The sequence below is a fragment of the Scleropages formosus genome, chromosome 9, assembly GCF_900964775.1.
Source record: "Scleropages formosus chromosome 9, fSclFor1.1, whole genome shotgun sequence".
Classification (NCBI taxonomy): Eukaryota; Metazoa; Chordata; class Actinopteri; order Osteoglossiformes; family Osteoglossidae; genus Scleropages; species Scleropages formosus.
In genome coordinates, this window is record NC_041814.1 from 15,084,391 (window position 1) to 15,186,771 (window position 102,381).

At 40.7% G+C, this 102,381-nt stretch overlaps 6 protein-coding genes across 7 annotated transcripts; 2 read left to right on the forward strand and 4 right to left on the reverse strand.

Moving 5' to 3' along the window:
* Nucleotides 1–14,917: 14,917 nt before the first annotated feature.
* On the forward strand, nt 14,918–26,943 carry LOC108935456 (protein shisa-like-2A). Its single transcript, XM_018754046.1, has 4 exons — nt 14,918–14,937; nt 15,074–15,499; nt 23,787–23,923; nt 26,553–26,943. The coding sequence occupies exons 2-4, from the start codon at nt 15,318–15,320 to the stop codon at nt 26,741–26,743; spliced, it is 510 nt and encodes a 169-aa protein (XP_018609562.1). The 5' UTR covers nt 14,918–14,937; nt 15,074–15,317; the 3' UTR covers nt 26,744–26,943.
* A 6,464-nt stretch (nt 26,944–33,407) lies between these two features.
* On the reverse strand, nt 33,408–39,508 carry gpx7 (glutathione peroxidase 7). The gene is made up of 3 exons (XM_018754021.2): nt 39,377–39,508; nt 34,925–35,186; nt 33,408–34,410 (listed from the first exon to the last, which is right to left on the reverse strand). The coding sequence occupies exons 1-3, from the start codon at nt 39,506–39,508 to the stop codon at nt 34,247–34,249; spliced, it is 558 nt and encodes a 185-aa protein (XP_018609537.1). The 3' UTR covers nt 33,408–34,246.
* Nucleotides 39,509–46,638: 7,130 nt separating this feature from the next.
* Nucleotides 46,639–49,040, reverse strand: LOC108935370 (uncharacterized). Its single transcript, XM_018753939.2, has 6 exons — nt 48,954–49,040; nt 48,624–48,750; nt 48,130–48,283; nt 47,959–47,995; nt 46,676–47,678; nt 46,639–46,643 (listed from the first exon to the last, which is right to left on the reverse strand). Exons 2-6 carry the CDS (start codon nt 48,700–48,702, stop codon nt 46,639–46,641), a joined length of 1,278 nt encoding a protein of 425 aa, XP_018609455.2. The 5' UTR covers nt 48,703–48,750; nt 48,954–49,040.
* A 2,372-nt stretch (nt 49,041–51,412) lies between these two features.
* Nucleotides 51,413–60,391, forward strand: orc1 (origin recognition complex, subunit 1). The gene is made up of 18 exons (XM_018754033.2): nt 51,413–51,658; nt 51,890–51,998; nt 52,187–52,314; nt 52,568–52,734; nt 52,829–53,204; nt 53,442–53,685; nt 54,949–55,014; nt 55,102–55,200; nt 55,364–55,604; nt 55,719–55,825; nt 56,396–56,497; nt 56,662–56,833; nt 57,106–57,213; nt 57,449–57,598; nt 58,990–59,109; nt 59,313–59,482; nt 59,568–59,655; nt 59,926–60,391. The coding sequence occupies exons 2-18, from the start codon at nt 51,901–51,903 to the stop codon at nt 60,118–60,120; spliced, it is 2,631 nt and encodes an 876-aa protein (XP_018609549.2). The 5' UTR covers nt 51,413–51,658; nt 51,890–51,900; the 3' UTR covers nt 60,121–60,391.
* Nucleotides 60,392–69,429: 9,038 nt separating this feature from the next.
* Nucleotides 69,430–76,570, reverse strand: mpl (MPL proto-oncogene, thrombopoietin receptor). Its single transcript, XM_018754030.1, has 12 exons — nt 76,444–76,570; nt 75,245–75,365; nt 74,559–74,728; nt 74,189–74,340; nt 73,593–73,749; nt 72,537–72,651; nt 72,269–72,420; nt 71,978–72,120; nt 71,635–71,794; nt 71,446–71,527; nt 70,139–70,226; nt 69,430–69,969 (listed from the first exon to the last, which is right to left on the reverse strand). The coding sequence occupies exons 1-12, from the start codon at nt 76,553–76,555 to the stop codon at nt 69,502–69,504; spliced, it is 1,920 nt and encodes a 639-aa protein (XP_018609546.1). The 5' UTR covers nt 76,556–76,570; the 3' UTR covers nt 69,430–69,501.
* Nucleotides 76,571–78,197: 1,627 nt separating this feature from the next.
* tie1 (tyrosine kinase with immunoglobulin-like and EGF-like domains 1) lies at nt 78,198–93,613 on the reverse strand. Of its 2 annotated transcripts, XM_018753842.2 has the most exons (23): nt 93,346–93,613; nt 91,564–91,854; nt 91,339–91,449; nt 91,018–91,173; nt 90,795–90,926; nt 90,539–90,679; nt 89,993–90,121; nt 89,743–89,888; nt 89,474–89,618; nt 87,196–87,354; nt 86,912–87,049; nt 86,321–86,605; nt 85,544–85,834; nt 85,236–85,429; nt 84,746–84,956; nt 83,464–83,574; nt 82,266–82,456; nt 81,623–81,736; nt 81,065–81,135; nt 80,418–80,458; nt 79,338–79,434; nt 78,974–79,073; nt 78,198–78,886 (listed from the first exon to the last, which is right to left on the reverse strand). In XM_018753842.2, exons 1-23 carry the CDS (start codon nt 93,386–93,388, stop codon nt 78,815–78,817), a joined length of 3,369 nt encoding a protein of 1,122 aa, XP_018609358.1. In that variant the 5' UTR covers nt 93,389–93,613; the 3' UTR covers nt 78,198–78,814. The 2 variants fall into 2 exon arrangements, with proteins under 2 accessions (XP_018609358.1, XP_018609360.1); XM_018753844.2 differs by lacking the exon at nt 86,321–86,605.
* Between the last annotated feature and the right edge of the window lie 8,768 nt (nt 93,614–102,381).

Consider the following 102,381-nt stretch of genomic DNA (forward strand, 5'->3'; position numbering starts at 1 on the left):
GTCCTCCTTCTTGTTACTGTATTACTGCAGATACACTATTGTGTCTTTCTGTTCCCTTATTAAACCTGACAGCAGGAAAAGTTCTTCAAATGTTTCTGTGCTTTAGCACCAAGAATGTAATAGTTGTGTCAGTACAACAAGAACAAATCTTTAAAAAATTGCTGTTTTGGCAAAGATGGACCAAGTATTTTTACTGTATAGATTGCATCTGCAGTTTTATGCAGACTTGGAATCAACGATGTTTCAGTGTCTACTTGATTAAAGACATCATTTGTGATTATATAATTTGGTATTTATCATACTTTTATTAGATCTTTACTGGAAAAAGATCTTATCTTTCAACGGATAAATCAAAATAATATTTAAGTCTACTTTGGGCATAATGGACTTCAGGTATAAGTGACAAGAACATAATTCCAATCTCCTATGCACTCTAAAAATATATTAAAGCAATAGGCAGCTGGTTCATTTCATATGGCCTAAATATCTTTACAGCTCTTGATGCTGTATTGTTCTGAGACAATATGGTAAAAGAGGAATGCAAATACATTTTTATTTCATCTTTACAAAACAACATTTAAAGTGACACTTTTTAATAAAATTTTGATAGGAACAGAAAATTTTGAAATTTAGATTTGGGTCTTAAAATGCACAGATTATCAAAAAAATTATTACTGTTTTTCTGGGTAAGCTTACAGTGTTTTCAGCTGTATTGCCTGTTGAATACAACTACATTGTAATCAGATGGGGACATGGGTGTCACTAAATACTGTGACTGTGCATTTTATGAACTCGTACTAATAACACACAAATGATAAAAGTCAGTAAATTAACCTCTCTATGGAAAGTTACGCAGTAAAGAAATTCATTGATTACACAACAATACTGTCACATACTTGGTGATACTCTGTCCAAGATCATTATTGCAAGATCCCGACTCAACCTAGCTGCCAGACATATTTTTTTCAAATTTTTTTGACACCAAGTGTTTAAAACAACATCAAAAACTGCAGATGGCCAAAATTCAGACATTTCCTATTCATCCCAGTCAATACAAATAAAGGATAAATTAACACTCAAAAACAACAAGGCTTACACAAAAAATCCTATAACAAACAAAAGTAAACTCGATCCTCTCACTCAAATGGCATGCTGACTTTCAATTGACACAATGCAAAAAACCACAAGACATACAAACATTAAACACAATATACCAAAAAATCCAGTAGCCTGTATCTTATAATCTGCATATTCTAGCGGCAAAACTTGACAGAATGTACAGCCAAAATCTTAAATATACAGAGCTATAAGGGAGTCAATAACACAATTCCCTCCATAATGATACTAACAAAATACACACACACACATTTTCTGAAAATACTTCTTTGGTTTTCTCTAAAGTGATGCATAGTGTTAGTCTGCTTACAATGGTACACATTTCATAAGCTTGCATAGTTTTTAACTGTACCAATTTCAGGTGTGCACCTTACCCAACAGTACGACATTAGATGCATTTTATAAGGATATGATGTGGGTTTAAGTGCTTCTCAGTGACCTCTAAATTATACAGAGAATAAGTAGGAGTACAGATTCTGGTGGATTCATAAAGGTAAACAATTCCATCATTCTTTCCTTTCTTTGTGGTTCATGTTCAGAGTTTTGCAGTCTAGTCATTTGATATGAGAGGTAACAGTTTCCACCATGCTGCTAAATTCAGAGTTAATAACTACATGCAGTTCTGAATAAGCTTGTGACAGGGCCATAATCCATCTCCAACTCTTCATCCTTAAGAGAATTCAAGAGTTAAAAACTGCAGTTGAAAGGAGTGTAGATATTCTAGTTGTGTTTTAGGTACTTTAATCTTCATCTTCATCTCATGTAAATCTATATTTAGATGGCATCTATTTAATATTAAAGACTTAATGCATTGCAAAGGGCTTAATGTAATGTCTGTTCCACTTCTACACTGTGCAAAAAACATGCCCCACATACTGCATTTACGCAATGTAGCCGATGTCCGCTTTTATTCGTCACCACTGTGACGTCTGTATGTTGCATGCAAAGAAGAGGTTTAATTGCTCCATCATCCAGTCTTTAAAAAATAGTGGATTACTATTCTATCCAAAACTGGACATGCCAGAAATCCTTTCCTCTGTCATTATAAAAATGATAGCACTTGCAGCTGCTTATTGTTATTTCTGCTAATCTTTAACAAGAGTTAAAAGATTACAAAAAGAGGGAAGTGTGGTTGCAAAATATTGCAGCATCTTAACAAAACCCAGACATGAGAAACAAGTAGATTTTTTTTTCACTGAAGGTAATGAACAGCATCAAAAAAGCAAACTTAGAGACACACCCAGTGATCAGCTATACAATGTCAGGGGCACTGTCAATGATGAGGGCGTGAGACTGAGGAATCAGTGTGGACCCAATTGCAGGTTCTGATTATTGAAAAAAAAAAATAACAAGGAGCAAGCAAGAGTCGCTGTCGGGGACGGGCGAGGGTCAATCAAGGAGCAAATATTGTTCGAGGGACAAGACTGGAGACAAGGTCAATTGAACAAAGCTGAGTTCTGGAGTTGTGGATGTGGTGAACAGGGAACAAAGGATAAAGGATGAAGAGGGTCTGGGAAGGATGAGGAGGTAGGTGCAGATTCTATTCAAAGCACAGGAAAAGCGATGTTTCTCAATGAGTTTCCACAACCTGATGTGCAGGAATGACTTCTTTATACCCTGCAGCTCTGATCAGGGGCAGGTGTGGGCAATTGGCACAGGAACATGGGCGCGACAGTAGCCCCTCATGGGAGGCTCTTGCTGCCCTACAGCCTCTGGGCCTGGGTGCGAGCCAGTCTGGACAGTCCCTGTGAAAATCAGTGATTAGGACAGGGTCAAGAACATCTTGCGCAGGGATCCAACATCGTTCCTCCGAGTCATACCCCTCTCAGTCCACCAGGTATTGCAATCCCCTGTGTCGATGCCGGGAATCAAGAAGTGCCTGGACAGCGTACGCCAGGGCCCAAACCACCTGCACCGCTAGGGGTGCCATGGCTGCCCGAGGGGCCTGGAACAGGGAACTCCGGTATGGCCTGAGGAGATACACATGAAATGTGGCAAACATGGGCAGCTGTAGAGGCAGCTGCAACCGTTAGGTCACCGAGTTGATCCGGCGAAGGATTTTGAAGAGGCCTGTGTAGCATGGGCTAAGCTTCTTCGATGGGAGCCGAAACTTAAAGCTCCTGATGGACAACCATACCCTTTGTCCAGCCGTAAGGAGAGGGTGTGGCGGTGACGGCCCGCCTGCTGTTTAAAACTGAGGACACTTTGGCGGAAATGGTCTTTAAACGGATGCCAGGCCTGTTCACTGCCCTGGAACCAGGCATCAACAGCAGGCACGTTGTTAGGCCCCGGGTGCCATGGGAACAAGGGAGGTTGATAAACCCAGAACACACTGAAAGTGGGAGAGTCCAGTGGACATGTGAAACAGTGAGTTGTGTGCATATTCTACCCAGGGTAGAAACCGTATTCACCAAGGTCACTTACACTACTAGATACATTACTTATAATGGGTCACTCATCCATACATCAGTGGAACACACTCTTTCTACTGGGATGTACTCCTTTCCAACTGGTTTATCTACTGGGCTGGGTTCTACCTCCTGGGCTGACTGGAAGTCCTGCAAGAACTGCCACTGAACGGGAGCAACAACACACGTCTTGGGTAAGATGGGCTCTATTGAGGCTAGAATCATGTCCTTGACATGGTTGTGGGACAAGGCGTCGGCCTTGGTGTTCTTCGTGCGTGGCCTGTATGACACGCTAAACTGGAAGCGAGTGAAGAATAACGTCTATTGGGCTTGGCATGGTTTCAGGCGTCGAGCAGTCTGCAAGTACTCCAAGTTCCAGTGGTCTGTGAGAACTAAGACTGAATGTGGGGCCGCCTCCAACTAGTGCCTCCAAGGCCAGTTTTATAGCCACCAATTCATGGTTTCCTATGTCGTAATTGCGCTCGGCAGGAAACAATTTGTGCAAAAAATAAGCTCAAGGATGGAGCTTTGGAGGTATGCCCTGCCATTGGGAGAGTACGGAACTGATGTCGACAGCATCCACCGCCACTAAAAAAGACAGCGTGGGGTCCGGGTGTTTGAGGATCGGTGCCATCATGAATCTTTCTTTAAGTGCCCGGAAGTCATCAACCCGATGTGTTTGCCTCCGGGCTCATTCGGCCCTCAACCTCAGTGGCCTACATAGGGTTTTTCTTTATTGAGAAAAAGGACGGAGGGCTACGCTGGTGTATTGATTATTGGGTGCTCAATGTGATTACCATGAAGTACCCTCATCTTCTGCCTCTAATCACTGCTGCATTGGAGCAGGTTCACCAAGCTCGACCTGCAGAGCACATATAATCTTATCCGGATCAGGGAGAGAGATGAGTGGAAGACCGCGTTTAGCACCTCCCGAGACCACTTTGAGTACACTGTTATGCCTTGCGCTCTTTTAACGTACCCTCAGTATTCTAGGCCTTTGTTAACCTCAAGTTGGGGGATCTGGCAAACAATTGTGTGTGCTCGTTTCTTTGGATAACATCCTGATCTACTCCAACAACAGGTCTCCTTCCTTGGGCTTATCTTGAATGCGGAGGTTGTTGCCATGGACCCCAAGAAGGTCCAAGCTGTTTTGGAGTGGTCTTGGCCTACCTTAGTGAAGACCCTGCAGCGTTTTTTAGGCTTTGCCAATTTTTACCGTAGGTTCATTCGGAGTTTCAGCTCGGTAGCCACCACCCTCATGGCTATGCTGTGAGGGAAGGGAACTCGTCTCATGTGAACCACTGAGGCGCTGAGTCAATCCAGCATGCAAGGACGGGCTTCTTTATACCCCGCAGCTTTGATTGGGGCAGGTGGGGGCGTTTGGTACGAGGACGTGGGCGTGAAAAGTACCAAATGTGAGCATGCATCTGGTGAAAGCTTGACTTTCTGATTGCTCAAAAGAAAATCAGCCTGGTGATATGGTAAAAGAATAAAAAATGTATTTTAATCACCATTTAGTTATTGTTCACTGCATGTCTCTGATTCCCCACCACATTGTCCAATTTTCACAGTGTGCCTGTTCTGAGACCAGTGCTGATATCTTGATTGCTGATATTCCAGTGTGTTTCCTCTAATAATAGTTCTCTGGAGTTTTGTAATCTGTTTTAATCTGAGCAAATAACAATATGTGATCTATGTGCTTTTCCTACTAGAAAACTTATTACTCATCATATTTTGGCAGATTGTGTGATCTCTTGCCTTTAATAATGTGTTTTTTCATTCACAGTTTCAATAATGCATGAATCAGTAAAAGCTAACATCACACAAATTTTCAAACCCTGCTTTCACTTAAATCCCATATTTTAGGATTCTTTCCAGAATCATCCAGAAGGTTTAATCTGGCATGAGACAAGTTTCACAATGCCGTGCCCATTAATAATATTAATGTGTACTTTAATGTACATTTTAGAGCATTAATAATGTATATCATTTTGTGTCAGTAATGAATGCGTTTCAGTTTATATTTTAGTCATCGCAAAGTTAAATTCAAGGACTCCTGTCTGACCTTGATGTGAAAACAGGCTCTACTACATACCATTAGTGTAATATCTCCATCACATTTCATACGATGTTGAAGGCCATACAGAGAACTACTATGAACATATACTCGTGAAAGAATATTTTGAAGTGACTGATCCATCAATGGGGGCACGGTGGTGCTCTCCGGTGGGTCTGGGGTTCGAGTCCCACTTGGGGTGCCTTGCGATGGACTGGCGTCCCATCCTGGGTGTGTCCTCTCCCCCTCCGGCCTTACGCCCTGTGTTGCCGGGTAGGCTCTGGTTCCCCACGACCCCGCATGGGACAAGCAGTTCAGAAAATGTGTGTGTGTGTGTGTGTGTGTGTGTGTGTGTGTGTGAGATCGATCCATCAATCCTTTAATTTATAGAATGACTAAGCAAAGGGATCACATGTTTGGCAGGAACTCAAAACTCCCCCAGTGGTCATTGTTGGTAAAGCAGACTCATTGCGCCATAACATTTTCTATGTAGTTTCTGCATCAATATTTTAGAACAAGGGGGGTGCTGTGGTGCAGTGGGTTGGACCACAGTCCTGCCTTCCGGTGGGTCTGGGGTTTGAGTCCCGCTTGGGGTGCCTTGCGATGGACTGGCGTCCCGTCCTGGGTGTGTCCCCTCCCCCTCCGGCCTCACGCCCTGTGTTACCGGGTAGGCTCCGGTTCCCCGTGACCCTGTATGTGACAAGCAGTTCAGAAAATGTGTGTGTGTGTGTGTGTGTGTGTGTGTGTGTATTTTAGAACATAAGCTTTAACAGGGTCTTAACCTCATTATAATATTAAGATACAGAAACTTAACTTCAGCCCTTAATTAAAAATCCATATACAATATTAATATGTGCTCATGAAAAGCCTTACATTGTAAGGATAAGTACTTTCAAATTTAGTTTTTTTTAATCAAAGTTTGTTTCTCTTTTATAAAAGTATGAGCTCAGTATCAGCTAATTGTTTTTAGGAAAGCACAATGTTAAGGACACATGTTTTTCTTCTCACTGCTAAAAAATATCCGTGTTCCACAGAGGAAGAAACACTAAAGTTCAATACAAAGTCACATAATGAGCAACCTTAGCAAAAAAAAAAAAAATCACTCATGCTACTTTCCACTGTTTTGTCTATTTTAGGCAATTTTTGAACAGTCCATCACCTTACTGTTATGATTTCACAGAGATCTGTAAGCTGGAAATCACAGAACATGACAAAAGATTGGACAAGTCAAGTTATGGGCATGGGTATCTTAAAAAAATAACATACATTTTTGTTCCCTGGCAGAAAAACCGACAGATCCCACAATACACCCATTGGGCAGTGTGCAGTGTGAGAAACTCACAGGGTGAGTGCTTGTGTTCCACCTGGTTCTCACTGTGCCGGGACTGATTGCAACATGGCAATGAACTTGATGATTTGTCCCTAATGAGAGAAGGAGCAATGTGGATGGAAGAACAAGTAAGTGAGTGAGTGAGGGAGTGAATGACTGGCAGAACAACGGCTTCACAGAGAAAGGATGGCTGGGATCCTCATTTCAATCCCTGACAAATTGAATGGGGACAAGACAGAGCCATGAAGGGGAGGTAATCCATCACCTTCACTCGAAAATATTGGCACATGCTTTTCTGTACCGGTAGGGAAAGTTTTATCCGGATTGGTGCTCTCTTTATTGAAACAAACAGTACAGCTTTTCCAAAATTAAATCAGAGTAACATTCAGAGAAATCAAATTTAGGCTGCCTTATTAAAGGAGAAGGTGTACTTTTATACAGTAGAAAGCTTACACATACGTAGTACATTTTAATAAAGGATATTGACATTGCAAAAATGGAGTGAGAAATGTTTTATTTCGGTACTGTGTAAAGAGGTATGAAACCAGAGAAGCTGTAGGCAAAGCTGCAAGCAATGCTTAAAGCTGTCATCTTTACAAAATTGAAAATTGCCAGCTTTGTATTTTCCAGTTGCAAGAACCAAATTGTTTTTCTGTTTAAGACTTGTGTTTCCTTCAATTTTCCAGAATATGCTTTAATAAACAGTTCTGCAAAACATTATGCAGTAGCAGAAATAAATATCAAAAAGCAAGAGTTCATTGTCTGTAGCAATAATATTAATCTCCCTACACTTAAAATTTCAGTTTTATGAATGTTTTTTCCACTTTGTAGGAAAAGGAAAGACACATTAAATACACCATCCAGCACCACCATTGACACAGTTTTAACGTATTTGTTCATGTTGTTTATGTTTGTTGAAGTATATGACCAAAACCCCCATTAAAACACATACTTTCAAGGCCTGCAAAAAGACCATTCATGCTATTGCAATTATGTTGGTGTCAGTATATTCATTTCTAGCTTTGTAAAAATTAATATTTGCCATGGCAGTTGTCTGAAGGAAGATGGCGGACACAATATGCAGAGCTCCAGACTTTTATTAGAGGGGAAATCCAGAAGTCGTAGTCGTTGTACGGGCCAGGTCAGTCGAGCTGCAAACGAGGTTTCCAGGACAATCCGAGATCGAGGTCGAAGGACAAGCGGTGGTCAAACACAGGAAGCAAGGCAACGGGGTTCAAGGGTACAACGAAGGGACAGGAACAAGGAAGGGGGATCAGGGCAAAGGTAAGTAGTTTAGCGCAAGCTACAGCGAGGTTTGCTGAAATAGGTTGGGCGTTGTTCGTCTGCGCCCTTTAATGCCTCTCCCCGGGCTGGGTGTCAGGTGCTCCTTGTTGAGATGATGGCGCGGGCGTGGCAATATTCTGGTAAATATTAATGCTTTTTTATGATGACTTCAAGAATTTCCTTTGATTCACTTCTTCTGGACTTCACCCATGATCTAAGTTTATGTAATGTGTAAATGTTCATGCACTTTAACTTTGAGATCATACCTGTTAAACAACAGATAAACCTTCACGCAGCTACTTGTGTAATATAACATAAATAATTATACATTAAAAAAATTATAGTGACTTTGATTAGGAATCATCAATATTTGGATAAAGTTTTATGCAGCTACTCGTTTGATGTACATTGGTTCATATGATGGAAACAAACTCATCTCATTCTCAGAACCGCTTGTCCCATACGGGGTCGCGGGGAACCGGAGCCTAACCCGGCAACACAGGGCGTAAGGATGGAGGGGACACACCCAGGACGGCACAAGGCACCCCAAGCGGGACTCGAACCCCAGACCCACCGGACAGCAGGACAACCCACTGTGCCACTGCACCCCCCGTGGAAACAAATTAACTGTACTTTAGAATCACACATCCGCCTCTAAGTTTTTCGTTCTGCTAATGTAATGCACACATTGTATTTTCTATGAGATGTACATCGCTTTCCAAAAAAGCATCTCCTAAATGAATAAAAGAAAAAATGTAAATGTAAATTCTGGTATAACGTGCTTGTTCAAGCTTTGTGCTGGTGACTTCACTCTAATGTTAAAGGTCAGTATAAGTGAGGGTTATAGTGAGCAGGGCTGGCTGTAATCACAGTACCGGTTCATGCTGGATAGCTTTGTTCAGTAAATAAATAAAATAACAAAAAATGCATTATTTGTTCACTGAGGTGCCCTTTAACTTATATTAGATGTTGACTGAAGACCTGAAAACGTTCTGTGTCAAAAATTTTCATTAATAGAGAAAATCACAGCAGTGTATGGAGTAAATATTACTGAACTTTAACCTACTAATTCACTGTATTACCTAAACATACTTTGTATAATTTGAAACCTGACACAAATTGTCATTTGTTGATTTGTAATCAATAGAAGGCAGTTTGTTTATGATAATTTATTAAAAAAATAAACCTAATGCTCTACATTTGCAGTTGAATTAGAAAGAGTCCTGAATACATTCCAAGCCAATTTACAGATAGCCCTCACTGGATAAACATCCATTTTCAAAAGCAAGATGCTGTAGCTGAAGGAAAATGACCAGTCCTCATACAAAGTATATATAAAATTAGACAAGTACAGTATTTGCCTACATTCCCCTGGTAAAAGGACATCTCTGACCATTTCTGAGAATTTCCGGGGTTGGAAGCAATATAAATGGAGACAGTAATAGAAGTACTGACATTTATGTTTCTGTGTAGAAGTAGGAAACATAATTATGATAAAATGTCAGTCCTTACCCTGTGACCAAAACAGTGTTTCATCAAGCTGTCTATTCTGGAGTAGGAAAGAACAAAGTGCTACAGATGCTTCTTTAACAGGTGTGGCTCTAAACACTGAAGAGAAAACAGTGGCACTTAGCTCTTGAATTCCTGTTGTCAACTGCTTGCCCAAGTCAGTGTCACAGCTGTTCAGAACCCATCCCAAGTGCAAAGGGCTATTTAAGAGTACACCAGTCCATCACAGGGTAACCATACTTGCACACATCCACACGTTTGAGTCAATTTAGAGTCACCGGTTAATGTGAAATGCATGTCTTTGTACTATGGGAGAATATGCAAATTCAACGCAGATTGAGCTGGAGTTGAACCTAACATCCAAGGTGCTACCTACTGCATCACCCAACATCTTAACATAAATTTAAACATCTAAACATAAAGTTAATTTTAATTCTGTATATGTCAAGATACAGTGCTCCATACACAAAATATTTGCAGTCTTTCTGGCTTTCTCTATTTTGCATATTATATTAACTTTGATCACATCTTTTTGTCACTTGCAGCAGAATATGAATGGAGCCTAAAAAAATTAAAAAAATACACTAGTATTGTTTTTCATATCATTTCATTGGTGTTGAAGATAATGAAATGTGTGCTCATAGAAGTGGTAAAATAGTTGCCCACTGTCACAGGGGCAACCTGTTACCACCAACTTGGTAACAAGCAACACCTGATCAGGGTCCGGGCACATAAAAGGGCAGCCTGGACCTGGCTGTACTGATATCATTGACGGTGGCATGAGCTCTGCTTTGTATTAGAAAATTCTAAAAGAGATTGTGGACCATATGTCTGTGAACTGAAGCTGAAGAGCAGCTGGGTCATGCAACAAGACATTGATCCCAAGCAATTCAACATTAGAGAAATAGCTGGAAAAAACTAATTATGTTCTAGCAAAAGTCCTGAACTGAATTTAACTGAGATGTGCCAAGACCTGAACAAGCTGTTTTTGTTCAAAAACCTGTAAATGCTGGTCTAAAGCAGTTCTGTGTGGAGAACTGGGCTAAAATTCCTCCTGAGCAATTTGAGACCCTGCTCAATAGAAATAGGAATTGTTTAATTGCAGTCAGTGGAGCTAAAGGTGGCACAACTGCAACTGATTACATATTTCATTATCTTCCAAATCACGGAAAATTTTTTTTTCTCTCAAATGCTTTTTAAAATTTACATTTACACTTAAATAAATAAATGTAAATATAAATGGTGGGGGGTACAGGGGTGCGGGGACATGGTGGCACAGTGGGCTGGGCTGGCCTGGGCTGGGGTCGGGCCTGAGGTTCGAGTCCCGCTTGGGGTGCCTTCTGATGGACTGGCGTCCTGTCCTGGGTGTCCCCTCCCCCCTCCAACCTTGTGCCCTGTGTTGCCGGCTTAGGGTTCGGTTCGCTGCGACCCCACTTGGGACCAGTGGTTTCAGTCAGTGTTTTAAATGTAAATTTAAATACTTCTTCACTGCACTGCGTGTGTCTGTATAGAGATACACATATGTTTTGTTCATCTGACATCAGAATAGACCTGTGTCAATAGACATGAGAACTTGTTTCATTTAAACAGAAAAATGACAGTTATGTTATATTTTTATAGTTTCTGGTGACAGTATAATAACATTAGACTTTCTCAAAAGATAATGAATGATAATAGATTTATGACACAAGTGGCAACATACTGTTTATACATACCGTGCTGATTTGACTGAACATAACATATAGAAACAGCACATCATACTCTATTAAGGTAATGAGTGATATTCAATACTCTTTAAAGAGACTGTTTTCAGATAACTAACATAAAACACTGCAGAAACTTTCAATTGTCATTAATTTCACTAGTTACCATTATTCAGAAGGGAGACTTCACACTCTCCCACTCTACCCACTCTCAAGACTGTAAAAGTCCACGTGACTTCAGTTATCCAGCCGTGTCTAGATTTAGCAGGAGACATGGTACAATTGAGTAGAATTTTAACATTGCCAGGGAAGGGTGACTGACCACTCTCCATGGTGCTGAACTATCTTCTAGACCAGAAGGCTGTGTATGGGCGGTAAGCTGTATTATTTGACACAGCCCTAACAAGGATCAAATTTATCTCCCCAGTGTGTGTCTAGCATTGGGTATTAATGTGGACAGAACCTGGTCTTACTTTCCACAGGAAAAAAAAAATTCGGATCTGGCAAAAAAATCCATCACCCTGAAAAGCCATATCGGACTCATTTGCATTGATCTGGCAAGATGCATTCTTCTCAAAAAGGTGACACATGCCGCTGAACAGGAACGCACAGACTGTTTACACAAATATGACAGTAGAACAGTTTGATGAGAAAATGAAAAAAAAAACAAATTAGTCAATTTGCTAACATTCTTACATAAGTGATATCTGTATCATACTGTACAATTCATACCATACCATGTATTACAACAATAATTTCCAAACTTCTATTCTGGCCTCAGAAAGTTTAAATGATCTATCATTTCCACTCTTTCTTTTCCCTTAATTTATGCTTAATCTTTCCTTTAGAGCACTTCCTTCCCTGTCTTTATATCACTTTTTCTGGCACACCACAGAATTTTATATCCCCTTTGCTGCTGTAGTTTTCTTTCCCTCCCTCATCAGATCTATTCTCTGCCTTTCTCAGTTTTGCTATATCCCTCTCTATGTTTACCTTCTATGTAGGCACCATTTATACATCTATTCCTCGTGCCCACTGTTCTTCAAAATCCAACTCAGTGCCATCAGCTACTGTTGCCTTGCGAACCTCTCCGGAGTAAAGCATAAAGAGGAATCAGGTATTGTGTTATAGAAAATGTATGCATTCATACAAAACAAGTTTCAGGCTTTTTGAATATCAGTTGATTTCCGCATTCATTGCTTTTGTGACTATAGCCAAATCAACACTGTACAATTTACAGGCTGATGGTGCTTCCATGTAAACCACGTTTTTCACCTTCTTCACCTTCTTCACTCTTTCACAGTTACCTCTACTATTGCTGCACATAACTTTGACTTAGCAACAATGTTGTTAGCATCTTATGCCTCTTCAAGCCTCAGACTCCTGCAGTGAAGCATCTCATTTTCTCCTTTTCCATGAAATTTTTCACAGGCCCACTGGATTAAGTCTCTTTCCTTGCACCTCCTCTTCCCCAGTCTGTTTCTGGCCTTAGCCCTATTCAATCTGAAGTTTTAGTTTTTCGTCACATATTAGCTATTTGTATAAGTCTCTGTAATACACATGGAAAACGGATGGGTCTTTTGTATTCACTGTCTGGGTTAGCTAGTAAGGATTACATGAATTGAAAAAGCAACATTTTGTTTTCACAATTACAACTGCTAATTTATATGGTTTTTTTTAAACAAGTTCTTCAAATATATTTTATTATATATTCAATTTTGTTATTGATCTCTTTCTAAATCTCCCTCTTTTACTAAAGTTTAAATTTAATTTAAAATATATGTTAAAATTGTACATTTAGAGTCAGGGTTACTCAGTGCTTGTTAAAAAATTTAGTTATAATAAACTGACATGCCACAGCAGTGCAGATCATATTTACAAGCCATTCTGCAAAACGATCAGAAGATCATAGCACCACAAGTGTTGCCACCTCAGGTTTTGGTGAAAGAAAATAGGCACAATTTGTTATAGAACAGTTAATGGAATCTGTAATCTTGGCTTAATTAACACGGTTCATTAAATCCATTAGGCGAGCAAAATGGCATAAAGATGAGCCATATCTCTAGATGCTGGACACGGTGTTTTGCTCTTTTCTACTCTAAAAGAAAACCACTTGTCATTGCACTTTTGACCCCAGAATTCACATTTTTCATTGCATTAGATAAGCTTTAGAAATTAACATATTTTAACACCTACATCTGTGAGATTCAATCTCAGGAAACTTTTTTATATTTTTGCATTAGAGTTACTTTCATCTCTTCTTTCCATGCAAGCACTGTGTATGTCAGCCTGGATGAACTTGTCAGCAATAAAATGCAAATGAAAAACAAGGGATGCTTTCTGTACTGACTGCTTCCAGGTTTATTTTGGTGGTCCTTCAGTTTTGTCACAGATTTGTATATCATAGTTTTAAAGACCTATACTTAAACTATTTTTATTAACAGAAACAAACAAAAATACCTTTGTTACCTTTCAGTGTAAATTTACAAATCATACAATGAATAGGATCATTTCCCTGTGTAATTGGTTTATACTGCTAAACTCCGTGTGATTAAAACCTTTGTCTGCTGGTAGTGTAGTTGTTAGTGCTGCTGCCTTTGGATTCAAAACCTGCAGGTCTGAATCCAACCTCCAACTGTTCCCTTAAGAAAGATACTTATCTTCAGTTACTCCAGTAAAACCACCCTGCTGTATCAATAAGTACGTAGCTAAACATGGCAAGTTGCCTTGCAGGAAAGCATTGGCAAAATGCATAAATGTGAGTGCAATAGTGACCATCCACAGCATAGAAACTGCTCTTCCAAACACATTTGTGAACGGGACCCACATTTCTTCATTTAGCTTTTCTCCAAGGCAAGTTCAAATATACACTGTATGGTGTTCAAATATACACTGTATGGTGTTATCAGCCCACACTTTATCCATCTAAGATGACTTACACTGCTGTATATACTACTTACAATGGGTCACTTATCCATACAACAGTGAAACAGACTCTCGCTCACTATGGGTGACTTGGAGTCACTTATCCACCTGTCTTTGGACTGCAGGAGGAAACCCACACAGACACGAGGAGAACATGCAACCTCCACACAGACTGAGTGGTGATTGAACACACATCCATACAGAATACAGTATCAACCTTAGTAGTGATGACCTCACACCCCAGAAGTACTTTTACCTGATTTATTTGCTGTACATTTCAAGCAACTCCAGCACAAGAGTAAAAAGAACACACACACACACACACACACACACACACACACACACTTTCTGAACCGCTTGTCCCATACGGGGTTGCGGGGAACCGGAGCCTACCCATCAACACAGGGTGTAAGGCCAGAGGAGGAGGAGACACACCCAGGACAGGACACCAGTCCGTCACAAGGCACCCCAAGCGGGACTCGAACCCCAGACCCACTGGAGAGCAGGACCCGGTCCAACCCACTGCGCCACCGCACCCCCCTTGTAAAAAGAACAGTTGACCAATAATTAAATTATCTGCAGTCCGTGGCTAGATTTGAGGCAAAGGTAAAATCTGACTGAATGGGTCCGATCCTTTCACTTACACAGAGAGGGGGAGAGAGTGAGAGAGAGAGAGAGAGAGAGAGAGAGAGAGAGAGAGAGAGAGAGAGACTGACTCGAACATGTTTAACGTTGGTGAAAGGACAAAAACAGCCACTGAACATCCCCGGAACGATGGGCGCGTCCGTTACTGTTACTCTTCCTATGCAATGAAGCTGCGTTAAAAGCTTGAAAACGACACCTGCTGACACTCATAACTTAAGTTATCTGAATCCACCAAGTGGAACTTTTCTCAAACTAAGCCCGAAGCATCTCGCCATACATAGCGGCCGCACATGTGACATTCAAGAAGCGCTTCGACGCTCCCGGCGACCGCGGCGGCCAGCATGAGCGCGGACTGCACGAGCTACTACAGCGCGGAGAAGGCGCTCGTGGAAGGGTTCACGTGCCCGAAGCCCGAGGGCGACGCGCGAGCGGTCTTCTGCTGCGGCTTCAACGATGTCAAGTACTGCTGCGACGACCCCAACAGCTTCTTCCCGTACGAGTACGGCTACATGTGGTGGCTCAGGTAAGAGACCGCAGTCACTCACGGGCTTCAAGCCACCTGCATTATTAGTACGACTATGAGATCACTGCCCAAGCCGTGTTATTTTTCCTTGCGCATTTTCTGCTCATTCATGATTGCGCATTTATTCCGACAGTGCTGAAACTTGTTGCTCGTTTAACCGATTGCGTTTCGGTGTTGCCCAGTTACTGTGACTATATCATCATGTACTGTGTGTGTGTGTAAGAAAGGCGGTAGGAGAGTGGTGGTGTAGCGCTAGCGCTGCTGCGTTTGGACCCAAGGCTTCAGGGTGCACGTTTGAACCCCACCTCCATCTGTGGTGTCCTCGAGCGAGGGACTTATCCAAACTGCTCCCATAAAATTCTCCAGCTGAATGAATCATGGGTGAATAACTATAATATGAGCCACTTTTGGAGAAAAGCGTCAGACTTGTCAATGCAAATAAAGTAACTGTAAACTGAAGTACATTAGCCTATTAGGCTGCGGGGCATAACATACAGAAGCCGTCTATAATGATTGAGCATTTACTGGAACACCGACCCGCCAGCGGGCGCTGTCATTAAGGAACATCATCGTAACGTAAGGAAGAGTGATCTCGATCCGAAGAATCCCTTTCTTAGAATCATGGACCTACACCGTGACCTCAGCCTTGCATCAATGAACAAGTGCACCACAGTCCCCTCTACGGTTGCACGCATCATATATTCACATTTCCACCATCCTTTTTTCCATAACATCTGCTCACAATCAGTCGCTGCTCCCGCTCCAAGGGAGCATCCGGCTTATAACGCGGATCGCTGCAATGATGAAGCCAAGAAACGCAGTGACTGAAGGTTAAACATTGTATTAAGGTCATTCTTTCTACGTAACCCATTTTTCTTCATCTTTGACCCCAGTCTATTCACATTGTGATTGATCTATTATTAATTAGTAACCTGCTCTCAACGAAACCCTATTATATTTAAACTTGTTAATAAAGCAGTAAGCTTACAATCTGGTAACAAAACAGTCGTAGGAAACCATTATACGCATTCCAGTGTAGATGGAGCGTTACTGTGCAATTAGGAGTTCAATACCAGAATATAAACTCAAAGAACAGAAATAAACAGAATAACTTCTCAAATCACAAATGAGCAAAGTGAAGCTGCATCATCATGTTTTTCAATCAATGCAGTACCCACGGAACGCAGCTCATTAGTCCACCAAAAAGAAATGATGAGGGATATAAATCTGGTTGTTATTATTGGTCCATGCTGTTTTACATTAATTGATTAAACGATTAATTATTAGAACTTTGCTTATTTAACTACTTTTGTTTTATTGGCTCATTATACCAGCCTGCCTAAGGCAACTTCAGTAGCGTCATAGAGGAAAATTCAGAACTTTCTAGAAATGTGCAAACATGAAGGGTTTGCTTCTGTTCACTGGAGTTAACGTTGTATGGTTAACAACCCCAGTTCCACACACATTTATTAATTTAGTTTTACACACTCTAGGTATATTTGCATGTTTTAGTGCTTCAAGTGCAAGTCTTTCATTTGTGTTCCAGAACCTGGAGAAATGGAAGGGATAATGTTTTCAGTCTGAACTTGTGTTTCAGCTGCTTTCCATAGTGGATAATGAATCTTTTGTCTTGGAAACCCACCCTTTTTTCTCTGTAGGGTCATGGAGTTATTCCCAATGGAATTTTTCTGCTAAACCCATAAAAATCAAGAGTTTGAAAAAGGCAGTTTTCAGAGGCTTGTAGTGGAGCAAGTGTCATTACTGGCACAGTGGTCCAAAGGTCCTGGGCTGTGGGTTTGGATGTGGGCTCAATCCCGGCACATTTTGGGTGGAATTTTGATGTTCTCCCGGTGTTCATATAGGTTTCCTCCAGGTACTTTGGTTTCCTCCCACAATTCAAAGACATGTGGCATGGTGTCTCTAAATTGCCCTTAGTGTGTTTTTGTCTTAGTAAATGATTGTGTGTGTGTAAGAGAATGAGAGTGAGAGAGAGTTTGCCCCATGAAGCACTGCCATTTTAACTGGGGTGTACCCTTTTTCACACTATTCTTATGAAATGGTCTCTAGACCACTGTGACCCCGATTTTCATAAGCCATTATGGATGGAAATGCCTTTACAGCTAAAAAATAGAGAGAAAATGCAAAAACTTAAACTGCAATACCATCAGTATTGATCTTTTTTTTTCAAATTGTATTAGATAAAAGTATTAAAAACACACCAGATATACAGCACATCTACATAACAAACATTTCACAGTTGGCATTTCTCAATAAAATCATTACAATACCAAGACATCACAAAAGATCCTCCTCATCACTTCCATAAAATGATCCTCCACAAATTAAAAAAAAAGGAAACATATATTATGTATTTCATCCAACCAGCCTTCCACACAACGTATACAACACTTAACAAAACAACACACCAACAGCTTAATCTCTAAACATCCAACAAAAACTTTTTTACCTCATATACATCTAACGTCTTTTTGCAGTCCAATCAACAGTCACCCACATCATTATCCACAATAACCAACATCCAGCAAAACCCCCTTACACATCAAATACAGTACTACCCACTATCACAATCCAGTCATCACCCGTCAACATTTCCATCAATAACAACAAAGACTATCTCAATCAATAATCCAACAGACACATTTACATTTTGTACCACACCTATCAGCTATTATAATCTAATTAACATTGAACCATCTTGGCACAAAATGATCAACCTTTAGTCCACCTGTATACAACTACTCTCTCATCACCCAAACACTCCTACACATCATACAAAACACCCGACAACAACTACAATCTAATCAACAATACATGCACACATTATCTGAAACCGCTTGTCCCAAGCGGGGTCGTGGCAAACCGGAGCCTAACCCAGCAACACAGGGCGCAAGGCTGGAGGGGGAAGGGACACACCCAAGATGGGATGCTAGTCCACCGCAAAGCAGCCTAAGCAGGACTCGAACCCCAGACCCACCAGAGAGCAGGACTTAGCCAAACCCTCTGCAAAAAGTTTGTGTGAGGGGTGCGTGGGGTCATCCATAATGCTGGTGGCTTTGCGGATGCAGTGTGTAGTGTAAATGCCTGTGGTGGAGGGAAGAGTGACCCTGATGATCTTCTCAGCTGTCCTCATTATTCGCTGCAGGGTCTTGCCATCCGAAATGCTGCAATTTCCGAACAGGCAGTGATCCAGCTGCTCAAGATGCTCTCGATAGTGCCTCTGTAGAATGCGGTGAGGATGGGATGGGCTTTCCTCAACCTTTGCAGAAAGAAGACATACTGCTGGGCTTTCTTGGCTATGGAGCTGGTGTTGAGGGACCAAGTGAGGTTCTCTGCCAGGTGAACACCAAGTAATTTGGTGCTCTTGACAATCTCCACAGAGGAGCTGTCGATGTTCAGCGGAGAGTGGTCACTCCATGCTTTCCTGAAGTCAACAGCCCTCTCTTTTGTTTTGTCCTCGTTCAGGGACAAGTTGTTGGCTCTGCACCAGCCACTGAATCTCCTCTCTGTATGCTGACTCATTGTTCTTGCTGATGAGACCCATCACGGTCGTGTCGTCAGTGATCTTCATGATGTGGTTCGAGCTGTTCATTGTTGTACAGTCATGAGTCAGCAGAGTGAACAGCAGCGGACTGAGCACACAACCGTGGGGTGGCCCAGTGCTCAGTATGGTGATGTTGGAGATGCTGCTTCTAATCTGGACTGACTGAGGTCTCCCAATCAGGAAGTCCAGGATCCAGTTGCAAAAGGAGATATTCGGGCCCAGCAGGCTCAGCTTTCCAATCAGTTGCTGAGGAGTGATTGTACTGAATGCTGCACTGAAGTCTTTGAACAGCATTTGAATGTATGTGTCCTTTTCGTCCAAGCGGGTGAGGGCCGGATGGAGGGTGGTGGCGATGGCATTGCCTGTTGAGTGCTTGGAACGATACACAAATTGCAGGGGGTCCAGTGACGAGGGCAGCAGAGTCTTAATGTGCCTCATGACGAGCCTCTCGAAGCATTTCATGACAATGGATGTGAGTGGACAGGACGGTAGTCATTGAGGCAGGACACTGCTACCCCATCCAACATCTACCCCACCCAAAACACAATCAACCCCAAAATCCCCAATTACAACACGAAAAAACAAACACACACCTCTCAACATCACACAAATTCACAACCCCTCAGTGGTTACCCAAAAACACCCCAGAACCCCATCAAATCACAATAACCAACGGTCACGTATAACTACAGAAGTCTTTTGTGCATTTTGTGTTCTCCAAGAATTTGGTTAGAGTACATCCAATTTTCTTGCTTATTTTTGACTACTATTGCACGAGCCTGGAAGCTGAGGGCTGATGGGCACTGGTGTGTGCTAATGTAATTCGCATTCTTTCTAGCTCTGCTTTCTTTGCACGCTGTGACTCAGATGTGATGGTTAAACACCAAATTACTGAGTGATATGACCTTTACTGCTGGTCACATGGACTTCATCACATTGTTATTTTACTTTTTAATACTGTATCCAGCTCACTTTCATTTGTCTGTTCCACTGTTTCATTCTTCTGTGGGCCCTGTAGCACAGCAGAAACACCATACTGTGTTGTATATAAAGACATAACACATTGAATATGAGATGGTGATCAATGCGTATTTTTTTTAGATATTTTAAAGTACAATTAATTTTAATGTTGCTGTATGTTAATAAAATGTAATGAAATAAGTGTCCCAACCACAGAGTTCCCCACATCACACCCAATGTTTCCAGGACATTGATGAAAATATTTTAAAAAAATCATTACAGCTTTAGTTGAAGTTTTCAAAAGAACCCAACAGAACCCATCCTGAACCCAGGAATCAAGCTGTATTGTTGAGCTTTTATATGTGATAGTGATTAGCCATCACACAATTCTAGTTACAAAGAGACTTTTTCCTGTTTATAAATTGAAGTACAAGCACTTAAGTACATGCAGCTGCATGGGGCTGTCATGACATCTGGACTGAAGACTGTTTGAAAAAGGTGAGTTTTCAGACCTTTTGTGACATGCCAGACTTTTCCAGTTCCAATATAATTGTGAAAATTTACAAGACAAAAGACCTTGGATACTTTGCTGCGATTCAAAAGTTTGCAACATTAAAAATGAAGGAAATAATCAGACCCATACACACATGCCTCCCATATCACCAAGGAAAATCAGTTTGTTGGCATGTAACAAAAGCATTACAGCCAGTGGACTAACAATGGTGTATAAAAATAGACAACAATGCAACAATATTATGCAGTCTAAGTATTGGTTCTCAATCATGTTCCCAAAGAGAGGATATATGCATCTGCTTTTAAGACTTCAAGTGCCTGTTTCAAACAGTAATAGGGTCTTGTTGTTCCATGATAACCTGAGACTTTTACATTAATAGGTGTGAAAAGTTGTGCACACACACACCGTCCGAAACCACTTGTCCCAAGCGGGGTCACGGCAAGCCGGTGCCTAACCCAGCAGTGCAGGGTGTGGGGCTGGGGGGGGGGGGGCACACCCCAGGCGGGATGCCAGTCCACCGCAGGGCACCCCAAGCGGAACTCGAGCACCAGCGGAACCCGTAAGAAAATCAGATATGATGATTATATTCGTTTTTGAAATCAAAGCATAATGTTGCATACATAATATGTTTGAATACCAACAGCATATTTACATTTATTTAAAATGGGAAAAAGAATAATGTGTTTTCAGCCTATGAGAAAACCCTAAACCAATTTCCCCAAGTACCACCAACTCACTGTAAAACACCTGTATAACATTACTGTCCTCCTTGACTGTCCTTTCCTCTGCAGAGCTGAACAGTAGCCCTTACAGAACACGCACATACTCAGCAAATATTATACAGAAGACAGAACACTCAGGCCAGCAATTCCCCCACAACTCCCCAAAACGGTTGCTCGTTCAACTACTCACACACACTGCATTATGGAAGAACTGCTGCTCCCCCCCGCTATTGCTAGATTAATGATCAACCCATGATTTCAGCATGATATGAAAAAAATTCATAATTATCAAGCACTTAATGAGGTCGTTATGTGAATCAGTCATTCATCACCATGAATTGTCATCTATATGTGCTAAGGTCTTCCCTGTCTCTATCTATCTCAGCACCCAGAAGCAAAACCTTCAAGTTAATTCTCACTCCAGTGCACTTTCATGTTCCCAGGGAGTTCTCAGTTGTCCTTTAAATGCAAAGCCTCTCCAGGCACTTTGAAAAATTCATTCTGAGAGTGTGATAAGACACAAGTTTACCGCACTGGGAACACGCAATGATCCAAGAAACCTTTGACAAAAAATTTCTCCCCAACCATTCTCTTGTTAAATCCCAACCCAAACTCCTTTCTTGATGATATTATGAAATGTACACTAACAAAGAAGACAGAAAAAGGCATTGAAATCCTTTTGTATTTACTGTACATGTTAAAACTTTATTCTGGGGTTGAGGTTTTATTTTGTACTATGTCCCATAGCTGGTCTAAAGAAAATGTGGCTTAAGAATATTAGCGCTTTGATTTCAGTAATTTGTTTGAGTTCCTTAAAAGAAAAATGTGTTTTTTTGAAAAAATAAAGAATTAATTTTTTTTGACTTTTATGTTGGCGTTGGTTTTTTCTTCTCAGTTTCTTGACTGAAAATTGAATTTTAACTTTGTGATGAAAATAAGGCTGATTAATAACATAACTTTCAGTGAAGTGTGGCTTTCATTTAAGCTCAAAGTTCTGAAGATTTAAATGAACAAGAAACAGAGACGAGTAATATTTTGAAATGAAAACCAAGGCATAATGTTTATACAGATAGTCCTCAATCTTACGGCGTAGTTCTCTTCTGTATTGTATAAAAGGGCTTTGTCATATTTTTTGACTAATTTCACACATTAGTCATATTAAACAAAAGCTAATCTAGCATACCAATAATATAAATACAGCACAGTATTATATTTTGATGTTGCATTCTTACCTTTATTTCTCTCTTTTCTTTCACTTTTTCTTTTCAGAACCATGAGAAAACTCATGTTTTCGCTTGCTAGCCATTATAAAAAAGCAAAGAATGGAATCACAAACAAAATGTCTTGTAAATAAAACAATGTTTTTCTACATAAAATGTAATTGGTGATAGACACACTGACTGAGTCAATAAGAAACAAGGTGCCTTATTAATGTCCAACGATGACCACTCCATTTTACAACAAATGGAATGGTCATCGTTAGACATTACAACCAAACAAAAATCATATAATAAGATTCATAGGACAGCTGTTGAAATTCTGGGTTGTTGGAAGTCTCATGTATCATAAGATGAGGCCTACCTGTCTCCTCTCATAATAGCTACCATAGTTACAAATGAGAATGTCATATTTGTTCTGTATTTTACAACAGGAAAATGAATGTGCAAGCTTACAATTCTACATTCTGTCTCAGATGTCCACGTTATGATTTTAAAATGCAAAAATTTTAATGGGCCTCTTTTAAGTCCTGCATGACTTACTTCTGTCAATGCCACAATTGTGTAATTTAAATGAGTAAATGTAGTGTAATGCTGTTTTCTCTGAGATTCAGGATTGAGAGTTCAGATGTACCCTTGTCGGTTGATTTTCTTTGTTCAAGCTTATTTTTGTGGATTTCCTCTTATGATGGAAGTATGTGCTATTAGAGTGGATTTGTTCCTTCTCTTGGTCTCGGTACGTGCACCAGTGTTAGAATGTGTGTAAATGGCACACAAAATTGATTGCAAAATTTATTGTGTTCCCTGCCTATACTCTGAATGGATATGAATGTAATGATAATGAATTGGGTTCCCTATCCGTAGTGCTGACTGAAGAACTGGTTACAGAAATACATGATATTCATAGATAATTGGCTACTAATGGTTTTGGGACATTGTTTCCTAAACAAATACAGTCACCAATAGCGGGTCATAAAATAGGTGCAGGATGTAAAATAACTACGAATCCCTGAAATAGTATGTCTGGATGTCAGTGATGTTCCTTCCAAGAATTTACAATGGATTGGATATCTGGAATGTCAACTAGTCAGCCCTGCACCCTTGGGGCCGTGCTCAACTCTTACAGTGATGATATGTGATCTGAAGACTGCATGAAAACTTTCATGATATCTCAGACTCAGTTTTCTAGCTGTAATCATACACAGTGTTGTAGTTGGAGTCCCTTTGCACCGTAATACCTGCTGCTGATCTTTCTGGGCCTGTTTCTTTCTACATTAAAGAACAGAAATTTATCTCTCTCTCTTCTTTACAGTGTTGGAGCTCTTGTAGGCCTGTCTGTTGCAGCAGTGGTTTTGCTAGCCTTCATCATCACCATATGTGTCCTCTGCTATCTCTTCATTGCCACCAAGCCCAGTCGGCTGGACAGCGGTCTCCCGCTGCGAGCTCCAGGTAAGAAGCTACACCGGGATACTAACCTGGGGGAGCCTGACACTGGAAGTATCATTTCCATGAATAATAGTAGCCCCTTCTACGCATGGTTAATGTTATTTATTGATCTGAATGTTTTAGTCAACAGTGATTCAACTGGCACATTATAGTTACAGCTTAACAAGGTCCATTAAGCTAGAGAATTTAACAGCTGGTAACTGCGAATAGCTGGTAGTTTAGAGGTTAGAGGTACTGCCTTTGGAAACTAAAGGTTGCAGGTTTGAATCCTTGCTCCAGCTGTAGCATCCTTGAGTACTACTTACTTACCCTAAGTTACTCCAGTAAAAATACCCGTGGTATAACTGGATAAAGAATTGTAAGAACTGAATTGTAAGGTTCTTTGGGGGAAAAGTATCAGCTAAATGAATAAATGTAAATATAAACACTTAGATCTGCCAAACTACAAACCCTTGCCTCTATTTGGCTGTACTCAAAATGTTTCTTTGCATTAATAGTAACAGTGTATGCATAGCCAGAAGAGCAATGTGACAGGCTGTATGCTAACACACAAAGAGACTGGGAGGCAAGAAATTCCCATCAAAGTAATTATATTAATGTTAATTTTGTGTAAGATAATGAGTTCGCTTGAAGAGGAGACAAAAATGAATCCAAAATAAATTTATGTGCACCGTGTACCTTTTTTGTATGCTGTGAATAAGCCATGAGGCTATCCCACTAAGCACCAAATAGAGAAGCCAGTCCTTCAGCTGGGAAATTTAATTATTCATTACAAAAATGATCAGTTTTATTCTGCTAATACTGGTGTATTGTTTTCTTACAGTGCTTACCTCACTGCCCTAGTGTCATCTGTAACAACACTGCATTTACCGTCCATTGTCTGATACGAATGCACACATTTATTTTTACAATTTTTGTAATAACCCTGTCTTTGTAGAACACACAAAGAGCCTGGCTTGAACATTAATGCTTACATATTCAGGACATCATGTTTGAAGTCTAAGGCCATAGGGTTACCTTAGGCAAAAACCACAATACTGAAAGCTTACTCACATATCTAATTGTCTTACACAGCAAACTTGATTTTACATGCATTATTTTCAGTCATAATGCTCTGCTTTACCTTTGTGAAGTGTTCTGAAATTACCATAATTAAGTTTCTTGTATACACTGAGCACTGAAATTACTGTGGACACTCCACCATGTGAATGGCCACTGGAAGGTGGTTTCAAAATGACCTTTTTAATGCTGGAATGGGAGGGCGGGGGGGTCACACTTGACTGAGTAACACTCGTAAACACGTGTCCCACTGGAAAATAATAGTGAAGTGAAGTGCAAATGAATGTATCTTAACATTTAATCATTTTCCACTTGCATCCTTGCGTTCACATAGCATTCTTTTGTTAAATGGCTGGTGATACATTCTTGTTTTAAAATTCTAAACCACTTAAGCTGCTTTGCTAGTTAGTTAGTAAACAAAGTTCAAAGACCGTGCTTATATTCAATTGGTTGAATTAATCTAGTGGTATTTATTGGGTGAAAAAGTACAAACAATAGGTGGAATTTGAATACAAATTAACAGTTTAATAATTTAAGGTCTTCCAGCAGAAATGCATTCATATTTCACATTAAGTGTTTGGGTGGCATTAATTATGTTTAATTTTATACCATCATAGTACATTTTCATAGCATAAAATTGGTAATTTAGGCCACTGTCTTTGTGACCCCTCCACAAGATTGCTTTTAAATGTTTTTTGCCAACTAAAATAATTTGACGGCATAATGACCGATGCGTAGATGGACTGAACTGATATTTTTATTAGTATACAACTAAAAAAAGTTGCAGCCAGCATGAAAAACTGCATCAGCTTTTACTACACTAGGTGTTGCTTAATATCATAGTTAATTTGGCAAGCAAATCAAGCTTGTTCAGCCTTTCATTTTATTTGCTTTGTAAACTTGTTTTCTTGGTCATTGATAACAGTCCCTCTTGAGGTTATTTATTTTTTTATAATTTATATTGTACTACTGTATTGTACGGTCATGCATGTAGTTATGAATGTGGGACTTCTGGCTAATTAAACAAATGAACACTGTTGTACTAGTAACAGTCCCCATGCAGGTCTATCATGATCATGGCCATAGTACTGAACTAAAACTACCGGGGGGAATCCTGAATATAGTTGCATTTATTACTTTAGCCATGCAAGTATATTACAATGGGCTAAAGGACTCTCCCTTAAGACGTGCACTGTAAAGGTCCCAGCAACACATTAAGACACATAGAAAAGGACAGTGTGCACATATCGCTGTCCTCCAAACTGGCTCAAAAGAATAACCCGAAGTATAGCTTTTATTTACTGTGCATATAGCACTGCTCACTGAGGTCCACACACAAAAAAAATAGATTCATGGCTAGTTGTTAATAAACACAAACGGTAGAATTCCAAACAAAACAAAGCATAAAAATGGGACATTAGATTTTGACATAAGTTCCTACCATCAGCTCAAGATACAATACTAGTGTGACTTTGACAGAGAGGAAAACTACTGTATAGTAGGCTGTCAGTGAGAGAATGGTGTGCACAAGAGCAAGAGTCCATCGCCTACCTCAGTACTGTGTGTGTTCCAGGTCCTGATGCCAGTGCTCCTGAGGACCCCGGCCATTTCTGCAATGGAACCCCCGGTGCGCAGCCGGGTTTCCGCAAACACTTCCTGAGTCGCAAACTAGACTGTGACAACCAGCCCCCAGACGCAGACCGCCTCTTTCAGAGGTGTTTCATGGCCACCGTCACCACTGTCAACATGGAAGGACCTTCATAGATATGCCCCACATCTCCACTGCCCTAGGAACACGCTTCTTTTCTTACTTGAATCGAGTGGCCAGAAAAAAAAAATCTTTGTTTTCTGCACACCCTAATGTGACAGCGAGGGAGCAAAGCTCTCAGCACACGACTGGCATGGCTTTATATTAACGTCATTGAGGCAAACTTAGGCTATTGTTACATGTTATGGATTATTTGTAGGTCTTTGCATTTCATATCTCTTTGTTCAGCTTTGTATGTTATTTGATTATTTGTTGAAAAATAAAAAACATCTGCGACATGCCCTTTTTCTTGTGCTTGAACTAGCCAAGGTCATGGGCTTGGATCCTTGTGCATCGCTGAACAATGTGCATACAATGGCTTTGTGTTATTACTCCTGTTTAAGCTGACTTCTTTACCAAAGTGACCTTGTTCATATTTTTGTAGTCTGTCAGTGGCCAGTGACTAGATTCAAACTGAAATCCTTGTTTTTATATGGCGTGAATATTTTATCACTGAATAAATATTAAAGATCTGGATATATCAATCTTATACTTTCTTTCTATGTGATTCATTCTAATGCAATTATAAAATTAATCTCACATGCAGCTTTGACATTTAGGATGATATCTTTCAGATACTGATTACTTCTGAATGATTACTTTTTAAACAGTAATTTTTAAGTCTTAAAATTATTAATCCAAAGTATGAAGTAAATTTAAAAATGTTATTAAAATTAATCAAAATAGCAAAAACGTGGAATTTTTCTGTCTTCACTTTTCATGCAACAGTGTGGCAATGAAATTCTTATAATTCATATGTACTTCAAAATTACTTCTGAACAGATTACAATGAAATTCATAGATATGTATAGTAAATAGTTGATTTTGTTGTTTAATTTGTTTTTGAAATGTGTTGCGAGGGGACATGGTGGTGCAGTGGGTTGGACCGGGTCCTGCTCTCCGGTGGGTCTGGGGTTTGAGTCCCACTTGGGGTGCCTTGCGACAGACTGGCATCCCATCCTGGGTGTGTCCCATTCCCCTCCAGCCTTTTGCCCTGTCTTGCCAGGTTAGGCTCTGGCTCCCCATGACCCCATATGGGACAAGCGGTTTCAGATGATGTGTGTGTGTGTGTGTGAAATGTGTTAAAGTCTTTCAAGGGAGTGTACATTTAACATTTATAAAAGTACATACAAATAAAAAAAGACTACATAATCAATAAGTGATAAAATTTTGTTGCAAGTAGTGATGCTGAATTCCCCACAGTGTGTGTCTGTCCCAGTGAGTGTGTCCATTCTGATGGATTGACATGCCATCTAGGATGCACCCCTCCTAAGGTAGTGATTCTTTCACCGCTCTTCACTGCTCTGACACTGAGAAAGATAAGTGGTTAAGGAGAGTGAGAGTGACTATTCTCTTGCAAGTATTTGGCTGATTCTAGTTTTTCTTGATTGTTACTAGATTTGAATGGCTGTTTGAAGGACATTTAGTGCTGTTTGTACTTTTTTTATTATAAAATGAAATGACGCTTGCAAATTTCCCTGTACAGCCTTCCCCTGCCGTACGAAGGTAGTGCATTCCTGAAAAAGTTGAACTCTCATAACACAGACGTAATTACTGTTTGTTTCAAATGTGAAAGTTTTTATGTGTTTATAAGCCCCAAAAGTGACACCCATTTATGTTAAAATATCAACACCAACTATTGAAATTCACACGATTGCTTCACTAGTTAACATTATACATAGTCCATAGTATATACTATTCATGTACATAGTACATACAGTATAACAAGACCATTTTCTAAATTAATTAGTCTGTAATACTCTATGGCTATTAAGCTGCACTCATTCAGCTCTTTTGTAGCTGTTATGAGCTGTTGTCACACAGAGTGGCCAGAGACAGGTGGTGAGTGTGGACCCAATTCCAAGTTGGTTTTATTTCTTTCCTGAAGTCCAAAGGGCTGGGCACGATCAGGGTCAGGGACAGGCAAAGGTCGTACGAGGCTCAAACGTCAATTCACAGCCAAGGCTATACTAAGTGGTTGTAGAAAGCAAGCGAGGATCAATAACCAGGTATACTAGACACAGAACAAGAACGCTGACACTGCAAGACCTCGAAGGCGATTGCAAGAATCTGCGTCGTTATTCGGACACAGAGCTCCTTTTATCTGGGTCTTCATTGATTGGTCGTAGGTGTTGGCGATCCGCTTGTTCCCGGGGACGTGGCAGCTGTATACTTCACAATGCATAGGGTTCCGCCAACAGTCCAAAGATGCATGTTTCACGTGGATTGGTCACTCTAAATTGCCTGTAGTATATGTGTTTGTGAGTGAGTCTGTTACATTGATGTGCTGTATAAATGTGTGAATGACTGTAGGGAGTTTAATGGGACACCATAAATCACCTTGGATAAAGGAGTCTGATAAATACCGCACAAAAATCACCGTGAGTCACTTTGGAGAAAAGCACCTGCTGAATGAATAAATGTAAATATAAATGTCTCATGCTGCTCAGCTGTCAGAAGACATGCAGAATATAAATTCATTCATTGTAGATGCAAAGAAGTGCTTCATAAGTCAAAGAAGGGGTATTAAATAAAACTCCCTGTAAAGTAAAATTCTTGCAACTTGAATGCACAGAAGCTTACAACTATTATATTTAAAATTCCTCGTACACTTTTCTTCAGAGCTACTCACAATTTTAAGCTACCTACAAGTATTTATTCATTTATATAATTTTGCAATTTTACCGGAGCAACTTACGGAAAGTGCCTTGCTCAAGTGTACTACAGCAGTAGGTAAAATATGAGTGTACTACTACTACTACTATAAGTGCACTACAGCAGTAAGTAAAATTCAAAGTAACCTTTACACATGAAGGCAGCTGCTCTAACCACTATGTAATCTATAAAAATGACAAACAAAAAGTGATTTTTTCCAGCAGAAAGAAAACAGTGAGATAGTACTGAGCTTCACATGAACCCACAATAGAGTGAGTCAACAGTTTGATGAAAATCACTCAGGGATAGAAAGTTTGGAACCAATTATTACGGTCTTAAACCAGTGTAATTTTGAGAATAGATCTACAAAATCAGGACAGGTCTGGTCATTCAGCCTGATTAATTTGACTTTTAAAAATTAACAGAAAACACGAAAGGAGGTGCAGTGGTGCACTGGGTTTGAGTCCTGCTTGGGGTGCCTTGCGGTGGACTGGCGTCCCATCTTGGCTGTGTTCCCTCCCCCTCCAGCCTTGCGCCCTGTGTTGCTGGGTTAGGCCCCTGCTTGCCACGACTTTGCTTGGGACAAGCAGTTCCAGACAGTGTGTGTGTGTGTGTGTGTGTGTGTGTTTGTGAGAAAACACAATTACGCTACAAATTGCTTACATTTTTTCTGTCAGTGCATCAGGCCATTAGACTACTGGCAACAAAATTATATGTTTGAAACAAAACACCTTTCAAGCATTAAGTACAATTTTCATTGTCTGTGTAATCTGGTCCTACCGAGTGTATAACTTGTGTATTACAACTGGATTGAAAAAATTACTTGATCTGATTCAGTCAGTTATATCCCAAGGGCCTTGAAATCTCTGCGAATAGCTTACTGTTACCCTGTAAACCCTGTAAATCTTTAAAAAAAGCAACCATAAAATAATAAATCTAACCTCTGCCTTCATTTAGAGACCAAAAAAAATAAAAATAAAACATAAAGAAATGAAAAGAAAATTCACTATTCCTACCTCTGTACTATGTATAGTATTTAAATTATTAGTAGACTTTTGAAAATCTCAGCTCTAAAATGTTGAGAAAACTTTTTTATATACACGCCCATGCTCGCTCCCGCAACCATGTGCGTGACTCAGAAAACCTTTATGATCACACATAAAGATTCAGAACAGCTCCCGAGACACGCGTGCCATTCAAAAAGGTCAGAGGACACACATACAGTTTAAAAAAGGTACCATCCAGACGCTGTGAGACACTAGAGCTATGTGCGGTGTCACTGTGTTCACCCTACCGTATTGCGGTGAGGCCAAAGACAGTTTCATTTTGAGGGACTGACATTCTGACACTTGATGAGTGCTTGGTTATTATTACTATTTTATAATGCAGGGGTTGTTAACAAGGGTTTCATGCACTCCTTGGCAGTCAGTGGATGGGCTTCAAGGTGTGTTAATGAAACTCCACAGGTGGCGTGGCTTTCCTTTGTTTTCTGGTGTGGGGTGTGAATTAGGGATTAACAGGAGGTCTTGGGAACTGGTATGTTTTCTATCAGGATTCCTTTCGCTGGTATGTGAAATGAACATCAGCCAAGACTGCTGATCAAAGTGCAATTCTGCTTTTACAATGTTAAAATGGATTGCTTAAGCTCCTATATAAATCCATTTGAACATGGAACGTGGAATGACCTCCTCATCTTACTCAGAACTGCTGAATCTCTCTCCAAATTTAAGAAGGCTCTCAAAAGTCACCTCTTTTGGATTCACTTCTCCCATGATCTTCTAAGCGCTCAATAAATATGATAATGGAAAAGGCAATATGCAACTACTTGTGTAACATATACTGATTCATATAGTAGAAGGTGACAAATTGACTGTACTCAAGAATCACATCTGTATCCAAAACACCCTTTATATTGATGCAACCGACTTTTTGTATTGTTCCCTAAGATGTACGTGGCTTTGGAGAAAAGCATCCGGAAAATGAATAAATACAAATGTTAATGGACGGAAAGCCAGTAAATGCTGGAACAATGATCCTTACGGAAGAAAATGTTTTAGTAGACTAACATAAATGTCTACCAATGGAGTAATTTTTTTGGTAATGATCATGAATAACACAAAAGTAATTTTTTGGTGGAAATTCATTTCATCAAAAGGTAGTCATCATCTGTTGATATGATTTTACATAGTTTGTTTCATACATAACACATCAGATGAAAGATGATGTACTTTATACCACTGAAAATTGCATTTTTGCTTTCATACACAGCATGTCCATAATCTGTGTCTGAATATCTGCATGGAGGTAAACATTGCCCTACTTCATTTGATCTCAGTATTTTTCCCTGGGAAAAAAGAAAGCATTTATCTCCTAGATGATTTCCCATGTGATCGCACAGATGTTTATGGTTTTATACGCTTGCATTACTGGAATATTCAGTTCTGATGGACACCAGTGCTCTGTGTGACAGGTGTGCGTCAGACTAACTCAGATGCTAGGAATTTGCTTTTTGGTGGAGATTAAATGTCCTTGGTGCTCAGAGACCAACATCATATCACAGAAACCTGCTGTTGTCACCTGTTGCTGTTGTCTCAGTGCCTAGGTGCTGTGAGGGGATGCAGGTTCCATCCCTGCTTAGTCTGTGTGGAGTCTGCATGTTCCCTGTGTCTGCGAAGGTTTCCTCCCACAATCCAAAAATATGTTGTTCAGTTGAATTAGTGACTCTAAAATTACCCATAGTGTGTGAGTGACAGACAGAAAGAGTGTTTCACTGGTAGGTGGTTGAGTGACTCATTGCAAGCAGTGTATCTTTGGAAGTCAACTTGGATAAATAAGGTGTGGGCTGATACTATTGCATAGTGTTCACTGGAAGAAAAATTACTGGAAGTAATCTGAGTTCCATACAATGAATCAGTCATTAAAATGGTATTGATAATCCAGATTAACCCATCTTCCTCCCACAAAAACTGTCCTCAAGATAGTTTTAGTACCTATTCACTTGGAACTAACTCTAAGGACTGGAATTCAAACACACTGCCCTGTCTCAGTAAATTAGACCAAATATGAAATATTAAGTTGGTTCAATTCATTTTAATACATACCATACCAGTATGTTCTGGTTGGTCCACTTAATTCATAATAGAGCTGTCAAACTCCTTATACACATTTCAAAATGTCAGTTTTGAAACATAAAATAATGCATCTGCTTTGTGCAGCACAATCCCAACATTTTGTTTAGCTGATGATGTGTGTCCCTAATAAAAGGTTATGTAATCTTAGTAATTTCTCAGAAAGGTTATGTCTCCAGTTTTGCATCTCAAGACATGTTTTACATAGATGGACACTGATGAAAAAAACTTGATGAGCATGGTGCTGTGAATAAAGCAAGACTAATTAACATGCTCACACAACTGATCTTTAGATACTTGATAACCAAGGTTCTAAGTCATCTTCACAGCGATGCCCTTTTAGTATATGTATGGTATTTGTTCCAGCGGAACTCTTTGTTAACCTTACTCAATCGTCTACAACTGCTTATCCAGAGGGGTGTCATGGCGAGCCGGAGCCTACCCGGCAACACAGGGCGTAAGGCCGAAGGGGGAGGGGACACACGCATGATGGGATGCCAGTCTATCGCAATTTTAATTTTGTGTTAACACTAATGGCTGACATTACAATTGACATTGTAATCGATTTGCCCGTTTGGTTTTAACAAATCAATTCAAACTGATTTACTCTGGGAGGGGAAAAAAAAAAAACATGAGGAATGGGAGCATGCACTCACAATAAGGCTTAAGGGGTGCAAATAAATTCACACGGCAAAGCACTACACTGGATTTTAAGTACTGTGCAAAATAATAGAATTAGTGTAAACTTAAATAATGGTTACCACAAACCCAGTTTTTTCTTTATAAAAGAATTTTATTTCTTTACACAATGAAAAGTACAAAAAAGTACAAGGAATATGGCAATTTCAACATTCAAAGCTTTCTTTATGAGAACCATGACACAATCACTATATTCCAGTATACTGAATGAACAAGTGGTTACTTTGAGTCAAGCAAGAGTTTGGGGACACCTGAAGCCACATTTTACATCTTACACTGACTTCTTGCCAAATATTGTAAAACCAATAAATACTAGTCTAAAAATAACAGGTTCATTTTTCAGACATTAACATTTTTCCCAACCTTCTATGCAACAGGTGGTTAAACTGTTTTTTAAAAAAAATTAATTGGCATTAACTCAAAATAACCCCAATGGTCATTTTTATGAGGTAAAATGAGAAATGGGCAAGAGGCTTTGTGGGTTCATCAGACATGGTCGACCACAAATACTTAATGTTACCACACTTATATTGCGTTCTGCTTTCCCGAGACTCAACTGACTGCCAACATTAACACACAAACCCATTCTTAGTTTTGGTTGGGGGGGGATGACATTTTCTCAACTTTTGAAATGACATTGAGCAGAAAGCCTTGAGTTTAAAACAGTATTTATGCTAACTGGATCTTAACCAGGTAGCACACTAGCATAGCAAGTAGCACCATTTTTCTATCTTGGAAGTTTCTAAAAAACACTGACATCTTATGGTGAAATTGTGTAGTGGTTCAACCAATACTGAAGCAAAAAAAAAAGAGAAGGGCTTAAGTGAAATTACACACATTTTGGCTGCACTTAGACCATTCATGACCATTCTTGAATATGCTTTTAAGTCATATCCATATAGTCTGAATATAGGTGACCTACACTTCCATCTGAGGCTTTGCCCAGTTCATTGTGGTGAGCGTTTACACAACAGCCCTCTACAGCTCCACTTTCTTCTTTAGAATGATCTGTCGGATCATTTCAGCAATCTGAGGTCTGATCTCCTTGACAGAGGTATTGGGCCCCCAAGCATTCACTACTTTTCCATTCACATCAATTAGGTACTTCCAGAAATTCCAGTCTGGCTGCTTTCCAGATGACTCTGGAAAACAATGTAAGTATTTGATAATTACATTTACATTTTTTAGTTTAGCAGATGCTTTTCTCCAAAGCGACATACATCTCAGCAAAAATACAAATTTGTGCATTACATTAAGATAAGAAACATAGCTGCAGACATGTGATTAAGTAAATCTAGTTTAAATTATATTTAAACAGAGCAGTGCTCTGGGAAATGCTCAAACATTCAGCAATGGTCAGAATATTATGTAGACATGATACAGTGACACAGATGCCTATAAGGAAAGACAATTCAGGCAGAAGCCCTTTTTTTTTTTTTTTTTTACATTTATCCAAAATGTCCTGATATTTTCATCATAAATAAACAGTGTCACATTATGATTACCCATCTCATTCCATATACCCTGAACAGCAGTTTCTCTCTGGCACACACAAAACATCATTTTGGTATCACAATAGGAGATAACAGTACATTTCAGGTTTATACAAACTGCAACATGCAGCACTGTTCTGTATATAACATGATGTTCACTTACCAACCAGATATTTGAAAGCATTGTTGGCCCCAGTTCCAACCACTGCAATCTTACTGAAGAGAGGGAAGGTAACTCCATACACCCGGCGCACAAAGCTGTCAATCTCTTTGTCACTGCCAGGCTCTTGCTGGCCAAACTGGTTACAAGGGAAGGCCAGCACATTGAAGTGGTATGGCCCAAAGTCTCGCTGGAGCTGCTGGAGGTCAGTGTAGTGCTCCTCTGTGTAGCCACATTCACTAGCCACATTCACCACCAGTGACACCTGTGAAGGAGGACGGAATCACCCATGTCCGATAACATCAGAAGAAATACAAGTTACTGTATTACTGTCACTATTCACCATTTCATCTGTTAGATTCCTATTGCTTTGCTTAAGCGGACGTTTGACTTCATGTATAGTACACTGGATCCTCCTGTTAAGAACATTCAACACATGAATTCTTGAACATACGAATTTCACTTTCACTGTCTTTTGTTCACTTACCTATTTTCAAAAAATTGACTCTTGTGGAGTGAATGAAACATGTGCTTCTGTAAGAAAAAAAGTTACCACTAGTTGGCAGTAGAATGAAATGAATAATAAATAATTCAACTGTGCTTTAAATGCAAACTTGTGATGACATTTTTATTCAGTAATTTTAAATGTTTTAATTTGAATGCATCTTGAAATTAATTAAATCTAAAAGTATTACAGCATATTTTTATTTTATGAAAGCTATATAAAGACTTTTAAGTAACCTATCCAGAAAATAAACTGAATAAATAACCCCAAATATTTGTAACAGAACTTAACACATGAAAAATCCAAAGGTCTATATTAGTTTTTTAATTCATTGATTGTTTTATGGATAAAATAATTGATAAATTGAGTTAAAGACTTACATTTACATTAAGCTTACATTCATTCATTTAGTAGATGCTTTTCAACAAAATGGTAAGGAACCCAAGAGTAAACAAATATAGATTTCACAAGAGACAAATGGTTATAGATGCAGACACACAGTTGTCAGTTTGTCCTATGCAAGTGTTTATGCTGGCACACATTTCACAAGTACACCCATCCCTCACATAACAGGGTCTCATATAATGAAAACTTGCTACATCAACAGCTTGTGATAATGTACAGCCTTTTCTTCTTACAACGCATTTTTACATGCCATGTGGTCATTTCACTACATCAAACAAACCTGACAAACACATAACAGCTAGGTCAACCACACTGTAAACCGAACATAGGCGCTTCCTCAAGACAACTGTCAATCGTGATTATCAGTTCAGAGTAGTAATTCGACACTAGTGCAACAAAGCAACATATACTCATTTATGTTCAGTTAATATACTCTTACGTGTACGAGTCACAGTGATGTCAACAGCCATAACATAAATACCCTTACACTAATGTAAATGAAGCATAAATCTCACAGTCAAATGAAGAACATTTGTTAGTAATGCTACACGGTGTCTCTAGCAGCAAAGTGTCCATGTGCTTTGCAGAATGACACGGCATAGATCTTGGGACATAACTTGGATATTTGTTAATATCTTAAATATCCATGAGCCAAATGGTCAAAATGTCTCCATACAGTGTACCACATTTCATACCCTGTGCTTGCAAGGACGACTCCAGACCACCACAAAACTGCACTGAACAAGCACTTACTGACTAATCAATGAAAGGATGACAAAGATGTTTTAATAATATTTTTATACAACTGTTAAAGTACATTGGAATCATCATTGCTCAGCATAAAATACCTTTTATTTATTTAATTAAATTTAGGTGACATTTATTAGTGATCTTAATTTAGTCCTCCAATGGAATTGTTCCTAAAGGGGCAATTGTATTCTCAGCACATCGAAGCCACAACCTGGTCCTGCACATACATCCTGCATAATATCCGCAGGATCCGTCCTTACCTCACAAGCGACTCTGCCCAACTACTTGTCCAGGCCATGGTGACATCCCGTTTGGACTACTGCAACTCTCATGTGGCCTTCCCACTACTGCCATCAAACCTGTGCAGCTGATGCAGAACGCTGCTGCATGTGTTTGATTTGACAAAACGTTATCTCTGCGCTGGCTTCCTATAGCTGTCCGGATCAAATTCAAGACCCTGGTTATTGCCTAAAATGCATCAATAGAACTGCTTCCAGCTATCTACAAGACTTGATCAACCGCTACACCCCAACCAACCACTTGGCTCGTCTGCTTCTGCTCACTTAGTGGTCCCGAGCAAGAAACGTAAAGCGCAGAGGTTCTCAGTTCTGGCTCCGTTGTGGTGAAATGACCTCCCCCTCTCACTCACAACTGCAGAAACTCTGTCTAGATGCAAGAAGGGTCTGAAAATTGACCTTTTCCAGACTCACTTCACCCATGATCTCTCAAGCTCATGTATGGTGTAAATGTTCATACACCATAACTTTATGATCATATCCAGATAAGCACAGCTGCTAGTCCTGTATTGTATGTAAATGTTTGAGTACCTTTTTAAAAAAAAAATTATAGGAAGGTGATCATGATTAGTCTATCCTGAGTTTTGTGCACCTACTCATGTGATGAACATTGGTGCATAAAGTGGAAAGAAACAAACTAGGTATACTTAAGAATCACATCTGCAACTATGTCTCTTTCTCCTAATGTAATGCACAAATTGTATTTTCTCTGAGATGTATGCCGCTTTGGAGAAAAGCATCTGCTAAATGAATAAATGTAATGTAAATGTATAGAACAAATTAATCTCATAAAGTAAGGGATAAATGCAGTTACTACAGAATTTATGAGAAATAAATAAGTGATTGTGGCAGACAAAAATTTCATTTAGCAGATGCTTTTCTCCAAAGCAACTTACAACATTAAGGTACTTACAACTATTTACCAATTTATACAACTGGGTAATTTTAGTGGAGCAATTTAGGGTAAGTACCTTTCTCAAGGGTACTACTTGCAATATTTGGGTCCGAAGGCAGCAGCTCTAACCACTACCAGCTGCCCACAGCTCTAATACAAGTTTATGGAGCAGTTTGAAGACCTGAAAGTGGGTCCAAAAGGGATGGGTTTTGAAACTATTTCCACGCTGAAAGGGTGTCAGCAGTTCTGACAGAAAGAGAGCTGAATTTCCCAAACTGGAGCTAAAACTTTAGATTCTGGAGCTCATCAGTTCAATCCCAATTGTGTTCTTAAGATGAAGACACAGGGTACATTGCTCAAAGTACACTATATAAGTACACAGACTCCTGAAGACTTCAAACAACAACCCTGAAAGATAAAGTCCATATTGCTAAAGGCCATACCACTGACTACTGCTATTTACTTCACACTTGGAGTAAGATCATGAAGGTGGCCACCCAAAAAGGAAATATAAAGCTTCAGGTTTAAAGATGCATTGACAGCATTAACTACATAGCTCAATAACCATTTCTGGGAAGATGAAACTTCATCTTACTGTCAAGGAAACAGGTTTAGGTTCTTCATGAAGAATTGCAAAAGATATTTTAGTAGGCAGCACATTGGTAACAGCCATCACCTTCCAAAGGACCCAAGCAGGAATCCCATCCCCTCCACTCAAATTACTTGTTTGGAAATAATCTGTAATCTAACAATCTGAACTTGATTTATACTTGGAAATCCATTTATAAGATGCATTTGTAGAGTTCAAAGCATGCCTGCCGAAACATTTGACATAACTTACCAGCTACATTCAAATAAAATTATATTTTGAAGCAACATTTTGAAGTTCCAGTTATATTCTACAATGTCCTAATGAGCTCAAAATGCTTACCAAATCTTAATTTAGCCATGCCATGAGCTACACATTCATTCATACTTAGCCAAATTAGCTGCTTGCTGCTGATGACTTCGTAAAAATCAAAATGTCCCCTAAAAACTAAACGGATTTACAGTAAGTCACACTCTGAGATGGAAAAAAATGCTATGTTTAGATCTGAATTTTATATATATATATATATATATATATATATATATATATATATATAATATATACACACACTTAGTGTCAGTCCTGAGTCCAGTCTAAGAGTAAGTCGACGGTACTGTGCTGCATGTAATAAATTAAAATCAACCAGGCTACTTAGTACTGTAATACTACTATTACTAGTGAAGTAACGAACCGCAGCGCAAAGCAGCTTTCAGCAAAGTTAGTGTGAGGCGCAGCTTGTTCGGTCGCGCGACGACGTGCCGCCGGCTGCAGTCCCTGCCACGTATACACACACTGAGTGACTGAACTGACCAACAAGCAGCCTGAAGCAGAACTCAACAGGGCTCTGCTGGAGTTGTCCGCCGTGGTTTCATTTCAGAATCGACGACATGATTTCTTTAATTAATGTCTCACATGTGACATGAAGGTTACCTGATGAAGCCGCTGAAAACGACAATTTTTAAACGTAACGGCTGCTAACGCGACCGTCTCTTCACCGTCACCGAACTGTACTTACCGACCCCCTGTATTTCTCCAGCGACACCAGCTTCCCTCTGCTATTAACAACTTTAAATGTGTAAAAATCTTTTTGCTTACACTCAAAAAGATTTGACACAAGGAGTATCAATACTAGTACAACGAAATACATTTTTGAATCTTAGCCTAGGAAGCAAACTTCGCCGCAGCTGCTCAGGGCTTTCCTCGGCTCTGTACCACTTCGCTTTCCAACTTCATGAGCCAAAAAAAAACGACCGTGTAAGTCTGACCAATCAGAAAACTGGAAACGAGACCACATGTCGAATCCTCGCCTCAGATTGGCCAGCTAATACAGTAATCGATGTAACAGCATCCCTGCTCAGGGAAAATAGTCGTACGCAAGTTCTGTGGAACTTGAGTACCTCAGTCTTGTATTGTGACACCTTGAATTGTTCGTTCATTTGAAAAAAAAGTTCTCAAAGTGACTTAAGTACGAGATTGTCGTAAATCCGTGTTCAGGAGAAACAGCCACAAATGTAGGGTTGTGGTTAGAGCTGTCGCCTTTAGCTTAGCTTAAGTGACGCAGCCGTAGGGTAAGACTGTATTTGCTAGTGAACGCCAGATAAAAGTAGAACAACACAAACAGTCCTGTGAAAAAGTATTTGCCCCCTTCCTGATTTTTTTTTGCATATTTCTCAGAGTTAAATGATTGAGATCATCAAACAAATTTTAATATTACACAAAGATAACCCGAGTAAATACAAAATGCAGTTTTTTTAAATGATGATTTCATTTATTAAGGGAAAAAAGCTGTACAAACCTACTTGGCCCTATGTGAAAAAGCAATTGCCCCCTAAACCTAATAACTGGTTGTGCCACCCTTGGCGGCAACAACCGCAATCAAGTGTTTGCGATAACTGGCAATGAGTCTTTCACATTGCTGTGGAGGAATTTTGGCCCAGTTTTCTTTGCAGGATTGTTTTAATTCAGCCACGTTGGAGGGTTTTCGAGCATGAACGGCCTGTTTAAGGTCATGCCACAGCATCGCAATCGGATTTAAGTCCGGACTTTGACTAGGCCACTCCAAAACCTTAATTTTGTTTTTTTTTTTATCCATTCGGAGGTGGACCTGCTGGTGTGTTTCGGATCATTGTCCTGCTGCATAACTCAAGTGTGCTTGAGCTTGAGGTCACAAACTGATGGTCGGACATTCTCCTTCAGGATTTTCTGGTAGAGTGCAGAATTCATGGTTCCATCAATCATGGCAAGTCATCCAGGTCCTGAAGCTGCAAAGCATCCCCAGACCATCACACTACCACCACCATGTTTGACTGTTGGTATAATGTTCTTTTTATGAAATGCTGTTAGTTTTATGCCAGATGTAATGGGATGCACACCTTCCAAAAAGTTCAACTTTTGTCTCATCAGTCCACAGCATATTTGCCCAAAAGTCTTGGGGATAATCAAGTTTTTTGGCAAATGTGAGACGAGCCTTTGTGTTCTTTTTGGTCAGCAGTGGCTTTCACCTTGGAACTCTCCCATGGATGCCATTTTTGCCAAGTCTCTTTCTTATTGTTGAATCATGAACACTGACCTTAACTGAGGCAAGTGAGGCCTGCAGTTCTTTAGATGTTGTTCTGGGTTCTTTTATGAACTCCTGGATGAGTTGTCGTTGCGCTCTTGGAGTAATTTTGGTAGGCCGGCCACTCCAGGGAAAGTTCACCACTGTTCCAAGTTTTCTCTATTTGTGGATAATGGCTCTCACCGCGGTTCGCTGGAGTCCCAAAGCCTTAGAAATGGCTTTGTAACCCTTTCCAGACTGATACATGTCAATTACTTTGTTTCTCATCTGTTCTTGAATTTCTTTAGATCGCAGCATGATGTGTTGCTTTTTGAGATCTTTTAGCATGCTTCACTTTGTCAGACAGGTTCTGTTTAAGTGATTTCTTGATTCCACAGGTCTGGCAGTAATCAGGCCTGGGTGTGGCAAGTGAAATTTAACTCAGCTTTCCAAAAAATGTGGTTAATCACAGTTCATTCATGATACAACGGGGGGGGGGGGCAATTACTTTTTCACAGAGGGCCAGGTAGGTTTGGACAGTTTTTTTTCCTTAATAAATGAAATCATCATTTAAAAACTGCATTTTGTATTTACTCAGGTTAACTTTGTATAATATTAAAATTTGTTTGATGATCTCAATCATTTAACTGTGACAAATATGCAAAAAAAGAAAAAAATCGGGGGGGGGGAAATACTTTTTCACATCACTGTAAATAGTGCATCTTCTCCTAATACCCTACACAGACATAATTATAACTAGGGACAATGCAATGTAAACATCGAATTGTGAGACTTTATCTTTCATACGTACAGCATTTTGGGGGAACGGTGTCAGCGGGTTTACCCAGGGCCTGCTGTGCGGTGGGTCTGGGGTTCAAATCCTGCTTGCGGTGGACTGGTATCCCGTCCGGGGTGTATCCCCTCCCCCCTCAGCCCTGTGGCTTTTGTCGCCGAGCTAGACTCTGGTTCACCACAACCCCGCTCGGGACAAGCGGTTGTAGACAGTGTGTGTGTATATGTGAATTGTCAAGTCTGTGCTTCATTGCCAGTCTCTACTCTACCTTCCTACACCTGCACTATTAAACTTAATTCATTTTACATTTACATTTATTCACTGAGCGGATACTTTTCCCCAAAACGACGTACGTACATCTCCGAGAACAACACAAAAAGTGCATCACCAACAGAAGGAGAGATTTGGATGCAGACACGTGATTCTTGGGTACAATTTGTCACATTCCACCATATGAGCCAATATACATCACACGAGTAGCTGTATATAAAAATTCACACACACACACACACACACACACACACACACACACACACACACACACACACACACACACACACACACACACACACACATTTTCAGAACCGCTTGTCCCATACGGGGTCACGGGAAACCGGAGCCTACCCGGTAACACAGGGCGTAAGGCCGGAGGGGGAGGGGACACACCCAGGACGGGACGCCAGTCCATCACAAGGCACCCCAAGCAGGACTCAAACCGCAGACCCACTGAAGAGCAGGACCCGGTCCAACCCACTGCGCCACCGCGCCCCCTCTATAAAAATTCATTCATCAGTAATTTGTCCATACAGAGTAGGAGTGGTTTGGAGTGTGTGTCAGAAACAGAGTGCAGAGTGCAGGGCAGCAGAGGAACACCTTAAGTGGGACAACAATCCACCATTGAAAATATCACATGTGCATACACACACACAATAGTGGTTTAGAGTCACCACGTTACCTTAAACACAAATATTTGGACTGTGGGGAAACACTCGATTGAACATGGGGAGAATATGTGCTCCAAACAGGCTCGAAAGGATTCAAACACAACCTCAGAATTTTGAGGCACCAGCACTACAGTCCAGCGTACCCTGAACCCACCTGGTTCCCGAAAACCCCTTTGTAAAACAGATACCAAAAAGCTATTCTTATTTTTAAATGTGAAAAATTCATTGTGTTTTATGACTTAGGCAAGTTCAATCAAAATCCCCCAGAACATATGCAAGATTATTGTAAACTTATATTTTATTCTATTGTCAAGAACAGCCTTATCTGAGTGTATTGTGTGTGCTTTGTCTTTTGCAATAGGCTGTTTTAATTCTGGGGGTGCGGTGGCGCAGTGGGTTGGACTGCGGTCCTACTCTCCGGTGGGTCTGGGGTTCGAGTCCCGCTTGGGGTGCCTTGCGGCGGACTGGCGGACTGGCGTCCCGTCCTGGGTGTGTCCCCTTCCCCCTCCGGCCTTACGCCCTGTGTTGCCGGGTAGGCTCCGGTTCCCCGTGACCCCGTAAGGGACAAGCGGTTCTGAAAATGTGTGTGTGTGTTTTAATTCTCTTCCCATTCTGAGAGCATGTTGAAATAAAAAAGTCAGATAAACCTTGTCTTTGGAACAAGGCATGTCAAATTCTGCTAGTCGCGCGCACACACACACACACATTTTCAGGACCGCTTGTCCCAGACGGGGTCGCGGGGAACCGGAGCCTACCCGGCAACACAGGGTGTAAGGCCAGAGGGGGAGGGGACACACCCAGGACGGGACGCCAGTCCGCCAGTCCGCCGCAAGGCACCCCAAGCGGGACTCAAACCCCAGACTCACTGGAGAGCAGGACCCGGTCCAACCCACTGCACCACTGCGCCCCCTCTGCTAGTCGCAGCAACTTAAAACCAATCTGAGTGTTGGAAATTCCAAAGTTTTGGGACTGTGGAACAGAACCAAAATTTAAGTGGCCTTATTAGAAAACTGTCTAGAGAAAAGTCCCTTTGCTGTAATCATTGAAAAAGTTTTTGCAGCCATGTACATAGAGGTTGCCTACATTACCATGGGAATTAAACTTTTCGATAACATGTACAGTTGAAACAGGAACATCAAGGTCTCTGGACTTAAAATTGTCTTTGCTTGACTAGTCTTATTTCTGGCTTACTCTAGCAATTCTTTGGCTTTCTTTCTTTTTTAGTGCACACAATGGCACATTGGAAGAGAGATGAGACCTTTTCCTCCACTGAAACTAGCTGAATGAGTAATGCAATGAGTAATGAGTGATTGCAGATACCTACTACTCACCACAGGCTGAGCTCTGCTCCAGAGTGAAGGAAAATCACCTGCTTGAAATCTAATTATTTCCGGCTTGTAGAAGGGGCTAGTAATAATGTCCAGGTCACTTTAGGATTTCCTGTTGAATAAGCTAAGATTTAACAAATTATTTAGCTTTTTGTTTTGTTCTGCTGCAAATGAAAGATAGACATAAATCCTCACTGGGAGAACATGAAAACTCTAATAACAGAGCTAGATTTGATCCTACAACCCAAAGTGCTGTGAAGCAGCACCACCATGCTTACTACTACAAGCATGTGCAATTTTAAACACCTTTATGGAAACGTGATTCAAACGCTTGGCAGACAGGCCTACTTTAGAAAAGTTATGCGGACAAAGGCACTATTCAGAAAAGCTTCAGAGATATTTACAGAACTATAGGGGTAACTGGTAGTGTAATGGTTAAAGCTGTAGCCATTTGGATCCAGAGGTTGCAGGTTTGAATCCCACCTTGTTATTGTACTGTTGAGCAAGGTACTTACTGAATTGCTCCAGAAGAATTAGCCAGCTGTATAAATGGGTAAATAATGGTAAGTTGCTTTGGAGAAAAATGTCAGGTAAGTTTTTTTTTTATTATTTCAAAAGGAGTAAACTGCAAAAAATCAAACCAAAATAATAAAAAACAACCAAACCTGAAAGGTTGACTGTATAGTGTTATTGCTCTTCATGCTGTTTTAATGTTTTAAACTTGTTCCTTATTACAGGCATAACGTTGGTAATTTTGAGATAAAATTGGAATTTTCCAGTTTTTTCAATATTTGGTCCACTTTCAAGAGCCAGTTAAGACTGGTTAATGTGTAGTCTTCCCACATTTTCAAGAGGCAGTTAAATGGAGTAACTTTAATTATCTCCTTTTACAGGGTAACCCTGAATGAAATTCTTATCTCTTACCACAGAATCAGCCACAATGAGGTTGTCGTTTTGTGCTACTCACAAGTCATGTCTTTCTTGAATCCAGTTCAGACGTAATTTGGTTTTATCCTCATCGTCAATTGATGTGGTGTCATCGGTGCAGCAAGAAAATGCAGACTGAATTATTCTTTTTTGCATTATTTATTATTCAACAAAAACCATAATGATGGGCTGTTCTGGCTAACTCTCTACTTCCTAGACACATTCCATGTTGTGCTCTTCTGATATGCAGACTATGCAACAATATATCCAATATAAAAAAATAACAAGCCCACTAGTGGGTAACCTCTCAAGGTGCTACAATATGCATGCAATTTTTGCAGTATGCATTAAATACTCTCAAACAAGCCATCATTATTATTCATTCATTAGTTAGCTGACACTTCTTTCAAATCTACTTACAGTTTTTGTCACATTTGTACAAGTGGGTATTTTTTGTAGTGCATCCCAGGTAAGTAGTCTTTGCAAAAAGGTAATGCAGCAGGAACCGGTAAATGGGGCTGAACCACTATCAAATTAAGCAAAACTCATTTATTATATCAGCTGTCTTTTCCCTGAAAAAGATCTGTACATTTTGTTCGTGCTTGAGAGATTGCAGACAGAGTCTTCATAAAAATTGATCGTTTCTGGCATTTCTCTTTCGATGTATGGAACGCAGAATCACTTTCACTTGGGTGAGCACCTTCATTCACTGCAACACAGATGAATATTGTCAGACCTACAATAAGTGCTGCCTCAGTCAAACTATGTTAAATCTGCACATTCAACACACTGATGGAGAAATGAGCAGGGAAATCAATGTTAGCTTCTGTTCTGCAACAGGACAGGGTTGAGGCTAAGGAAGTTGATGTGCTACTACTGTTACACCCTTAAGCAACATACTTACCCTGAACTGATTCAGTAGAAACACCTGGTCATACATGAGGTCAAAAACTGCAAGTTGTTTTTGGATAAATGTCACACAGTTAAAAGAAATCTGATGTGTTTTACCTTCTATTTTATATATATATAATTATTTCTACACAGAAGGCTTTTAAAAATTTCGTTTGGTGAACTGGACGCAATGTGAAAGTACAAATTAACATACAGAAGACTTATAGATGTGTAATTCTGCCAATATTTCTTTTCTGCTTTTCTTTGTTACTGTGTTTGAATCAAACTTCCAGCTACAGTACCCTTAATTCAAAGTATTCAGTGTCTATTACTGCAGTAAATATTACTATTAAATATTTTCTTTGTCTTACTCCTGAAATGGTGGGAGTTACATTAACTGAATTGGCTGACAAGTTTACACATTGTAGATACAAAACATAAGACTAATTTGTCTGGTTTGACATACCTTGTTCACTTGTTGCACTTTTCCTTGTCTTTGAGCCCTCACCCCCCATATATGGATTTATCCTGTTCCTCTAGTTACACACAAAGCAGGAGATACAAATAATAAATGTTATCTTCCCTTCAAAACCCTACAATAATCTGAACAATTTAGTGGAAATTGTTCTGCATTATCAGTGTCGCACCAACAACTTTTTAGCATTAATGTTGGCAATAGAGACAATCACTGTTGTCACAAGCCATGGAAAAATAAATAATATATACCTTTTTGTAAATGCATGTCTTTTAACTCTGGCAAAAAAATGATGTTGTACCTTAAAGATGAGTTCAGGTTTCATGAAACTCTTCTTAAATCTCATCCTCTTCTTACATTTTTTCTTATCCCCAGAGAGGTTTTCACTCTGAGATTGAAATGCTATTCCACTGATACCACTATTGTGTGATACAGCAATATCCGGAGGCTCTGCAATGTCCTCGGCTGTTCTGAGAACAGCTTCAGTGACTAATTCTATTGCTATTCTCAGGCACTTTTCTTCTGAGAGCTTGATAAGAGACTGGCTCTGAGGACTGGGAGTGCACCATGCAGCTTTCGGATTAATAAAGTCATCTTGTGGAGTCAGTCGTGGTTGATCCAGTCTGTCTAGAGATGAGACATCACTACATGTGGTGAGATCAGTCAGAGAAACGTCTGCCAATATTTCAGAATCCAAGGACACCTCAGATTTGATTTCTGTCACCAATGAACAGCTGTCCAGTGAATCAGCCAACAAGAGTGAAGTGGAAATTTCATTTTCAACCTCAGTGGGACAGGTATCAAGAAGGGCCTCATCAGTCTGAGAGCCAACAGATGTTACGAAGGTATATTCGGGGACTATAAAAGCTGAAGTCTCTTCCTTGTCTGAGGAAATCTTTTCTTCAGATCTGACCAGCAAAGGCGGATGCTGAATAAAAAATTCCCTTAGTTTACTTGCCACAGACTTGAACATGCCGAAAGCAGCGGACAATCCTTTTGATGGAGAGCTGTTAGATGCAAGCAGTGGCAAGGTACTTGAGGCTTGGGATGGAGACCCCCAACTGACTGACTTGTTATCTGATGCATCGAGTTCTTGGACTGTTTTTGAGAAGTTGTGAAGCTCTTTCAAAACAATTTCAACGATGTCAGAAGCTGCCCGATCCACATGGGAGTGGATGTCATCTTGCTTGTCAAGCCAAGAAGCATTATCGCCAAAGCCATTGTGTGGTTTGGAAACGTAGGGGGAAACTTCAGTGGTTGCCCCAGAAATCACTTCCATAACTACAGTTTTTGCTGTTTTATGGAACTCCTCATTGGCATCCAATACATCGGCTAGGGCTGGCAAGATAATGTTGGTGACAGCTTCTGACACCCATTCCACAATGTCCATACATGTGTTGTTAAACTGACTTCTCGTCATTTGCTGTGCAGAAAAAAAAAAAACGAAAAAAAAGAAACAGGGTACAATACATATTTCACACACAATTAATTTAATTTACTGTAACATGGGAACAAATTCCCAAAATTAAAAAAAGCAATTGTACGTCCTGTTGGAATTGCAACTGCAAGTTAGCTGATTTGTTGTTGTCTATGTCTCCTTGTAATTTTATGCATGTACATATAATCTGTGTCCACTGTTTTTAGCTCACAGTAATAGCCAATAGATAATTTTGTTTTAAAAACTTAACTGAGGAAAAACTTACAGACATGTGTAAGCCTCTCTGCACCTCATCTCTTTGCCTAAAAAAACGAAAAGGAAAACAAGCCAACTGTAAATGTTTGATATCAATTTCAACATATTAAAAAAATATACATGTAAAGACAGAAGAAAATTTTTCTCAATCTGAGGACACCAAAATGGCACATGAACTTACTCATTGTTTAGATCTTGAAGCGACACCATATCTTTTAGCAAGCAGGAAGGAGGTAGGGTCACAGTGCCATCGCTGGGCTGGGGCACCACTGGTATCTTGTCAAATGTGTAATTACTAGCATCTGTCAGCTCAAGAAGCTTCTCTGAGCTTTGTCCTGCAGACATAGAATATTGTAGGGGATGTGTGAAAATACTGCAACTACTGTATCGAAACTTAACAGTGATCTAGAGCCGGGAGAAATGTTTGTATCCAGTAGTTTAATCAAGCAGTACTATTCTTACACATTGATTCACCATATTAAAGACAGACAATTTATGCTGAACCTCACCATCAATGATCTTTAAAATGTATAGAAAGGATTTAAAATTAGAACTTTGTTTTCAGGTAAAGGCAAATCATCTTTCTGCATTTTAACACAGGTCACTACTTATGTTACTTCAGGGCTATTAAGCATCAGTTAACAAACGAATACATAATATAAACAACGTTCTGACCTCCAGAGCTGTCCTGGTTCTGTTCATCCGCTGTGCTTTTTCGAAAAATTTTTCGAAGGAAAGATATTGATTTGTCCATAATTGAGGAACTGTGACTTCAATGGAATAACGGAAACCTTCAATATTCCTAAAGTGTAAACAAATACTGCATAAATAAGCACATTAACCACATATTAGACCTTTCATTGAGCAAGAGAATTGTCACATTTTTTCCTGTAGCAGCATATACATGTACATTACTTAATATAAACTATTATAGTTTCAGCATAAAAGATGTTTTCACTGTGAATTCTGCTTTTAGATAATGCTACCAAAGTATATTTTACTTACACTTTTTCTCTTTGATAGATATTCCCACTACCCATATACTTTTCTCTTTGATAGATATTCCCACTACCCTATACTTTTTGCAGAACTATTTTGTATATTCCAGACTTCCAGAAAACAATTAATACATGAACTATTCAAAGGTCCTTTAGAATTAAAAATTCTGTCTGTAAATCTCTGAAAATCTTTCTGCTCTTAGACCTGCCTGTTTTAGTTTGATGTTCTGCACAGTGTATGTTGCTACTAATGTCAACATTGTCATTGTTGTTACCATGGTGAAAAGATGATGTCATCATAGCATGTTATACAAATTTTATATTTTAAAAATTCATACAGACAGGACTAACTTCTTGACATGTGTTTTGGACTTAGTACATCTGTTTAAAACGTAGAACACTATTTTGATCTAAGCTGCATGTTTTGGTCATTTCATTCATTTAGATTGAAATATTGTATCTAAATCAATATGAACTTAATGTATATGTCGGTTAATAATTTTAGAGGAAATTAATTTTTTCATAATAGAGGAAAAAGTAGTTGTGCCAAAAGATACATTTTGCCTTTTACGGATGTATAAAGAAGTACTTTAATTAAATTTTGTCACTCTTTGGATTATTTTTGAAATTTTCACATTTTGTGTTTTCTTGTCCTTGCTTTGAAATCCAGTAAGTTACTTGTACTGTGAACCAATTGCAACATATCCTGGCTATCACTTGTCTTCTGTGGACGTCATTAGCCATTGTTGACTGTCACTCAGAATTTTCTCAATTCGCATGATTTTCTATATGAACCAATACCAATCTATTTTCACGGTGGGCTGTCTCCTGTGGATTTAATTGGCCATTGTTGCTGTCACTCAAAGTTTTCCCTTTTACCTATGAGTGGCTATGCACTGTTTTGCACCTCAGGAGGGAGAAAAAAATTCATGGCTACAAATTCAGTCTGAAAATAAAGCAAATATTATTAGTTGTTGTTGTTGTTGTTTTTCTTTAGAAATTACTTAAATAATAATATAATTATATTATATTATACACACAGCTACCAGCAGTCTAGGACATCTACACCACATGCTGCCTCAGAAAGACGATGGGCATCATGAAAGATCATAGTCACCCCGCACGGGCACTTTTCTCTTGGTGCCTGTGCGGGGTGACTATGCAGCTCAGGTCTATTCGAACCCGCACTGCTAGGTACAGGAACAGCTTTTATCCCACTGCTCTAAGAGTATACAACGATCACCAATGTGCCACTTGTTGTAACTAGAGTTGGACTGCTCCTTCCAAGCACATTGGTATATTACATTGTCACTTTAAGCATTCTGATTCTCATGTTTTGAGTTTTCTGGCAGACTACTGTGATTTATTGTTATTATTGTTACCGTTAGTTATTGTTATTGTTATTAGCATTGCTCATTGTCATTGTTATTGTTTTGTGGAGTATTTCTGTTGTTTTTGTTCATAGTCTGTGGAGAAGCATTCAAGAAGAATTTCATGATACTTGTACACAGCACTTGTACCTATAACAACAAACTTGAAACTTATATTATATTATATTTTGGCATCAAATAGCAGTGTTTTAAATTGCACTGTTACTAAGCTGATCTGTTCAACCAATGCTTGAATAAATTTGAATTATCAATAGGCTACCAATGGACCCCAGTTACTCCAAACTGCAAAAAGTTACCACCCTGGCCTAATCCAAATCCTGTACTTTGCCCTATGGTCTATGCTGCTTGGGTAATAAAAAAACATTAAAACACTAAATTAGAATAGGCCTATAAATGTTCTATTAGGAGTAGGGACTACTAAGTATTTTATCACTACGGAATAGGAAGGCAAGTGCTTTTGGTTCATGGGCCTTTATATGTTCAGTATTTTTAAGAAGTGGACGTAGACATAAAAGCCTGTTACAAAGAGAAGTCTGATACATTCATTTTGAAGTTTCTCCCAGAAGTGTGAATATGTATATTTTCTGTTCTTTTTGCTTTTCATACTATTATATATGCCGTTAGTATTATTATTCTTATCATTATTTTTTGTTTTGTTGAATACGTGATACATTAATAAAAGTTTACATATTTAACTTTCAAGCAATTAGAATTCAACTATCCAATAAGAACTATCACATCAAAACATTTTTCCTTTCAGTACATTTTTACTTTTAATTTCGTGTTGGTATAATCTTCCCATCAAAAACTGGCCCTGGGGAATACCAGTGGTATTTTATACAGTTGCACTGGTAAACACAAGTGCAGTGCAAAAATGCAGCATTTTGAAGAAGAAAACACTAGCCGAACAAAAAAAAAAAAAAAAAAAGATTTTCATGTACAATACTTCAACTTCCAGGTTAAAGGGTTTCGCAGTGACGTCATTACGCTGGACGCTCACGTTTCGTAAGAAAACGTCCTGATTGCTTAACGTCCTCTGAGCGTCATCAGCGCGCGAAAATACGGCGTGCGTGGAAATAGCGTTAGTAGTAGCAGCATATAAGTGTAATGCTGTATATTCGGTTAATTTAATATCTCACTAAAAAGAGTAACAAAGCTGAGATAGGAGAGATCTTGCAAGAGAGGGGCTCACTACCGTACCTAAACGTTTATAGTCTGTAGTATATGTTACTAACTTAGTTGCAGCTGGCTGGCTTTGGACTCGAGTACGTCGGACGATCATCATTTGCGGAGCTTCAATTGTTGCGGACGCGGTCACCCGGTGTGCTACTGATTATATTTTATTCATCATAACTTATCTCTTATATCTAATATTTTCCTTTCGTTGCGTCCACGTGTTAGCTTTACGGTGTCTCGTTAATGAATGTAAATGTAATTAACACAGACGGCGACAACACCTTCTTTTTTTCTTTTTTTTTTTTTTTTTTTTTTTTTTTTTTTTCTTTTGCCTGAATGTTACTCTACGTAAATAATAGTTGTGTTTTCCCCTTAGGAACAGCAACGATGAGTCGATACTTCACAAGACTGAAAATGAAACGATGTTACAAGTGGGGAGGAAGGCCCTCTTTGTGCAACAGGAAATTCAAAAGTTGTTATTATGAGTATGTTGTTTTATGTAAACCAGACTGCAGTAATCTGAGTATTACAGTACTGAGTAGAACCCTATGTAAGCATTACTTAGCTGTTTTGTTGTATGGATGGGATAAAAAAAAAAAAAAAATCATGATTTACATATGCCACTGAATACTGTAAAACCCTAGAGCCAACCTTTTTTTTTCCCCCCGTTTAGTTCCCTGTACGTGAGCACAGATGGCCAGCGTGATGCCTGCCTCATACAAACTGGTCAGCACATTTTGGTAGAAGGAGATGATGATGACAAACCATATGTTGCGAAACTTCTCAAGCTGTTTGGAGACGGTAAGATGGGGCTTGTGGTGCCTTTGCATTCGTTTTAGGGAGAAGTTGATCTAGTCATTAAATGCCTTGTGTACTCAGGAGAAGTCTGTATTTGATATGAAATAAAGTACAGCGCTGTCAGTCCTACTCTTTACTTGCATTTGTGTCGTGATATTCCAAGTTCTTATATATATGCAGTTGTACCCTTGTGCAATTTCGTTCAGGATTAAAACCTTTTCTTCCGTTCATCTCTTTCCATTTTTCTGATTCCTAGACAAGGGGAAGTGGGCTGAGGTGCAGTGGTTTGTGCATTTCAGTGAAGTACCTTACAACAGAAGGAAGCTACTGGGCAGAACGCCTCACCCGCAGGAGATCTTCCTTTACGAGGATCGCACCTGTGACGGCGAAATAGATGCCGAAACCATCATAGGCTCTGTGGAGGTGGGGGGACCAGCGAGCAAAATTCCTCCATGTTCATCTGTGTGTAATGGTGATTGTAGCCTGATTCCGTTCGCTTACGTTTTTTGTGTTCTAGGTGGAGCACCTGCCACCGGATGCCAGCTTCCCTGAGACGGGTCAGAAAGGGACACTTTACTTCAAACTCTGCTGGGACACAAAAGCTTTCAAGGTGGTGGATGCAGAGGGACGGCACCTGGATGATAAGACTCCGCTGGTCTCCGTCTCAGTAGCTCCCACGACCCGTGTCCTGCCCACTCCGGATGCGACGGTGATGAAACGGGCTCTTTCCGTAACACTCAGTCGGGTGTCTGCCAGCGCAGGCAAGTTAGCTGCCAGCGAGGTAGAGTCCGGCCACTCGGCCTCCAAGCTCTCGGCCTCCAAGTTTCTGAGTCGCAGGCGTCGCGGCAGCTGTGACTCCACTCCAGGGGTGCGCAAAAAACTGGATCTCAACAGTGAGTGTGTGGCCTCTTGATCCTTTTAATTGCTACCGGGTTACATTGTTTTTCTTCGGAAAAGCTCTGTACAAAACGCGGTTGTGAATTTTTGTATAAAATGCACTTCTCCATCAAGTTTGTGTTAAATACGTTATTTTCAAACTGACTTTTTTATGACTGTGTATGGATTTCTGATATGGGTAATATGTACAGGTGATGGATTTCAGGAATTCTGATGGTGGTATTTGTTGTCAGGTCCCAACAAGAAGCTGACTACCGATGATGTGCTGGGAGAATTGCTGAATGAGGAGATTGAGTCCCAGACAGAGATGGCTAGGAAGCTGCAATCCACCCCATCCAAACTGCCTCTCCAGGAGTTTAATTTGTCTCCATTAAAGTCTTCAAACAGGCCCTCAAATGGCATGAGCATGACCCCACTGAGGAGCCAGAGACCCCCGAGTCCCAGTCCTCATACACCTCCTGACCACACGTCTGCCAAGTAAGCTGCAGAGCATGACTTCCTTCTATCAAAATAAAGCGGAATCTCACCTCTACATCCCACCTGACAGATTTTCAAAGAAGTGTATTTATTAATTTGTATTCATATTTTTATTTATATAATTAATTTTTAAACCTGGCTTTTAAGGTAGATGGTGTTGTCAGTGTAAGGCATTGGTTTACAGACAGTCAGACTTCGCAGGGATGTCCTCTGTGGAGGTAGTTCTGTGCTAGCGCATTGCGGGTTGTTTTTATTGTTAAGTAACCCTACTGCTTTAAAGAGCAATGCGAAAAGGGGATTCCTGGCTTGTTTTCAGGGATTTTTTTGGCTTTGCGCTGCTGGAGGAAGAGGTCGAGGTAGGGGGTAAAATCAGGTCCTTTGCACTCCCCCTGCAAATAGAGGCAACTCCTCGGAGAAGTTTGAGGGTGCTGAAGTGAGTTGCTTCCCTTTGCCTCGGTGGAAAAATGGGCAGTGGGTCTGGGACGGCAGCTTTCGCAGTCAGCAAATACTGGGCATGTGACGTTTATCTTCATGGATTCAGGGTTTTCTTTCACTATAATTGAAGTGTTTATTCTCTAGAGTTACTGCAGTTTCTTAGTCATTGGTTAACACCTGCAATAAAATAGTTGCTTGTATATGTTGAGGAAATTACTTTTAGAGCTGAGCTGCAGTAAGAAATTTCACATTTGAAGGATACAGCATATCCTTTATAGACCAGTCTATTTGTACACTGCTCAGTTTTGCCAACAAATTGTCTAAAATTGTCTATCAAATTAAAATGCGAGGCAATAGAATGCTTATTCATGAGTTAATAAAGTCAGTACATATTATGAAGGTTTATAGCTAATTTGATTGCTTTCTTATTCCATTGAAGTTGTTTACTAAACTTAAGATAAAGATCAGACTTGAGGGTTTTTCTAACTCGCAGTCCTTTGCTCAGTGATTAGGTCTGTATTGTTGTTTTACCTGTTGGTCCCAGCCCTAAGCACTGGTTGGGTGGTGAATGTTTTTCACAGGGCACCTTTTCTTACCTTTATATATAATCTCACTGTGCACTCAGTCACATAGATTATGGGGTGATTTGTCTGGTTGTTTTTTTTTTTTCCAGCTCTTTCATTTGGACAGAAAATGATAGCTTTGAGATGTTGAACGTGTATGAAATCGTCTTGAGAGCTAGGATTGGGTCTCACGCTTCCTTGGATGCTGTTTGATTGGTTTTCTCTTTGTTTTTTGTTCTCTGACCTTTCCGTTGTTTTCACCTAGAGCTCGGACTCCTTCCCAGAAAAAGGACCCCGTTTCCGCCATTAAAGAGCCAGCTCTAGGGTCTCTGTAAGTATCAGCCTTGTGATGGATGTTAACATGCCAAACACGCAGGGTCCGAGTCCTTATCTCTGTGCTCCTGTTCTGCACGCATAGGGCGGAGGAATTGCCAGAGGTATCTGAACAGACAGATATTACTCCACGCTCAAAGAGGAAATCTGCTCGATTGGTCTCCTCACGTATCAGGAAACAGTTGTAAGTAGATTTTAAACAGGCTTATATTGGACACTTTCTGATTCAAGGCCACGAGTAAGCAATTATGCAGAATATGGCTATTCATTCAGTATCCTTGGCATAGAGAAAGAAACAAAATGAATAATAACATGGCTCTTTAACTGAAAAGCTTTGGTTTTCTTAGGAACCTGTTAAATGCAGGTGAGGACCAAGTCTTTGAAGACGACAGTGGCGATGAATGCTTCGTTCCGTCGAAGAAAGATGCAGGAAGCACCAGTGAGGATGAGGAGAGCGGGCAAGCAGAGAGTGAGGACGAGGGGATCTCTGTGAAGAAAAGGCGGCTTGCTGCCAGCTGCCGTACCCCCAGGTCCAGTCGGAAAGCTCCTGCCTCAGCCAGAACACCCCATAAAAGCTCAAGTAAAAAGGTGGGGACTCTGTTTTCTGCTTCTGCTGCCTTTCTTCCCAAACAATAATTAATCTGAGACCGCATTTTGGGGAAAAACTATGAAATATTGAATTGTGCTTACTCTCTTTCGTAGGTTGTCTCAAATAAGCCTCGGACTCCCCGTCATGCAACTCCCGGCATCCCTAGCAGATCTCTCCCAGCCAGGAAACCTGGCAACGTACTGGAGGAGGCCAGAGCAAGGTGACCAAGACTAAAATGCGCATCACAGGCAATACATGAAATATCGTTTATTGAAGGTGAAATGTTTGGGTTTAAATGTTCGAAAGTTATTTAAATAGGGACTTGTGTGCTGAATGGTATAACGTTGATCAATCAACAGTTTGTCTTGTCTGCTCACTTATCAAACTTGGCAATCCAAGTTTGTAACTGTTCAGTTTATACAGTGCAAACTCTGTTCTGTCAATGCTTTGTACTTTACATGAAAAATGAAAGCATGCTGTGCAACAGAATAACATAGTGTGTCGTCATGTATGAGCACTGGCCGGCGAATTGTCTAAAATGTTTGCAAAGCAATGTTTCCTTCCTGGAACCGAGTTATCATACGACACTTGTATTTCAAGAAGTACCATTGTTTTGATTGCTAGCTGAGTGCTGGTTACCGGTGTCTGTATTATACTTGACTAAATTGTACGAAACATGTAGGGAATAATCAGGATGGTGTCTATTTTGAGGGGAAAAATTTATGCTGCAATTGTCTTTTGTTTTTGAAGATGACATGAATTCTTTCTTCTACGATTCCGATATCCTCAGACTTCATGTGTCCTCAGTACCTGACTCGCTGCCCTGTCGAGAGCAGGAGTTCCAAGACATATACAGCTTCGTTGAAAGCAAGATCGTGGGTGGAAATGGAGGGTAAAATTTGTAGATTTAAGTTTCATTCGCAGCAAATACAGGTTAACTCAGCTAAATGTATGTTTCATGCCATTTAATGGTTCGGAGTTACTTACCTTTTACTGTGCTTGTGCCTCGTAAAGTATAGGTGCTTTGAGTAAACAGCCTGTATCACTCTTTGGCAGTTGTATGTACATCTCTGGTGTGCCAGGCACTGGGAAAACTGCCACCGTGCACGAGGTTATCCGTTGCCTTCAGCATGCATCTGAGCAGGATGAGCTACCTTCCTTCCGCTTCATCGAGATCAATGGAATGAAGATGACTGACCCACATCAGGCCTATGTACAGATACTTCAGGTAACAGTGCGTGCAAGTGCTGCAGTGAGACCCCGCTAAGCGTAGATATGAAGTGCTACCAATGTTGCATGAAAAGTTTTTTCTTTTTAGTCTTGTTGACTAGTTTTTGGGTCATATTTACCAGATAAAAATTTTAAGTACAAGTACTTATAACGGACCTTTTTTCTCCCAAGGAGACCACTGAAGAAGTAATGAGAACTGCCTTCCTTCCTGTAGTCCCACTTCCTGTCTTTGTATGGATTCCTTAATGTCTTTTTGGTCTTGCTCTCCAGAAACTGACAAACCAGAAGGCCACTGCTGACCATGCTGCTGCACTTCTAGAGAAACGTTTCAGCAACCCAGCACCTCAAAAAGAGACAACAGTTCTCCTGGTAGATGAGGTAGGGCCATGTTCTCTCATATGAATAAGGATTTAAGTTGTCAGTTATTCAGCGATGAACTGATTGACTTTAATATAAACACAATCCCAGTTTATGGAACATGATGGACGTTATACTATCTATTAAACATTTGCTTAGCACTTTATTTTAAATTGGAATTAAGGCTATGAGCATAGATTTATGGTGCAAAAACTTTAGAGTGAAATCAACCAAAAGACACTTTCCCTTTTCTCAGCTTGATCTGTTGTGGACTAAGAAGCAGAATGTGATGTACAACCTGTTTGACTGGCCAACACGACGATATGCTCGCCTTGTAGTCCTGGCCATTGCCAATACCATGGACCTTCCAGAGAGGATCATGATAAACCGTGTGGCTAGTCGACTGGTAGGTCAACACAAATGAGAGAATGTTCTAACTTCTAGGGGCATGATACATAACTTGTATTGTTTTAGGACTGGCAGTAAATTTGTGTTATGAATGTTAGAAGTAAATAAGGTGTAGTTTTACAATGCAGTGTGTTGTTGGATGTTCTTCCAGCTGTTATCTGTTTAGCTGACAGTTTATCCAGGGCTATTGATAATGTTAGGTTTGCACAGGGCAGAAGTGGTTACAAAATAAGAATTAGATGAAAGTTTAACGATCATCATTTGTTCCTGGAAATCCATTTGTTAGGCAAGAATTCATATATAAATTGATGAATACTATTTTTTTGATCAGGAAAATTCTAACTTGTAGTAAGCAGGACCCACCTACACCCAAAAACTCAAATACATTAATACATTATTCATATGTCATTGAAGAATGCAATTATCAAAATTCCCAATACCTGGTAAGCAATTACAAATAATAGTGTAATAAAATGTAATACTGTACAGGAAGAAACCGTACTGCATTTTGGCAGCATACAATATAAAACATATATGTATATATACAGTATATGCATATGTTGAAGAAACAGATATAAGGTAAGTAAGTGAATAAGTCAGGTAAACTTTTTTTTTTTTTTTTGGAGTTCTTGTTTCAAAGGGGTTTTCAGGGAAAAAATTACCTTCATAAGGTGGGGGAAGACTATATTTTTTGTAGTTGTATTTTTTCACTTTCCTGTTGTCTAAAATGACTGTTTTAGTGGCATTAGTTGACATTAAAAACAATAAAACAGTTTAGCTATGTTAGGTTGCTTTCATTCCACTCTCTTCCATAGTGTTTACGGCTTGTGTCTGGAGTTTGTGAATGTTAGTGATCAGTAAGAACATGACAAATGCTGCACATTTATGGGATGAATTCCAGTCAACAGCTGGCATTCCGTTTTTTGGTGTGTTATTTTTTTATGTCATTTTAAATAAGCAATAATGCAGTTTGAAGTTATACACTCATTTATAACATGTATTGTAGCTTTATCAGAAATGTGCTTATTTATGCAGAAGACATTAAATAACCGTTTAAAACAAATATTTTTGTGAAACTTCTAAGTGCCTAAGACCTTTGCATGGTACTGTGTGTGTGTGTGTGTGTGTGTGTGTGTGTGTGTGTGTGTGTGTGTGTGTGTGTGTTTTTTTATGAATCATTTCAGGAATATCTGTATTACTGAGCTTTTACTGTTTGTGAATGTGAAGTAGCATTAAAAGTGATTCTGGATTTACAGGCAGTTACAGACAGGCTTCCGGTCCCAGATGTTTTGATAAGTTGAGGAACCAGTCTAGTTTTGCTTTAAGTGGAAATCTGAGTAACAAGTGCAAAGCAGTTTTCAGTCCTTATGAACCCATATTTCTGTCCAGGGCCTGACACGGATGTCCTTCCAACCGTATAGCTTCAAACAGCTGCAGCAGATCATCACATCTCGGCTGAACCAGGTCAAGGCCTTTGAAGAGGATGCGGTTCAGCTGGTGTCCAGAAAGGCATGTGTTTCTTGCTTATTTCATTAATCAGAGATTTGTTTCATGGAACTAGATTGACAGGGAGCTATTTTGAGGGAGAGTGTTTTGCCTGGTTACAAGCCTGCAGCTGTTTTGTGCAAATCTGCTTGCATTTTGTATTGTGTATTCTGTGTTGTGAAGACCAGCATCCCTTTTACAGCTCTTATGTCATATACCAATTCCAGGTGGCAGCCCTGTCTGGAGATGCCCGCAGATGCTTGGACATCTGCAGGCGTGCTACGGAGATCTGCGAGCACTCCAGCAGTCGGCAACCTGGATCGGGGCTGGTTGGCATGGCCCATGTCATGGAGGCCCTAGATGAGATGTTCTCTTCCTCTTACATTAGTGCTATCAGGTAAAGCTGCAGTACAGGAAGTATACCCCTGTTCAATTCATTGTGGAGTTAGGAGGATTGAAGTCGGCTCTTGTCCATCTCGCAGGTGTGCGTCCACCCAAGAGCAGCTTTTTCTGCGGGCTGTCATTGCTGAGTTCCGCAGACTGGGTTTGGAGGAGGCTACCTTTCAACAAGTGAGATATGACACTTGAATTTGTTAGAACCTTCACAAAGGATCTAAGGCAGGATTAGATCTGTCCGACATGTTTTTAAATTCCTCATGTAATGAAGTAGTTCTTTTGCACAACCTTCAGTTACTTGCCAGTCTTTAATTTTAGTTGTTTTTGCAGAGGTTTACAAGGAGGAAAGTTGCAATTTTATATATCAGTTGTGTTTCACTGTTGGTTTCTCTTTTCATTAAACCTTCCTTTATCTAACTCTCGATTGCATTCTGTACTCCACAGGTGTTTGTACAGCATCGGGCTCTGTGTCGGATGGAGGGTCTGCAGCCCATCAGTGTGTCCGAAGGCCTTGCCGTCTGTCAGCGCCTGGGTACTTCTCGTATACTGTTGCTGGAGCCCAGCCGACTTGACCTGCTGCTTCGTGTGCGGCTCAACGTGAGCCAGGATGACGTACTGTATGCGCTCAAGGAAGACTAAGGGGGCTTTTGATTATTTCAAGTTTTGGAGTATTCGAACTCATTAGCTTCTGTTAGAGCCACGTTCTCGGCAAAGTCATATTGTGGCTGTGAAAATTTTTGCTGGTGCTGTGCATTTTTAAAAAGCACATTAAAATAATGTTTGTGGTATAATTTTAAAACTCTCTTCTGAAATTGAATGATACGTGCAGAAAAGCCAGTGATTTGAGTGTATTGTGTTGCTGAATCGATATTTTAAAGACCCTTTTTCTCTTCCATGTTATCATTGACTTGCTCTAAATTAGGTCATTGACATTACTACTACATAGTGTCATGACCAATTCACAAATTAATATCGAAGGAACAAAATCAGCATTTAAATGAAATATTTATAAATGAAACTTTTTGACAGACTTGTATTTTGTTCCTACTAAAGACAAGTATATGATAGCTACTTTTTTTAGTACAGCTCAACATTTTATTCTTCTAATTTTACATGTTTTGTTTTTAAATGTATTCTCTTGCATTCAATAAAGATTCTGGCTATTTACTGTGAGTCTGTTTAAAAATGTCCGCTTAAGCGGTCAACACCTCACTTGTGTGTTCCTGCTTGGTTACACACAGGGAAGTCACAACTGTCTAGTCATTACAAGCTGGCTTATAAATTATACATTTATTTTATTTACATTTGCATTAAACAAACATTTTAATTAGTTTGAGTATGCTTTTTTTTCTTGTTTTTGTCAGCTGTTGCACAGCAGGTGGCACTGGTTGTTCTGCCCGCAGATTTGTTTAGTTTATGTGATTAATTGCTTTGTTGAGCGGAACCTTTATTTCCATAATTTAATACGCAATTTGTGCACGTGCGCTATTTCCATGATGCACTACTGTCGGGATAGGCATAGTGGAAGCATCTGAGTTCTGTGTGTTTTTCCTACGCTTGTGGAAGCAATAAGTTGTGAAGTTCTTGCAGACATTGGTTAAAATGTTTACGTGCTTTTAAGTTTAATCTCTGTAGTGTAAACTCTGTTTATTCAGCCATAACTCCATAACCTCACTGTCCTTGTGAAACGCGTGTGTGAGTTCGTGCTGTGTCATGCTAAGTGTGCTCTATCAGCAAATGAGTAACTGGTTATTATAACGATTGTTGTAATTAGACTAAGTTTCTTTTACTGTTTCTGTTTATTATAGTTTCACTCGCATTTTCACTTGTCATTTGGAGACAATAAAGGAGCAAGATGCTCATATCCTGGCTCGTGAGAATCGAGTTTGGCTTGCTGTTAAACTGCGTTAACGTACTGGATGTGCATAACATGCAGGGAGAACAGTACAGTGAAAAGTTATACCAGCGGTGGGTGCAAGGAAAAATACAAGAATGCAAGCATGCAGCGTCCATCTTCACCCAACTCTTCAGTCCATGCAGTATCAAGAGTGAGCTCTAAGCGCTCATCTTCTTCTAAGTCATCTGTCATGGAGGCTGCTGCCAAGGCTAGAGCCTCAGCTGAAGCAGCACTTACCAAGGTGGCTTATGCTAAAAGACAGCTAGAAATAAAAAAGCAGAGAGCTAGGCTAGATCTAGAGTTGGAAGCATTGGAGATTGACAGGGAAGCAGAAGCTGCGCGAGTAAATGCTGAAATCTTAGAAGCAGCTGCAGCTATGGAAAATGGTGACATGCGAAGTGTGAGAAGCTCTGTCCCGCCACAAGTGATTCAGCAGCGCACAGAAGAATATGTACGGCGCTGGTCACAGGTCAGTACTCAGACTCCTGCTTTATCGCATCATGATGAAATCCGGCACGCTGCGAACAATGATACTCAGCAAACAACACCTGTAGCTGCAGAGGAGAAGCCTCCACTCAATCTCTTCAGACCCTCAGCAAATCAGCACGCATGTGCAACTGAACGCATACTTACTTCAAGACCATCGGATTACCCATGCAGAGAATATGGTCAGCATCCTCCTCATGCTAACACTCCAACCATGTTAGACTTTGCCAAGTTCCTAGCACGCAGAGAATTAGTGAGCACTGGTCTCTCCAAATTCGATGACACGCCAGAGATCTTCAGAGCATGGCAGTCCTCATTCCTCAACGCGACACAGGGCTTGGGGCTCACATATAGTGAAGAGTTGGACCTCCTCGTGAAATGGCTGGGTAAAGAGTCATCTGAGCATGTGAAAAGGATCTGTGCTGTTTATGTTACTAACCCCAGAGCTGCCCTCCATCTGTCCTGGGAAAGACTTCAGGAATGCTATGCTACACCAGAAATAGTGGAAAATGCCCTATTTAAAAGATTGGATAGCTTCCCCCGTCTGTCGGCTAAGGACAACACAAAACTGAGAGAGCTCAGTGATCTTCTCACGGAGCTGCTTGCAGCTAAAAATGATGGCTATCTTCCTGGCATGGCCTACCTCGATACTCCTCGTGGGATAAAGCCTATAGTGGAAAAGTTGCCTCCAGCCCTGCAGGACAAATGGCTCTTCACCGGCTCACTATACAAGGAACAGCACAGAGTAACTTTTCCTCCTTTTTCATTTTTTGTTGACTTTGTCTATGACCAGGCTAAGGCCAGAAATGACCCAAGTTTCACCTTGTCTGGCAGCGGTCAGTCTTACAACAAAAGTGAGAGAACTCAATCAAAGCACAGCGGATTCAAGACTGCTATATCTGTGCAAAAGACAGACGTGTCTGCCACAGTTGACGCAGACTCCACAAGCGCTACAGAGGCTGAGAGAAGAGACAATGATCTAGCCCGATACTGCCCTGTGCACAAGAAAACTCATCTGTGGAAAAATGTAGGTTATTCAGAATGAAAACATTGCAGGAACGAAAAAGCATCCTAAAGCAACACAAATGCTGTTTTAAGTGCTGCTCTCCAAAGCACCAGGCCAAGGATTGTCAAGCGACGTTGAAATTGCGGCGAGTGTGAGAGCGAAAGACACTGCTCTGCAATGCACCCTCTCACCTCCCAACCTCCTGCTTCACTGACCACTTTAGAACCAGACGCAGAAACACGAGGCAGTCCTCCACTCGAGGTGACATCACGATGCACCAAGGTCTGTGGAAAGGGCAGCCTCACGCGGTCCTGCTCAAAGGTGTGCCTGGTGCGTGTCTTCCCCCGGGGTCAACCGGAGCACTCCATCAAAATGTATGTCATCATTGACGATCAGAGTAACCGCTCATTGGCCCTCTCTGAATTTTTCCACCTGTTCCGGGTTGAGAGCAATCTGTCACCATACCTGATGAAGACATGCGCAGGCACCACGGAGATGATTGGAAGAAAGGCGGTAGGCTTTCAAATTGAAGCAGTAAATGGGGGTGTGTGCATGGACCTTCCACCACTCATTGAGTGCAATGAGATAATGACCAATAGATCTGAAGTTCCAACTCCAGAGGTCGCTCTCGCGCATGCTCACCTAAGGCACATTGCTCCCCACATTCCCAAGCTAGATTCTGACGTGCAGATGATGATCCTGCTAGGGAGAGATGTGATATGTGTGCACAAGGTGCGAGAGCAACTCAATGGACCTCATAATGTACCCTTTGCTCAGCGTCTAGACTTAGGCTGGGTAATTGTAGGTGACGTGTGTATTGACAATGCTCATAAACCAACTCTGAGTGTCTTCAGAACCCACATCCTACAGAACGGACGCCCGTCTCTCCTCACTCCTTGCCATAGCAGCATCAGGGTAAAGGAAAAACCGTGCTACAGTGGGGAGCGCAGGTATGGTCTCTCTACAGCCACGTCAAAACCTATGCAACCTGAAGACAAGCTTGGGCTTATGGTCTTTCAGCATACAGATAATGACAACAAGTGTGCCATGTCCTTCGAGGATGAGATCTTTCTAAAGATCATGGAGAAAGAAGTCAATCAGGATGAAAAGAACAATTGGGTAGCCCCCTTACCGTTCAAGTCACCTCGTCCCCCACTCCCGAACAACAGAGAGCAAGCACTGTCCCGCCTCAGGTCTTTAAGACGCACTCTGAGCAAAAACGCGGAGATGAAGCAGCAGTTTTCCTCCTTCATGGAAAAGCTCTTCGAGAACAAACATGCAGAGAAGGCACCGCCTATCCATGAGAAACAGGAATGCTGGTACCTGCCCATTTTCGGGGTGTACCATCCCCAGAAGCCAGGGCAGATACGAGTTGTGTTTGACTCAAGCGCCCAACTGCATGGTGTCTCCCTCAACTCAGTGCTGCTTACAGGCCCTGATCTGAACAATACTCTCCTGGGTGTGCTGTTACGGTTTAGGAAGGATCTCATCGCAGTCACTGCTGATATCCAACAGATGTTTTATGGATTCCTGGTGAAGCACGACCACAGAGACTACCTGAGATTCCTGTGGCATAAAGACAATGACCTATCCAAAGAGATAGAAGAATATCGCATGCGAGTGCATCTCTTTGGCAATAGCCCATCCCCAGCGGTTGCTATCTACGGTCTGCGGCGAGCTGCTCAGAAAGGAGAACCAAAGTATGGAGCTGACACAAGGCACTTTGTTGAAAGACACTTCTACGTGGACAATGGGCTCATATCCCTTCCTACGGAGTCTACAGCTATAGACCTACTGAAGCGTACTTGTGCATCACTTGCAGAGTCTAACCTGAAGCTGCACAAAATCGCATCAAACAGCATCACTGTGATGAAAGCCTTCAAACCAGAAGAACTGGCCTCAGGCATCCAAGACCTGGGTCTAGATGATGAGACTCTGCCTGCCCAAAGGAGCCTAGGCTTATGCTGGGACATCGGCACAGATATGTTCACCTTTAAAGTAGCTGTCACTGACAAGTCTTACACCCGTCGTGGGGTGCTATCAGTTGTCAACAGCATCTTTGACCTCTTGGGTCTGGCAGCACCAGTGATGATCAGAGGCAGATTGCTGTTGTGGGAGCTGTCCAGTGGAGTTCAGGATTGGGATGCTCCTCTGCCAGATGAAAAGATGAGCAAATGGGAAGTGTGGAAATTGTCCCTCGAGGAGCTAAGCAGCCTCCACGTGCCTTGCTGCTATATACCCAAGTCACTCTCAAAACCTACGTGCGCAGAACTGTGTCTTTTTTCTGATGCCTCAAACTGGGCCATAGGGGCAGTAGCTTATCTAAGAGCTGTCACTGAAGATGGCCGTTGTGAAGTTGGATTTGTCCTGGGAAAGGCAAAACTATCACCGCAGCTGAAGCCCACAATCCCACGCCTTGAGCTTTGTGGAGCCGTCCTGGCGGTTGAGATAGCAGAGCTGATCTTAGACGAACTGGACCACAAGCCGGACACTGTACAATTCTACTGCGACAGCAGGGTGGTCCTCGGATACATCTGTAATGACTCAAAGCGATTCTTTGTCTACGTACACAATCGTGTGCATCGCATACGCCAGACAACATCCCCTGAGCAGTGGTATTACGTCCCTTCAGAAGAGAACCCAGCCGACTTAGCCACCAGATCTGTGGCTGCATCGCAGCTCATGAACACGATGTGGTTCAAGGGACCTGACTTCCTCTATAAGCCTCGAAAGCCAGAGCAGCATGAGCACTTTGAACTGATAGACCCTGAAATGGACGTGGATGTCAGACTGCAAGTAACGGCTCTCGCTACCTACATTGAAGCTAAGCGACTTGGCTCTGAAAGATTCCAGCGTTTTTCCACATGGAACTCCTTGTTGAGAGCTGTTTCCCTCTTGATACATCAGGCACGTTCCCACAAGTCAGGCTCCACCGACACATCGCAGCACATGTGTAAAGGATGGCATCAATGTAGCAGGCCTCGCACTCCTGGAGAACTCGAAGCAGCCAGGAGGCTCATACTAGAGTCTGTTCAAAGAGACACATATCCGAACAAATATGCTGCTCTTCAAGCAAACACAGAAGTCCCTAATTCAAGTCCAATCCTGACCCTTGACCCCTACATCAGTGATGGCCTCCTGAGGGTCAGAGGGCATCTCAGACATGCTTCCCTTGAATCAGAGGTAAAAAACCCAATCATCCTCTCAAAGAATAGCCATGTTACCAAGCTGCTTGTGAAACACCATCACATGGAAGCGAAACACCAGGGGCGTCAGTTCACAGAAGGGGCCATCAGAGCGGCTGGACTGTGGATTGTTGCTGGCAAGAGGCTGGTGAGTTCTATCCTTCATCGCTGTGTAATATGCCGAAAGCTCAGAGGGAAGGTAGAAGTGCAAAAGATGGCTAACCTCCCTCCGGAGCTCAACACATCTCCACCTTTCACGTATGTGGGGCTGGACATATTTGGACCATGGTCGGTGGTCACTCGACGCACTCGTGGAGGTGCAGCGCAAAGCAAAAGGTGGGCCATTCTGTTCACATGTATGAGTACCAGGGGAGTACACATCGAAGTTATAGAGTCTATGGATGCCACCAGCTGTATCAATGCATTGCGGAGATTCTTTGCAGTTAGAGGCCCCGCAAAGCAGCTTAGGTCAGACAGGGGGACTAACTTCGTCGCTGCCAGTGCGGAACTGGGCATGGGGTGTCTTGATGAGAGGCAGACCAGCATCCTGAAGTATCTCCACAGCAACGGCTGCACATGGAAGTTTAATCCCCCTCACGCCTCCCACATGGGAGGAGTGTGGGAGCGTATGATTGGGGTGACACGCAGAATATTAGACTCTATGCTTTTACAAAACAAACGCACTCACCTGACACATGAGGTTCTGTGTACTCTGATGGCAGAGACCTCAGCAATAATCAACGCAAGGCCGCTGGTCCCCATCTCATCGGATCCCTCCTCACCAATTCTGCTATCCCCTGCCATGCTCCTAACTCAAAAGCCAGGCCTACATGCTCCACCAGAAATCTTCACTGGAAAAGATCTCCTGAAAGGCCAGTGGAGACAAGTGCAAGCGCTTGCGAATGAATTCTGGGCCGTTGGAGAAACGAATACCTAAGCACTCTCCATTCAAGACGCAAGTGGCACAGAACGCATCGCAACCTGCGACCTGGGGACATTGTGCTGTTACACCAAAGTCAAGCGCCTAGGAATGAGTGGCCAATGGCTCCGGTCACGTCAACCTCTCCAAGCAGCGATGGAAAAGTCCGCACGGTTGAAGTGCGGACATCACCTCAGGGCACCTCGAAGACTTACCTGCGGCCCATCTCCGACGTCGTCCTTCTGCTAGAAAATGACTGGAAAGAAAGGGATTGAAAGGGACAGAAAGAAAACAGCTTAAATTTAGTGGCATTAGTCATGCCAGACGGGGAGTGTTCTGCCCGCAGATTTGTTTAGTTTATGTGATTAATTGCTTTGTTGAGCGGAACCTTTATTTCCATAAGTTAATACGCAATTTGTGCACGTGCGCTATTTCCATGATGCACTACTGTCGGGATAGGCATAGTGGAAGCGTCTGAGTTCTGTGTGTTTTTCCTACACTTGTGGAAGCAATAAGTTGTGAATTTCTTGCAGGCATTGGTTAAAATGTTTACGTGCTTTTAAGTTTAATCTCTGTAGTGTAAACTGTTTATTCAGCCATAACTCCATAACTTCACTGTCCTTGTGAAACGCGTGTGTGAGTTTGTGCTGTGTCATGCTAAGTGTGCTCTATCAGCAAATGAGTAACTGGTTATTATAACGATTGTTGTAATTAGACTAAGTTTCTTTTACTCTTTCTGTTTATTATAGTTTCACTCGCATTTTCACTTGTCATTTGGAGACAATAAAGGAGCAAGACGCTCATATCCTGGCTCGTGAGAATCGAGTTTGGCTTGCTGTTAAACTGCGTTAACGTACTGGATGTGCATAACACGCAGGGAGAACAGTACACTGGTGCTTCATGACTCCTGGGCTATGGGTTTGAACCTATGTTTGAATCCTGCTCATTCTCTGTGGAGCTTAGACGGGCTTCCTTTTCGGTGCTGTTTTCGTCCCACAGTCCAAAAACATTTCAGGTGAGCTGGTGACAAAGTTGCAGACTGTCTGTGTCTGTCTGTCTGTGTCTGTCTGTCTGTGTGTGTGTGTGTGGATGGGCAGATACTTGTAAGTAGCTTGGTGTTGGGTTTCTAGGATTGTAAGTCACCTTAGAGAAAGGTGGCAGGTAAATATGAATTGATATTAATAGAAGTAGCAATATTAAGTAAAAAGCCAATGTTTTTCCTTCTTTTTACCCAATCACATGTATTCCAGTTTGAGATTTGATTGCTCTGTTTATAATCACCTTTGCCATCAGAACTCAAGTCAGAATGCACTTCTGGACACGATGGCCTGTCTTTAGGCTTTGTGGCACAGTGTACAGCACAGTACCTTGAAAATGCAGTAACTTTTCTGCCTATTGAAAGTGAGGTTGTAGCCATACAGCTGAAACACACAATGCAACACCATAATATGTCACTAAGACATGTTTTATATACATGGCATTCAGTTTTTTTACTCAGACTTGTCATATATGTACTTTTGTGTTTCATACTTAAAAATGGGATACCTACGGTAATACAAGAGATGCAACTATTCCGTGGGAAAATTAACTTTAATAAAGACATCAGTTACCATGGCTTGTATATAGGCATTAAATGAAAATATGTTCTGATATAAAAATAATGTATTTTAAATATAAAAACTGCAGCAAACTATCAATTCTATCATTTTTTTTAGCACAGAAAATATTTCTAGCAGATGTAGACATGAAATGAAATTTTAAAGGTTGCTTAAGAATGATTTACAAATGCCCAATTAAACATGACTGACCTCAGAAGCCTTCAATACCCCCAGGACATTCAAGGACATCTTATTTTTACAACAAACATATAAAAGGAATTAAATAAATGTAACTGCAATGCAAAGTAAGCTGCCTGTTTAAAAGTGTTTGGTTTGATCTTCAGACTGGAATGATGTGATACCTCAAAAGAGTATATATTAACTCCAATATTTTTCTTGCATACACTCCCAACCATACAGAAGCCCATCACTACGATAACATTTTTTCAGACAGTAACACATGGTGTCACCTCCAGCAGATCCATGTGATGTGCCCTGTCACAGTGTCACGATTGCCCGTATGTTCAAGTCACTGCATGTTAGGCCACTTTCCTGACCTCTCAGTCAGTCAACCATCCCATGTTATGATGTTGTCAGTAATTCTAAATGATTTTGTAAGTGGCACCTAGTCTGAGACTGAGTGGAGGAGTGACATTGACTGTCGTTGTTACGGTAGATGTCCATGAAAACCAAAGCTCAAGACCTGATTTTACAATATACTGTAAAAATGTAAGATGTAATAAAAATATAACAATAAAAACATATATACATGTGTATATAGTCTGTATGACTTATAAAAGCAGATTTTTCAAATGCATTGTGTTTTAAGCATTTTTCACAGTGATAATGTGGAGCTTTTTAACTGGTAATAGATGTACTGTGTAGATCAAAACATCATAACAGCCCAATCAAATATCATGACCTGTGAGTCAGTCTGCAGACGTATGCAGTGCTGGGTGCTCCAGGTTGGTGTACCTGCTGCTCAGTCCCCTGGAATCCTTAAAGGCAAGGTCTTCTGCTGGCTCTGCCAGAAGAAGGTATGAGTGGTTCAGTATTTCAGTAGAAGGCAGGAGGAGGTTCTGTGATGTGTCACAGGAACAGAGGAAGCCTCTCTGCAGCACTTCCGGCCCTGCACTCAGCGACCTCCCATCCCCAGGCACATATTCATTGCTCCGCAGGCATGGGAATACATTCTGGGTGTTCAGGGTGACATAGTCTGAATAGGCCTCCATGGCATACTCCTCTGCCAGCTTGGCCTCCAGCTCTGGGTTTGGAAAAAGTGCAAGGACCCCCTCCTTGTGGGCTTTGCCACTACCCAGGACCTCTGTGCCAGACACAATCTCCACCACCGAGGCAGGGATGTCCTCATAACACTGCTTTATGGTGATTGGGCTGCTCTGCAGGAATAAGAAGAAACCATATGCTGAAAATTTCTGTTTGAAACAGTGAGTTCGCAAAAGGAAAAAAAAAATATGTCAAGACTAATATGGAATGTCTCCATGGTCTTTGTTAAAGTTTTGTGTTAATAAACAGCTGTAGTTATTAAAAAATACCAATTTCAATTACTTGGTACTGCCGACTGATGTCTGTCAGGAAACCTTCCAGCACCTTCTGAAGGTTTGGGACTGGAGGCCACAAAAGCTGCTTAACTTTTCTGGCAGGCAAAGACAGTAAAACTGAGTAAATACAAGACATTTTAATTGTTTATTATATTAACAGTATGATTTGCATGTTAACACTTCATCTGAATGCTTCACGAGACAAAAATCTGATATAATGACTAATGAACATACATGCTCTTTTTCATAGTCATCTTACTACTCAGTACAATGAAATTTTTGCTCATTATGTGGCCATTGTACTCCCACAACGTATTTTTTTTGTATGACTTATCTCAGACACTTTAATTGACATTTTTGGACAGAAATATCCATTTATTGTCTCAAACCAATTAAGATTTTTTTGTTGTTCTTCAGTGGTGTCAATCTGGCTATTTTCTGGCTTAACCTAGTGTGTTAACCTCCAAATTTCTCAGGAAAAAATGAGAAGTAGTAGAAAAGTAAGGTTCAAATATTGGTGGCTGGACTCTTTTAATATAGGCACTGAACAAATACAGAAATTCTTTCAGTTAATTAAGAGTTACTCTTCTTCCATAACAAAATCAACTACTGCAGTACATTGTACTTCTTTCAAATTCACTAAGTAAATCTAAATCATAATTGATACTAGTAATACTGTTATTGCCTGGATAACAATACTGTCATTATTATTATTACTATTCATTTAGTTGATTTACAATTATTTACCTATTTATACAGCATGGTGGCGCATCTTAGAGTAAATACTTTAGTAAAGAATACTACAGAAAGAACAGGATTTGAACTGAGACCTTCTGATTGGAAGAGGACAGTCCAAAGAATGACACCACTTGTCCTTTAATGCTACCTTTTAGAAATAATCTCTAAATATGTAGATAATAACACAATTTTTTAACTATAAACAGGTTTAATAACATGAATTCCCACTGAAAAAAGACTAAAATTCATGATCAGATTACGATTTTCCAACATCAAACATTTCTCAGTTAAGATACATGTTACTTTTAATACTGAAATATCCCCATGCTTTGCAGAGTGAAACACAGGCAACGATCTTGTGAATAAAGGACTGGAAATACAATGTTAAAAGTCTTGCTAGAAATAGCATTCTTGACACAAATATTATAAAATATCTTTGTGTTATTATCATACATGAAATAATGTTTATTTTGGTATTTAATCTTAAGCAACATTTGTAGTTCTGAAATATTTTTTTTTCATTATTAACTCTGTTGTGTGAGGAATAGATGTGTTGTTAATGGTCACAGTGGATACCTGGCATACTTTGAGAAAGAAGCGATCATCAAAACAGCTATAAAAAGTAATATAAAAGGAATGCCTGCAGCAACCAGGTTTCCTGCAAAAATTAAGGACAAAACACAAAAAATCTGAATTATTTTGAGATCACAACAGTCATGAACTGATGAAGAGTGCTGAGGTCTAAACACGCTTTTGCTGATTTACCTGTGCCGGTGGGCACGTGGACGATGGTTGAGTTGGACCAGTCACTCCAGAATCCATTGTAGATGGAACCATTGGGCTTGGCCTGTATCTGGACTGAGTACTGAACACCTGCTTGCAGATCTAGACTCGTCCATGTCTTTGAACTTTGCAAGGTAACTAACTAGAAATTGAAAAGTAGATGGATTAGTACAAATGGGCACATAGTACAAGAAGCTAATGGTCAAATCACAACATTAGACGCAGACTTCTATCTATATCACATTATTTAAAACATTATGTCGTGCAAGCTGTGCATGGGCCACCACATTTCATGTTGACTGCAGCCGCTGTGCTGTCTGCTCACCTTCCACCCAGATTCACCCCAGGAACTGTAGCGGAGCTGATAAATAAGGTGTGTGGAGAGGTTGCACCGAGGTGGTTCCCACAATAGGTGAACCCGAGCTCCTTCGCCCTGCCAGTGCAGTTTACTCGGAGGCTCGGTTTTGACTGGTTTTACAAAGAGGAAAAAATCTTTATAGAAACTGCTAGATGTCAGACCTTGAGTATCAGTTTCTTTCCTAGGAAACTGTATTGCAACTTGATGCATGATCACTGCAAAATCCTTTCTGTGACGCTGCAATGTGCTTCTACTTACTGCAGTTGTTCATGGTGAAGGAATCAGAAAAGAAGCTGCAACTGTGTGGTCCTGGGCCAGTTCTCAGGTTCACCCTTATGCTGCTGGACTGTTCTCCGTAGAAGATGCATTGGTTGGCAGACTCTGTTGGAATGCACTCCTGCCAGGAGTGGCTGTTGCAAAAAACAAAACAGAGCTGTCACCGCAGAACACTTGTCTTTGCTTAGAGAGGAGGAGAAATGTCTGCCACATGATACTTGGCTCGGGCCTGTGTTCTGTTAACTGCTACCTGTGACTGAACTTGTAGAAGAGGGTGTAGCTGGGCTCTTCTCCATCTCTTCTTTTGTTCCATCGGCACTGAACATTTCTCAGGTCTGAAGTATGGCACAGCAGATCAATATCCGCTATAAATGAAAAGTTAATTGATTGGTTTTGTAATTTGTTTTGCTTTTATCTGCTCAAAAACTTGACAGGTCCAATGTCAAATCCAACAAGAGAGATAACACACCAAACGCTTTTGTTTGACAGCTGAAGAAAAGTAATCAAATTCATTTTATAAAACATCGTATAAGCATGTGGCCATAATATGGCTTCTCCTATGGCTTGTCAAACTGGATCATAGACCAAGGAATTTTTAATCACAAGAATTCAAAATGACTGTATTCAGTATATAGGACCCAGGTCTCAGTCTACTATGAGGACATGGACAGGGATAGCAATCTAATCCCAAACAACAATACTAACAAGCAGTGACCAAAGAGGAATCTCTTTAACATGTAAGGTTAGGGAAAAATATTCAGCATTTCTTTACATTACAATCAGAGTTTAGATTTCATTTTGTATTAGCTGGTTGTTGCAGATATACATTGAACAGGAAGGTAAATATGTTTTGTTGGTTGTTGCATTGTAAACTCTTATATCTCTTGCAACTGAAAGTCATGGTGCTGTATTGCATAAGTTAAAATCTTTTGAAGACAATGGCACTTTGAAATATATCAAGGTGTTAAACAATTATTATTTATGATTTGTGATTTATTCACTGTTGTTAGCTTTAATTTTTTATGCTCACTTACTGTTACGTTTTTTTCATGACTTCTGTATCAATGGGGCAAATTTCTCAGCTATGGAGATGTCCACGAACTTCGAGAACCTACTGATACCTTCACCTATGCTTAGAAGTGTTCACTAGGGACAGTTCTTAAAACCCTGCCATGCTTTTGTGTGGTTGCAAAACTTTATCTGTAATCCAAACTCGGGTTATTACTGGATGAAGCACAGTATGTGATACAAATCAGTTGGATGAAAAGATCAGCTGTGTTCATTTGAAGCATTTAAATAAATATACCTGCCCACTGTGGCACCATGGCTGAGGCTGGGGATGACCACTCACTCCAATGTCCCTTCAAACTGTAGCCACCAGGCATGACTCTCATCTGGACATGGCACACTTCTCCTGGGTGTAAGAAGTCCAGCTTGTAGGCTGATGATCTTGAATGCTTTATCTTAGAGACACAAGCCACAAACCATGGACAGATTCAGGGATTTTATCTATACGTATGTAGAGACTGTAAGTCTAGTATAATGGTAAAGCAGGTAATTCTGAATGCCTGAGGCCCATTATGGTGCCTCACCTGCACATTCAGGTGCAGTTGCGATTCCAGCTCAGTGTATATGGAATTTACATGTTCTGCCAACGTTGAGAATCCAAATTGGTGTTTATAAGAAGGCAATGATAAACTACTTCAATAACCCTTCTTACCATAAAAGTCATGTAAACGGTCGCCATGAGATGAATTGAACTACTTATGCTGGAGTCAGAATCTGATGTACATAAAATGTATCATAAGAAGATAATAGTTTTAACCAAAGTGCTTCTTTGGTTGCCAAAGCAAAGGCAGCAATATCAGATGAAGGATATGGGAGGGACTATGTGGCTCTTACCAGTTTTATTCTTTCCATCATACTCTGAGAAAAGTATTGTATCTCATACTGCATATCAGTCCTCAAGACTGAAGGTGCACACCAGGTCACTAGAAGCTCCCCTGGCTCCTCACTTAAGTGCAGAGAGACATTTGTTGGGGGATCCAACAAAACTGAAAAAGAGGCAAATAAAACAGACAGCTTTGTCACAGTACGTAATTGTATCGCTAGCATTATTCTGCAGCTGAAGATTTTAGGTCCAACATTAACAGTGTTGAATAGTTGACTACTCTCAGGAGAAAGCAGAAGTAAGATAGTGGTGATTCTTATTGACGTAGAAGAAGCAACAATTTGCTATCAGTAGGTTCAGCTGATCCTCTGGCACACCAACCCAAGTCCTCGACGTTAGCACTGCGGCTATAGACAGTGTTGTTGGTGCCCCCCTCCACCACTCTGATGTTTGTGGAATCATAGAGGTAGACATCTGAGGGGGGTAAGGAGCAGATGTGGAGGAACCTTCTATTCTCCAGTTTCTGCTGTGTGAGACTACACTTCTTTTCACTGAAAAGAGGAAAAAGCCTGATATGAAGAATACTGGACTTTCTACTCAGTTTATAGCACCTCATCTTCTGAGACATCAAGTTGCATGCACTTCATTTCAAAATTTCCTGCATTTAATAATAGAGAAACAACCCCCAATATTTGTTACTGCCGTCATAGACTGTCTTGCAACCTAAAGGCTTGTGGAGTTGTTTCACACTTTCTTGAAACAGTTAGCCCAGAACATTATGGTGTTTTAAAGATAAACACCCAAGAACAGCCACCAAAGCCACTTGACTTAAACTTAAAAAAGCACTACAGACCTTAAAGATTTTTGATTATTTAATATTTTGGCATGATCTATTAGACAAATATACCGATTTTCATATAGTTTTTATATGTTGTTTTTTGCTGCTCAAAATGTCTAATTTTCATCTAGTAATGTGTTTATTCTTTCATTCGTATGCTTTTAAATTTTCATAGATTTCTTAAATCCATAACCAATAGTCATGTCAGAAATTGCAACATTGGACTTACATATCATTTTTGTAAAAGAAGTCGTATGATTTTTCGTTGGATGCCTCCCAAAAACAAGTGAAGTCTTTCATTGTGCGAGTAAAGCACTTTGGATTTTCATCAGCATCAAAGAGGGAAATATCTGCCAAGACAATAATAAGTAATAGTAATGTTATGGTTGTCAGAAAAGCAAATCCCCTGGCAATTATTCTATGTACCATTACATTTTTACATAACATTCATATGTATTTCTTACAGCTTCACAGAAACAAGATAATCGTGGCATACTTTTTCTGTACTTGATTTTATTTTACAACCAATAACTGACTTTTTAGTAATTACCTGCATATACAAATTTAACAGTCTGTCACTCAAATATTTATTACACAGTACATTCACATTAATTTATTTGGCAGACGCTTTCCTCCAAAGCGACGTACATCTAATGTGTTTTTCGCATTATCACATGAAATTGTGTAATGATTGTAAAGTTATTTATATAGAACATACCTGTATATACATATAATGTCTAGTGACTATTTTTGTATATTGGGTACTTTATATTTTTATATATTTTTTTGTCCTTTATTCACATATTCTATCTTCTCATCTGTCTTGTCACTGTCATTCTGTTTGTGCTGTGGAAGTTTCTGTCACCAAGACAAATTCCTTGTATGTGTGAATATACTTGGCAATAAAGCTCGTTCTGATTCTGATTCTGATTCTAAAACAGATGAATACATTTCAGACTGATAGTCAAAAATAATCAGGTTGTTATATCTTTATTTTCCAAAAACAGCAAGCTGTATGTATTAACAATTAACAAGACATTAGTTTTGCTGCTTGATCATCATCATCATCATCATCATCATCATTATTAGATTATAAAAATACCCAGAACAGTAATATTTTGTCTTTTTTATCTCGCTTTTGGCTCATATAACTATACTTGGGTTTTTTTACATTTGAGTTGTGGTATATTATGTAAACATTTCCTGTTTATTTGTAAAACACTGACTGTGTGTGGTTCGCAGTCTAATTTCTTTTTAATTAAAAACTCTCTTCAAGCATTAGTTTTTAACCTTTATTAAGCAAGTTTTTATTTCAGAGTAGTTAACATAATGAACTGGCTATGCAAATTGTACTTTTGCTGAGATGTATGTCGCTTTGGACAAAAGCATCTGCTAAATGAATAAATGTAAATGTAAATGTAATCTTACCTTTCTCTGAAAGGCAGACTGCTAAATTAGGCTGACATCCGAACGCCACTCCACTCCAGATCTGGACCTGGGTCCAGGTGCTCAGTATGTAGCTGAAGAGTCGGAGATCCATGTCATGCACAGGTGTGCTCTGTTCCATCACTACTCTGGCTATCTTTTGTCTTCACTGTGTCTGTGCCATTGTGGGGGTGGGCAGGCTTTGGAGAGAGGAGGTGTGTATTGGGGGGAGCTTAGAAACAAATTAAGACTCTTTTTTGACAAGAACCAGTGGTGCAGGAAGTGTGCGTTTTGTGGATTGGGGCCAGTGCTTCCACAGGGGCCCTGCTTACGACTTGAGCGCTCTGACACATGTGAAACAAATGTTTGTATGAAAAAAAGCCATCAAAGCTGTCCCTCTTAAGAGCTCTCTGAGTTGCAAGTGTTCAAACCCCATCCCACCAACAGTTGCTTAGGGTAGCTAAACTCTAGTCGTGAACCGTAGTGATGAAACTATGTCTAGTAGTAATGCCCATGTTGTAATACTGTAGTTGTAATGTCTATGTTGCCATGTTGGCGATAGTTGGCGACACTCCCACAGTGATACATTAGTTTACGTTTTCTCATGAGGTTAAAGTTATGAGAATGTTTAAACTATACTTCTGAAGATGGATCTTTGAAGGTAAGGAACAGAATGACTCATCTGGAGACGCAAAGTGTGCAAGGATCACCAAGAAATGCCCATACAACTGACTTGAAAATCAACAGGAAAAATGTTGAGTATCACTAACATACAGCTTTACAGAGTCTTCTATCATGCCAGACAGTTTCTCTTGATCTTACATATCTTCAAAGAAGCAACACTAACACTTTCAGGGATAGGTTGCTTACGATTTAGGATCTGCGCTGGTGACATTTATTTTGTGGGGAAATCTAATATCTTTGTAAGGCTGTATGCAACTACAGTTTCAGGACAATTATAAAACAGGTCTTAAGAATGAAATGCCGAACATGGGGAACCCGAGCTCCAGAAAAGACGAAAAAAAAGCTGCAGCCAATTAGATTGCGGTAAGTGAAAAGGGTGGCCTCTTGTGCACCTCCCTGTGAGTGTGGCAGTGAGACTCAGGAAGCTGGCACTGGGCCCCTGTGTCTGCGTGACAGCGCTCAGTCTGTGGCTTGGTGTTGAAGGAAATCTCCTGACAGATCAGTGAGCTGCAGCAGGGAAGGGGTCAGGCCTCTGCAGACCGCAAAACACCGAGCGCTTGACACGTGGTCTGGCCCTAATGCTGGGCAGCAAAGTGAGAAAAGTCCTCAAAATGTTTTGTGTTTCATTTTTGTTTCTTTGACAAACAATTCTGTTTCTCAAGCGATGGACCAATAAGCTGTATCAGAAAGATAGGCATGATCAGTTGCTAGCAGAACACAGCAACAATACATATACGGATGCTCTAGGTGAACTGTGCACTACCTGATTTTGTCATCACAAGTCAACACTAATGATTTCAGGGACCATCATAATATGTGATGTGAACAAGAGGCTGGCAGGAGCTACATGAATGTGAAAAGAGACAGATTATTCTAAAAATCTGCTGCATGGATGGATTGCATGCATGCATTAAAATACTTTTTACAGACTACATGTCAACGGTATTAATGACGTACTGCAGTTTCTGTGTAACATTTAACTGTAAATTACACCACTGCTCTGAGCAAAAGGTCAAGTCATCACAGAGACATTTTATTTAATTACAGAATACACAATTTGTATGTTGACAAAATAAAACATGAAGAGAAGCTAAATTAACAGGTATAATTCAGTGCTGTCAATGAAAGCAAGTTCATTTACACAGTACATACAAGATTGGGTCAGACTAATGACTAACCTAAATAAGTGCCTTAGAGAGTTATAAAAACTTCATATAAGCACCCAAAGCCAGTTTCATGTACATTATTCAGTTATGAATCACTGAAAATATACTTATGTACATATCACAATGAAACACCTTATTTTACCATCTCAGTTCAGTGACTGTGATTTGCACTTTGCATGTTTTCGTGACAAAAAAGAAAAACAAAAGCCCAAGGAATTAAAACAGTGTTCTAAAAGCTGGACACCACAGATATAAAACAGCATTTATCAGTCTCCCATTCACTTACCTGTGGGCATAAACTATTGTGTAACTCACAGAGCCAGAGATACTTTCTCTATGACAGCCAAGGCATGCTCCATCGAATCCGAGGTCCTATCAGGCCCTTTCAGGGTGCTTTCACAGCCTCTTCGCTATCAGTTCTGTGTCCATGCTACGTCTTTAATCCTGTGGTGTGAGCAGACTTCTGGGAAAAGGCAGTAACGGTGAGAGCCGGTACGGCCACAGCAGTCTGCTGAGGCTGTTAGTCAGGCTTCTTCTGCAGTAGCATCGATTCCAGCGTAGGTGAAGTTCTCGAAGAGAGCCATGTTTACATATGCCTGTGGGGAGACACTGGAGCTTTCAGGCAATTCTTAGGGCAAAACCTATGTGACTAAGGCCAATCCACAAATAAGTGAATTCCCTACCTTCCTGGCCTCTTGCATTCTGTTGAGCTGCAGGCAGATCTGGGAGAAAGGGGGTCTTTCATGTGGCCGATCCCTCCAGCACTGCCTCATCAATTCATACCTTCAAATAGAGATAGGAGTCTTTTCCAGATGATCAACAATTGCTACAGGTAGCAGGCCCTGCAGTGAGCCCTGCTTCTTCTTCCAGCAAGCTATAACTTGACCTACAGACTCTCAGAACTTGCAACAAATCATGTGCTCTACAGTTAGTTTTTCTCAGACAGCAAACGGGATCCATTGGGGTCCGCTGTCCAACCGGCAGAAATTTGCAGAACACGTGTTATAGGGATGTACATATAGGGTAGCACGAATTTTGAGTACTTACACCTCGTCATCACAGTTCCGTGGCTTCTCCATTCTGTACCCCTGAGGCAGCTTTTCATAAAGCTCGGCACAGGTCATCCCGCAATATGGGGTTCCACCTCAGGGAAGAGAAGGTGGGCATTACTAAAGGGCTGTCAAAGTGTGGAGACTGTAGAACATATTCAAGTCACATGGAGTTAGACAAATGAAATGATATGCAGGAAAAACAGGTCCACAGTGTGGTGTGATGCTTTAAAATACAGGTGAATATTACAGAAATACAGATTACAAATGAGGCTGCATGAATTGTTTAGTAAGAGCTGCAAAAATCATAACTGAAACATTCTAAATCCTGGGTTGGAGACAGAATTTTGAGTCCTGCTGAAAAAAGGTAGAATGAGGAAGCATGAAATTGGCAATAAAAAACCAATTTTCCTTAATTAAAAGGTTAAAATACAAAGTTTGCTCAAATGACTTCATTCAAGCACTCATCAGTATCGGGGTTGTTAACAATGACTGATCTTCAGTGATACAAAGTGAATACCAGCAATCAACAAGTTAGATGGAAAGGTTTCACTTAATTTTTTTTCCATCACTGAAAATCATCAGGAACAATTTTACTTGTTCATAATATCACTATTAATTTCACCCACAGGAAGACTACCGAGACTGAACTGTTTTAGTGAAAGCCAAGCTATAAAGGATTAAAACTTGTATCATATTAACAAATGTATGTTTTGTAAGCCTTAAAATGCTGTGACAGGGTCAATAAATTCAGCAAGAGATACAGTATCACCTAATGGCAAAAGAAATGGTTAAATGTGAAAACTGATGAATATGCCAAAAAAAAGAGTTATATTCCTGATCCAGAGAATTAGAAAGTCTTTCAGACCATTTAAATATTGATTTCCTTTCAACTCCTTTCCACAGGCCCTTTTTTTGTGGTGTATATGGTGACAAAGCTGTAGTAAAAACTGCGATGTCAAGCCTTAAGAGACGTTATAAATCCTCATCCAAAAAGGAATGTTCAGGAGCTTAGAGAAATCAATATTTGAAATTACCAAAAGAACAAATAAAAGTCGAAAGCTGTATAATTATTTACCTAGACTTACAATCTCCCACATAAGAACTCCAAAAGACCACCTGAAAAATAAAGAGGATAAGAAACATTCTCACTGCTAAACATACAAGGAACGTGCTGCTTGTGGTAAGAAGAATCCCGTCAATGGAAATTTAAATGTAGGTTTGCAGTCTTTCAATTAATTTTGGCCAACTGCTTAAAAAAAGTTTCAAATTATACTGGCCAGAGCCTTTAGACAGCTGTACAATTTTTTAATAATGGATTATTAGCACACTCTTGTTTTCAAGGAAACAACAAGTAACGGCCGCTGAGCCGAGGCTTTGTGTTATCTCTCAAATTCTGAGAGAGGCCCAGCTACAAAACTCACAACAGCAAGTTCTTCCAGAGATGCTGCCAACTTCCTTTTATTTTCAAAATTAAGAACGCAGTGTTCTTCGGTGTATAAAAATAGTGTTGGTAGCAGTCACTGCATTTTTTCCTTAGCTTCCTGGGTCAATGTTATCTGCCCCTCTACATGCAGTTATCAGTACCCTGCAATAATCTGCTTAATTGGACTGTGCAGAATTGTGACTGCAAAGCATCATCTGCCTCTTTACCACTGCTGGATCCCCACATATTATCCTTGAATTGCAATTTAAAGTGAATTCTTAGCCTAAAGTTATACTTACACATCACTTTTTGTGGTGTAGACACTGTAGTTTAATGATTCAATTGCCATCCACCGTACAGGTAACCTTCCCTACAAGAAGTACCAAAAAATTCTGAGGTTTCTGCAAGCGCGCATCCGATGTTTTTGATACAGTACATGGACATTATGATTATTTATGACAAATTACTAGTTTTGCACCCAATAATTAATGCAATTTATCACTGTAATAATAAACAAGAACCGAGACAATTAACCAAATTGTTCTGTACTTGCATCTCGGGTTAGGATTTGCCAAATACAAATTTTTAAAGGTAGAAACATTTTCTCCAAGAATTATTTATGAAGTATTTTAAAAACACTTATTTTATTTTCTAAACTTCTGTCAGTAGAACAGACAAAGCCACCTGTGTTTACCTGCTGAGCTGACAGATGGCAGCAAAGGACACCCCAACAAGAGTGTGGAATGGCATAAATTCAATTTGCATCCTCATTGTTTACAACTCACACCTGTGGTTTGTGGGTTTGTGCTAGTGATTCTAACAGTGCATAACTGTCCATACAGTTTGACAACACCTACCATGGTTTTTTTCACATATACCTCTTCCCCCCTGGACAGGCCGAAATCTGCAATTTTCGCGACCAGATTCTCTCCCACTAGCACATTTCGTGCTGCCAAGTCCCTGTGAATAAACTAGAAAAGGGAGTGCGAAGAGGGAACATACAAGTCATCATGATCCACACCGTGTCAGTGATTACATAGTATGCATACTGTAAATAAAATAATTCTGAATAAAGAGAGATGTATACAATATTTTTTAAATTCAAATGACTTCTGAAATAGCCAGTATGAAAGGTATTATTAAGAATAGTAACTGCTTAGAAAGATGATATTTTCCTTGTACTGGGAAACGTTCCATGAATTTGGAGTTGTATACTATTCCGATTGGTTTCATTCACACACCACAGAACCTTTTCATTTGACTGCGAAGGTATACTGTATTGAGGTCACATTTTTTACTAGATTCAAAATCATGATCATAATGATCATCTGCTGTTTTCATAAACAAAAACTCCTTAGAAAGTGCACTTTTGACATTAATGAACATTAATTTAAGATGGCAAAAAACTAAATACCATTTTTCACATGTCCTACAGTTTTTTTTTTTCAAATTCTGGAAACAGACATCACTTTGTAAACATGAAGCCTTAATAGCAGGTACCTGTTTTTCACTGAGATAATGCATGCCTGTTGCCACATCAACTGCAAACTGGAGCAGCTGTTGGGAGGTCAAGGTGGAGGCAGTGCAGTGCTCCTTGGCAAAAGCAGGGTCGGTCTCTAAGACCCTGCTTTTTCTCAGGAAATCCAGTAGGTTCCCATAGGGGGCATACTCGATGGCAATGTAGAGGTACCCTGCACACAAGTCCGACGTTATGTTGACAACGGCACGGTTGTCTGTTGTTCCATTTTCAGTACAGAATTCATGAATAAATTACAGTTATAATTACTACAATTAGACACATGTATATCTAAAAATGAGGCCACAGCTTCTTCTATGATATACTCTTCTCTGCAAAATATTCCATATAAATACAAAGGGGGCACGGGGGCACAGCGTGTTTTACTGGGTCCTGCTCTCTAGCAGGTCTAGGGTCGAAGTCCTGCTTGGGGTGCCTTGTGATGGACTGGCGCCCTGTCCTGGGTGTTTCCCCTCCCCCTCCAGCCTTATGCCCTGTGTTGCCGGGTTAGGCTCCGGCTCACTGTGACCCCGCTCGGGACCAGCGGCTTCAGCCACCTTAAGATGTGAACAATACTTGCATTTTGAATCAGAATGATATTCTTCTAAAACAATACAGGGCTTAATAAAGTTACAACTGAAGGTTTCAATTAAAATTCACATAAATTTTATGAAAAAATTGTTTATTGGGTGACTTTCACCATTCATTATAAATAAACTATTGACCATCTAAAAAAAAAAATGGCAAGTCCACCTCCAGGGGACAACTACAATATTTGTGACAATTAACCTCAATATATCCCAAATATAAAATTCACCAGTTATACACACACACTGTCTGAAACCGCTTGTCCCAAGTAGAGTCGTGGCAAACCGGAGCTCAACCTGGCAACACAGGGCGCAAGGCTGGAGGGGGAGGGGACACACCCAGGATGGGATGCCAGTTTGTCACAGGGCACCCCAAGTAGCACTCGAACCCCAGACCCGCCAGAGAGCGGGACCCGGCTAGGCCGCCGCGTCACCGCGCCACCACACCCCCTCTTCACCAGTTATATTTGCTACAAAACATGCTACATTGTTAGGACTACATGATTATGCTCTTAAAATACACATTTCTCAAACAAAACTGAAGAAAGAGCTCACACGACAAACTCGCTAAAAGAGACCAGATCAAGACACTCACCCCTATTCTCACAAGCTCCAATCAGGTTGATGATGTTGGGATGTTGACCCAACTTACAAAGCACCTCTAGCTCTCCTGCAAAGTCTCTATGGTCATTCTCTGATGCAAATTCTACAAGACAAGAGCCATAACAAGGTATAACACGTCAAGTGGGTTATTTTCTCATTACTGACACGATAGGGAATACAATGCATCTTGAAAGTATGTGAACCTTGTAGGGATAGTCATTATTATTGTATAAAATATTAAAACAAACTAAAGTTTAAATCTTAATATTTCATCTTAAATCTGATTCTACTTACCTGTTTGGTTTAACCAATGTAACTTGGGGTTCACTTATTTTTGCATTAGATTAGATAATCATTTCGTTGTAAAACGAACACGACAAAACGAACGGACGCAAAGGGTTCACATACTTTCAAGCAGCACTGCGTGTGGGTCAGAATGTAATGAATTACATGCAGTTACAATGCTGAAAATGAGAATTTTCACAATCCATTAAAAGACTCATCTTAGAACTTAAACATTAGATGCACAAAAACTTCTCTGTGATTGTTTTAATGTAACAATTGTAAATAAAATTATGTTAGCGGTTTAACGGTGTGTTTGGACTGAAGAAATCCATTATTTACAAACAAGAATACTGTTCTTTCTACCAAAGTTTAGGCTGCCTTTTAAAACAAGGATGTTGTTGCCTTAATCAGCTACAACAGTCATTGGTTATACTGATAGCTTACTACCTTAATTATATTTTGCATTTAAATTTTATTTCACTTTAGTACAGTAAGTATGCATAAAGAAAAGCTGTAAAATTGGTAAAAATGCACTGTGTACAGTCTCTTTTTAGGTTGTTATAACTTTTCAGATTTTGTTCAATGTCAAAGGGTAACGATTCAGTTAATAGCACAACTATTTGTCCAAAACACTGCTAACACTTTCTCCTGCTATAAGGGTTGTAGTGATGCGACTTATTGGGAACTGATCCCTTTATTCCTTCTTGCTAATAAACATATATGGCACTGTCCAAACAAATTTATAAAACAGCCTGCAAAACTGTGAGAGTATTATTGATAGTCAAACACATCACTAATGGATTAATCACTTATGTGCCACATGACATGAAAAACATTGATTGATAATCACAGTCACTGACTGATCACAGGAATAATCACATAATTCAAAACTTTACATAAAATACTAATAAATAATTATGTAGTCATTGATCTTCTCTTCTAACTGGCTCGTTTCAAGACCAACAAAAATTATACCATTTCAGACTTACCTTTCAACATCTTAATAGCAGCACTAATTTTGTTGCCGTCTTTTTTGATCATGGCTTTTATGACCTGTCCAAAGTTCCCCTCACCGATGACATCCTCAAATTTGATGTCCTCCCACTCCAGAATGGGGTAGGTGAGAGGTTCAGGCTGGGGTTTGGGCCGCCGAGTGAGTGTCAGTGTCCCAGAGTTGAACTGGAGGATGGTCTCTTCCCCCTGATTGACCAGGCATTTGCAATATTAATTTTTTTCTGCATTTGAAAAATGATCTGTGCCACCGTCTGTCAAAGTACACACAGACCATGTGGATTTTCTGATAATTTTGTGTGGCACACCACTACTGGCAGAATTAATGCTACTGAAAAGCACATTGAAGCATCAAGATGATAAAATAGCTTGTTTCACTTTGTATTCAGCAAAGGTGATGTGGCTATTTGGACTGAAAACAAAAACCAAGGTGACGGAGTCTAATGACAATAAGCACGATCCACGTACAGATCCGGATTGGTAGGTGAAGGTCCGCCGACGGTTGACCATGGCTTTGCGTATGCAGAAAAGGCCCAACAAAGCAAGCAGGATGGTCACACAAGTGACACTCACAGAGCCCACAATGGCCACAAGCAGCTGGTGGCTGTCAGTGCCTTGTGGCTTTCCCCAACCCTGTGATGTTGGGGTGAAGTTGGGATGACCTGCAGAACAATAAGAAAGAACAGCCTAAGGAAGAGTCACGTAAAAGCAGATGAGTGCAGATTATCCTTTGAAAGGTTTGTGGCTTGACCACACAGCTTGACAGCAATCCTCACCATCTCCCTGTGTCCAGGCCTGAACAAATATACTCCACTCGCCCGGTACTTTGGAGAAGGCCCGCACACGGAACTGGTACTGTGTACTGCTATTGAGCATTGTGACATCCTTGGTGGTCTTGTTGCCATCATCTGTGTCAACCCATGGATGCAGACTTCCTTGGCCCACAGGCTGGTACTCAATTATATACTTAACAACTCCACCATTGGGATCCTCGGGAGGCTGCCACCTTAGGCGCACTGCATTGAAGGACAGTGTACTGGCATGCACATTACGTGGAGCCGATGGCCCTGCGAGAAGAAAGACCACCTTCAGCGTTATAACATGCGTGCAAGCTTAAACATATTACAGAACTTAGTACAAAAAAAATAGGAGAGCAACCCTTTGTTGTGCCAAGGGATGGAATTTCCCGGGGCCTTTTGTCTATTGTTTACTTTGTCAAATATTTCGTATACTATAAAAAGCAAGACATTAGGAAAACACAGGGAGGATTAGTTTTTACTGCAAAGCGGCACGTGTACATTGCAATGATCATCAGTGAAGTTTCAAAAGCAGAACACTACCATATGCAGGTAGCACTTTTTTGACAGTTTTGCCTACTGGAGGGGTATGGCTCCTACATAGACATGACCAGTATTCATGAGAATGTGGAAACAACATTTTAAAAGTACAGCTTTCCAAAGTGCACTTATAAGTCCATATGCACTACTGAGACTGAAGGTTCATGGGGGACGCAGGTCATGAGAGACATCTACTGGTTGAATAGGGAAAGTTACCCTGGCTGTTGATTCGGATGGGGAGGGGTTTTGAGGCCTGCCCGAGGCTGCCACAGTTGACTAGCCTGACGACCACTTGGTAGTCACGGTTGTACTCCAGGTTGTAGAACTTGGTGGAGAGCACACTGAGAAAGGTGGTTTCCTCTGCCAGCTTTTCCCCAGAGGGTCCGTTGAGCTCAACTAAAAACCTACTGGCGGGGCCTGGGCCCTCGGGCAACAACCACCTGACTGTGATGTTACGGCCTTCCAATGAGCTGGAATCAATCTCCGGCCTCACCGTGGGCTCTAGCAACACAGAACACTCAGTCAGACTCCTCACTGGTGACCTCTGCTCATCCCCTGTTCGACTAGACCTCATCCCACCAACTCTACAACGGCCCTTGACTGAATCTGGTACAGTTCCATGTGTTCCACTGCAGGAAGGTTACCTAAAAGTCATCCCAAAGTTGTCACTACACTGACCAGTAGACTTTACTACCTGACTGAGGTGTGGTTTCATTTTTGCTGTATAAGGATGCTGAAATCAAGACACAGATAAAGGACAGGTTAATAGATTACAAGGAAAATGGATGCCATCTTTCAGATACCCACCTGGACAGTCTGTTTCCATGATCGCCTCAGGTCCAACATCTCCCTCTCCACCTTCTCCAGGACGTGTCAGCTGGACCCGCACCAGGTACCTGGTTGATGGTTTTAGGTTCATCAAAGTAATGGGCTCTGTGCTATAAACTGAAGTGTCACACATACAGAATCTCATGAGACAATGAATGTAGATATGATTTTACCGTGAGATATCTATATTGAAACTGTGCATACCAAAGTACTCATTATTAAAACCATTAACCTAAGAAGGTCATGCCCTTTTGAGAAATTACCTATGATGGATGACCAGGAATCGCCAGTTTCCATGGGTTTGTACAAGAGTTTGGTGGAGATAATGGGTCCATCACCCTTGTAGGTATCAACAGGCTTGACCACCAGCTGTTTACTCCTCTTCTCCAGTAGTTTTGGAGGACTTGTAGGACATGGAGGCACTAAGAAAGCCAATGCAAATAGTTACACTGTGAGCTAAATCATTTGACTGCAGACATGATCCTGTAGACCTGCAGTATGTGCATTTTTTTTAACTAGCATACAACTGACCTTATTTACAATGTTCTGAATGAAGCAGTGGTACAAAAGCTCAGCAAGATCAACAGTGAGATGCAATAAGATCAACTAATAGAGTGAGGTGGGTTAGTAAAGCTACTGTTACTCTAAAAAATATTCAAATACCCAAAAATGTACAAGTATCAGGTTGAAAAACCTACTCGAGAGTCAAGTTGTGTTGACTTTAATTAGGCCTTTCAAGCTGTGAAACCACTAGCCATGTTGGGTGCTTTAACATAATGCAGCAGCCTGAGAATGTGCTTTTTATTTACTGCAAATTCTTAAAACCAGCAGACAGAGAACTGGCTACAGACATATTACTACACTCAGACTTAGTGATTCCAGGACATGCTCTGCACCACTGTGACACTGACCAGGACAAGCAGTTAACAAAAGTAAGTGTATTTAAATAAAATTTAGCTTACTGTTTATTTTTCTTAGACACATGAAAAATTAGAATTTCTGTAGTATCTTCCACACATTTGGATGACTAAAAAAAGAGCAACTCACCAAATAATTCAGTTCAAAAACAATTAGGCTTTAGTCTTATCAAATTTAGCTCTCACAGTATGAGGCATAAAAAAAAATCATACTTCCTTTTGAGCTTATAGTTAAATATATTTCCCCTCCTTGTCAATTTATCAGGTTTTTAATCAATGCAGCTCAAACCCAGCTCAAACTAAACTCGAACTGGTCTCATTGTGCAAAGAAATTTTAACCCTTTATGGTACTAATACACTGCTCAAGTGGAATGTGATAGTTCATGATAAGACGTGATGTTCCTTAGCCATCAGGTAGTCGAAAGAATAATGGTTAGGGGTAATAACTAGTAACTTAAAGGTGATTGATTCACATCCCACCACAGCTGTACTGCTCCAGCTTGTTATAATAAATGAGGGAACAATTGTAAAATGGTTTGGATAAAGGCGTTAGCTATGGCTGCCTGTATCAAGATCAAGACTATGGTTATGGCCTACAAGATGGTTGAGTTATCAGCGCCCAAGTACCTACATGACCTGATAATTCCCTAGCATGTACTCCTCTGGCTCTGGCCGCTCAACGGTCCCAATTACAAGGGGTTCAAATAAGATACTCCATAAGTTCACAGTTTTAGCTCCAGTGTGGTAGAATGAGCTCCATCAGAACTGCTGAATCCCTTTCTAAATTCAAGAATGGCTTTAAAACCCTCTCCGTACATTCTCTGGACACATTTCTCTCCAGACTTCCTAACAGCTACATAAATTTATATAAATTTATATCACAGTATCTGTCATGATCATCTAGTTCTATGGCAAGATACCTGTGTAATATGTGCCTGCAAAAATGGTGGTATACACACACATTGAGTGAAGCTGCTTGTCCTAAGTGGGGTCGTAGCAAGCTGGACCCTAACCCAGAAACAGAGGGCACAAGGCTGGAGGGGGAGGGGACACACCCCGGACAGGATGCCAGTCTGTCACAGGGCACCCCAAGCAGGACCCGAACCTCAGACCCACCAGAAAACAGGCACAGGTCAAACCTGCTGCGCCACTGTGCCACCACACCACTGAACCCCCAAAAGGGTGGTATCAAACAAAAAAAATCTGAGCTTCAATAATCTGTGCTTCGATACATGTGTCAGCATTTTGAAAAATTAATAAATGTTAATGTAGGATGAAACTGTGACTGATAACCAATAATGGCCAATGAAGTCCACAGAATACATCAGATTTAAGGGAGGGCACGTCACTAATGGGTCACAGTGTGACGATTCGCTTTCAGCAGAGAAAGTTAAGACATTTACTGGGGAATAAGAAGAGGATAACAGAAACATAAAGGGGTAAAACTATACACTTTCTTTACAAACAAAATTAAGCAAACGTGAAAAGCATTCATGCCAAAAAAATTCTCTGGAAAGTAGAATTTCTCCAGAAATTCACTCAAGTACAGGTCACAGAGTAAATGTAACTCATTGCTAACCACTTATGCCATTACATCTCACATATATTCAACATATAAAGTTACCTTTAACAGTCAGGTTGAACTTGCGTGTGTCCTGCCCCCCGTTGGTGGAAACACGGCATTCCCACAATCCTCCATGATCAGTAGACAGACGTGCAATCTCAAAGTGGGCCGTACTCTTATTAGAGTCCATAGTAGTGTGCTTTGCCTAAAAAAATTACCAGAAGTTAACCCTTACTTCAAATATACCTGGAAAGCATCTGAAGTCCTTCAATGGTTTGAACATTTTTAAATAGTAATACAGAAAGAGGTCATAATCGCTTTCCTCTCACCTGGAGGATTGCGCTGTCCACTTTTCGAAGCTGAATGGTGGTGTGACTAGGCAAGGGGTTGCCAGTGGCAGAGCACATGATCTTAGGGCTGGAATTCAGATTCCACTCTAAACTGCTTGCCATTTCCAAAATCTGTGGTGGATGATCTAACACAGAAAAGGAGGTGGTGAAGATGATACAGATTAAAACTATGTTTTTGATGCATCTCAACCAAAAATACAAAGGTTCCAAGAGCTCAGCCCGACTTTACCTGACTTCTCACAGTTCAGCCCACGCCAGCCTGTGGGACACTGGCAACCACTGAATCTGCTGCAAACTCCTCCATTTTTGCACTTGCAGTGTAATTGACAGCCAGCTCCATACATGTCCTTACCACAGGCTACCAGAGAGAAGAAGAAACTCTATAAAGATCCAGCCCCATTTGCCTTATTGCATCAATTTCAAATATTGATAACATTTAAACTATTAAAATGCAAAACTCTGATAAAGTGAAGCTTAGGCTGAAATTTAAAAATTGCATCTAGAATTCTGCTTGTCATAGGTCACCACATTAAAAAAAAAGTGCTTGTGGGAGTCTAGAATAAGCTTAGGAAGCTTATGAACAGTTCGGTGGAGGATGTATATTCTTTCAGGTCAGCACAAGATAAAATTCTACCAAAATAAGTTACTAAATAACCAAAGCTGGCTAAATAGCTTTATTTTTATTAACTTTTTAATAATATCAGCACATCTGGGACATACAGGACATATGTTTTTCATTTGTTCTTGGACACAAGTAAATAAGAAGGAGCCTCACGTTTGTTACAACGAGGCCCATGCCATCCACTGGCACAGGAGCAGCCGTAAGGATCCACAAGACAAAAGGACAGTCCTGAGCAGTTCATTGATGATCGACATGACTCTTGACAGTTGCGTCCAAACATTCCTGCCCGACAGGCTTGGAGAGAAAAAGTAAATTGTCCTGATTTAGGGCAAAAAAAAAAACTTTTACATGCACTCTTGTCTGCACTCTTCTTCCTGTGTAGCAACCTGCCCCATGTGCATTTCCTCACCAGTCTCACAACGCATTCCCATGAAGCCTGGTGGACATATGCAGTCCCCCTGCTTGTCATGACAGATGCCACCATTCAGGCACTCGGGACAGTCCTGATCGCAGTCAGATCCCCACTTCTTATGTCTACAAGCTGGCATCGAGAAACAGATGCATCAGTGCCTGATAAAAGTCAACACAACGTTAAAAACATTTTTGTGAAAAAAACCACCCTGCAGCTATACCTCTAACAATGAGCCGCATATAGGCACCGTAAAGTGGGCTGTCACCCACATAGCTGGCGCTGTAGATGCCTTCGTGTGTCTTTAACACATTATCCAGTGTCAAGACCGCTGTTTTGTTGATTACATCAACCCAGTGAGTCATGTAGTAGTAGTTTCCTGACAACATGGGATGACATGACACATTAGCCAAATGCTCAGTGGTCACGAGGTCAAGAACAATTATTTTTAGAATAACCCAAGGATCAATTCCATGAAAAATGCCACTCCAAATTTCAGTATCAGTTAAGGAAAGTATACGAAGAGCTTCTGTACATGACTTACCATTAAATTTCCAGGTAACATCTCTGCTTTGTGTGGCAAGGACATACATGATGAGATGCACCGTGTCTCCTATGCTGACTGTTTCTGTAAGGTGCTTCGGGACAAAGTGTTCTAGAAAACCGAAGTGAAAGGACCAATAAACTGATGGTGTAAAATAGTCAGTTGATGACAGACTCATTGTATATTGGGATTCTCACATTCTTCACTAAAAATATAAGTGATTACCTTTGCCAAAGTTACTGATAAGAGTCACCGTCGTAATCTGCCTGTGACCTTGAATAGCCTCACAGTAGAAGATGCCTCCGTTCCCCAAGCCAACAAAGCCTGTGGCCTTGATTTCCTGGACTTTGGTTCTCTCAACTTTGTACTGGGGACGGTTTGTCAGTTGTATGATACTGTTGTCCTTCTTGATATCAAGGTTAAGAGATTCACGTTCTCCAGATATGCAGATAAGGTAGAATTCCGAGGGCAAAGACGTCTCACTATTGGAAAGCAATGTCAGGTCCATAAGTGCACCTGGTGAGCACAAAGAACAATACCACAGTTACCAGGTTTTTAATGGCCCACAGCAGCATTAAGTGAAGACACAGAGAAAATGGGAAATGACCTCTTGAGTTCTGTGTTACCACTTTTAACATCCATCCATCCATCCATCCATCCATCCATCCATGCATCATCAGCAACCACTTGCTCAGTGTAGGGTTGCCGTGGTCCAAAGCCAATCCCAGAAGCACAGTCCACTAGGATACACCCTGGATGGGATACCAGTCCATTGCAGGACAACTACATACTTATTCATTCAGTCAGAAATACACACACAAAGGGCAATTCAGAGTCACCAATTTCACCTAAAACATGTGTTTTTAGACTGTGGGATGAAGATAGAGCACCTGGAGGAAACCCGTGGCTGAACCCACAGCCGAGGAACTGTGAGGCCCCAGCGCTACCCGCTGTGTTACTGTGCTACTGCTGTTTTGAACATTATTAATATTTAAAATATGGCCCCTAAAATTTGTACGGAGCCTCAGTCAACAGCTGTGGTTTTCTTTAACATGTTTTAGCATCTTAGTTTTAAACTTAATATTCGTCAACAGGCCGAAAGGCAAATTATACGGACCATTAAGCTTTCACAACATGAAGCACTAATAACTATGGATCATGGGTGATATGTACAGATCAACCCTCATTTTTTTGTAAGAGGTAACACAGGCTTATGTGATATTCACTTAACTTGAGGGTTATATGCTGACTATCTGTCCTACAAGTTTACTGCATTGCAACAACAGTAAGTGGAACAGCTGGCAGTGTAGAACCCTAAGGAAGGTAGAGGTTTGAGTCTGAGTTCCAGCACCCCTGAGTAAGAGTACCAAGGCTTACCTCTCAGGGACCTAAACTGACTCACAAGCACACTGTCTGAAACCCCTTCTTCCAAGCAGGGTCACAGTGAGTGAACCAGAGCCTAACCCGGCAACAAGGGAAGGGGTACAAGGGGACACACCCAGGACGGAATGCCAGTCTATCGCAAGGGACCTCAAGGACTCGAACCCCCGATCCACTACAGAGCAGGAGCCGGTCAAACCCGCGGCACGACTGAACTCCCCGCGGCGTTTAACTGCTCCAATAAAAAAAGTATCCAGCTATATGCGTAAATAATTATAAGACGACGTCCCTTTGGTTTGGAGAAAATCGTCAGCTAAATGTACCCTCCAAATTATCATGTCAAAGTGAGACCAGCGTACAGACAGAGGCTGCGAATTTGTAACTTAATGTAATCAGTAATGGCAACAGCTGTGTAAATGTATTAATGTATAATGATTGAAGCGCATCAGGGTAAGTAATCTAATCATTAATGCGCTGGCTATTATTATTTTCAAGCAAATTAAAAACTCTTGAAAGTACAGCTGATATTTTACATTTTTTGGAATGACAAGTTTAATAACAGAGTAATAATAATAAAAAAGCCCAATAATAAATAAAAATGATGGTCAATAAAAATTGCAACCATACCTGACACCGTAAAGAGAAAGAGGAAATAAAGAGCCCCGAGCATGACTGCGATCCTCTGAAAAAGTCAAAGCGTCCCAGAAAGGTGGCTGCCGGCTCAGCTGCCCCGTCAGAACGAGTCCCACAGCGCAGCCTGGAGAGCCGCCTTACTGCGCATTTCCATCAAATCCCCCCGCGCGCCTCTGTCGTCCGCTACACTTTATCTCCGTCACTCGAGTCTCGCGGTAAATGGCTCGGCGGAGAGAATCTGTCATTCCAGCGCTCAGTCCTCAGCGAGCTGATTACTGTGGGTGGGAAAGGAAGGAAAAGCATCACAGACGGGAAAAAGACCCACCGAGGCGAGCGAAGCCCTCAGGCAGGGCCGCTCTTCCCGTGGGACTGCAACTTCCTAGCACCTCGTCGCCCGCGCAGCCTTCGCAAAGACATGACGAGAGTGACAATGTACAGTACGTGTGTAAAAAAATGTGCTCAAAAGCACTGTCAAGAGATTGTCCGCCATGCCATCTATTTAAAAAAGGACATGTTGTCTTTTCTACGTTTAATACGTGAATAAACATTCCCTTTCCGCTTGTGCAGTACGTGCAAGATCAATAGTACCAGCGCTCTCACTCAGTCCAGTTAAATAAAAATATAAACCGATTTACAACGAATATCTTCACACCCCTTAAAAGTGCCGTTTCGAGCAAGAGGGAGATTCATAGTTCGGGAGAGAAGTGTTGGACCCAAACCCCGCCTGTAACCACTTGTGAGTCACAAAACGGGTGTAAAAAGTCCCCGAGCGATTTGAATGGTCCTCCTTTGCGCGCGCTTATTCGCTGCTGTTGATGCGACGTCTCGCTCCTTCCTTCGTACGACGCGGTTCCTTTGCGGCTTTCAGTGCCTCTTACATTGCCACAAAAACAGTACAAAAAGGGAGAAAAATCTTAAAAGTGGATATTAAACTGATTACATTACTTAAAGAAAAGCCGTGTTCCTTTACTGCGTTATTCTGTGAGAAATCTTAGAGGGGCCGTGGGCAGCGCAACAAAGCGACTTGGAAATAAGTAGAAAAACAAAGTTTAACCATTAAAAGGGCTGTTTTTTTTAAAAACAGACAGAGGCTTTCAGTGTGTTTCATCTCAGGGTGAGTTTGCAGGAGCTAGGACGGCTGCTGAGACGAGAAGATGGAGTGAAGCTCGTCGTTAGAGCACGGCCCGGGTTTCCCCAGAGAAATTAAAAAGCTCCGCACGTCCAAACTACCTTTAAAACACCACAACATGAACATGTGCGCAAAATCACAAACGCTTCAGATCAGGGGCAGCATGGTGGCACAGCGAGTAGTGCTGTTGTTTGTGTGAGAGGATGTGGGTTCAATCCCCGCTCAGTCTGTGTGGAGTCTGCATGGGTTTCCTCTGGATGCTCCGGTTTCCCCCCACAGTCCAAAGACGTGCTGATCACCTGTCTGTGTGTGTCTTCCAATGATGTATGGATGAGTGACCCAGTGTAAGGAGCGTATCCAGCAGTGTAAGTCACCTTGGTGAGTAAGGTGTGTGAGCTGATAACACTACCTAGTATTCATTGGAAGTTGCTCTGGAGAAAAGCATCTGCTAAATTACTGGTTATTGGTAATGAAGATATAAATTAGCTTTGTTACTACTATAGTAAAATGTTGGTATTGTCATTCCTAAAAACTCTGTTTATACTTCAACCTTTTATTTTAAGAAACTTTAGGCGACTTTTTTTTTTCTCCTGGGAACCCATTATTTACATATTTCCATGAGAAATGATGGTGTTTCGGCCCACCGGCGAAGGAAATTTACCTAACCGTGAGTTCACAAATGAGGGCCGAACGTAGTGCAATACCTTGCGGTATAATTTGTTATTTCATTGAAAATAGTTTGCTGTCACATTTGTGTTTTATTCTGTTCTTTATCTTAGGGTGCGGTTGAGGGAATGTGTGAGAGGAGTGAGGAGCTGTGTGAGTTGGAAGTGCGAGCATGGTCTGTTAGACCAACCCAACCAACCAACCAATTTCAATAACTGCTTTTCCTGAGCAGGGTCACGGTGATCCAGACCCTATCCCGGAGACATTGGACACAAGGCTGAAGGGGTGTGGGGGGGGCACACCCTGGACAGGATGCCAGTCCATCACAGGGCCACAACTAGTTACCAAGGCACACAGCCGGGTGAAGAGCAATTGCAGGGCAAGGACCTTGCTCCAGGGCACTACAGTCGGAGGCAGGGACCGATCCGGCAACCTTCGGAACCAAAGAATAGAATAGAATAGAACTTTAATTGCCATTTGTACACGTACACATGGTCCGGGCACATAGGAATTCTTGAGCGATGCTGAGAGAGTCAAACGTAAAAACAACATGTACACAATAAATACTCTAAAACTTCAATAAACAAAGCTAAAATAATACAATAAATACAATAACTACAGTAAAAAAGAGAGTAAATACTAAAAAAGGAGGAAACACTATTAAAAAAAGGAGGGGAGCAAATACTTTAAGAAGGGGGGGCAGGAATAAAAAAACACAATACACACAAAGGACACACAAAGTACACAGTAAAATATCTCATACACAGTGAAATACACAGTAAAGACTACAATAATACTGTTAATAGTAATATTAACCAGCTAATGGTTAATGTTAATAATAATAATATTAATGCTCTGATGGTTATTGCACGTTATTATTGCACATTTTATTCTTGCACCCATAGAGGTTAAGTACTGCACGTTCGAGGTTTACTATTGCACTTTGTATGAGGTAGCCGAAATCTTAAATCAGTCCTTATGCAGTTAATGCCATGAGTCTCACTGTGGCGGGGAAGAAGCTGTTGTAAAACCGTGTTTTGTGTGTGATTATGCTGTCCGCTCTGCTGTGCCTCAGATTGTAAACTGACTTTTTGTGCTTGAAGAAAAGGTGAGCTGGGTGATGTATGTCGCCGATGATTTTCTGGGCTTTTTTCCTGCAACGTTGTGTGTAAATGTTGTCCATAGATGGAAGATCGGTCCAAAGGCAGCCGTTCCAACACCGACATCACCAGTGGTCTGTTAGAGATGTTCTTAAAAGTGTTTATGCTATTGGTTGTGGATGAGGCAGCAGCACATCTTATTGATTAGCACCTTAATAAACCCCATATCTTTTGGAATCATCCCTAATACGGTTCTGTGCTCATTCAGGTCATTACAGTACCATATGTGCAGGTTGTAACGCAGGACAGGCTTTCACACCAGTCACCTTCAGATTGCAAGCAGTTTTTCTCATATGATATAATAAGTGTGTAATGACCAGTTCCATCTCTTGGTTTAGAGGAAATTATTACAGTTTGTGTAGTAGAAAAACTGAAGTAGTGGAGGTGCAAAAATAAGTGAACCCCAAGTTAAATCGGTTAAACCAAGTATGTGAGTTGACTCAGGTGTGTAAATCATAGTAGTTTATTTTAAGATTTTATATTACACACACATTGTCTGAAACCACTCATCCCAAACCAGAGCCTAACCCAGCAACAGAGGGCACAAGGCTGGGGGGGGAGGCAACACACCCAGAATGGGACGCCAGTGCGTCACAAGGAACCCCAAGCAGGACTCGAACTCCCGACCTACCAGAGAGCAGGACCCAGCCAAACCCACTGTGCCATCATGTCCCCTGATTTTACAGTAGTTTAATATTTTCTAGAGGAATAATGACCATACCTACAGGGTTCACATACTTTCAAACAGCACTGTATGCACTCTTCTGATGAGCTTTTTTCATTATTATGATTTATCTATTTAGATAAAGATTTGTGTCCAGCTGTTGTAATATACTCATGGGGTATAACATCTTGTCCTGTGTATCTTGAATGAATGCTATGTTTATTTGCTTACTTATTTGAAATGACACTGTGAGTAAGAGTGTGTGTTGTATGAATCAAGGCCATATAATTCCTTACAGTATTTAAAAGTAGTTTTTTGTCTGTTTCTGTCATTGCTATACATGACAAAGGTTGAGGATCACAGTACTTTAAGTCATTTTAAAATCTGCTCAGATTTGGGTGGGCTTCTCAAACAGATGACTTTATGGTTTCTGTACATCTCCTCACATCTTTCAACAAAGAAATGGATTACATATCATTGTTTGAACTTTCCTGATTTTAAACTATGGGCATGAAACGACACATTAACGAGAGACAGGAGAGTTAACTATGGCATTGGTGTTTTGTCTGAAATAGATTTTAATGCTTGAACAGTGTCTCAGATTATTTAATTTATATAAATTTTCTTGCAGCAGGCAACCTTGCAGGCCTCTTGAACAAACTCAGAAAACAAAAACATATTTAGGAAGTAAAAATTAAAAAAGCTAAACTGTACATATAAAGTGAATTTATATGCACATGCATATATATTTTGTATGTACATGTGTTTATAGAAATATCTAGTTTATATTAACTGCATATAAATATGCATTTAAATAACTATGTATATGTGTGTGTAGGTTTACATTTTCCCAGTGAAGCTTTTTGTCCTTTCAGCAATTTGTATATAGAACTTGTTTTTGGATTAAGGCTTTGAAGGATTAACGTGATGAAAAGGAGCTTTGTCTTCTGTGTATAGAATATGTTTGAGCACATGCATGTAACTGCTGCCTTCCACCTCTGTGCCTTGATGCTACAAATAACAGACCACCTTGAGAGGCTTTTCCTTTTCCTGTGCACATCGCCACAGCCCTCTCACCGGACTCATCCTTTGTTACAATAAACTTGTGGTGCATTACAGTCCTCCACCCTTGTCTGTGCACAATCGCTGTATACATGTGGATGTGTGATTCAGGGAAGTGACTGGATTGAGTGAGCTGGGGAAGGAAGTGGAGAAATCATGGCTGCCCTATGAACACAGACAGTGTGTGAGTTTGGATGGGGTGAGAGTCGGGGGAGTGCTGCCATCCTTGCTTACAACAATATCCAAAAAAGCATTTACAGTACTTCCTTTACAGCAATAATTTGTTATGCTGGTACAGTATCACCATATCATGTGTAACTTAGATACGTTTCTACTGTTCCAGTACTTTGAAATAGCGGATAAATGAAATAACTGAATAAAATCTACTAAATCTATACATTTAAAATGTACAAATGACAATTTAGGCTTTTTTACTTCAGCTGAAAAAGAAGTGAAAAAAGTGCTAAAAATGTTTGTTCCTTAATCTGTTGGGTTTTTTTAAAACATGGGACAGGGAGTAGGCTTTAAGACTTTGTGAGAAAGTTTGTATTAAGTTCCCATTTCCACCCATTGTGAGAGGAACTGGCAGAGTTCCACACGCACTGATCAACTCCTACGAGACTGCCTCTCAATCAAGAGTTTGTCCTAGGCCTCTTGAAGGACCACCGACCTGCCAGGGAAGCAGACCTGCCTGGTCTTAGAGTCGCTCATGGGGATCTGATAGCATCTCGGTCCTGTGGTAATGTAGAGGAAGTCCCTTGTGATAAAGGAAAAATAAGTGTGGCATAAAGATCTTGATTCCTTCTATGCACTCTCAGCTTTCTATCACCCGCTGCAGGGACTTCCCTTTTACCACAGGGTCTTGAAATGTGGCTTGGTAAATGAAAACACTCATGTTTTCCCAACCTTCCCATTGAGCCAGCGGAACAATCTGGTCCACATGTGCATCTGGGGTGGAAGACACATTTGACTGCTGCACTCTGAAATAATAAACAAAATCTCTCCATTTTGCCATTTTGACTTAGTCAGCTAAACCAGCGGAGATGGGATTCTGACCTTTAGTGTCTTAGGGCAGAAAATCCCTTTAATGACAACATACACTAGGTCTATGGAGCAGATGAGCTGCTCTGAGCTCAACCATAGAGATCTGGGGACTGGCTATTGTATACACTAAACATAAACGCACAAGTCTTGCTCTCTCTTTTTTGCACTGGCTAACAAAATCTTGACACTAAAGGACATCTAATCTTTTGCTTTTATTCAGTAGGACTTGAGAAAAGCACACACACACAATCTGAACCGCTTGTCCCATTTGGGGTTGTGGGGAGCTGGAGCCTAACCCAGCAATGTAAGGCATAAGGCTGGAGGGGGAGGGGACACACCCAGGATGGGACACCAGTCTGTCGCAAGGCACCCCGAGCAGGACACAAACCCCAGATGCACCGGAGAGCAGGACGTGGTCCAACCCACTGCGCCACTGCACCTCCCGCTTGCAAAAGTACCTAACCTTAATTGTTTTAGTGAAAAATCCAGCTGTTTTTGTGAATGAAATGTACCTAACAGTCTATCCCATACCTTGCAAATTTTCTAATTCAGTAAAAAAACCTGAAAAAAAAACTTTACATCTGTCATAATATTGATTTTTTTTCTTTTTTTTTTTAAAAAGATGTCACATTTTTAAAACCAATAGAATACAAATCTATTTCCCCAAAGTTTCCATGTTTGTGTCATGTCACAATGGGAAGCATGACACTACATAAGAGGAAATCTACCCACCCCCCGGCCACCTCCTCGTGGGCCTGACATGTTTCCAGGGATGCTCCCTAAGCACTGCAGAGAAAAGGATTCCCCGCTAGGGTCGTGTGACATGCGAGGGTGGGGCGATTTTGAGGGTGTGAGCGGAATGCTGCAGGTTTCTGCCCCAGCAACGTTCTCTTTCACTCCGGGTACTCTGCTACCAGGCCAATCAAAGCAATGCTGGGTGCAGCTGCTCAGATTCCTCAGCCGTGCAACTTTCCTGCATATTTATTTTTGTTTCTGCCGGCAGAATGAATGCTGGATTACTTGGATGCCGTCCCGATGTCAAAACACTTGTTAACGGACAGGGGCTGCGTGAGACGGAGCACATGAAAGCAGACTCCCTAAGTGTGATTGCCCGCTGGGTGTGCAATTCTTAGAGTGCAGGTTTAGATCAGAGCCCTGCATCCTTGGAAAGATGGAGTACCAAGGACCTTCCACTACAAGTATTACCACTTGAGTACTGGCAACTGTTTTTCAACTGATTTTTCTAGTTTTTTCGTGCAGTGTCTTATCATTGTTTTACTAGTCCGTATATTGAGTCTAGGTACGTCTGTTTTTGAAATTATGACTAAAGAGCTGAAATAGTCAACACAGGAATAGAAGTGCTTTCCCCTCAGAATATTATTAGCAGGGAGGGGTGATGCCTGAAGTTTTTTTACACTACTATTATGCTAGGTTTGATGTTTAGGTTCTGTGAGCCAAACCGCGTGGAAAAGAGAGGGGAAAATGGAGAGAGAGAGCCATTTGACCAGTGGAGACTACAGGGAGAGGAAGTCCTGTTGTTGGGCCTGATATCTGACCAGGAAACACCCTGATCAGGAATCAAACAGTGGCCATGCGGCAACAGGAAACCCTGCAAGTCTCCTGTCTGCTGTATGTTTGCTCAGCTTCGGCCCTGGTCATCGTGGGGAAAATGGCTGGGACCTTACACGGCCGTCCCTGGCACAGCATGCGGCAGCCTTGGCATGGAGGTTCGCTCACCCGGTGTGCCCAGTCACAGAACTGATGACAAACATGAGAAGTTATTTCACACAATGTCATTTCAGTTGGTATCAGTAGAAGCCTTGGTGATAAAAAAAAAAAAAAAGCTTTGCATCCAATACAGGCAAGAAATAAAGAAAAACGGAAAAACAATGCATTTAAAAATTGTATGCATTATAAGATAGAACTTTATTCATCCCGAAGGAAATTTTTGTGCCAGAGATTGCTCAGATTAACCACAACAATTAAATATATATGTATATAAAAAAAAAGTACACAAAAAAGTAAGAAAGCAAAGTGGAAGGTAGAAAGTGACACAGCACATGATATTACACCTTATATACATTATTATCTTAAAATTCAAAAATTATATTATCAGTAACTACGCAGCTCGGTTTGCAGCAATACAGAGCCCAGACAAAGGGTACTCTCTCAGCTACAACAATTTAAAGCCAACATCAATTTGTCCCATCTATTATCAATACCCACTTGGCCAATGCAGTGTAACAGACTTCTGGACCCAGAGCCAGGGTATACCCTGGATGGGATGTCAGTCCATTGTAGGGCAGTCTCACACACACACTCATTCACTCACATGTACTATGGGCAATTTAATGAACAATGCACTTGGAAAACACATCTTTGGAGAATGGGAGGAAACCAGAGTAGCCAGAAGAAACCTATACTGGGAGGACATTCAAATAGACACAGACTGAGCTGGGTTTGAACCGGAGCTGTCAACAGGAAGAAAAATTTTGGGTGATGTTAAGTACAGTTGATAATTCAGGGTATCAGCTGAATGTATACACACACACACACACACATTTTCTGAACTGCTTGTCCCATACGGGGTCGCAGAGCCTACCCGGCAACACAGGGTGTAAGGCCGGAGGGGGAGGGGACACACCCAGGACGGGACGCCAGTCCGCCGCAAGGCACCCTAAGCGAGACTCGAACCCCAGACCCACCAGAGAGCAGGACCCAGTCCAACCTACTGGACCACCGCACCTCCGCTGAATGTATATTTTAGGTCTATTCATGTGATGTTGTATGAAAGCATGCCTAAGTCATTTGTATTTGTCCAGTGTTGAAGTATATTCCCACAAGAATAAGATATCTTGAAAACTGAAGCCTCGAGAGGTATGACGAAATGCCATTGACCAAGCTCCAACTTTTGTTCCGTTATTCTGACTTGTATGCTGTTAAAAATGGCAACTAAATTGAAGAGAAACCAGAAAAAAAAGTCTGAAATAAAACAGTGTGGAGTCAAACATATTGAAAGTAGTCTTCTGTAGTTCTCTAGTTTATGGCATGTATTGGAAAACATTTTTCTTATCTTCCGTATTTACATTTTCCTTTTCTTCTGTATTTACAGTAATTTATGTGAATACAACTGTATTTGCATTGCGCGGGTAGTTTTATTAAGAGTGTTTAGCACAGTTCGGACTCTGTGTATCGGATGCGCACACACACACACAGACACACACACACACACACAGTCACTGTTGCCAGTCTAAAGAGTGATGAAAACAATCTTGTTATACTTTAAGAAACTGTATGTTTTTCTT

Excerpts from the sequence above, each read along its gene's own strand:
- LOC108935456 (XM_018754046.1), top strand. The coding sequence starts at position 15,318 with ATGAGCGCGGACTGCACGAGCTACTACAGCGCGGAGAAGGCGCTCGTG. Across the intron at positions 15,500-23,786 it reads GGCTACATGTGGTGGCTCAG|TGTTGGAGCTCTTGTAGGCC; the intron begins GTAAGAGACCGC and ends TCTTCTTTACAG. Across the intron at positions 23,924-26,552 it reads TCTCCCGCTGCGAGCTCCAG|GTCCTGATGCCAGTGCTCCT; the intron begins GTAAGAAGCTAC and ends TGTGTGTTCCAG.
- gpx7 (XM_018754021.2), bottom strand. The coding sequence starts at position 39,508 with ATGTATTTCGTTGTACTAGTATTGATACTCCTTGTGTCAAATCTTTTT. Across the intron at positions 35,187-39,376 it reads TGGAGAAATACAGGGGGTCG|GTGTCACTGGTGGTGAATGT; the intron begins GTAAGTACAGTT and ends CCTCCTTCACAG. Across the intron at positions 34,411-34,924 it reads TGCTTTCAAATATCTGGTTG|AGTCATCTGGAAAGCAGCCA; the intron begins GTAAGTGAACAT and ends ATTGTTTTCCAG.
- LOC108935370 (XM_018753939.2), bottom strand. The coding sequence starts at position 48,702 with ATGGACAAATCAATATCTTTCCTTCGAAAAATTTTTCGAAAAAGCACA. Across the intron at positions 47,996-48,129 it reads CTTCAAGATCTAAACAATGA|GCAAAGAGATGAGGTGCAGA; the intron begins GTAAGTTCATGT and ends TCGTTTTTTTAG. Across the intron at positions 47,679-47,958 it reads AGAGAGGCTTACACATGTCT|CAAATGACGAGAAGTCAGTT; the intron begins GTAAGTTTTTCC and ends TTTTCTGCACAG.
- orc1 (XM_018754033.2), top strand. The coding sequence starts at position 51,901 with ATGAGTCGATACTTCACAAGACTGAAAATGAAACGATGTTACAAGTGG. Across the intron at positions 55,826-56,395 it reads CTGGAGGAGGCCAGAGCAAG|ACTTCATGTGTCCTCAGTAC; the intron begins GTGACCAAGACT and ends CGATATCCTCAG. Across the intron at positions 59,110-59,312 it reads TTCAGCTGGTGTCCAGAAAG|GTGGCAGCCCTGTCTGGAGA; the intron begins GCATGTGTTTCT and ends TACCAATTCCAG.
- mpl (XM_018754030.1), bottom strand. The coding sequence starts at position 76,555 with ATGGATCTCCGACTCTTCAGCTACATACTGAGCACCTGGACCCAGGTC. Across the intron at positions 74,729-75,244 it reads TTCTTTTACAAAAATGATAT|TGAAAAGAAGTGTAGTCTCA; the intron begins GTAAGTCCAATG and ends TCCTCTTTTCAG. Across the intron at positions 72,421-72,536 it reads TTCTACAAGTTCAGTCACAG|CCACTCCTGGCAGGAGTGCA; the intron begins GTAGCAGTTAAC and ends TTTTTGCAACAG.
- tie1 (XM_018753842.2), bottom strand. The coding sequence starts at position 93,388 with ATGCTCGGGGCTCTTTATTTCCTCTTTCTCTTTACGGTGTCAG. Across the intron at positions 91,855-93,345 it reads CTTTCTCTTTACGGTGTCAG|GTGCACTTATGGACCTGACA; the intron begins GTATGGTTGCAA and ends TGTGCTCACCAG. Across the intron at positions 78,887-78,973 it reads GAATGCAAGAGGCCAGGAAG|GCATATGTAAACATGGCTCT; the intron begins GTAGGGAATTCA and ends GTCTCCCCACAG.